At 40.3% G+C, this 121896-nt stretch overlaps 3 protein-coding genes across 8 annotated transcripts; 2 read left to right on the top strand and 1 right to left on the bottom strand.

Moving 5' to 3' along the window:
* Positions 1 to 540: 540 nt before the first annotated feature.
* On the top strand, positions 541 to 28457 carry PDCD4 (programmed cell death 4). Of its 3 annotated transcripts, none has more exons than XM_040992124.1 (12): positions 541 to 655; positions 3921 to 4025; positions 8484 to 8786; positions 10215 to 10309; positions 13014 to 13127; positions 15633 to 15854; positions 18009 to 18106; positions 20274 to 20388; positions 23452 to 23559; positions 23792 to 23902; positions 25982 to 26121; positions 27748 to 28457. In XM_040992124.1, the coding sequence occupies exons 2-12, from the start codon at positions 3983 to 3985 to the stop codon at positions 27806 to 27808; spliced, it is 1410 nt and encodes a 469-aa protein (XP_040848058.1). In that variant the 5' UTR covers positions 541 to 655; positions 3921 to 3982; the 3' UTR covers positions 27809 to 28457. The 3 variants fall into 3 exon arrangements, with proteins under 3 accessions (XP_040848058.1, XP_040848060.1, XP_040848059.1); XM_040992126.1 differs by having other exon boundaries at positions 555 to 655; positions 8526 to 8786; XM_040992125.1 differs by lacking the exon at positions 541 to 655 and adding an exon at positions 2164 to 2838.
* Positions 28458 to 30068: 1611 nt separating this feature from the next.
* BBIP1 (BBSome interacting protein 1) lies at positions 30069 to 45567 on the bottom strand. Of its 2 annotated transcripts, XM_040992122.1 has the most exons (4): positions 45296 to 45565; positions 44680 to 44745; positions 31239 to 31315; positions 30069 to 30433 (listed from the first exon to the last, which is right to left on the bottom strand). In XM_040992122.1, the coding sequence occupies exons 3-4, from the start codon at positions 31282 to 31284 to the stop codon at positions 30264 to 30266; spliced, it is 216 nt and encodes a 71-aa protein (XP_040848056.1). In that variant the 5' UTR covers positions 31285 to 31315; positions 44680 to 44745; positions 45296 to 45565; the 3' UTR covers positions 30069 to 30263. The 2 variants fall into 2 exon arrangements, with proteins under 2 accessions (XP_040848056.1, XP_040848057.1); XM_040992123.1 differs by lacking the exon at positions 44680 to 44745 and having other exon boundaries at positions 45296 to 45567.
* A 350-nt stretch (positions 45568 to 45917) lies between these two features.
* Positions 45918 to 113267, top strand: SHOC2 (SHOC2 leucine rich repeat scaffold protein). Of its 3 annotated transcripts, XM_040992119.1 has the most exons (9): positions 45918 to 45970; positions 75000 to 75924; positions 93934 to 94071; positions 100324 to 100454; positions 105346 to 105534; positions 107418 to 107540; positions 108853 to 108990; positions 109267 to 109384; positions 111059 to 113267. In XM_040992119.1, exons 2-9 carry the CDS (start codon positions 75222 to 75224, stop codon positions 111265 to 111267), a joined length of 1749 nt encoding a protein of 582 aa, XP_040848053.1. In that variant the 5' UTR covers positions 45918 to 45970; positions 75000 to 75221; the 3' UTR covers positions 111268 to 113267. The 3 variants fall into 3 exon arrangements, with proteins under 3 accessions (XP_040848053.1, XP_040848055.1, XP_040848054.1); XM_040992120.1 differs by lacking the exon at positions 45918 to 45970 and having other exon boundaries at positions 74902 to 75924; XM_040992121.1 differs by lacking the exons at positions 45918 to 45970; positions 93934 to 94071 and having other exon boundaries at positions 74901 to 75924.
* Positions 113268 to 121896: the final 8629 nt, after the last annotated feature.

The raw sequence follows: 121896 nt of genomic DNA, 5'->3' as shown, positions 1-121896 counted from the left end.
CATGCAATGTGTGCATCTGAACCCCAGTTGCCCGGCTGGTCATGGTTAACCCCGGGGGACTTGGGGGAGTTGGGTGGGGGGTTGTTGCCTTTCCTCTGAAATGGGAATTTCTTTCTCAGAGAGCAAAACTTGTAGCCCGGGGCGGGGTGGGTTCTGCACATGCTAGAAGCGCAAAGTGACCACCAGAAGAAACTGGAAAGGTTAGGAGTATTCCCATGAGCAGTGCCCGACGCCTCAAGAAGGTTGGGTTGGTGAACAGCACCGAGGCAGCCTGCCCTAGTACCCACGCCCCTCACTTCCATCCCGCCACGCCATCCAACAGCCCGCACCCGCTTCCCGCTCCCGCCCCAGCCAGCCTCCCCGACGCGCCCCAGGGCCGCACGCGCGTGCGCCCTCCCGCTTCCCGCCCCAACTTTCCACGTTTCACTTCCCTGCCTTTCCCTCCCCGGCTCCAGCTCCGCCGCCGCCATTGGCCAGCCGACCTCCCCCCCTCGACCAATGAACGACGCCCTCTCGCCCCCGTGTTACTGGGTAGAACAAAACAAAAACAGAGCGAGAGGGAGCAGAGACGCTCTGAGGCGGCGGCGGAGGCTGAGGAGCGGGGCCTTGGCCGGCGGACCGGGGTCCTGGAGCAGCGGCGGCCGAGGCCTGAGGGGTCAGTGGCGGCGGGCGCGGGCTCGCACGCTCGGGAAGACTGCGCCCGTCTCCCCCGGCCGGGTCTCTCCGGGGAGGCGGCCGCACGTTGGGAGGGGGAGGGGGCGTGGAGGCCGCGGCCGGGCCGACGCGGTCGGGGTCCCGGCGCCTCCTTCGAAGCCCCGCAGGCCCCGGCGCGCCGGTCTCAACGCCCCGGCCTGCGGCCAGCCGGCCCGGGCTCCGTCCTCCAGGGCCCGGCCTGGGGCGCGGCGGCGCGGGCCCGCCCCCTCGCAGACCCCCTCTTCCCTTGCCTGAGCTCCCCTCCCCGCTTGGTGGGATGCGCGGGGCGCGCCCCCCGCACCTCCCCGGGCGGAGTTGAGTTATGAGGAGCGGGGTGGTTGTTGGTGGGGAGGGGAGGTGGTGTGTGTGTGTGTGTGTGTGTGTGTGTGTGTGTGTGTCCAGGAACCCTACTTTGGTCTGCGCCCCGGGACCCGACCGGGGCGGGGGGCGTCTGGGGTGCGGGTCTGCGCCGGCTGCTGGGAGGGGTGCGCTGGGGGATGGACGCGTGCCCCTTTACTTGGAGTGCAATGCCGCTTCCCCGGCGGGAAGGGCGCCCCGTTTCTGTGCAACACGCGCTGTGGTGCTGCTGCCTGCGGCCGTTGGGGGCCCAGACCTCCCCCACTGGGCTTGTTGTTGCAAGAGCCTCACAGCCCTGTGCAGACGTCTGCGTGGCCCCCCCTTCGCTGCCATGGGGCCCCCTGGGAACTGGCTGCGTGGCAGCCATTCGTAGTGGTTGCGGGCGATGAAAATGGCTAAAAATGCTGCTTAGGGATGCGTGGCGTGGGGGCGGGTGGTTGCTGTGTGTGTGTTGAACTGTGAGCTTAGGGCTTGAGAGAACTCTGCACACGTTAGCGTCCTTCGGGTGGCTTTGCCGAATTCCCCCTTCTGCATCTTTCTGTGACAACGTGATAGATTTTTTTCCTGTTAGTGATGATGGGAAAGGACAATAATTGTCAGGAGTACAAATAAGAAATACTCTTTGCACATTTTCTGTAACGCTTGCTTTTGCATTATTGTAGTAGAACGTTAATTGTTGGGGTTATAACCCGGAAATCAATTTCCATAATTTTCCAGTTAAAACGTGAACAAAATTTGACTCTCCCGAATGCCAGAGTAATTTATAAGGTCAGGAAAGAGATTTGAAGGAGAGGAGGCTCTGTTTTAGAGAATATCCTGGTGATTGAATAGTTTTGTGTTTCTGTGTAATATACTGAAGGAAACAAAATAATTTCAGCCTTAATTTCTTGGAACTTGTGTAATTTTCTCATTGAATATTAATTTTTGTAGATTAGTGTGAAGGAAATGGGATTTTAACTTCATTGCATTGCGTTTCCTTGAGAGTTGTTTATTAAATTAGGGAAATAAACCTTCTTAAAATTGTGTTTATTTTTTGCTTATTTGAAAGAGCGACAGCTACAGCACTGCCATCTGTTGATTCCCTCCCCACATGCCCACACCAGCTGGCGCTGGGCCAGGCAGAAGCCAGGAGCTCTGAGCTCAGTCCAGGTCTCCCGCCAGGGACTCAGAGGCCCACGGGTTGGGGCCCTCACTGCTGCTTGCCATGGTGGGCATTGGCAGGAAGCTGGCATTGGGAACTGGTGCAGCACTCCAGCTCTGAGGCTGGGGGGAGATGTGGGCATCTGAACTGCTGGGCCAAGGGCTTGCCCCCTTGCTGCTGTGAAGAGAATGAAAGCACCAGCAAACCAGCGTACTTTTATCTCTCAAATGCAAAACAGCTTTTTTTCTTGCTGTCCCATGCAGTTAAGTTGCCTTTTGGAGTTATTGCTTAAAGACATTTTTTGGTTGTGATTACTGAATGAAAAAAAACTTAGTTACAGATGGTTATCTGATAATTTCCTTTGCTTAACTGCTGAATAGTTTAATAGTTTTAAAATCATTATAGTGTTTGGAAAACAGCATTTAAAAATCTGATACAACAGAATTCTGTTTTAATAGGCTCACTCAGTTAACCTTGATGAAGAACCTTCCTGTGGAATAGCAAAGTCTTCCACTGAACTTGGCACCTGCCGTTTTGGGTTTAAAACTCTGGGCTCTAGGCTTTGATCTGCTGAGCAGCTAGGGACAGATCGCTTGCCCTCTCTGAGTCTGTTTGGTCATGTGCAAACTAGAATATCCACCTGCAAGGTACATGACATATGCCTCTTCAAATCACAAAGTGTTTTGAAGTATGGATGGTTTAATTTCTCTTCCCGGCTTGATTGTGCAGAGAATGTTTTCCCCAAGGTGGTCCTTGGATCCAGGAGCAGAAACGAGGGAGCCAGGTCGGAAGTGCCTGCAGCTAGAACAGGCTCCACATGGGATGCTGGTGCCTCAGGCAGAGACCTAGATTGCAATGCCACAGCCTAACCCCTACTTACTTTTATTTGAAAGGCAGAGTAACAGAGAAGGAGAAATGGATTTTCATCTGCTGACTCACTCCCCAAATGGCCACAACGGCTGAGGCTGGGGCTAGCTTTTTCATGTGTATGCAAGGGCCCGGGGACTTGGACCAACCTCTGCTGCTTTCCTATACAATTAGCAGGGACTGGATAGGAAGGAGAGCAGGCAGGACTTGGACTGTGCCCATGTGGCATGTCAACACTTTAGGCTGCGGCTTACCGTGTTAAGCCACAACACCAGCCCACTCACATCTTTTAAACTTGAAGTAAACATATATAGAAGATATTTTTAAAATTTTAAGTTAAATGATGTCTTTGGCACAAGCTGAAATCTGCAGATTTTTAATTAGATAAACTGAGAAGATTGGAAGCAAATGTTCGTAAGGGCAAGCTATCTTTGAAAGTTAAATGAACCCTTAAATGAATTTTTTAGGGCCCGGCACGGTGGCCTAGCGGCTAAAGTCCACGCCTTGAATGTGTTAGGACCCCAGTTCTAATTCCAGAGGCCCCTCTTCCCAGCTCCCTGCTTGTGGCCTGGGAAAGCAATTGAGGATGGCCCAAAGGCTTGGAACCCTGTGCCTGCATGGGAGACCTGAAAGAAGTTCCTGGCTCCTGGCTTTGGATTGGTGCAGCTATTGTGGCCACTTGAGGAGTGAACCATCAGACAGAAGATCTTCCTCTCTGTCTCTCCTCCTCTCTGTATATCTGACTTTGCAATTAGAAATAAATCTTTAAAAAATGAATTTTTAAAATGTGTGCTTAAGTAAATTGAAATTATCTTCTGTCAGTTTACATGTTAAGTGTTTGTTTTTCATTTTTGAAAACCAGATCCTAAAGGAAGATTTCCATTTGGTAATTTGTTTAATCAGTGCAAGTGAAATTAAGGAACAATGGATGTAGAAAATGAGCAGATACTGAATGTAAACCCCACAGGTAAGTAACAGCGTCTTCAGCCTTGGCTGTCTTGTGAACAATCTTCAGGTCAATCCGGAGTGTATGAAATCATGATAGTGAAATTTTCTGTGTACTTATTTCAAAAAGACACACATACGCACACTCAAACACACACAGAAGGACAAGCAGTTATTTCATTTGCAGGTTTATTTCCCAGATGCCTGCGATATTTGGGTTTGAGTTAGGCTGAAGCCAGGGTTATCATAAACAAGAACAAGATCTTGTGTAATTAAGGCCAAATGCTGACAGTAACTTAAGATAATGGAAAATATATTTCCTGTGCAGCTTTCAGAACAGTCGCCAAAAGAATTAAGATTATGTAATATATGAATAGTAAGATATTCATATTGATAATATTTTAGAAAATTATAGTAGTATCTTTATACCTTATTAGTTTTATATTATTAGTATTAAAAGCTGTTGATTTTCTATAATTTTAAGTACATTTCATTATTAAATCATTTCTGTAGTAACTTCCATTCACTATTAGACACAACAGTGTGTAGGTTTCCTTGACTTGGACAAATAACCTGAAGTTGAAACTTGTTTGTCATTTTGTATTTACAAATCTGATTTAAACTATGTTCAAGCTATAGTTGAAAATTGTTGTAATAATTAATGATTTCTGTGCTGCTATAAGCTCATATTGTGGTTGTATGAACAGTGATTTATTTATTTTTAAGGGTTCATTTATTCATTTGAAAGACGGGGAGACAGAGATCTTCCTTCCGCTGGCTTACTCCCCAAATAGCTGTAGTGGCTAGAGCTGGGTCTGTCCAAAATGAGGAGCCTGGAGGTGGGGTGCCAAAAATACAGTTTGAGAATTTGTTTCCCATGTAGGCATTGCTTCTCCAATGCCACTAGCCACATGTGACTGTTGAGCACTTGAAATGGGGCCAGTCTGAGATGAAGGTGAAATGCATCAACAATTTGTCAAGTGCATGTTACATGATGCGATGGTTATACTAATTTAAGAAAATGTGTTAATTTCACTTGTTTCTTTTTTACTTTACAATGTGGATACTAGAAAATTTAAAATTATGTATGTAACCGCACTAACTTTGTATTAGCACAGTTCTGAAGTTTATGCTTTTGGTTTTTCACTGCCAGAAGGTATACTTCTAATCCTGTCCTTGATGCCTCTGCCCAAACTTCCTTATAATAAAGGATTTCTTTTCCTTCAGTAATTACCTAGTAGTCAGGGTATGAGTGCCAATTGTATGGATTTATTGTTAGGACATGTGTGTGTGTGTGAAGCCTGTAGCATGTATTACATGTGCAATGCATGAAAGTATTGCTAGTAGCAGTTATGCCTCTCATTGAACACTAGCAGTTAAGGATATGATTGGTGCAGTGGTCATGAAAACTGCAGTGGTTACTACTGAGATATCCAAGAATTCAGGAAGATAATTGGTTTATAGTAGAAAGCAACTTTTAAGTTGCCATCTTCTGTACTTGGCTTTCTTATCCTTTAATTTTGATTTGCTTAAGATCAAATCAGTAATGGTTATGGAATCGCAGAAAGTTAAATGCAAATAACAAAATATAAAAAAAAATTGATGCTAACATGGGTTAAAAATGCTGAGGTCAAGAGACTGGCACCTTGGGTTAAACTGCTGCCTGCAGGACCTGGCACAGTAGGCTAGTGGCTAAAGTCTTCACCCTACACATGCCAGGATCCCGTATAGGCACTGGTTCTAATCCCAGTGGCCCCTCTTCCCATCCAGCTCCCTGCTTGTGGTCTGGGAAAGCAGTTGAAGACAGCCCAAAGCCTTGGGACCCTGCACCCAGGTGGAGGACCTGGAGGAGGCTCCAATTTTCTGGCTTCGGATTGGCTCAGTTCTGGCTGTTGCAGCCGCTTGGGGAGTGAACTAGTGAATGGAAGATCTTTGTATCTCTTCCTCTCTGTAAATCTGACTTTCCAATAAAAATTCTAAAAAAAAATCTTAAAAAAATTGGTGCCTGCCGCACCGGCATCTTATACAGGCTGAGGTTCGAGGCCTGCTGCTGTGCTTCCTGTGCAGCCTCCTGCTGATGCACCTGGAAAGTGGTGGCAGCTGGCCCATGTCTTTGAGCCTCTGTATCCAAGTGGGGGACCCAGATGAAGCTAGTGGCTTCTGGTTTCAGGCTGGCCCATCCCTGGCTGATAGATTCCTCTCCATAACTCTGCTTATCAAGTATGTAAATGTTAAAAATGATGAGGTCATATATAAAAAAGTATGCCTAGAGAGAATATTTAGTTTTGTGGACATGTTGACATATATTTCAAGGTTTAAAACAGTTGGGAAAAAACTTCGGGTTTGGCAAATATGTTCAATTTGGACAAATTTTCAACTAACATGTTCAAATTGAACAATATTCCAAGGGAGAGTTAATTGTTCTGTAGGGCGTGCGGTTAGCCTTGCAGTTGGGATGTTGGCTGAGAGAGCCCTGCTCTGGGTTAAGATCCTGGGAGGCTGCCGCAGTGGCTCAGGTCCTTGAGGTCCTGCCTGCCGTTCCTGGGAGGGCAGTGAGTCAGCAGCACGACATACATTGTAAAGATGTCATCTCCGAGGTATGGGAAATGAATGGTCAGTGAATGTTAGAGTCTTTGGAGTAGTTAGGAATGCTTTCCTTGAGGGAGTAAGATTTGACTTTAGCCTGAAGGTAACTGAAGAGAGCTGCAAGGATGATGCTCTAGCAGAGACTGTTGGAATGCCCCAGATGTTATTTTCCTGTGGACAACGCAATAATTTTATGTAAGCTGGACACTTTTCAAAGGGATGGATTGTGATGGGAGTTGGTTTTGAGAGATTAAAACCTTGAGATGATGTGGCCCAACACTGTGGCCTAGCAGCTAAGGTCCTTGCCTTGGATGCACCCCAGGATCCCATATGGATGCCAGTTCTAATCCCAGCGGCCCTGCTTCCCATCCAGTTCCCTGCTTGTGGTCTGGGAAAGCAGTTGAGGATGGCCCAAGGCTTTGGACCCTGTACCCGTGTGGGAGACCTGTAAGAAGTTCCTGGCCCTTGGCTTCGTATTGGCACAGCTCTGGCCGCTGTGGGAGTGAGTCATCGGACGGATGATCTTCCTCTCTGTCTCTACTCCTCTTTGTACATCTGACTTCCCAATAAATATACATAATCTTAAAGAAAACCTTTGAGATGATGAATTTGAAAGCAGACTTAATCTTTTTTTCTTTAGAGATTTATTATTATTATTTTTTGAAAGGCAGATATATATAGAGAAGGAGACACAGCGAAAGAGAAAGATCTTCTGTTTGCTGGCTTACTTCCCAAGTAGCCACAACAGTGGAGCTGAGCCGATCTGAAGCTAGCAGCCAGAGGCTTTCTCTTGGTCTCCCATGTGGGTACAGGGTTCCAAGGCTTTGGGCCATCCTCTGCTAGATGGGAAATAGAGCAGTTGGGACTGAACTGGTGCCTATATAGGATCCTGGTCTTTGCAAGGCGAGAATTTAGCCACTGAACCATCCAACTGGGCCCAGCAAACTTGATCTTGAAGGCTTGAAGCATCAGCAGTTCAGCTCAACAGTACCATATCATACCTTCTCTTTTTTTTAAGATTAATTTTTGTTGAAAAGAAAGATTTACAGAGAGAAGGATATTCCATTCACTGGTTCACTCCCAAAATAGCTGCAATGAGCTAAGCTAAGCCAATTTGAAGCCAGGACCCAGGAGCTTTTTCCAGGTCCTCCAGCTGGGTGCAGGGTGCCAAGGGTTTGGGCCATCCTCTGCTGCTTTTCCAGGCTGCAGTAAGGGAGCTGGATGGGAAGAGGAGCAGCTGGGACATGAACTGGCACCCAAGTGGGATCCTGGAGGTTGCAAGGCGTGGATTTAGCCGCTGAGCTATTGCGCCATGCTCTCTAAGCTCTTTTTTGTGTCACCAATACTTCCTAAGTTTAATTTATCAGGGATGTTTGGCAAGTCATTGAAAGGGTCTCTACTCTAGTTTCTTTATTTACACAAGTGGCATAATAATTTAACTGCTAAATTTATTGGCAAATGAAGTGTTCAGCACAATACTTAATAGATAATAGTCGGCATAGCGTACTTGCATTGTAAATGTTAGTTTTCCTTCCTTATCTTAAAATCCTTTGTCTTTTGTTGGTATCTCCAATTGCTTAACTGTCTCAGCTCAGGACAGAGTAAAGATTTTATTGTGCTGATATGAGCATAGATTTTACTATCCAAACATGTGAGAACACGTTTTTTTTTTTTTAGCAGATGGTCATTGAAGCTCAATGCCTTAGCTTGGTTTTCATAGGTAGTGTGAAAAACAATCCTGTTTATTGAATTGAACTATATGAAGTTGCCAGTATGTGATTGTTAAATATGAAAATGGTAATTCCATACTGTCAACCTAATGTAATTTAGGATTATACATGGCATAGCAGTAGATTGTTAAAATATTTTGAATCTTCTTTTTTTTTTCTTTAAGATCCTGATAATTTAAGTGACTCACTCTTTTCTGGCGATGAAGAAAATGCTGGGACTGAGGAAATAAAGAATGAAATAAATGGGAATTGGATTTCAGCATCTTCCATTAATGAAGCTAGAATTAATGCCAAGGCAAAAAGACGACTGCGGAAAAACTCGTCCCGGGACTCTGGCCGGGGCGATTCCGTTAGTGATAATGGCAGTGAAGCCCTTCGAAGTGGAGTAACTGTGCCGAGCAGTCCAAAGGGAAGGCTGCTGGACAGGCGATCCCGATCCGGGAAAGGACGGGGACTGCCAAAGAAAGGTCGGTGCATACCTCGTCCGTGCTTGGAGCAAGTGGGAAGACGTGAGCTGTAAGGCTTATATGTCTTTTTACGTAGTAATAATTTTGGGACTATCCAACATTTTTTTTTTTTTAGGTTGATGATTTTGTCTCGATTTGGGTAGAATTGTTTCTCTTGAGTAGAATTTTTTTACCACAGTAAAATGCAGGATACATCTGTGTTTTTCAGAGTTGTGAGTTGCGCGTTTACTCTGGTGTTTGAAAGAAGTAGTGAAACTAATCGTATTTGGTGTCTAATGAATCTATGTTGATGTTAAGAATAATCAGTGTGAATTTGATTGCTAATGTTTGAATCAGAAATGAAATGTTTTCACAGATACCTTTCTGGATTTTTTTTTAACTCTGATTGGCTCTGGATATTGGAGTAAGCTGGTCTGTTCAGCTTTTTGTCTAGTCTGCAGTCGTGACTGTCACGTGTGGCATCACCCTCTGTCTGTGCAGGAGTTCAGTTGTCTGGAGGTTTTACCAGCTTCTGAGTGGTGGGGGCCTTCAATTTATAGTCTAGGATGCTTGTAAAGTACTTTTGTTATCTTCAAAAATTCTTACTGAATAAGTATGCAATCATTGTTTAAATCAAAATGAAATCAAACGGCCAAGTTTGTTTTTGCTCTGATGTCAAGGATTATACCTCACATAATAAATGAAAACTTCAAAAAAAATTAAAACTTTCAAAAAAGCAATGTTGGTCACTTTGCAATTGTTCTTGGGAAAATAACATATTGGGCCATAAAAAAAGGCTTAAGTAAGTTTATATAAAAAAGCATCTTTGAAAGTTTGAATTTTCAGTGCCTGCTAGTTGGTTTGAATATAGGAGTGGAGAAAAATAATCAATGTTATTTTTTAAATAGCAGTTTAGTATCTGTAACGCTGCTGGTTGCAAAGAAATTATAGTTTAATGTGTATTTTCACATCTGAAAACTATTTGGCTTTAAAACTTTTGGTGATATTCACTGTGTTTCTTTGTTAGATAATTTTCCCCTTGTTTTCTATGCCACATTTTACTGCCTCAGTATGTTTCTTTTCGTTTTGGGCCCAAGAAGTGTAAAATAACCTTTGGAGCTCAGCTGCTCCATCACTTCCCTCGGGTCCTCAGGATAGCTGGTTTGGGATTTTTTTCACTTTTTGCTTTTGTTTTCAGCCATCTGCCTTTTTAGTTTTTATAAGTGATTTCAGTTTAACATTTGCAGAAATAGATAAAATATATACAAGCTAGTCATTGAAAAGGAGTCTGAATAAAAAGGAATTTAGAATATAATTCTCAGTTGGGAAAAGCTAGCATAGAAATGAATTTTTAAGCTATTATTTTACAAATAAACACTTAGAAGTATGTTGAATTTACATTACTTTATGCACTATTCATCTTTCCTTTCTTGACTGTGACCTTTTCAGGCGGTGCAGGAGGCAAAGGCGTCTGGGGGACCCCTGGACAAGTGTATGATGTGGAGGAGGTCGATGTGAAAGATCCCAACTATGAGGATGACCAGGTAACCATGTTGTACTTTGGAATTGGCAGTGTTGCTAAACATTCTGACTTCATGTTTGCAGTTCACTCATACGTTCATTAGATTTTATGTATAGATGTGTTTACGCATACATGCAGAGCTGTTAAATTGCATGTACAAGTGTTTATATGCACATGTATATATACCGTAGTGTGCAGTCTTATACTCAGTAATTTCAGATTTATTCAGGTTTATTCTGCAATAGGAAACCAGGTTAACAGATAGTAATGTATGCATGATTGTTGCCTGGTTTCTGAAGAGCAATCAGATAGTTTTTTGCAAATTCACTTAGGATTGCAAAGTTGACCATTTTTCAATAAATTGAATTAGTGTAGTTTATTTTTATAGTCATGATAATTTAGAATAACATGTTCTTTTGAATGTCATGAATAAGTTGTGTGGATATTAATTTTGTTTTTAATAATGTTGCTCAAGATAAAGATTGTGATACCTTTTGGACCATATGCATCTTTCTGTTTCTATATTTTTGTTTTTTTAGTATTTATTTTGTACCATATGTACCTTTCTGTTTTTTTTTTAAAGATTTATTTTTATTTTATTTTATTTTTATTTTTTTTATTGGAAAGGCAGATATACAGAGAGGAGAGACAGAGAGGAAGATCTTCCGTCCGATGATTCACTCCCCAAGTGAGCGCAGTGGCCGATGCTATGCCGATCCGAGGCCAGGAGCCTCTTCCGGGTCTCCCACACAGGTGCAGGGTCCTAAAGCTTTGGGCTGTCCTCGACTGCTTTCCCAGGCCACAGGCAGGGAGCTGGAAGGGAAGCGGGGCTGCCGGGATAGAACCGGCGCCCATATGGAATCCTGGGCGTGCAAGGCGAGGACCTTAATCACTGCGCCACTGCGCCGGGCCCCCTTTCTGTTTTTAAATTTTTATTTTGTTTAGTGTAGATGGCATTGTGGCACAAAGGGGCAAACCACCTCTTGCAATGCCAGCATCTTACGTTGGAGTGCAGATTCAGTGTCTTGGCTGTTCTGCTTTCAGTCCAGCTCCCTGCCGATACACCTGAAAAGCAGCAGAAGATGGCCCGAGTTCTTCGGCTGCCACTACCCATCTGGGAGACCTGGATGGAGTTCTAGGCTCATGTCTTCACCCTGGGCCCATTCCAGCAACTATGGCCATTTAAGGAGTGAACCAAGGACAGAAGATCTCTCTCTCTTGCCAGTCCCTCCATCTCTCTGTATCTCTGTCCTTGAAGTTAATAAATATCTTTTAAAATTTATTTTCATTTTGTATTTGAAATGCAAAAAAAACCACAAAAGATGTTCCATCTTATGGTTTATTCCTCTAATGTCTGTAACAGCCGGGGCTGGGGCAGATTGAAGCTTGGAGCCTTGAACTCAGTCTGAGTCTCTCATCAAAGCACCGGACTCATTCAAGCATTTGAGCCGTTACCTGCTGCTTACCTTGGTACACAGGAACAGGAAGTTAGAATTGAAGGAGAGCTGGGATTCTAATCAGGGACTCCGTTATAGAATGCAGGTGTCCTGGCTTAACTGCTGCCCCAAATCTGCCCCATGTTTATGTTCTTTCTGGGGGTAATGTTGAGACTATATTTTCAAAAAAATTTTGTAGTGAATTTTTAACATAAATGTTTTTCTAATGGAAAAATTTTAAAACAGAGTAATTAATTGATGTCATCTTCTATCTTTGGACTCATCTCAGTTTTATCAACTCCAGTAATTACCTCACAGGCAGTTATGTTCTACCCTATACCATACATTCAGCCTTTTTTTTTTTTTGGCTCCTTCTCCCACCATATCTTGGGCTATTTTATTTTATTTTTAATATGTTTACATAGTTGAGGAGGGTGCATGCATGTGGGGGAGGGTCCAGATATGGAAGAATGTGGTAGGATAAATGTTTCAATTTTTTTTCTCCTGTGTCCAAAGGGAGGGACATGGAAGGGTGCTCCTTGCTGTCAAACTACCTCAGCACTCGGGGATGGGGGACAGTCATTTGATGATGCCCAAGCCCCCGATGTGGGGAAGATTATTCCAAGAGTTCTTAGGTTATGTTGAAGCAAATCTCAGATACTGTAACTTTTTTTTTACATGTACTGTGATTGCATAGGTTAGGATGTGATAATTAGGATTTCATACAGTAAAACACCAGGTTTTATTTTCTAAGAGGATATTAGAAATATAGATATTTATAGTCCGTGGTAGTCAAATACTATCAAGTGCATTAGATATTTGTTATTTTTTGAAGTGTAAACATATACTTCGAAGACTGAAGTCAGTAAAACTAGTTAAAAATAAACATTTTCTTTTATATGAGATGAATGAGTTAATGATGGACATCAACTTTATTTTTTGAAATTGTAGTTGTAAATGAAGCGTTTCATGTGCTAGGAAGACAACTTGAAGGTTTTCACTTACTGAAAGGTTGGTTGTGAGAGATACAGAAAACTAAAGGAGTTGGGAGCCAGTCATGTTTGCTGTAGTTACTGATTCAGATTGTACATTGACTTATTCACGTTTTATATAACAACAGTGACATACAGATTTCATCTTTAATAATGTGTCAATACGTGACTTGTTTTTTTATCTTGCCCTAAATGGAGATAACTAACTACTTGGAATGTACTAACAAAATTGTATAACCATTCCTGTTTATCTGAAATTTTGTTCTTTAATTTATAACTCTTTCTCTGCCCCTCACAGGAAAACTGTGTTTATGAAACTGTAGTTTTGCCTTTGGATGAAAGGGCGTTTGAGAAGACTTTGACACCAATCATTCAGGAATATTTTGAGCATGGAGATACAAATGAAGTTGCGGTATGTTTAAGGTTACAAATTCTTTAATATATGGAGGAACTGCTATTATAATCAAAACATATTTAGAATCACCTTGGATTGTTGATTGAGCATTTTGTTTTGTGTAAGTGAATTTCTCAGCAATGGGTTAAAATTTCATTATGTTAAACCAGTTCTTTCATATTAGGGATGTGGTAAAAGCATGGAGTATTTTAATAATGATCACGTGTAAACTGTAACATTTTTATGATTCATAAAATATAATTTTAGCAATCTCAGTGCATTTGTGGACCCTCTGAAACCGCTTCAGACATTTAAGTTAAGAATATCTGATTTAATTTTATTTTTTGTCTGTTATTTCAGTGTTTGGTATTAACATAACTTATCTTTCTACTCTGTTAAAAAATTGATAACAATAAAATTGAGATTTAAAAAAATACACCAAGAGGATAGTTTTTAAAAATTTTAAAACACATTTTTCAAGCAGTGTTTTCTTTGCTGAGTTTGAATTGATCCTAAAGTAAATCTAGAAGGGTAAAATAAAATCACTGGTCTAGTTAGGGTTATGAAGCTTAAGCAATACCATGGTGACTGTTTGTAAGCCTTTCATAACTGAGGTTCTTGAAATTCAGACAGGACTTTCTTGATTTGCCGATACTGTGAGGCTTGGTATCTTTAGATTTGTTTGTTTGTTTTTAGATTTTAACACAAAACAAATATTTGTTCAGTGCATACCGCATGTAGGAATTTGTGATGGATAATTCCCGCCCTTTGGAAACTCAGTCAAGTGAAGGAAGTTGTATATAAACCGATGATTAAGATATGTGAAAAAACGTGTTACATGAATATGTGAAGACAGGGACCGTTGGCACAGAACCAATAGTCTACTCTTAACTGAGTAGTGCTAGGAGCAGAGTTTTTAAAAACTAAGACATGAAGAGCAAGAGATGATTCTGCATCAGCTGAAAATGGTTGAAGAGGGTTTTCTAGAAACAGTAGTATTCTGCTTGAAAATAATAAGTAGTTAAGGGAAGATGAAATGTAATAAGGAGTGGAGAACACTAACAAGGCACCAGTTGGTGCATGTGAAAATAATTCCGGCACTCTCATAGCACACGGTGGTCTCTAGCATCTGAGAAAACTTTCAGTAAGGAGGAGGTCATTCAGTCACTCAGGATGGTCTGAATAGTTGACTGCCTGATTACGTTTCTAGATTGGCCAGTCCTGTGTATCCTCAGCTATTGCTTAATTTTTTTAGGCCTTGGATATGTAGGCATGTTAATGTAATATATTTGCTATTTGACACTGTACATACATTGGGATATAGTATATTTTGGTACACGTATACAGTGTGCAATGATCAGATTAGGGCAGTCAGCACCACTGTTACCTCAGACATCCTTTGTGTTGGTCAGAGTCCCCTCACTGTGTACTGTGTATGAACCTTTCAGTCAATGAGCGCATACTGCATGGTGTTGCCTAGTGATATCATGACTATTTTAGTTTTAATGCATGGTTACATACGCAGATTGAGGACATTGCCTACAGATAAAGTTCTCAATATGTATCTCTACTGTTAAATGATGCAGTATGTTTTTCACTCTACTATGCTATAGAATGTTAGAATTCCTTTCTTTCTGTTTATTACAATTTTAATGGGAAAATTTGCTAGCATTTAGCACATTAATACCCTTTAAAACAGTTGTTTAAGATCTCAGTCTAAGCTTACATAGAAGTATAAGTTCTTGTGGTAAGAGAAATCTTGAAGAAAAATAGAGTATAAACAGCATATGGTAACGTAAAATGCTCCCCACAGATGGTCATAAAATAATATTCCTAGAAGTAATACTAATAGATTATAAGGCAGAAGATTAGTTAACTCTTAATATCCAACTTAGTAAAATGTACTTTTTTTTTTTTTTATTACATTGCATCATGAGACACAGTTTTACAGGCACTTGGATTCCCCCCTCCCCTCCCCAAAACCTGCTCCCTCCCCATGGTGGATTCTTCCATCTTGTTTCATTACCACAGATCAAATTCAGTTGAGATTTTTTTCCCTTGCAAGCATTTACAAAACATAGAGTCCAGCATCTTATTGTGCAGATAGGTTCAACAGTTTCATGGGGAGACAATTTCTGGTCTGAAGGTACAGCCGAAAGAGTATCATCCCAATCAATTGAAAGCCCCAACATTGCATCAGTAACAGTTTATAACGTACCAGAATTAGTTGAAAGTAAAATGTACTTTAATAAAACTTTAAGTGTAATTCCTATTCTTGAATTGAATGGTGTTCAGGCAGTTAAGACTTGACCAAGTGGAACCTTATCTAATTTATAAGTAGAGGAAGATATATTAATTATCTCCCACAAAACATGACTGCTTCTTTGTTTATTTCCAAAAAAGGGAGATATGAGAACATACAAATAAAGTCTTGATTGTTCAAAGATAAAGTTTTATTAAACTATAATAACATTTTATAGAAAAGAATAATAAAATTTATAAAATTTTGTTTTTTAAAAATAGGAAATGCTAAGAGATTTAAATCTTGGTGAAATGAAAAGTGGAGTACCAGTTCTGGCAGTGTCGTTAGCACTGGAGGGGAAGGCAAGTCACAGAGAGATGACATCCAAGCTTCTGTCTGATCTTTGTGGGACGGTCATGAGCACAAATGATGTGGAGAAATCATTTGATAAGTTGTTGAAAGATCTGCCCGAGTTAGCACTGGACACTCCTAGAGCACCACAGGTTTGTACGATTCTTCTTTTTGTTCACTCTCTCCCTATACTTCACTTCCTGTTGTAGAAATAATACCATGCTTCTAGGACATTTTAGTAAATGGAAGGGAAATGGCCCACAGTTCCAGTAGTATAAAAAATAGGTAGGTGATCGTTTCCTTTTTAAACATAGTTTTCATCAGACCAAGTTTAATTTTATAATCTGACTTTCCTCCTTACGCTTCATGGTTTTTAGGTTATATAAATACTTGTATGTTTGTGTATTTTTCTGTATATACTATTCTGTATTATGTGTAATTAAGCTGTTAGCTAGGATTTAGAAAAATACAAATTGTGATTGGTTAAAATGATTTAATAATGCTCATTATAAAAATAATCCTAAATAAGATTTCCTGTGTATCTTGGAAAACATGAAATTATTCCTTTTTTGGAACGTATAAGCATGAACTTGGAATATAGGTGGGTTAATTCTAAAATGCTGTCTGTGTTATACTTTCCAGTGACAGTCTGTGACACATGGCTGGCCCCCACCCCCATCGTAAAAGAAATATTTATTTGAAAGGCAAAGTGACAGGGAGAAAGAAGAATAGAGAGAGAGTTTCTGTCTGCCGATTCACTCAAATGCCTGCAATAACCACAGCTGGGCCAGTTGTGAAGGCAGGAGCCTGGAATTCCATCTGAGTCCTTAATGCTGGTAGCAGGGTCTTAGAAACATGAGCCATCATCCGCCTGCCAGGTGCATTGGCAGGAAGCTGGCTTGGAAGTGCAGTGGGTGTGGTGGCCGGAGTTTGAACGCAGGCATTTGCATGGGGGTATGAATGCCCTGACACCACAGCACCCACCCAGTGTTCCTTTTCACACTGGTATTCTAGGAGAACGTGTATGTAAGTTCATTTTTATTGTGTAATTAAAAATTTGAACAAATAACAAGTGTTAACATTTTAAGGTTCCATCCTCCCTTATATGGGTATACAATAAAATGTATGACTTTTATGTATCCCTTTGGTTTATTTAAAAATAATTATAATTTAAAAAGTTTATTTTTCTCATATCATGTATCTTTACTATTAGACACTGGTTTCTTTTTATAATTCTGTGAACAAATTATCAGATATTTCTATGCATCTATATTTCAAATAAATGCAGAAGTTAGATTTATTTTTTCTTTAGGATTTATCTATTTTTATTTGAAAAGCAGACTTAAAGAAAGAAGGAGAGAAAGAAAGATATTCCATCTATTGGTTCACTCCCCAAATGGCTGCAATGGTCTGAGTTGAGCCAGTCTGAAGCTGGGAGTCAGGAGCCTCTGCTGGGTTTCCCACATGACAGCAGGGGCTCAAGGCTTTGGGCCATTCTGCACTATTTTCCCATGCCATTAGCAGAGAGCTGGATGGGAAGTGGAGCAGCCAGGACACAAACTGGTACCAGAGTGGGATATTGGTGACCAGCAAGTAGAGGATTAGCTCGTTAAGCAATCATGCTGGCCCCAAGTTAAATTTCTTTAGTGAAAGATTTCTTTCTCTTTAGGAGAAAGTTTTTTTAATATACAATATTTTTATTATTTTTACTTTAAAGGCAAAGTTATGCAGAAAGAAGGAGTAGCCGTGAGATCTCTCATCCACTGGTTCATTCCCCAAACAATCCAAAGCCAGTAGTAAGGAGTTTCTTCCAGGTCTCCCACATGGGTCCAGGGGCGCAAGCGCTTGAACTGTCCCCTGATGCTCTTCCAGGCTATATGGAGCAGCTGGAACACGAGCCAGTGCCAAACGGGATGCTGGTGCTGCGGGCAGAAGCTTAGGTTGCGATGCCGTATCACCAGCCCTAAGAATGCCTAATCTTTATTTTAAAAAAAGAAGTTTCACCTCATTGAAACTCATTGATTTAATGAATACTTTTGATTGTATGCTGGGTTATCAGGTAGGGTACAAGGTTTTGGAAATTCAGTAGAAAGCGAAAAAAACAGATGTGACTTCTACTGTAGTATTACTTAAGTTAGTGGAGTATATGCCAGGCAGAACTAGTATATTCTAAGCAAGTGTTTTAATTGAAGATTCTAACATGACTTATGTGGTGATTGTATAGAAAATCTTCATTATAGATTTAGAAACTCTTTCCTATGACATTGTTTTAGATCCTTTTATATAATTTTTTTTTTTTCTTACAGTTAGTGGGCCAATTTATTGCTAGAGCTGTTGGAGATGGAATTTTATGTAACACTTATATCGACAGTTACAAAGGAACTGTAGATTGTGTACAGGCTAGGTAAGTAAATTAATTTTCCTTAGAGTGTGAACATTGGGGGAAATTCTGTGGATCCCACTGAAATTACACGTGCATTAGATTGTTGACATTTCTTTGTCATTTATCTTTAGTTTCGCTATTGAAACAGCACTGGAAAGTTGTCAGCCTGATGTGGCAGGAGGAAGGCAGTGCTAACAAGAGGTTGCAGCTGTTAGCTGGGACTTCATGCACAGCTATTCTTCTGGGCCTTATGAAACCTTAACCACAGGTCCTGACGCTCTCTAGTTACTTAATATTCCAGCAAGATAGACATATTAACAGAGTAATCTCATTTACATATATAATTTTCTTTCCTTAGAAAAATTGCAACTGCTATTCTTTAGTGCAGTTAACTATAGCTGAATCTGTTATTGGGAATTATGCTTTCTGATTTTTTTCTTTAAAAAAATGTTTATTTTGGATGATGCTTACATAGTTGATCAGGGTGGGAAGGATTGAGGCTCAGGGAGAAATGGGTGTGATCATTGTTTCCAAGTTTTCCATTTCTTTTTCCTGCATCTGGGGGGAAGGAGGATGCAATGGGAGAGGCCACACCCAGTTTCCCAACTGCTCCAGTATCTGGGGATAGGGAATGGCCACCCAGTATTGACCCAGTGTCCTGATGTGGCATATGCTCTGAGGGTTCTGCCCAGGTGGTTGTGATAGTTCTGAAATGTTGTCCATCTCGCCAATCCAGGGATGAGGGAGCATGTTTAATGTCCATTGGCTGACATAGTCCACCTTAGTTTCCATTCACCCAGATATTTGCTGTCTTTGTTGGGTTGTGGTAGTTGTTCAATCTGCTTTCAGATTTTTTAAGGCTTAGATTAAGGCATAGTCATGCTTTACGTTTTTTCATGCCTAGATACTAATTTTCTAGAGCTTCTTCCTGTCATGGTACAGTGGTCTGTGAGAGTAGGAAGCATGGATCTAGGTTGAGTTAGTTAAAAGTGAAATGTTCCTTTGCAGTGTAGATTGATTAGTTTGTAATATCTTTTGACTTCTAGAATGAGAAATAGAATAGATTATGAATATTGTCTTTTCTTTGCTTCCTTTTTTAAAGACTTATTTTTATTTGAAAGCCAGAATTAGAAGGAGAGAAAAAGAGGGAAAGATTTTCTGTCTGCTGGTTCACTCCCTAAGTGGCCACAACGGCGAGAGCCTAGCTCATCTGAAGCCAGGAGCCAGGAGCTTCTTCCAGGCCTCCCATGTGGGTGTAGGGTCCCACTCACTTGAGCCATCGTTCACTGCTTTCCCAGGCAGTAAGCAGGGAGCTGAATGGGAAGTGGAGCAGCTGGGACATGAGTTAGCACCCATATGGAATGCTGGTGCTTGAAGGTGCAGGATCAGCTCATTGAGCCACGGGACTGGACTCTGCTTCCCTTTTTTTTTTTTTTTTTTTTTAATGTATTTATTTAAAAGCCAGAGTTACAGAGAAAGAAGGTAAGGCACAAATGGCTGCAATGGCCATGGCTAGGCCAGGCTGAAGCCAGGAACCAAGGGCTTCATCCAGATCTTTCACATGGCTGCAGAGGCCCAAGGACCTGAGCCATCTTTAGCTTTCCCAAGCGCATTAGTAGGGAGCTGGATTGAAAGTGGAGCAGCCGGGGCTTGAATTGGTGCTGGTGTTACATATGGTGGCTTAATAGGCTATGTCACAACACTGACCCCTGCTTCTTCCTTTTTATTTAAAACATTTTTAAAAACAATTTTTGATTTTTAAGAAAATATTTGTTTTTATTTGAAAGGCAGAGTGACAGATACAGGGAGAGACTCAGAGAAAGTGCAGACTTCCCTCCACTTGTTCACTCTCCACATAGCCACGGCGTCTGGACTGGGTCAGTGCAAAGCCAGGGGCTGGAAGCTGCTTCAGATTTCCCATGTGGGTACAGGGGTCCCAGGACCCAGGCCCTCTTTTACTGTCCCCTCCCCATACCCTGCCACCAGGCACATCAACAGGGAGCTGGGAACCACGGTCCATATGTTGTAGGCAGAACTTACTATGCTGTAATAATTTTGAATTTTTAATTTTATGTTAATGTGGACGTTTTTAGTGCACATGGGATTTTTTTCCATTGTTTTTTTCATAATTGGTGTAAACTTCAGGCATTTCTAAGTATCACACCATTTTCTCTTGTTTTCTTGGAAGAGCGGCTCTGGATAAGGCTACCGTGCTCCTGAGTATGTCTAAAGGCGGAAGGCGCAAGGACAGTGTGTGGGGCTCCGGAGGTGGACAGCAGCCTGTCAATCACCTGGTTAAAGAGGTACTGTGGGTGGTGTCTTAACCCTAATCTATATCTATCTTAAGTAAACTAAACCATGCCTACTATGCGGTCTTCTTGTAGAGAAAAGTTCAGTCTGAAGATGAAAAGTTGAATTAATACTTTCATAAGAGTATTTCTTAAAAATCTGTGGAAAATGGGATTAAAATGTTTATCTGGTACAAAAAAATTGTAATCCATATTTTTTTCATAATAATTTTAATGACTTTTTTGAAGACCTTTCATATGTAACTGAAGACCCCTAAATGCACGATTCAAAAGAAAATAATTTTCATCACATTAAAATGCCAGATTTACTCCCCATGGATTATTTTCTGTAATTTAGTGTTGTATATAAGAAACCAAGGACATATTTAATCTCTTTATCTCTGTGTAATTAGAAAAGGCATATAATTAGAAGATTTATATTTCATGTGCTTTTGATTTTTGAGTATAATTTTCTTGTGTGACTATAATTTTGATTTTTTTGATAAGTCTTAATTATATATATATATATACACATACACATGAACCCCTAATTTAAGTGTTAAGAAGTTCAAAGTATAGTTAGATCACTAGATCAAATTTATTTTCACATATATCATAATAGGTGGTTTTGTGTCTGCAGTGTGATGATTTCAGTGTATTCTTTAAAGCAAAATAGAATTAATAGGAAAATTAAGGTATAAACATAGTCAAAATTCCAGAAGAGTTAAGAAAAAAAGGAGTCCAGACTTAGAAGAGGCAAAATTAGTTCTATTCTCACAAGACATAATCTATGAACAGAAATTGGAGAATCTACAGAATGACCTCCCCTTAAAGCCAGACTATTAAGCACAAATTAATTCAACAGTGTTACAGGCTGTAAGATGAATATGCAGAAGCAATGTCATTGTGATGAAATAAACAAACAATTGCATTTACATAATACCTAAAAGTAAATGCTTAGGAATAAGTGTAACAGACCAAATGCAAGTCTTATATACTGCATGTATGCTGCTGAAAAATGTTGGAAGGAATGAAAAAATAAATACCATGTTTAAAGATTATAATGTTTAGTAGTTTTAAGATAGTCATAAAGTTCTTCAAAATTAACATTTTGAGAAATTACCAAATTGTTTTGTGGTATATGAATAACCTCAGCAAAAAAATGGAAAATTAAAAATTGAAACTACTAGTAAGTGAGTTTAAAGTTGAAATAATTTGCATTTACTTAGAAGAAAGGGTTGACTAAAGATGACTTTCAGAAATGCATATGTAAATTATTCTCATACTTGGTGTGGCAACATTTATGTACTTTTTTTTACCCTTAAGATTTATTTATTTATTTATTTTAATGGGAAGTCAGATTTACAGAGAGGAGGAGACACAGAGAAAAGATCTGCCCGGTGGTTCACCCCCCAAGTGGCCACAGTGGCAGGAGCTGAGCTGATTTGAAGCCAGGAACTTGGAGCTTCTTCTGGGTCTCCCACGTGGGTGCAGGGTCCTAAGGCTTTGGGCTGTCCTGTACTGCTTTCCCAGGCCACAAGCAGGGAGCTGGATGGGAAGAGAGGCAGCTGGGATACGAACTGGCACCTGTGTGGCATCCTGGCATACTCAAGGTGAGGTGTTTAGACACTAGGCTACTGTGCTGGGCCCCATTTAACTTACTAGAGTTACATAATAAATACTGAAATGGAACAGTGTAAACAAAAGATTAATATATATTTATGAAATAATACAAATTAAATGCCATGCTTTACATATTCACTTTCTTAAAGTGTGATTATGGAAACTCACCGAAGTGTATCATAGTGAACAAATTTTATTTTTTATGAAAATATATAGCAGAAGTTGAAAGTAACTTCAGTTACTCTGTTCGTTGCTTGTTCAGTAGATGCAAAGGGAGTTCTAACAGCCGCGCATGTAGGGAAGATGGTTCCTGGTAGAGGCTCTCTGGAACCACAGATAGTACTGTGCTGCACTTGGGCAAGCAAGTCAAGGTGTGTCCACAACCAGGAGCTGAATTATCGAAGAATGTTTTACATCATGAGTTTTAAATCCTTAGTTATAAAGAAATCTTTGTTGATAATACTCTGATTACTCCCTTTTGTTGGCTCCCCAGTCCACTATTAAATCATCCTAACGAAAGTAAGCTGTCTTGTGCCATTTTAAAAATTCATAGTGGGCCTGGTGGCGTGGCCTAGAGGCTAAAGTCCTCGTCCTGAACATGCTGGGATCCCATGTGGGCTCTGGTTCTAGTCCCAGCAGCTCCACTTCCCATCCAGCTCCCTGCCTGTGGCCTGGGAAAGCAGCAGAGAACAGCCCAAAGCCTTGGGACCCTGCACCCATGTGGGAGACCTGGAGGAGGTTCCTGGCTCCTGGCTTCGGATCGTTGCAGAACTGGCCATTGCAGTCACTTGGGGGGTGAATCATCAGACAGAAGATTTTCCTCTCTGTCTCTTCTGCTCTATGTATATCTGACTTTCCAATAAAAATAAATAAATCTAAAAAAAAAATCCTAGTGAGACTTTGATTTAGTGCCCTCTGCTGGTGTCACAGTGCTGTGTCCCAGTGGGAGCACTGATGGATCATGGTGCGAGGTTGGCTGTGCATTGTTAACCTCCTCCTTAGTGACTGTTTAGACACTGAAGTATGGCATTCACCATTTGAAAATTGGTGATTTATTAGTGAAAAAGTTACTGTGGTATCCTCTGAAATCTCTATGGTCTGAGACAGTTCTTTATGACCTGTTTGTTTAATGTACAGGATGTAGGTAAATAAATCCTTCAGACAATCCCAGCTCTTTAAAAGCCAGGAATTCCTTCAGCTGCAACCTGGGTCCTTTGTGTCCCTGCCCTCTGGTTCTGCATTGAGAAAGACACTGGCAGGCCGACTGCCTGCAGGGTGGACCAGGAGCCGCCCTGTGGGTGCTGCAGGCCCTATCCTGAGGCCTGGCAGGGTGGGGACAGGGGTGCAGTGGGGGATGGAGGGTGCTGGCCTGGGACTCCTTGAGGCCTTTTTTCCTTAAATTTGATTAAAAAGATAAAAAGCATTCTAACGCATCTCAACTTTGCAATCTTATAGATTGACATGCTGCTGAAAGAGTATTTGCTCTCTGGAGACATATCTGAAGCTGAGCACTGCCTGAAGGAGCTGGAAGTGCCTCATTTTCACCATGAGCTTGTGTATGAAGTAAGAGTACTTTAACGTGCCAACAAGAATTGCCAAGTGGCCCTTTTAGTACCACAGTGACTTAATGCTTCTTTAAAATCACATCCTTTTAAGATTGAGAAAGTACCTGGTCAATTTTTGCCATGGTTCTACAATCATAAAACCATAGCATGGTTAAATAGAAAGGATTCGATTCACTTCAGGTTTTAAAAATGAATTAATGACCAAAATGTATTCTTTCATTCAACTTTAGGCTATTGTAATGGTTTTAGAGTCAACCGGAGAAAGCACATTTCGGATGATTTTGGATTTGTTAAAATCCCTTTGGAAGTCATCTACCATTACTGTAGACCAAATGAAAAGAGTAAGTATAACATTATTTAAATAATTTTTAGCATTAAAGCTCTATTATATTACTAAATAAAGACTATCAGTGTAGTTTTCTTTTTGGCTTGTTTTGTATTGTGTCTATAGGTTCCATGATTGCTTTTTTCCAGCTGAGCTGGGATGAATCCAGGCACTCTTGTGGGACATGGGTGTGTGTCTTCATTTACTTCTGATTTTTAATAAGTGTTTTTTCTTTGTTGTTGATGTTCTTTTGAAAATTTGACATGGGGGTGGGAGCTGTAGTAGAAGAAAGGGAATTCGAATTCCATCCGTGGCTCCCCCTCCTCCGACTGCCTGGACTGCCAGAGGCTGGGAGAGGCCGACGCTTGGAGCAGGGCAGACAGGCTGCGTCTTCACGTGGGTGGCAGGGACCCAGCAACTTGAGCCACTCCCTGCCATTGTGTAAGCAGCACACTGGTAGGACACGAGAATTGAAAGTAGAGTGGAGACTTGAACCAAGGGCTGTGAGAGGCAATGTGATATTTTAACTGCAAGTGCTTGTGCTTGTCCTTGTTTATTGACTTTTTAAACATTTATTTATTTGATGGTGAGAGGAGGAAAGGGAGAGAGTGCTCCCATCCCTCGGTTAATCCCCCAGTGTCTGTAGCCAGGACCAGGCCAAGCTGAGTGTGGGTGACAGGAACACAGCCCAGGGCTCCTGGATGGGTGGCAGGCACCCAGCTATGTGGCCCAGGGTTGCATGTGAGCAGGAAAGTGGACACTGAGGATCGAGTGCGACCCAAATCCAAGCATTCCAATATGGGATGCAGATGTGCCAAGCAGTGTCTCAACTGGTAGGCCAAATGCCTGTCTGTTTTTGTTTTGCTTTTCTTTAAATAGTGTTTGAGGTTTGAACCTCTTGAAACCATTTCTTGAAAAGTAACACCTCAGTGAGTTTTAATTTTTAAGAAAGATGCTCGTATGTTCTATCTCCAGGGGTTCATTTTCTAAGATGTGTTCATTTCTATTTTGTACCTAGAGACAGAAGCATTTAACAAATTATACCTTACTGCATAAGTTTCTATTTAAAATTGTACACATACACATTGTTTTTGAAATGTTTGTGAGGGTATCTTTAAAAGGAGATTGATTGATTTCAAAAGCAGAGTTACAAAAAGAAAGGGATAGACACAGGGAACTATCTTCCATCCACTGGCTCACTTCCCAAACACCTGTAACAGCTTGGGCTCGGCTAGGCCGAATCCAGGAGCCAGGAGCTGCTTCTGGTCTCCCATATGAGTACAGGGGTCCATCTTCCACTGCTTTCCCAGGCATGTTAGCAGAGTGCTGGGTTGAAAGTGGACTATTTGGGTTGCGAACCAGTGCCCACATGGGTTGGCAGTGTCACACGTGGCAGCTTTACCTGAATGCCACAATTCTGGCCCTTTTTGTGAGGTTCTTATTTACCCCATATTTTCTAAAAGGTATTAAGTGTGTAGAGAGAAGTAGGTGGGGAATTTGTCCAGTGTCTAGCACTTTAAGAAAATAGTTTTAGGGGATGGTGTTATGAAGCTGTGGATTAAGTCGCTGCCTATGATACTGGCGTTTCTTCCGTATCACAGTGCCAGTTCAAGTCCTGGCTGCTTTGCTTCCAGGTCACCTCCCTGTTAATGGGCCCAGGAAGGCAGCACGTTACTCAAGAGCCTGGACCCCTGCTACCAATGTGGGAGCCCACGGTGGAAGTCCTCGCTCCTGGCTCTGGCTTGGCCCAGTCCTGGCTGTTGTGGTCATTGGAGGAGTGAGCCAGCAGATGGAAGATTTGACTGTTGGCTCTCCCTCTCACTCAGGCTGCGGTGTTGTGGACATTTAGATATCTAAGGAGTTAACAGTGGGTGGAGGATCTCTTTTCCTCTTTGTCACTTTGTTGTTCAAGTAAATTTTGAGAAAAAAAGTTTTAAAGGAAGCATTCTGTAACAAATGAACTTTTAAATGTTATGTCACACTTTAAATTTGACTTCTCTTTAACTGTATGAAAATTAGCTCTTCAACATAGACTAACCTGGGTTGATTGCATTTAAATGGCTTAACAGTTCTATATGTAATTTCATTGTTTTAGGGTTATGAGAGAATTTACAATGAAATTCCTGACATTAATCTGGATGTCCCACATTCATACTCTGTGCTTGAGCGATTTGTGGAGGAGTGTCTTCAGGCTGGCATAATATCCAGACAGCTCAGAGATCTGTGTCCTTCAAGGTACTTGATTTAAATATGACTTTTCTCAAAATAAAATATTGGTGAGGTGACTGGAAGAGAAAGCTGAGAGAGTTTTCTATCAATACTATCTTCTGTGAAGGCACTTAAAAGCAAAAATCATCTGTTGAATTTATGAAGTTTGTTTTTTCTCTCATTACCTCACAAAGAACCTGTTCATTGAAAGGGAACTCATTTTGTGTAGCAGTTTGTTCTCTGCTTTGTGCTAAGTAGTTTGTTATTTTAGAATAGTTGCCACCAATAAGATGAGCGAAGTGTAATGCATCTTTTCTGAGCAGGAATTCAGACATTTCCTGTGGTAGTCACTATACTTCCTTTATTTGCCGAGTTGGAGAAGTGGGGCTGATTGGATCTGTGTGTGATGTTTTTCAGACGGGATTGAACTCTCCTAAGGAGCTAAGTTTAGTTAAAGCCAGTAACAAAGCCTATATTGTAAATAAGTGTTTAGTAATAGCTCGACTTCGTGGTTTTAAGTTTTGTAAATTTTTTATCTGGTAAAATTTCTGTACTGAGCATTTTTATTTTAGTGCATTGTGAAAATTAAATTGCAGAAAAATGTTTCCTAGTACTGCACTTTGCTCTAGAATGATTTGAAACTTTTATGAGAGAAGGAAAAGAAAATGGTGGAAAATGCAGTTTTAGGGGTTTCAATAATGTTTGGGAGTGCAGAAACTGCTTGGTTAAGACAACATTTGTGTGCTTATATGCCAAGTGGTATATAACCATACAAATGTTTGACTTTGGCAAGGCACCTTGGTCTCCTGTCATCTGAAGCATTGATGTTTAAGAAAGTATGGTTGATTTTCACTTAGCTATTATACATATGAAATGTATATACAAACACTTATTTTAGAAGTTTTCATCCTATGTTTGGAAGTCTTGATTCCTATTTTGCCTTTACTTTCAAGGGTTATTTGAGAAGGGACCTTTGAGTGTGTTACATACAACATTGACTTGAGTGAAGAGCCTGTTTGCATGTGGGCTACCTGGCCCTGCATGCTAGTTTAGGGCAGAGAGGAAGGGCTAATGTAGTCCAAGCCACAGGCTGCTGGCCATGGACCTGCATGGTTACCTTACAGAGCTCAGCTTCCTCAGCCTCAAGTGGCAGGATTCCCAAAATGAAGCATAGGCTAGAATTACTTATTTTTGTTTTATCTTCTCCTTACATTCAGTCAGTGTCTTTCCTACAGTTGAGAAAATTTTTTAAAATAAAACATGGAAAGTTTGATGGGTTCCACAGCCAATTTTACTAATTCTAAATCATTTGTTTGCATCTGGCTTACTCCTTAGCTTTTACATAATGTGACAGAAACACATATTACAGTTCTAAATAAAATGTCTTAGTTTTAAACTTTTTAAAAACACAGTTCCATTTAGATAATGAACTTATCATCAAACTTTCAACACAAAATTGACTGCAATTTACTGACTTGATGTTTTATGCTAAGATGTATAGCAAAACTTTTTCAGAGGAATTAGAAGCATGTTAATTTAAGACAGTGAAATTCTTCCAAGCTTGTATGTGCCCCTGAAATTATGAAGTTTTTCCCCCCATTGAATATGTTAGAATTTGTATTTATTTTCATGTATCTGTTCTTTTAATTACAGGGGCAGAAAGCGCTTTGTAAGTGAAGGAGATGGAGGCCGTCTGAAGCCAGAGAGCTACTGAATATGAGAACTCTTGCATTCTTAGATGTTATAAAAATATAAATCTGAATTGTAAGAGTTAGCACAGGTTTTTTTTTTTTAAGCACTTGTTTTAAGTACAAGTCATTTCGGAAATTTTATATAAACTTACATTGAAGGGGAATTTTTTTAAAAAGGAGATATCCTTTTTTTTTTTTTTTTTGAGGTGGTTAAGGAGGGACAGAAAAGTAACCACTTATTTGAGTGGAACATTCTAATAAGCTACTTTTTGTAAGTGCCATGTTTATGATCCAATCATTCCAAGTTTCGCATTGATGTCTGACTGCCACTCCTTTCTCTCAAGGACAGTGTTTTTTGTAGTAAAATCACTGGTTTATAGAAAGCTTTATTTAGGGGGTGATGTTGAGCTGCTAAAACCCCATGTTGGCTGCTGCTGTTGAAATACTGTGCTTTGGGAGTAAAAAAAAAAAAAAGTTATTTCTTTGTCTTAGGGAAATTTAAGAAAAAATGAGTAGTCATGAGACTTATTCATCTTTCCAGGGAACATACTGATTGGTTTTAAAGACTAGACAGTTCAGTAAATGGTGGCTGGAACATCTATTTTTCTACAAAACTGGAAAAATGAAGCCGGTTCTAGAAGAATGTACAACAAAATAAACATGTGAAGCAGTGTTGACTTTTTCGAGAGTACATTTATTTTAATTCCTTTAAACAACTTTTTAATTTCACACTAATTTTAAATAATGTAAGGAAGCAAATTTGTTGAATTTAAGCTAGGCTCCTAGCAAGTTTTTAAAAAATAATTCTTACAAAATTATAAATTGAAAGTACAATAGTAAATGATCCCTTTAGGATTAAATTTCTGCAAGATATGTATATAATAGCCTTGGTAATTCTTGAACTCTTATTACCAAAAATGGTTTGTGTTATGACTCAAACATTTTCATGTATTCAATCTGAGAAATATTACCTCCTATCTTCTTTAGATTTCTAAGAATTAACATATTTCTAAACTCTGATAGAGCCTTATAACTCAGTAAGACTTAAAGATCTTTGCTAATTTAACTGCATTTTGGTTTCAACAAACCAACTGAGAATTATATTAATAATTTACAAAAGTATTCTCTTTTTAAAAAAAATTATTTATGGAAAGGAAGATTAATGAGAGACGCAGAGAAAAATCTTCTGTCCACTGGGTTCACTCCTGACGTGACTGCAACAGCTGGGGCTGAGCTGACCCAAAGTCACGTGCCAAGAGCTTCTTCCAGGTTTCCCATGCAGGTGCAGGGTCTCAAGGCTTTGGGCCATCCTCTGCTGTTCTCCCAGGCCACAGGCAGGGAGCTGGTTAGGAAGTGGAGCAGCTGGGACAATAACTGGCACTCATATAGGATCCTGGCACTTGCAGGGGGAGGATTAGTCAGCTGGGCCACCACATCAGGCCCTACATAAGTATTCTTAAGAATATATCTGGTATTATTGCCTTAGAATTGAAACTCCAAATTGAATGCTCATACTTACATTATAGGATTTTTCAAAACCACATTACTTTAGTTTTAAATAGGTAATTACAATAACAATGTTCATCTTTTCATTGTTTTTGACACTTGAGTCATGAAAATAGTCATGAAATGCCTCAAGTCCTTAAAAATAAGTACAGTTAAGAGCTTTAGTTAATTGCAGAATAGGTGACGGTTTCTTAGATATTTGCTTAAGGATTAGTTTAATTGAGCCTGGTACAGTAGCCTAGTGGCAAAGCTCCTTGCTTTGCATGTGCCAGGATCCCATATGGGCTGTGGTTCGTATCCTGGCTGCCCTGCTCCCCCACTTCCAGCTTCCTGCTTGTGGCCTGGAAAAACAGTCAGGGACGGCCCAAAGCCTTGGGACCCTGCACCCATGCGGGAGACCTGGAAGAGGCTCCTGGCTTCGGATTGGTGCAGCTCCAGCCACTGCAGCTGCTTGGGGAGTGAACTGTTGGATGGAAGATCTTCCTCTCTGTCTCTCCTCCTCTCTGTATCTGACTTTCCAATAAAAATAAATCTTAAAATACAAACAAAAAAAAAATCCCAGTTTAATCATAATTTAATCATCACTGGTACGCAAAGTAAAAACATGATGTGACACACAGAATTAGTTAAGATAACGGAATTTATAACAAATACTTTATGTGATGCAAATTTCCAAGATTATTCTCTGTATTAAACTTGTGTTGAATCTGTTGACCTCTTAACCATGTTACCTACAAAACTGACAGCATTAGGAATGGTGAGTTGAAACTTTAAAAAAAAAACATGGTTTAAGTAGAAAAAAATCCTGTTAAGTTTGGTTCAGCATTAACTGAGTTTAAATTCACCAATGCAGGTTTCCTCAATCTTGGATGTTTTTACATTTCTAAGAATATCAGTTTCATTAACATTTCGGCATACAGGTTCGGGTTGTTTTCTCATCACTGCAGGTTCAGCCAGCACTAAAGCGCCAGGTTATTTCTGTGTGATCTGCTGTCGCTCGCGCTCTGCCATTTCTTGCTGGCGAATTGTTTCCTGCGCTGCTTGTTGCATCTTCTCCAGTTTTTCCAGAGTCAAAGACTTTAAGGGCAAAAGTTTGGGTTTACACAGCACCATTGTGGTCACGTCTTCCACAGACAATTGTCCTAAGTTTAACAAGAAATAAGAATGAATTTGAGAAGGATAACCCAGTTGTTTGGTGATGTAGACTTGCCAAAAACAGACCTTTGTCAGTAAAAAAAATCTCTTACTCTAAGTTCTGCTTTGGGAGCAGGAAAAGTCGCCCTGTGAGCAACATTTTTGAACACTCAAGGTACTCTTGAGGAAGACGGGCTTTGAATTCCTCCTCGAGAGTAAGTTACCACTGGGTATACAACCTTTGGTCTCAGGTGTTTAATTTAAGATAACATTTAGAATTTATACAAAAGGTAGAAATACAACAAAGTCCATAAATTTGACATGGCTGTTTCAATTATGAAATCCTGTGTAAGCTTAATTTTTGATTTTGTTTTCGTTATTCTCACTTGCATACCTTAACATGCTGAATGCTGTTATTCTCTTTTAAAATTTTCATATAATTTTCAGTCTTCAGTATAGCAGGATCTGCAGCGTAAGAAACTGCTTCATTTACTTCCTGCTTATACAGCTGCTCTGTAAAACGGCATATGAGCTACTTCACAGAGTTGGTGGAAAAGCAGAATTAAAAGGCTTATTTTGTTACAAAAAACCTGAAATCCACACAGTTTCTTCACAGTACACATTTCTATGAACTCTTTGAAGACTTGTCATCTAGTAACAGTGGACAGTAAAGGTGGCAGAGAAACACAAGAACTGCAGGCACTTAGACTGTGCCTGCTGCCCGGCACTGCTACCCTGCAGTCCCCGCGACAGTCCCTGGCCTCTGGGCATCGGTGACAGTCCCTGGCCTCTGGGCATCGGTGATGTGCTTACCTTGTTTTGGAAGAACTTCCCGGAAGAGTGACTTCACTTCTGCCATATCGGAATTGTTGGATACAGGGTTTTATTCCCTTCAATAAGAAGTTAATTATTAATATCCTTCTAGAATAATTCCCCAAAACGAATTGGCTGAGACATTTTTACGTTAGCTTAAAAAGTAAAATCATAATTCACATAGGAAATGAATTACCTTATTTGTACATATTTCCCTATTTCCAATGGTTCTTTTCTTTGAAACAAGGTTGAAATCACTGTTTCATAATCCTCTAGAGCTTATCAACTTTCATTAATCAGTTGTGTTCCCTAGAAGGCTGGGTATTTTAAATGTTTCCTCTCCCAGTGAAAAACTAGTAGCACAGGCTTTTATACAAAGGTAACAGTGCTAGCTGAGGAACAGGTGTTCACAAGTGGCCACCCTGGTCACTGATGGGATCTCCCCTGAACGGAAGGTGACAAAAATTAACTGCAATTGGAATTGGTGCTTAGGAAGAGGAGGTAGGCAAACATTATTTTGCAACATTTTGGTTTCTCTCAGTGGCTTAACAGTTCTACTTTTAATGCCTTTGCTCAGCAAAAGCCTGTCATGAAGGTGCTGACTGTACAGCTGCAATGGGTAAGGAAGCAAGCCAACAGGTGAAATTGGCACTGGAGAAACAGAAGTGCCAAATACTTTCAGCTTATTAATATTTAAATACAGATACTATATACTCAAGGACAAGCACACTTTTCATGAAGGTTTTGTTAGAAATATTCTCAGCATACATGCCACCTTTACCAATGACATCTGCTCCAGCCGCTGATCCCACATCATGCTGAATGCGCTGCACATAGTTGTGGACATGCTGCTTCTCCAGACAGTCCTACCCATTTGTATCTCACCATTTAGACACAGCTTGGCCAGGGATCTTTGCACATCACCACCACAGAACAAAGATTTACTATTTATAACGTGATAAAGCCGGTGTGGTGTCTGCCTTTTCCACCCACTGCAAGTTAGTTATGTTCAAGTGAAGCTGCTTCTGCTCTTTATTATCTCTGCTCCACTACTCTGACATTGCTAACAGAAGCTTACTGCTATCCGTCCACCAAACCTTTCCCTCACATTCTTACTATGGAATGGCTTTCAAGTTTCAAGGAACTTCTTTTCTAAAACCTCATCATCAAATCTCACTGTGTTGCTCTCAGGGATAGAAAATGAAATAGGCAGTGGAGTGAGCATATAGCAAGTCATTAAAGGGAATTTATTGTAAACACAACATGCAATTTCCTGAGACTGTACAGCTTCTCCCAGTCTTTCCTCTTTGCTACTTAGGCCTGCAAGTAGTACCTAGTTATTACTCTTGCTCTCCCAGGACAGCTTGAAAGGTGATAATATTAGCCTTGAATGTAGCTATCAAAACCAACAGGAAAAAACCAGGCTCTTACTTGGTGCAAATCTGACTGAAAGGGAGAACACACACTATAGGTATTAATACATGTAAAGGAAATATAAAGATTTTTTTTAATATATATATATGTGGGGTTGGCACAATGGTTCAACTGGCTAATCCTTCGGACCCTGCACCCATGTGGGAGACCCTGGCCTCAGACTGGCTCAGCTCTAGCAGTTGTGGCCATTCGGGGAATAAACCCAGCAGATGGAAGATCCTTCTATCTCTCCTTCTCTATAAAATCTGCATTTCCAATAAATAAAAACAAATCTTGATAAAAAATAGCTTATTACAAAAATGTTAACATGGGTGCAAGGTGAACAAATGTTTAAATGCAACTATTTTATCAAGTAGAGAACTCCAGCTACTTGGATTTGAACCACTATGCTTTGTTTTCTCCTAGTTATACAACTTCAAATCAAAATCTGGCCTGAGGAAAACAATGCAACTTGGTGCTCTCCCAAACCTCAGAGTGTGACAAAGCTGCCATTGTTAGTAAAGGGTGTGGGGTGTGGGGTGTGGGGCCAAGGACTGCTAGGGAATGGGCTGGGCCTTGTGTGGAGCACCGGTCCTGTCATTTGCCTAGGTGGTGTCTACTTCGCTTGGGATGGTACCTATTCCCAAGCCCCTTAGGGCACTGGCAGGAGAGAAACAGGAAGGGAAGGGCTCAAACAAGCACAGTACAGGTTGGATGGCCAGTACTGGCTGGGTTACATTTTCTTGATAATTAACTGCCTTGAGAGTCCAAATAGGAAGGAGCTTCCTTCCTTCTCCCAGGTGGTCTGCTAATAGTCAACCTTGGGGCTTTGTCCAGTATCAAATGCTCTTAAGGAGTGGGACTGTTTCTTTATTTTCTCACTAGTCAGGTGAGATGTTTTTACATCAGGGACAGATGAGCCAAAGGAGAAACATGTATCAGCTATGACTGAGACTTCAGTGTGTACACAATGCCACGGCCATTCAGACAGGCGCCGAGCACTGTTCCTCCGCGAGCGGAATGAACAAAAACAGCCTAGATTTGAGAAGGAAAACGACAAAGCTGGAAGGTGGTAAGTTTAATAGAAAATAAATTCAGGAATGCTGGTGGGGCATTTTAATTTCAATAGCAAAGTAGGGACTCTGTGGGTATAACTTTACTAGAGATATTCGTAATATTTACTACAATTAAATGTGTATGCTTTGAATCAAATATTCTTCTAGTAGTCAGCTCTCCAACACATGAACATGTAAAGGCATGAGAGTAAGAATGTCATGAAAGCATTGCATGTAATAATAAAATGTTAGCCAACACATCAAGCTGTGGAATATTGCTAGGGCAGAATGCTATGCAGAGTTAGGAAATGATATAGATTGTCAAGGCATATTTTAAGAGCAAACATTAAACTGTGAGAATCAAGTATTTGTATGCAAATGAGACCTAAACTGTGAGTCCTCACAGATGTACTTGTGACAATTCATTTTTCTTGAAACTCTTGGTCTGGGTAATTAAAAGAGCTGCTTCCTTTTCTTGCATAGCTGCAGTTTGTCCCAAAAATAAGTTTTTTTTTTTTTCTAACAAGTCGTTTTTTTGTTTGTTTGTTTTTAAGATTTATTTTATTTTTATTGGGAAGGCAGATATACAGAGGGAAGGAAAGAGAGAGAGATCTTCTGTCTGCTGGTTCACTCCCCAAGTGGCCACAACAGCCAGAGCTGAGCTGATCCAAAGCCAGGAGCCAGGAGCTTCTGCGAGGCCTCCCACGTGGGTGCAGGGTCCCAAGTCTTTAGGCTGTCCTTGACTGCTTTCCCAGGCCACAAGGAGGGATGTCAGTGGAGGAGCCAGGACACGAACTGGTGCCCTTATGGGATCCCGATGTATGAATTCATGCAAGACGAGGATTTAAGCCACTAGGCTACTGCACCAGGCCCGAGATAATAGTTTTGATAATACTGCATTTCCAAAATTGTGACAATATAAACCTGTTTTAGCTATTTCAGCTGAAGTCTAAAATTAATGCAAAAGGATTTTGGAGGAAAATCAGATCTTTGTCATGAAACACTTTGCTTCATTAGAGTAGAAGACACAATGTCTAGGAACGATTATTACTTTAAGATCAATAAAGCAAGTTAAAGATCCCTGGGATGACTTAGTTTGATAAGTTATGGTTGTAGGAATGGACTGCACTGCGGTGTCCTTCTGGACCTTGAAAATATACGCCAGTGGCCCTAAGTTTCCTACCTGCACACTCCCAGAGATTTTGAAATATTATGTATCACTGTACATATTTTAAAATTGACAAATTTTTGTAAGTCTAAAGTTATAAAGGATATTATTTTAGTACATTCAAAAGTACCTATTGTATCAGTTTTAAAAATATACCCAGCTGGGCCCGGCGCGGTGGCGCAAGTGGTTAAAGGTCCTCGCCTTGCACGCCCGGGATCCCATATGGGCGCCGGTTCTAATCCCGGCAGCCCCGCTTCCCTTCCAGCTCCCTGCCTGTGGCCTGGAAAAGCAGTCGAGGACGGCCCAAAGCTTTGGGACCCTGCACCCGCGTGGGAGACCCGGAAGAGGCTCCTGGCTTCGGATCGGCATAGTATCGGCCCGTTGTGCTCACTTGGGGAGTGAATCATCGGACGGAAGATCTTCCTCTCTGTCTCTCCTCTCTGTATATCCGCCTTTCCAATAAAAAAATAATAAAAATAAATCTTTAAAAAAAAATATACCCAGCTACAATCTAAATAACTGAGTAACTTGACAGCTAACATCTATTTTTAAAAAAGCCTATTTTGTAAGCCAGAACTTTGATAGTACTCCTTTTCTCTCCAGATCTGTATTTCTTTTTCTTTTTTTTTTTTTTTAAGATTTATTTATTTCTATTGGAAAGGCAAATTTACAGAGAGGAGGAGAGACAGAGAGGAAGATCTTCCGTCCGATGGTTCACTCCCCAAGTGACCACAATGGCTGGGGCTGAGCCAATCCGAAGCCAGGAGCCAGGAACTTCTTCCAGGTCTCCCACATAGGTGCAGGGTCCCAAGGCTTTGGGCCGTCTTTGACTGGATTTCCAAGTAAAGGTAGGGAGCTGGATGGAAAGCAGGGCCACTGAGATTAGAACGTCTTTGACTGGATTTCCAAGTAAAGGTAGGGAGCTGGATGGAAAGCAGGGCCACTGGGATTAGAACTGGTGCCCATATGGGATCCTGGTGCATTCAAGGTGAGGACTTTAACAACTACGCTATTGCATTGGGCCCCAGATTTGTATTTCAATCTCTTAATTTTATTCTAATATAACATTTTCATAATCATCATGCTATATTTCCTTATAACATGTATATAAATTTGTACATAAATTTAACATGTATATAAATTTATTTAAACATTAGGTTATTTGAAAGAGAGAGATTTTCCTGTTCCCTGGTTCACTCTCCAAATGCCTGCCACAGTCTGCGCTGGGCCAGGCCGGAGCCAGGAGCCAGGAGCCAGGAGCCAGGCACACAACCCAGAACCCCACGTAGATGGGATGTTGTCAAAATCTGCTGCTTCCCGGGCACAGTAGCGACGCGGAGTCTTCATGTCCTAAGTACTGCTATTTCCTGTGTCTATTGCACCCCGAGACATTTTTACCTGTGTAGCATTTCATCAGGGTCAAAGTGGACATGGCTAGAGAGATGCCTTTTCTGGGTAAAGTCTAGGAGGAGGATTAGGTAGAGTTTAAACACAGACCCATTGTCTCAGGAACTCAGAAACTGCAAGTGGAAGTTGAAGATATGGAACTAAATTTGTATATCTGTAACACTGTTTTCAGGCATAATTAGAACATGTAAACTCTGCTATAAATGTTGATCAATGCAATGAATTATACCGTGATGTCCTTTGAGAAGTTAATGGACTTTTATAAGATTCCGCTTGTTAAATTGAGAAATCCCGAGGGAAAAGAAAGTTGAAATTTCTTTTTAACAGCAGCACTTTTTAGAAGCATTGGTATATTAAACTGTATGACGAATATCTAAAGAGAAGCAAATATACATTGTCTCTTAAAAACTTAATTTGAGGCCTGGTGTGGTAGCTTAGTGGCTAAAGTCTTAACACACGCCGGCATTCCATATGGGTGCCAGTTCATGTCCCAGCAGCTCCACTTCCCATCCAGGTCCCTGCTTGTGGCCTGGGAAAGCAGTCGAGGATGGCCCAAAGCCTTGGGACCCTGCACCTGTGTGGGAGATCTGACAGAAGCTCCTGGCTCCTGACTGGCTCAGCTCCAGCTGTTGCAGCCACTTGGGGAGTGAATTAGTGAATGGAAGATTGTCCTGTCTCTCCTTCTTTCTGTATATCTACCTTTCCAACAAAAATAAATAAATTTAAAAACAAAATCAAAACTTATTTTATCCTGGAATCCATTACAAGTATTTTTATGGGACTAATAATCCCTAGGGTGTACTCTGTAATCCTGGGCAATGTAATTTTCAATATGACGTTTGTAGCTAGGATGCTATAAACAAGCATGTGTATCAAGGAAAACTACAGTATTTATAACTAACTAATTAAGAAGGATTTTATTTATTTGAAAGGTAAGATGTCAGAGAGATCAGAGGAAGTGCTGGTTCACTTTCCCCACGGCTGTAGCAGGGAGGGCTTGCTGGGCTGAGGCCAGGGGCAGGAACTGCAGTCTGGTCTTCCACACGGGTGGCAGGGACTCCACGTCTTGAATCAGCTGCTGCCTCCCAGGTGTACTAGCAGAGAGCTGGACTGGAAGCAGAGCTGCCAAGACTTGCAGCTGGTACGGGGTGTGGGAGTACCAAGTGGCAGCTTACCCCTCTGGGTCACAGTGCTGGCCTGGACAACTAATTGGAACTAGTAAGGACTACCTATCTTTTGAACATAACAACCCAACACACCATTGCTCTATACATAGAAGAAGCAGAAAGGCTTACATTGAGTAAGAAGTGTACAGTTATGGTAATTTTGCAATAACACACTAAGTTCTCTACTGAGATGTCTGCTACAATGCCACAGGAACACGCAGGGAGCTGTGCTGGAAGGCAGCAATGGGGATGGAATTCAGGTAACTGTATGTGCAAAAACATGAGGATGGGATGACCGCTCAGGGTGCATTATATGGGTGGAGGGGAAGCTGTGCTAAAAAGACTATGATCCAGTGTGGAAAATGACTGAAAGTAATTATAACCAAGTTGATCTTGAGGGAGAAAAGGAGAACCAGTGAAATATTTGAGGATGCAAAAGACCTCAACAGATTTAAAAGGTCCTTCACATAGTCTAGGTGCAGGCAGATACATATTCTATACTTTGTCTTAGCCAAAAGGCTGAGAAGATGTTTCCATCTGAGCAACTGACTGCACTGTGAAATGGTGGAGATGGGAAAGCACAAGGACAAGAGCCCCTCCTCCACGGGGAGACTCAGTTGAAATTCCTGGTTCCTGGCTTTGGCCTGGCCCAGACTTAAACCCACTGCGTGAGAGCACAACAAGGAGGAAAAAGTCCTTGGCGTCCTCAGAATTCATGGCACAAGCTGATCAACTCTGCAGGTGAACTTCCTAGTCCCAGAGGAATGTGAAAAGATGCCGGTGGGAGGGCTGGTGTTATGCAGGAATCAGGAGCACAGTCTAACAGCTGGGAGAGGGTCTGGAGTTAGAGCAACCACTTAGACACTTGATTTTGTAAGCCTTAGGCTCTTTGAAACAGAACTTACTAATAGCATCAACTGGTATGACTGGTGCACTGAAAGATGAAAATCACATAAAGCCATACAGTCTCCCTGACACATGACAGCTCGGTGAAATGTTAGCAGTTTCTACTGTACTGCATCACTTAGGTGCTCTGAAAAGAAGTTACTGTGATTAGATATATTAATATGTATTAAGAGTTACAGAGACTGATGATTGAAACAGAATGAGCAACCTACAGGTAAGCATGAATACTTGAGACTTCTCTACTCATTCTCCGTCATTCCAACTGTCATCAAGTCATTGTTTTTAAAAGATTTATTATTTGAAAGGCAAAGAGGGAAGAGAAAGAGAAGGACCTTCCATTTGCTGGTTCACTCAGATGACCACAATGGCCAGGCCAGCCTGAGGCCAGGAGCCTGGCACTCCATCCATTTGTACAGTGTGGGTGGCAGGGGCCCAAATGCTTGGGCCATTTTCATTTGCTGCTTTCCCAGGCACATTAGTAGGAAGCTGGATCTGAATTGGAGCAGTCCAGAATCAAACAGGTACACATAGGATGCTAGCATCGAGAGCAATGGCTTAAATTGGGCCACAATGCTTGCTCCAATTTTTATTTAATTTATGAATTTTGCATTCCATTTGTCAATGCTAATTAGCATTCTGGAGGAAACCTCTTAGGAGGTAAAGCTGCTCTTTGTGGATTTTGTTTAACACATTACTGCTAAAAGAATATGCCACGGGACATTTTCAGTCTTTAGAGAAAAGCAAAAAGCTTAAGATCATTTTCATTGGCATCTTACACTTTTCTTTGTCATGCTGTATTATATTTTACATTGGCGTTTGTATCACGGTTCTTCGAGAACATATTCATTAGGCCAAGACAGTGAATTCACTAGCTGAACAGCAGCTTTACTGCATGCTGGTTTCGCTGCGCTCTCTGGAAGATGCAGCTGTCACCAGACAAGGGGCAGAGAGAAAAGGAGACTCGCAGCAGCAGAAGCTTCATCGTGAAAACATTCTAGGCACGCAGGGCTAAACCTTGACATCTAGAAACGCTCAGGACAGGACTTGGAGGTGTTTTTAAAACTGTCTTCCTGGGTCACAGTGTGTCTCCCTGGACATGATTTGATCTTGGCTAGGAGCCCGAGCCATTCCGTGGCTCAATGTGGTTATCCTTCGTAATACATGCTCAGTATCCCAACCTCTTGGTAGGTCTTCACTCAAATTTTTTTTCTCTCCATTAATTTATATGAATGTTTTAACCTAATTATATTAAATCCTACTTTTATCTTTTAAAAAAAATTATTTATTTTGAAAGAGAGGAAGAGAATGAATGAACTCTTTCATCTGCTGGTTCATTTCCCAGATGGCCACAACTGCTGGTGCTGGGTCAGACCTAATTCAGGAACAAAGATGGGGTGTAGAAACCGACATGGATGAGATGGGTCATCTTCTGTGTGGTTTTTTTTTTTAAGATTTCTAAAATTTATTCTTATTGGAAAGTCAGATATACAGAGAGGAGGAAAGACAGAGAGGAAGATCTTCCATCTGCTGGTTCAACCCCCCAAATGGCCTCAATGGCTGGAGCTGAGCTGAGCTGATCCAAAGCTGGCAGCCAGGAGTTTCCTCCAGGTCTCCCAAGTGGGTCCCACGGCTTTCCCAGGCCACAAGCAGGGAGCTGGATGGGAAGTGGGAGCTGCTGGGTTTAGAACTGGCACCCACATGGGATGCCAGTGTGTGCAAGGCGAGGATTTTAGCCACTAGGCTATGGACCGGGCCACCTTCTGTTGCTTTTTCTTGGCTAGTAGCAGGATACTGCATTGGAAGTGGAGTGGCTGGGACGCCAACTAGCGCCCATATGGGATGCTGACAATGCAGGTGGCAGTTGAACTCCGATGCCACACCCTGGACCCAAAACACTGTTTTTAAGGTTTGTAATGGAATGTCTCATTGTATTTTAGTGTCCCAAATGTTTTAAATGAGTCAGAGTAGTAAAATAGTATGTAATAAGTGAAACAAATCTTGTGTTGAAGTTTATAAATTCATTTTTTTCTCATAAATTTTATTTAAATTTATACTTTAAGACAGGGTTGCACTCTGGCCACACTGCTAACTAGTGATGTGACCTGTTCAATGTAAAAAAATTTGTATGTAAGGGCCTGGCATGATGGCTCAATTGGCTAATCCTCCTATTGTAAGCACCAGGATGCCACATGGGTGCTGGCTCGTATCCCGGATGTTCCACTTCCTATCTAGCTTCCTGATTGTGGCCTGGGAGACCAGTGGAGGAAAGCCCAAAGCCTTGGGACCCTGCACCCGTGTGGGAGACCAAGAAGAATTCTAGCTCTTGGCTTCAGGCAGGCTCAGCTTGGCCATTGTGGCCATTCAGGGAGTGAACAAGTGAATGGAAGATCTTTCTGTCTCTCCTTCTCTCTGTAAATTTGCCTTTCCAATAAAAATAAATATATATTTAAAAAATTCTGTATATAATCTGTCTGGGATTGCAAAGGTCAACAGAAAAATTTCCCTACCACCACCAAAGGTCTTGTTCTGGATGACCATGAAGGTAGCTTGTGGCTCTACAATCTTTGAGTCCTTATAAACACTGCAGTATCTCTAAGACAGCATGACATATTTAAGTGTTTTCTTTAAAAACCTATTTTCCTGCGCCAGCTTTGTGGCACAGTGGGTTCAAGTGCTGGTTGCTCCACTTCTGATCAGCTCCCTGCTGATGTGCCTGGGAAGGCAGCAGACAGGGCCCACCCACTTGGGTTCTTGTCACCCAGGTGACAGATGTGGGAGACGTGGGTGCAGTGCCAGACTTCAGCTTGGCTCAGCCTGGCTGACGTGGCCGTTTAGGGATGGAGGATCTCTCTGCTTCTTTCTCTCTAAACTTAACCTTTCAAATAAATAATTTAAAAAATAATAAAGGAAACCTTTATAATAATATAAGTCAAGGTTAAGAAAGTGCTTTTAGGTTGCCAGCAAAGAATAAAAAAAATCAGGACAATGGAAGCTTGCTCCGCTACATAAGCATCATTATTGAATTCTCCACCAAAGGACCAGCCATGTTTACATGGAGGAAAGACAGGGCTCATAGCCTGCAGTTCTGGCCACAGTTAAATGTCTTATTGGTTTGCTGGATTTTAAAAGTACTTTAATGAATGTGTAAAAACCCGGAGATCTCATGTGAGAACAAAATTTTCTCTCTAGATGGTAAGTGTGGCAGTAGGAAGTCGTGGTCACACATGGCACGGCTTGGCCAGGGCTGGAAGCGAAGGCTCAGTCCCGCTGAGCGCATGCTCCCCGGCTCCGGTTCCGCCGCTCTCACTTCTGTTAACTGCTTTCCCTAGACCTTACCTGCCTAGCCAATACGGGCACTCGAGTAAAACACAGGTTCCCACATACATGGTGATGCCACGTTGTATCATTTTCTCCTTACTGCTCACTGAGAAGCAACAATGCAATCTGTGGCCACTGAAAGTGGCCCTAGCAGCACAGCATGGATTTAGGTTCAGCACAGTAAAGGAATTTTGTGTGTGTGTGGATATGAAATTAGCTCCTTTAATGTAAATCCAATCTGCCTGGTACACCTTGTGAGTGGAGGGTGGCAGACATGACAGCAATAACGAAAGTGTTTAGCTTTTGTCTTATCCCAGACTTTGGGATTGCCTGACAGATGAAGTTTCAAAACCACGCCCTGCCTGTAATCTAACAGGATAAAAGACTGAGCCCAGGAAGAATGAGTTTCTTGGCCAACACAAAGGAGTGGAGCTCATTCGCAGCTGCCCACATGGCGGCAGAGGGTTTCATTGGATTGATAATGTTCATCGGGAGACGCCGAGTAGCAACATGTGCCATACAGTTGGAAAGTCTAGTAGATTCTATGCTGCTGCTAGAAAAATGTTGCAACATGCTCAATTTGGCTAATGAATTCCGACTCATGAGAATAGAATGTGCAGTGCCTAGCTTCTACAGTGTGCCCGGGCGTTTGCACAGGCTGTTCTTGGGGGAACCTGCACGATGCCCAGGGCCCTGCTCTACCCATCCATAGGCACTACCATCACGTTAGTAGAAAATGGCATGTTACTGATGCGAAAAGGCCTTTTCCTAATGAGTTACCCTGTTTCAAAATTCAGTATTAGACAGTGGACCTGAAGCTGCTAGCTATTAGCCTTTTATTACTTGAGATTATGTTTACTTGGCTATATCAGTAATATACAAAGAAAGAATCGCTTGGCATTTTACACAGTGTTTCTCCAAGTCGGATCCTTAAATCACCTGCATTATAATACGGTGGCCCCAATTCTGGAGCCCTTCAGAAATCAGAATTGCTGAGGTTTAATTAACTCCCCAATATATTACACCGGATTAAATACTAGACCCTCTCAACCACTCACTAAATTTTTAATGCCCCCTACGTATTCCAACTGGACTGCTCTGTGAATTATTAATAACGGCCATCCACTGACCACATTTCCATGTGGGTACACCAAGCAGAAACACTTCACACTGAGTTAACTGTTCAGCAATCTGGAGAGGTGTTCCGGCTCCACTGAACACGGAAGAGGCTGAGGAGACTAAGTTCCCAGCCAGCAGCTGAGCTGGTTTCTGAAACAAGTCTCGTCCGGAAACTAGAGGGCTTGTTTAGTGTGGTATGTGCCTTCCTGGAATCCAGTCAACTTAACTCTTTTAAAGTCCCCTAAAATTTTCAACTACACGAAGCAGTGATAAAGCACATTTTACATTTTAATATGACAGCTAAAAGCATTCTTTACCTAGGTAGGAGATTCTGGCTTCACAGAACATTTTTTCCCCTTTCACTTATCTTAAAATGATCAAATGCATGTTAAGAGGAGTACACGAGCATGGCAGCTGGCAGAAACGCTCCTCTTGTGTTTATGCAGTAAATTCCACAAGCATTTCTCTATCTATTGGGCAGAAAGCATTAATGTACTAAGGTGTTAAATATGATCTCGATGTTGAAATTTTTAATAAGCTCTACTTAATTCTACGAAAAAGCTATTGCAAGAACAACCAGGACCAATTAGGACTTGCAAGAAAAATTCAGGGAGAAAAATAACATTGCCTAAACTGGAATGTGCCCAAATGGCCGGTAGTTGCTTTGGTATTCACTTTGATAGCATCAGGATTCGTCTGTATTTGAATTGCAGGGCCCACACATTGTTCAACAGTGTGCAGGGCGCCTGGAGTTGAAACTCTTGAAACTATGCTGACATCAGTACACTCCGCGAAGGACTCCATGACATCAGCTCCAAGTATGGGCAAATCGGTAGCAACAGTCCTTCACTGCAGGCAGCCTGTGTTGCCAGGTCGAAGCGCTCACATGCTCTCTACACACAGGAGAGCAACTGCTGACCTCCTCTTTGTGGGACACTGTGGAGGGCGGAACAGGCCAGACGCGAGGTGGACTGAAGCAGCACCTCACGGCAAGGGTGCCTGTATCTGAGAAGAGTTCACCGGGACTGACGAACTGTGCTGGGGGCTGGGGGAGGAGCGGTTAAACTTAATCTAATTAAGCCTCTTGGCTCATTTCTAGCTTGCAAGGAATAAGAAAAAGAGGCGTCTCTTATTTTTGAAGATGACTCATGACTTGAACTCTTCAAAATGACATTACAGGATAAGAAAAAAAAAAAAAACAGCTGTTTTTGATAAGACTCAAAAGATACAATGACCAAATAAAATCCATCAGTCTTAACTGCACCTTGATTTCGGGCTGGGGTGGGATAAAAGATATTCTTGCATCATTCAGGAAGCTTTGCAAATGGACAGTATTTTAAAATATTACAGAATTACTCATTTCCTTGTAAGAATTTCCTGCTAATAATTGACAATAACGAAATCTGTGAAAAGACATGCACATTTTCAATATTTTGAGGAAAAATCATGTTTAAAAACTTCATAGGAGAAACAAGAAAAAGTTGAGGAGCAGGATCCGTGCGGAATTTCTGATACGCTGAAGGTCCCTAAAACTTGGCTGGCAGTGTCTGGGGCGTCCAGGACACAACCAATCTATTCAATCTTGCAGTAAGTATGTATCAAAATAATACGCTTGTGCAGGGTACGGTTGTGCCTACAATGTAGGCAGATGTGTAGGATGCCAACCATCCCATTCAGGAATAAACATGGTAGTTAGGTAAAAAACAGAAGCCCTTCTCCAAGGTAAAAGATTCCAAAGCACCAACCACTACAGTCTTCCAGAGTTATCCCCCCAAGAGAAAGAGAGCAGTCCGTCTCAGCTTGGGCCTCTGAACTAAGAAGAGACTAGGAATTGAACGCTTTGTCTGCTCCCGGTGCACTGGGCTGGTATACAATGATGCTGAATTTACCTGAAGTTCTAGTCTTTCTCCTGCAGCCTCAGGTGTTCCAAGGTGACAAGAGTTCTCCACTCAAGCCTACAGAGAGAACCACACACGAGACAAAGTGTGACAGGCTAGCGTATTTTTATGAATATTCACAAGCCTCGGGGCAACCCGCGCAGGATCGGGTCCGCTCGCCCGCTCTCAGGAGGGCGGCCAAGGCCGACACGGAAACTCCTGGGAGCAGAGGACAAAGAGGGGGCGTGCTAACAGAAGAGCCGGCCGTCTGGGGAGGCCGAGGGCCCTCCGGGGCCGTCCGGGGGTGTGGTCGGCAGGCCAGGCTCCGGCGGGGCTGGGGCGGCCGGTCGGACGGCCTCGCCCCGGGGCGGAGGGAGGGCGGGTCTCCGCCTGCCCGGCCCGGAACGGAGCCTCCGCCCGGCAGAAGCGGCCGTGCGCCCACGCTCGCTCTCCCCGGGCGCCATCCGACCAGAGCCCGGCCCTGGGCTCCGAGGATGCCTCGCCGCACCTCGCAACCCGGCTCCCGACCCGGCCTCTCCCTGGGTGCGGGCGGCGGCTGTCCCCACCCTCCTGCCATGACCTTATTCGGAAGTGCCCAATGCAACTTCCGGGCAAATCCTAAACTTACCCACTGAAATGAGAGGCCAGACGCGTCAGCAAGCCAAGGACAAAGAGACAGGGTCTTCAGTTTACAGTAGAAATTAACGTGCCCAACTCCAACTTTTTGGTCATCTGTGGACCACTCTATAGAGGCATCCCTCCCCGGACGTCTCGGTCGTTGCCCAGGGTAACGGCGAGACTAGGCGGAGGAGCTACGTCACGCCGGAGACCGCAAACCAGGAAACTCCTGGCGCCATTAGCAATGATGGCTGCCGTAGCTTCAACACCAACTTCCGCGGTGGGGAGGGAGTGGTGGGAGTTGCCACTCTACCCTCCCGGAGGCTTTCCTCTGTGGCTGGGCTAGCCAGCGGCGCCCTGTGGGCGGGAGACGGCGTCGAGAGCGCAGGGAAGGAAAGGGGCGGAGACAGGGAAGCTGGCGCCAAGGCCTCGCTCGGATTGGACGGCTGCCCTAGCCCCGGCTCCGCCTCCCGTGCTCGCCCAGCGAGTGACGAGCCCGCGCCGGAGGGGCGAGGCGGGGCGGAGGAGGCGAGCGTGTGTGGAGGGGCGGCCGGGGCGGGGCGGGGCGAGTGGGGGAGGGGCGGGCGGGGGGCGGCGGTTGGGCAGCGTCGCTTGGGAGGAGGCGGAGGCGGAGGAGGAGGAAGGAGGGCGAGCGCCGAGGATGGCGGAGTCGGGGCTGCTGACGGTACGGCGGGGCGGCGGGTGTCTGCGGGCCGGGGCTTCCTGGAGGTCGGGCGGTCGGACTGGTTGTCGGGGGCGGGGGTGAGGTGTGTGTGTGTGTGTGTGTGTGTGTGTGTGTGTGTGTCGGGGGGCGCGCGCTGACAGGCTCGAGCCCGCGGGGCCGGGGCGAGGCCCGTGGGCCCGGGGCCCTGGGAGGCGCCGCCGCCGCCGCCGCTTTCCTGGGTGCTGTCGCCGGCAGCTCCGGGCGCCGGGAGCGAGGCGGGCGGCGGGCTCTTGACAGCGGCCAGGGCCGGGCCTTGCGCGCCGGCGGCGGCCGGGACAGCGGCGGGGCGAGGGCGCGGGCGCGGGCGCGGGCGGGCGGGCGCTGCTCTCGGCTGCCGGGGGCACCGGCTCTCGGCTTGGCCGGCTTGGCCGGGGGTCCGTGCCCGTTGGTGGGCCGGGGGCCGGCGGCTGGCGACGATGACGGGGTGGGGTCTCTGCCCGCGCGCTTCCCCGAAACCCACTGCGCCCCGCCGCGCTCCCCTTCGCTCCCAGACCCTTGGGCGAAGAGTGGTGAAGCGGCTTTGGGCGTGTTGCCCGGTGAAACGAGTTGGAGCCACTCAGGACCGCCTGGTTGAGCTACCTGCTGGCACCCGAGCCGCCAGAGCCGTGGGGGTTAGAGGAAAAGTGTTGCAGCTCCCCCGCCCCCAGCTCCCCACGCCCGAGGCGACCCCCCCAGCCCCTCAGTATCCATTGTTTTGTCCCCTCCCCCCCCAGGCCTAGGTGGAAGAATAATGACTCCAGAGCATTAATTTGCCTGCCTGCCTCTCCCTCCCGGTGTCTCTCTCAAAGGGTTTTGTTGTGCAAGTGTGCATTTACAAACAGGTGGAACGAAGACCGATTGGAGAGTTGGGAAGAAGATGCTGTGTGTGTGTGTGTGTGTGTGTGTGTTCGTGCACGCGTGTATGTTTAAGCTTTAGCTCTTAACGTTTGGAGATTGTTTTCCTGTGTAGATAGAGATGTATACATTCTTGCTTTGTATCATAATGGGGGAGATGAAAATAAAAGAGGAAGCATTCTTTTGCAACCTACCCCGAGAAATATTTTCGAAGTCCCTAGGGATGCTGAAGCAAAAATTAGGTTGCAGGTGTGGACTGTGGCTAGCGTGCCTCCTGCGTGCCAACTCCCAGCAGTCTCCAGGCTTACACCTGTGTGCTGTGGTAGACACTGCTTCTCCAGCCTGGGATTACTGGGTCGGAAATCTCGTGTGAGGTTTTTCAGTAGCCGACGGCCCACCGGTGTAACGGAGGCTTTGTACCTACATGTAGCATCAGGACCAGAAAGTAGTTTTAATTTTAAAGCCTGCGTCGTAATGGTGTGCTGATTCTGCGGGACCTCACACTCCCAGGGCCCTGGTAGCTCTGGGTTACTCTGTGTTTCAAGTGCTTGTTCAGGGAACTTTCCTTTGTAACTTGAGTATATAAATTGCTGGCTTTTTTTTTTTTTTTTAGTGACAGGGACAACACATTTTTAGGAAAATGTAAATAACTACGCTTCACGTTTGGAATTTGGACTGAATATGATAGCTCTTTACTTGGATATAAATTATACAGTAACATTTTAATCTGATTATAAATAAATTTTGAAAGATAGAGTATAGACCAAAATAAAGGCTTTGTCTAAACTAACTTTGAAGTTCTTAAACAGAAAGCTCACATGTGCCACTGTGTTTTACCTGGTGAATTAAGCAGCTAGATTAAATTGGCTTGTTTTCGGGTCTCTCATTGTTAATATAATTTCCAAGTATTAAATGTTTCTTGTTACAAATTGTTATGGGTTACAAGTTATTTTAAGGGACACTTAAATAGTTTGTGTATAGGTTGGTTTTTGGATTTCTTTGGTTTTTAAGTTTAAAAAATGTGTCAGAAAAATGACAGGTTTTTTTTTTTGGTATTTATAGCAAGTAAGGAACATCTTCTTGTGGACTACAAAGCAGTTGGAAATTTGAAACATTTCGTGTTTGAGCGGGAATACCACAATCATACATTCTTGTGATACTTGTGTTGCGGTTACACTTTAAAACCTAACCGTTTGTTCTGTGGCTGGGAGCGGGCTGGGAGCGGGCTGAGAGCGGGCTGGGATGGTTGGGAGCGGGCTGGGAGCGGGCTGGGGTGGCTGGGAGCGGGCTGGGATGGCTGGGAGCGGGCTGGGAGCGGGCTGGGAGCAGGCTGGGAGCAGGCTGGGAGCAGGCTGGGATGGTTGGGAGCGGGCTGGGGTGGCTGGGAGCGGGATGAGAGCAGGCGGGATGACTCTTTGCCCATGCTAGACAGAGAGGCCCAGTCCTGCGCAGATTACTCCCAGGAACCGCTACTGTAGAACCGCTGGCACTTTTTAGGGGGCGGAGGGGGGGTTGGCTTGCATAGGTGTTGGGGTGGGTGTGTGATTAAAATTGGAAGTTTTTGCTATGCTGGTGGTTCAGTTACAGTTGTTTTTGAAAATAGGCTGGATTATCAATGTGTGAATCAATGTTTCTGGAAGTCTTGTGTTCTTTAAACTGTGAATAAGCAATGTTTAGATTTTTTTAAGAAAGAATTTAAATAGAAAAACTTTTTGACTGTACATATTCGGATGGAAATTTTGGGAGGGTGATAGTTAAATGAACTTATTTTTAGAAGTGAATATATCATTGTATCATTCATGTGTCTTGCATGTATGAAAAGACATAAAATGTTTTCTCAAAAGCAAAAATGAACAAAGAAAATCACTAAGCGATAAAAAGGGACCAGCCAAAGAAATTAATTCATAAGTCCATAAGCTTATTGCTTGGACTTGATGTAAAATCCTTATTTGTTTGTAAAGTATCAAGAGAACAAATTTCGTATAAATATTTTTAGATATTTATGTAACAATTTTTATACCAATACTAGTAGGATATTGGTAAATATTTTGTTGTAGATAAATTAGATAGAACTCGAGTATAATTTAGTGGTAGTGTGATAAAATACTTTTATGTATTTTAAAATGATTACTATAAATACTGATTGATATTTTTGTTTATTGTTAGACTTATGTTTCATGCCTTATATATTATGTCTTAGATATATAATTTAAGGCTAAATTAAAAAAATTTTTTTAAAGATTTATTTATTTTTATTGGAAAGGCAGATATACAGAGGAGGAGAGACAGAGAGGAAGATCATCCGTTCCATGGTTCACTCCCCAAGTTACTGCAATGGCTGGAGCTGAGCCAATCTGAGGCCGGGAGCCAGGATCTCTTCCAGGTCTCCCACATGGCTTTGGGCCGTCCGTGACTGCTTTCCCAGGCCACAAGCAGGGAGCTGGATAGGAAGCAGGGCCACTGCGATTAGAACCTGCGTCCATATGGGATCCTGATGGGTTCAAGGCGAGGACCTTAACCACTACAGTATCTCGCTGGGCCCTAAATTTTTCAATTTTAGAATTGCTTAATCTTAATTTTGTTTTATTTGCATGTTATACTGCATTAAAGTTGGTGCCTTATAGACTTTCTCAGGGAAATATTTTGTTAATATATATCTATTTAAAGAAAATAAGGGAGAGTTAGGGAGACACTCCCATTGGTTCATTCCCCAAATAGTCACAAGGGTTTGGGCTGGCCCAGACCACAGTCAGTGTCTCCCATTGGGTTTCCAGAGCCCAAGCACTAAGGAGCCTCTTCCACTGCTTTCCCACGGAGCTGGTTCAGAAGTTGGGGCTTAAAGTAGTGCTCATATGGAATACAGTTTTATAGGCTGCAGCTTATCCTGCTGTGTTACAGTGTTGGCACCAAATTTTGTGTGCTTTTAGTTTTATTTCTGAGCTGACTTTTAACATCAGAAAAATTCTGTGTTGCAGATACTGGATGGTGTGCTTGAACTTGAACTTGGTATGTTACAGAACATTCTGAGATGTGCTTGCTAATCAAGCAGGTTGAAAGCATCCTGTATAAATGAGAGAAACTGTTTTGTGTTCCAGAATACGTAATTGCATTATTTTAAAATAAATGTTGATTCTGATGCTGTTTGGGGTTTCACCTGGTTCCTAGCTTTTTAGCATGGCAGTTTTGTTTACCAAAATGCAAGCCAATGAGAGCAGTGTTGTTATTACAAAAGGCTGCGAAGCTTTGGAGATGTTTGGAACTGTGTGTGCTTCTTGAGAAAGTATGCAGCTCTCATGGTCAAAATTTAAAAGAAAACTTACTAGATTTCACATTTGTATATTTCATTTCACTTTCCTTTATGATTGCAGCTGATTGCAACATGTAGTTCATATTGTGTAAAGGTAAGGGGATAGACACACTGCTTGTGGTCAGGGCGTTACAGATCTTTAATGAAGGCAAAATTGGTCCCTTTGTGAAATGAGCCTAAAATACTTTCATAAGTGATTTTAGCATGTGAAGACCCTATGTTTAAATATTTTTTAAACTATCATTTAAACTCCTATCATTTTAATTAAATAATTGCATAGCTGACAAAGATAATTCTTTTTTCTTTTAACTTTTCTGATCTCAGACAAATCAAATTGGCTTGTTCTGAGAAAGGCGATATTTAGAATCCGAAATTATTTTTATCAGTTAAATTCTGATTTCTTCAGTTTCCAGTTTTGTGTTATATGACACCTTTTTTTTTTTTTTTTTGCTAAAAGCAGACTTTCAAATAATTTGAAATTCTTTTCAGCAAACTTTTTTCTTTTTGACTCTGTGTTTTCGTTTGATATTCACTAATGATGCAGAACTATTGGATGTCACGTGTGTCCCAGGACCTAAGGTTATAGGGATACATATACTATGTTTGTAGCTTTGTATAAATTTAGTTTGCTGCATGAATTGGACAAGTCAGTAGTTAAGTGTTGCATTGTATGACAAGTACTTTATCAGTAATATACACTAGCAGAGTCAGATGAATTAAGGCTCAGAAAACTTTTGTACCTGGCAGTGCCTGCTGGAAGGAAGAACCTGAACTAACTATTAAGGGTTGAACAGGATAGGTGGAGGGTAGAAGCGCAAAGGTTAGAGAACCTAGGCTCCATTTGGGGATGCAAGCCATCTTTCTATCCTAGACATTGTCGGTTGTCTAGGAAAGTCAGACTGTGTGGTCAGCAGGTGTCCTGAGAGGCGGCTCTGCACATTCTTAAATGATAAAAAAAATTCTTCTGTAAAGTTAACACTGGAGTTGTTTTCCATATGGTGTGATTTAGTATTTATTAAAGGGCACGTTGAGACCCATTTTGACGTTCTATAAACTCCATTTCTCCCAAAGTGCTAAAGCTTCCCATTAAAAAAAAAATTCATCTTAAATATTATCTTGTGTAGCTTTTTGTGAGTGTGTGTTGGGGGGGGTGTTGGTTTTGATCTTTCTTGTAGTTGTTTTCATTATTGAAAATTTGGAAAAATTCTTTTAAACATCATGTCCTCTGCAGACTTTTTAGTCTCTGGTGAAGTTCCTCTGATTAAAAGTTTCTCAGCACCTGTACTTCCTCTTTCACAGCACATTTTGCAGTGATGTGTTTAGTGTTTTGTTTTGTTTTGTTTTGTTTTGGCGTTTTTGCAGCACTGTAAGCTGCATGGAGGATGTTAAATATGACTGCTTTGCTTACTACTATGTTTCAGTATTCAATATCCACATCTTTTGATTTCTAATAGAAAATTAGTTTTAAATTAGTAGCCCGGATCCCAAAACAGACAAAGACCAAGATGGACAGACATCATGACATTCTTGTTCCTAAGCACATTCTTTGTGCTCTTAAAGCCTGTGGAGCTTATTCAGCTTTTATTACTCTCCTGTAATGTACAATTTAAGAAAAAATTGTTAGCTGATTTTTGAAAGGACTGGAATTACTCCTACAGGGCATAAGAGCAGAGGGAATAAAGAACAGCTAAAAAGCAGATGGCAGCAACACAATTAAAAATAATCCATAGCAACTTACTGTGATATGGCTCCACAGAATTTTTCAGGATTTAGTTTATTTTATAAAGAGTATAGCAGTGGGGCTGGTGTATTGGCAGGCTAATCCTCCACCATGTGGCACTGGTATCTCACGTGGGCACTGGCTTGTGTCCTGGCTGCATCACTTCCATTCAGCTTTCTGTTTATGGCCTAAGAAAACACTTGAGGATGGCCTAAAGCCTTGGGACCCTACACCCATGTGGGGCACTCAGAAGAAGCTCCTGGCTTCAAACTGGCTCAGCTCTTTCTGTTGTAATGGTATAGAGGCCATTTGTGGAGTGAAGCAGAGCAGGAAAACTGTCTGTCCTCCATGTAAAATCTGCTTTGCAATAAAAATAAATAAAACTTAAAAAATAAAGCATGCCAGTATGATCTAGGGCTGTGAAGAAGAGGTGACTGTAGGCTAGTAAAATACGAGATGACAGATGAAGACACACTGTGCTTCCTGTCGAATTGTATCCAAAATGATAAAATTTAAGCTTGATGTGTTAAACTTCTGTTACAGGAAAGATGGACTTAATGAGATGAACAAAGGAGGCACTAAAACTTACTTTCAAAATAAATTGACGCAAATAATTGCCTGATAGTTTTGAATCAATGCATTATGGTACTATATTGTCTTGTAATTTATGTAAGTTATATACTTACCACGAGTTTGTTTACTTCATTATGAAATAGGTTTAATGGAGTAACTGAAGTTTTTCTTGATCAGTTTTGTATAAATAAATAACCTCTTGCAATGATGTGATACAGTAGCATAAACGTATCTGTAACTTTATTCTGTCAAAGAGAACAAGCCGTATTCTCTGGCCACCCTGATTGGAAAAGTTAGGTTGGAGATTACAATTACTTCCTTGTTAGAAGGACATAGTGGCTAACATGTGGAATGACCTGAAATAGGTTATAAAAAAATTCAGAATTTCACTGGAGATCTTAGGTCTAGTTCAGATAAATTGCAGTTTATCTTAGTATTGTGTTGAAATCTAGCACTCTGGAAGAGTTGGTGGAAGAGTTATTTTGTTGCTACAATGAAAGTTGGTTTATCTCGCATGTGTTAATTGCGCATCAAACTCAATGGCATGCTTACAAACTAGGCAACTTAAAATAGTGAGGCTTTGTGCTTTAATCTTGAAGAGTTTATTTCTGTACTTTGGAAGTAGTGATTTGGAATTCTTAATACTAGAAATATGGCCTAGTTTTCAGAACACCCACTAAGCAACTGTGGGAACTCAGCATGCTAAATGGCTGGTAGCGCTGCAGTATTTTTTAAATGTTTCCCACCTTCTGTTATGTAATGGCATATAGTAGTACACACAGAATGTGTTTGGGACGTAAACAAAGCATGGTGAAGCCCCCAAAGTATGTGAGATAGTGCCAGGCTTTGTATGAACTCTAGGGGCCTAAAAGTGATCCAGTACAATATGGTCAGTGGATGCTTGACATCAATCAGAGTGTAATGTTTTAGATTGTTTGTGTCGTGAGAAGCAAGAATTTTTCTGGGGCTCCAGAAAAATATTTTCAGTGTTTTCAAAACACAATTTGAAAAATTTTGCTTAAGCAGTTTGATAACTCTGATCTAAATATAGCTCTTTATGATATGTAATTCTATAGGATATATAATATATAATTCTATAATATTTTAAAATTTAAGTGAAAGTTGCTTTTATTTAAACGTTTTCATCAGAGTCTTATGCAACTGAAACATGGCATTGTGTCAGCCTATGAAAAACCAGTGCTAAAATTGGTTAGAAGCTAACTATAAAAAATGAGATCCATCGTTTAATTTATTTGCTGCTCAGAGAAATGTGGTTATAAAGGGATTTGGCAAAATATGCTTTTAGCATCTTATTTTGTTAATTAAAAAAGGGATCAAGTTGAGCCTGCACTAATTGCACACAAATGGATATTAGAATGAAATGATTTCACTTGATGATTTTTATGATATGAAAAATGAAGAACCTAATAGCTTTGCTTTTACAGGCAGCCATACAACCCTGTGAAGTTAGCTCGGTGAGTAATACCTTAGTGGGTGACTAATTATTTGCATACAAAAATTATTTGACCTTTTCCAACTAGAGCTTCTTTATTCCTGACATTTTCATATATATTTGTATGTTGTAATAATCAGTATAACAATATACTAATCCTATACCAAGATTTTGAGTTTTTTTGTTTCATTTCAGAAAGTTAAATTAACATTTAAAATCATTTTAGTTTTGCTGTTATATTCGAAATCTTTGAAGATGGGCAATGCATTAATAGTAAATTCACGAGGTTAAAATAATACTTAATTATCACATCTTATTACCGATTATGATGTTATCCAGTTTTTCTGTTTTTTACAATTTGAAAGGCAGAAAGATTGACACTGTGTGTGTGTTTGTGTGTGAGAGAGAAAGACAGACAGACCTACAGAGGAAGATGGGTAGTGTCTACCATCTGCTGGTTCAAATGCTCTCATACCCAGTCAGCTGGAGCCGAACCTGCTGATACCAAGAACCTAGAACTCGGTCTAGGCTTCCTAAAAGGGCCACAGGGACTCAAGTACTTAAGCAGGCGCTGGCTTCCTCCTGGAACAGTAGCTGAAAGCTGTAACTGAAAGCTGAGCCAGGACTCAAATCCAGGCGCTCCAGTGTGGTTGCTGGCATCACATGGCATGTTTTTATTGCTGCAGGAAATATTTGCCCCCCCTTTCAGTTTTTACAGCTGCAAATTGATGTTTGAATACTTCTAAGAGCAACTAAACATCACTATTGTTAATTTTTTGTGAAATCACTTGTCTGCAGACAACTGTGTGATCTTCAAATTTGTAACATAAGTTTTAAAAAAATATTTATTTTACTTGAAAGGATTACAAAAGAATTAACAAAGAGAGACCAGTTTTTCTGTCTCTGGTACACAGCCAGAGCTGGGTTGGTCCAAAGCTGGAATCTCCCATGTGGGCGAGGGTCCCCAAGGCTTTGGGCCTTCCTCTGCTGCTTTCCTGGACCATTAGCAGGGAGCTGGGTAAGATGTAGAGCAGTTGACACTAGAACTACTGCTCACATGGGATGCAGGTACCACTAGGCTGCCGTATAGGCCCTCTGTATAGAAATGTTTATTTCAGAACTTGTGTAACCTGTGTGGGAATCACGTTTTTGTAATTTGTTTTAGTCTGCTCCAGGTTCTGTGACAAAATGCCATCTGCGTTGTGACTGAGGCAGAAATATACTTACCTTTCTTAGATTTTGGAAGCCTACAAACTCCAAAGTCAGGGTTCAAGCTAATCTCTCCCTCCCTCTCTCTCTCTCTCTCTCTCTCTTTTGGTGGGTCTGCTTTCCTGCTGTATCCTTATTCAGAAGAAACAGCGGTCTCTTATTATAAGACCCCACCTCTTGGGACCTTTTCTAAATGTGTTTAATTCTCAGAGAACTTACCTCCATGTGCTAGTAGTACATTGCTGGTTTTGACACAGTTCAGTACATGGCAGGACTCTAGTCTCTAGCAGTAGTGCATACCACTTGGCAGTTACAAGGTTGTACATTATGTGTTAAATTTTAAAATACCATTTTACTGCTTGAATGTGTTAGAAAATAAAGGCAGGGGCCGCCTTTACTTTTTGAAAGATTGATTTATTTGGAACGCAGAAGTACAGAGATATTTCATCTGCAAATGGCTGTGATGGCCAGAGCTTGGCTGGTCCAAATCTGAGCTAGGAGCTTCTTTCGAGTCTTCAGGACCCAGTCTCCCCCCATGCTTTCCCAGGTACACTAGCTGGGAGCTGGTTTGGAAGCCAAACATGATGCTGGCACTACGGTGGCTGCTTTTCACTTACTTGAAAGACGGAGTTATAAAGAGGGTGGGAGAGATCTCCCATTGACTGGATCACTGCCCAAATTGTTGCATGACAGAGACTACCCACACCTTTGATCTTGATATTTGTAGTACATTTAAAATTTTCTTTTTTAAGATTTCTTTGAAAGAGTGACAGGGAGGTGGAGGTTGGGAGGATTGGGAACCTTCTGGCCCACTCCCTAAGTGCTTATTAACAGCCTGGAGCTTAAAATTCCCTCTGGGTCTCCCCTGTGGGTGGTAGGACCCGAGTTCTTGGAACTGCAGTGACCAGTGCTGTGGTATAGGGTGCAGGTGTTCCCAGTGACAGCTTGAACTGCTTTGCCCAGTATCTGTCCAGACAGTTAGTTATGTATGCATGGGAATCTCACAAAATATGAGTCTAAGTATTGCTGATTGCTGCTTGTATAGCATCCTGAGCTACAGTGAAGAATAGGGACATGAAGTTTCCGGGGAAAGGGGAAAGAACCAGTTATGAGAAAGTGAGAGGTGAAGTTGGTAAATGAAGGTGATCATATTATGAAGATAAATGAGGTCTTCTGTGACTACCAGATTTCCTTTATAGACATTAGTTTATCCTAGAAAAACAACTCTTCAGAGCTACTCCTTAGTATGCAGTCTCCCAGAACAACTAGTTGAAAAAGTATGTTTGGAGGGGTTATATATTCTTGTCCCCTGTAGTCATATTTTGAAGTGATGTGTCCTGAGCCTTACCAAGAATCAACTTCTTAGGGGCTGATGTATTGGGTGAGGCTGACTGCTGCTGCCCTTTGGGAGTCAAACTGCAGATGAAGAGCTGGTTATTTGCCCTTCTTCTGGACCCCCTTGTACATTCTAATTTTGCCTTTCAAATAAATATGTGTTAAGATGAATACTTGAGATGTATTGTATCCTTGTTAAATTTCAGTCTCCTATACTCTGTCTCTACATTTTGTTGAGGTTTTGCTGAAGAATTTTGCAACGTATATATTTGGTGGGTTGAAGTATAATCTTCATTATGGTTTATTCTGTGGGTTGGGGAAAAAAGCAGTTTACTGTGTTTTGCTGTAAACTCTTATTTTCCTGGGATCTAAATTTACATAAAGAATTTTTGCTTTTTCAAAAGTAATGCAGATTTCCTGGAAAAACTTCCATTTATTGACAGTAGGAACTATTAGCCTTTGTGAAAACTATCCCTATCTCAACCAAGTTCCCTGGAGTGCTTAGGATGTGCTCTTCATTTCTCTTAAACAGTAACATTCACTTTAGCATATTAATTTTGAGTGGTTTCTTGGTCTTTGGGCCAATTTTTTAGTTTCAGTTTTGAAGATTTATTTTTCCTTTTTAAAGTACAAATTGTAAAAAATATTATAGCTTTATATGATTTGAAGGGAAGAGAGCTGTTCTTGTTCTTTAATTTTTTAAAATGAGGGGCCTTTGTAAACAGTGGAGAATATAATTGGAATCTTGTCATTTTTAGGTGTTCATATCATGTCAAAATATTTGGAGTTTAAGCAGAATGTAGGGAAAATGCATAATATAAGGCGTTTTTGTTCTTTTGTGTTCAGTCAGTAAATGTTTATGGAGCACTTACTGTATGTATATAAATTCATAATTTACATTGGGAAGTTTATGATGCTGTTAGAGTTCAAAAAGTGCATGGAAAATGTTGCATTTAAAAAATCCATTTGTCCTAGTTTTTTTTTTTCTTCCCATAGTATATAGTATTTTTCATGAACTTTTTGAAGTGACTTTGCAGAATAAAAGGTTTTTTTACATGAGGAACATGCTGTTTTAATATGGCAGGTAAAGCAAAGTTAACAAGTATTTCAATAAATGTAACTGCCATTGCTGTTAAATACTGTTACACATACTTGGTACCTTGGTCATGCCTCCAGTTAGGCTGCAGTTCCCTGTGGTGTGCCTAAGGCCGAGTGTTGGGTAGGGTTGGGCTGGGCCATAGCATCCATTGGTTTTGGTGTGAGATGGGGCTGGGGACAGAATTGACCCAGCAATTGTAACGGCAAGTGTATGTAGGCTGCTGTGGGTGGTGGACCGTTCTGGACCTCACACTGGCAGGCACACAGGAGCAAGATCTGGTATCACCTCAATAGAGGGCTTTTTGGGAATTCCAGCAACCAGACTGCTAGGCTCAAAACTCCAACCATGAGGAAAATCACAGGATCTGTGGTCTGACTGGAGTGCACGTGTCTGAGCTGGGCCTCCTTGGATGCTAAGCCAGTGCAGTGGATGACATGCCCAGATGCACATGGAGGCTATGATAGAGCGATGAGGTCTGCAGAGGACATCTAGTACTGTGGGAGAAGACGGAGGGCAGAACAGATTGGACAGCTCTCCAGCCAAGTTTTGGCAGCAAATATTTGGGCATATGTAAGTTCTGTGGTGGACTGTGTCAGCCAATGGACCTTGGGAGGATTTCCTTATTCTTGGAGCAACGAGATTAACAGCATTTCGGAACTATTGAAGCCACTTGGGCAGTACCCTTGGAGCATGTCCCACAGTGGGGACCCTAGAGTGACACCGGGTGGCTGTCCCCCATCTCGGGTGCTGGATGCAGTTGGGATACTGGATGTGGCCCTCTCCCCTTCTCTGCTCCCTTCTCCCAGGTATAGGAAGAAGAAAAAATTGGAACCAATTGTCTCATCCACTTTGCCCTGTGCCTTGACCCTCCCCACCTTATCAGTGGTCCACACGGGCATGCTCCCTTCTCAACTATGAGACGTCATCAGAATTAAATCAAAAAATGTATTTGGCCATAAGTGAAAAAGACAGAAGGGAATATAGAGTGATCAGCGTTGTAGGAAATGGAAAGGAAAGAGGGAACTATACAGAAAGGCTTTCAAATGAGGAAACATTTCCTAGAAATCAATAAAGAAATCTGAAGAATAGGTAGGAATTAGCTCATTGAAGAAATACAAATCTGTGTTTCTTGCAGAAGAAAATAGCTTGTTCGACGTTCTGGACCCAAGCAGGCCTGCACTGTTAATCGGATGAGAGAGAAATTTATGTGACAGGAATGCAAGGTGGGATATATTAGGGATGGGGCAGAGGCGAGCAGGAGCCAGGTCTTAAGAGACTTGATGATTACTGCCAAGAATTTTGGGTTTTATCCTGTGGTCTTCCTGTACATGTTCTAAACTGGATAGTAACCTGGCTAGTTTTGAATATTTGAAAGATCACTCTACTTATAGTATAATGTTGGAGTCAAAAACGGGATGAAGGAGTGGATATGGTGAAGACAGTTACAAAGCTGTTAGAGGAAAGAATATTACGTTCATAGTGTCAGTGAAGACATTGGAGTCCGCAGTTTTTTAGAGCTGAGTTGAGGGGACTTGGTGATGGTTGCTATGTGAGAATTACAGAAGCCCCCTGTCATTTGTTTCAGGTTTATTCCTGCTCATGTTTTATGTTATCTTCTGATCTGTAGTCAGACGCGTTATCCATTGCGCCCCTGGCCCCATCCTTTATGGTATCTTAACAGGCGTTTCCTGATGCCCTCAGCTTCTAAGGAGGCCCGTGTGCATTCCGGTCGTACTCCATGCACACTACTGTTTTACCTGTTTCTGCATGGTTATAGTGAAGAATTATGCCTTACTGTGTATTTAGCACATGGTGAAAGAATGAAAACACTGGTTTGCAAAGCTTTACAGAGTTGCAATATTTTTACAAGTTCAAAATGAATTAGTCATTCCATGTGCTTTTGAATTGTCACTTTTAGAAAAAGTTTTTATAATTCTTGCCCAAAGTACTGTATCTCTTAAGTTCTTTCTGGGCTATAATAGGCTAATTTAAATGAGAGTTGGTTATATTGACCTCTTTTCTTCTATAGAGCACTCAGATTTTCTTCATAAATGGTTTTATTTGGCTTTTTCCTTTCTTGCCTTTAAGAGTCAGCTGAATTATCATTGTTAGAATTTTTTATTTTTGAATTTTCAAATGAAAGTTGTTCCCACCTCTTTTTAGGAGTTACTGCTGATTGTATGAAGAACAAGATTGCTAATATTTGATAGGTATTCTTGTGTAGTTTTGTAAGTATTTGTTGATTGTGTGATTATAAAAAACCTTCTGAAGGAAACAATATGGAAAAAATAATAGTCTTACCCACTTTCCTGTAGCCCTTGAACCTTTTTACCCTAATTAACTATGTAAAGGTTGTCAAAATATTAAAAAGAAAAAAAAGAAAAAAAAGAAACCTTCAACAGAGAGGAAATACTTGACATGTTTATGTTATAAAAATGATTTATATGTGAGGCCAGGTGTTAATATCTTTTATACAAAGTATTCTGACTACCAGTGTATAACCAAATTTCCTAATAGAAAGAGATCCTGGGCTTCAGTTTTAAGGAAACCTGGCAGGTGACGTAAGTGACCACAGAGGAGAAATACGTCAGAGGGAAGGGTCGGAGACCGCTTGGAGGGAACGGCTTCTGTTCAGTGCCGGTTGAGTTTTTCTTTAGAGAATATAGACTCAGTGAGGATTAATTTTTGATAGCTCTAATGGAAAATAGATGTTTGAATTTAATTTTTAAAGGTTTGTTTATTTTTATTGGAAGGCCAGATTTTACAGCGAGAAGGTGAGACAGAAAGATCTTCCATCTACTGATTCATTCCCCAAGTGGCTACAGCGGATAGAGCTGAGCCAATCTGAAAGCAGGAGCTTCTTTCCAGGTCTCCCACACAGGTGCAGGGTCCGAGGCTTTGGGCCATCCTCCACTGCTTTCCAGGCCACAAACAAGGAGCTGGATGGGAAGTGGAGCATGCAAGGTGACGATTTAGCTGCTAGGCTACTGCACCAGACCCAGATGTCTGGATTTTTTTTTACGTGAAGTTCTGTTGATGTCACAGCGTGTTTTACTTATAATGAAGGTACGAGCTGCATTTTTCCTGAATGCCATAAATAGTGAAAGAATGAAAAGACTTTCTTTTAGTGATAGTTCTTTATATTAAAATGATATCTTTTCCATATATCGGATGATGAAAGTGGTTAATAACTCCAAAGCTTGAGAGGCTCCACGTTGATAGAGGCTCTGGGAGAAGGCAGTGTGGAGTTAAAGTTGAAATGCTTGTTGTTTTATGTAATAGTTCTACTTTCAGAAATCTGCCTCTTGGAAATATTAGATCCTTCGGGTGAAGATTTTTGCTCAGTGAAGCATTATTATCTTGGCCAAAGGAAGTTTTAAGAATGTAAATGAAAATGGCAAATTAAAGATGCCAGTGTCAGTTGAAATTATACAAGAATGATTAAATTTTGAGGCAGCTTACCAGAGGTGATCAACAATAAAATGATGAAGTAATCTATGTTCCTCTATGGGAAGAATCTGTAGATTGTTATTTACCACATATATGCAAATGTTACGGTTAATGCAGTAATTCTTAGTATATATGTACACTGTCTTTTTTAGTGTGTATGTGCTAATCCACTGTGTAGCTCTGCAGTTTAGTTAATGTGCATGTAGGTTATTTTCGGTGTTTTCGCTGTTTGTATTGACACTGTGACAGGCGCTCCTCTTGCATGGCTTTGTAGCGATGAGTCCTGGTTTTTGTATTGTATGTGGTGAAGCATGAAATGTCTGACCTGTCATTAAGAGTTCAGGGGATCTTTCTTGCTTGAAAGCCAGAGACAGAGAATGAGATGGTCTACCTGTATTGGCCGTTGGTCGGCCGGATGAAGCCAGGCGTCAGGAGTGTCTTCTGGGTCTTCCACACTGGTGGCAGGGGCCCACACACTTAGGCCCTCCTCTGTTTTCCCAGGCCATTAGCAGAGAGCTGCTTTGGCAAATGGAGGAGCCAGGATGTGAACTCCAGTCCCCAAAGGGGATGCTGGCATTAGCTTTACTTTGTACATCATAAAGTTGGCCCCTGTGGGACTCAGTTTAAAGATTTGGAAAACCTCTTGTGCTTAGTTTCTCTTCCTTGTATGGGTTTTTCTATCAGTGTCTTATAGATGTAATATACATTTTATACATGTATAGGATAATTTTTATCAATGGTAGCATATCTGTGTTCTGCAGCTGAGTTCTGTGTATACTGATATCTAACATTTAACTAGCACGTTAGAGAAAGCACTTGAAATGGTTTGCTTAACAATGGTTTGCAATGGTTTGCTTGAAATGGTTTGCTTAGGTTCTGCTTAACAAGCATTTTGCTGTTGATTATTAATCATAAGTACAACTTTGAGAAGTAGGTAGTATCATTCCCTTACCACAGAGAGACGGAAGCACAGCTTTATGTGGCAGGCTGGTCAGTTGGGCAGCTAGCAGGTGAGCTGCAGCAGTACGCTCCAGTCTGGGCACCTGTGTGCGGAGGAGCTGTCCCAGGAGCCCTGCTGGAGGCCTCACACAGATAGGACTTTGGAACCCAATATTCTGTATTTTTTGCATATGTAGCCATGATAAAGTTAAACTTATAAATTAAGAACTTATCAATAGCCAGTAGTGAAATAGTGTAGTTATAACTGTATCAATACCAGCTGTCAGTCTGGTGACCTAGTTAGTTACTTAATGATTATTAGGTGGCTGGCAACATAGTACGGATACTCTGGAAAAGGAATGGTTCATAACCAAGGCGGAATGCAGTAGAATTGCATGAGATTTCATTGTGCTATTCAGACAGTACACAGGTTAAAACTTAGGAGTTGTTTGTATAATTTTCCATGTCATATTTTTAGGCTGTGATTTGTTTCACAGAAAGCAAAAGTTTGGATAAAGGGTACAGAGTCGCTTATTTCACTCCAGTACGTAGTCGCTTCTCCATTCTTTGTGTAGTTTTGACAAGCTATAAATGTGTTCAGTGTTCCAGGCTCGTCCCTTTGCCATAGTTTCTTTTTGTGTGGCCAGACTTCACCGGCTTGTGTTTTCTTCTCCTAGAAACTACATGCCTCGAGTTTTTGCATAGTTAATAGTATTGTAGTGAGGTTAGCCAGACTGGGCATACGTTTTTGAATGCTCTGTAGGTATTGTTCTTCTGATTCTTTACATTGATTACCCTTCCACCTCATTTTTAGCTAACAGTATTTTTGCCTGGACTTTTAAAGGAGTTCTTAAGTTTTTGAAATACTCACTTTAGTAGGGGTTAGCATTAGTCTGCACTTGTTTTCTTAGAAAATGGTGACTTGTCAGTAATAACCAAATCAAATCTGTGACAACCTCAAATGTTTCCAACAAGGGATTACTGGGTCTCCCCCTGTGGCTGTTTTGTACTTCAGAGAACTGAGCTATGATGATTTAAAGCTGCAGGCCAAATCTCTGGTTGAGATCTTCTGCTGTTCTTCTTTTGTCATATTTGACATCCCTTTTAATATACCATGATTAGGATGTTTCTTAGTTTATTGATGGTGTAGCTTGTATTTCTGTTATTTGTTCTCTTTGATTTGTTTTCAGACAAATCAAGAGATGCTTCCCCTGCAATTTGCTGTTTATTTTTTTCTTTTCTAAAGATTCATGTATTTGAAAGGACAGAGTTAAAAAATCAAATGGCTGCAACTGCTGGAGCTGAACCGATTTAAATCAGGAGCCAGGGCTGCTTGTATGCCTCCCATGTGGGTACAGGGACCATGAAGGTTTTGTGCCATCCTCTACTGCTTTTCCAGACCATAAACAGAGAGCTGGGTGGGAAGTGGAATAGCTGGGATGTGGACTGGCACTGATAGGGGATTATGGTGCTTGCAGGTGGAAGATTAGCTAGTTGAGCCCTTGCACTGGCACCAAAATGGTCAAATAGAGATAAATTGCAAGACACCCTGTGGACATTCAAGTCCCTTCTCTCTTATTTGAATTATTCTGTTTCTCTAAGGCAAGAGGAAATTAAGTTAAACTAGATATATATTCTTACCAGCTTTACTACTAAGGAATGATCAATGCTAGTTCTGAAGAATTGATGTATGGACCAAGATAAATTTTTTTTCTGAATTGAATGATGTTATCACTTTCTAATGGCCAATAATGGAAACATTTATCTATATGTTCTGTTCATGCAAAATTTAAATGACTGTAGAATTAATCTCTGAGGTATTTAATTTATAACTGTAAAATAGTATTTATTTTATTTTAGCCTGCTTTTCAGAAACATGCCATTTAATAGAAAGTAGATTCTGAGTTAATGAAATTGTGTATTTAGATGAAATAATGGAAGAAATTTGTAAAATATCAGAATGATAAGTAAGCTATGAAATATTTTATTGTGCAGGGTCAGTACTGAGATGGAGGAGGCAGTAATTTTTTTAAAGATAAAAATTTGGCTTTTTTGTATTTTCCTGGCCACCTTTTCAGCGTTCCCCCCAAGCCAAAAACAATTTTGTTTTTCCCAGTCTGTTTTATTTTAAATATTTTCTTGGTTCATGTTGTAATCCTAATTTTTTACAGGGTAATACTTAATGTGTTCCCAAATAGGAGTCTGTGCTTGTATTTAAGAGATGGATCTTGGAAAAAGAGGTAATCTGTAAATTATCACTTATGGTCCATGTTTTCTAGGACAGATAATTTCATTTTTCTGAGTTGCTGTGTCCCTATCTGTCAATGGGGTTAATCTGCCTGGAAACCATTTCAAGAATTTAATTGAAATGAATGCTAAATGCACTTCTTAGCAAGTGCTTGTTATGTATTAATCGCACAATAAATATTAGACCACACACAAGTGCTGATATCAGATTCTATGCTATCCTATTGAACAAGTGATCAAGCAGTTTAATTCCCTTAATTCTTGCTTACCTGTTAAATGGGAATACTACTAGCTAAGTACCTGCTGCTTAGGATTGTTTTAAAATCTAATTATTAAAGACTAGTTATAAACTCTCAAGTCCTGCCTGAGCAGAGGTCACAGATTTTATATTGTTGAAGAGTATAGAGATACTTTTAACTGCAACTCAGACAATAACTACTTGATTCTATATTTGTTCTTTTCTCAATTTTTTTTGTGTGTTTCTAATCTTTAAATATATATTAAACTGTTTTTACTCATAACACAGCCACAGGTTGGTGTATTTTTTTTCCCTACACCAGCCAGTTTTCAGAGTCTCTGGATGTCAAATGGTTACGGTGTAATTTCATTTTGGCATTACCTGGAGTTAAGTTCAGATTCTGCAGGTAGAGGGTTTGATGACATGAGGCTGGCCTTAAGACATGTATTAATAGCAAATTTGGATCACCTGTTTGACCAACTGACTGTAAGTTAAAGCGTTTCCTACAGACAGCTTCTTGCTCAGTGATTTGCTAGAAGAGTTCATATAACTAAGAAATCCCATTTTTCAGATTTATTTACTCATTTGAAAGGCAGAGTGACAGAAAGGAAGAAAGTGAGTTGGTTCACCCAGAAGGCTCTGACATCTGGGTCTGGGCCAGGATCAGACCAGGAGCTGAACACGGGCCCAAGTCTAGTAAGCAAAGCAGCCACGTCTGTGTTCAGTGCTGATACAGAGGCCGCAGGTGCAGCTTAACTCACTGCACCAAGTACAGATCCAGCACTTTGCTCGCTATTCCCAGATAGTACATATAAAAACTACAACTCTGCAACAGCTAACTAGAAGGTACGCATAGAGTGAGGGCTCAGGGAAGGAGTGTGTTCCTTCCATGCCTGCTCCAGCGCACCACTCTTCTACCATGTTGCTGTGTTTGCAAACCCTATAGCTTAGGGGTTTTAAAGATTTTATTGCATAGAAGTATTTGATTAAATTATTGCCTGTTGGTGATTAGGTGGTTTTCCAGCTTTTCTCACCTGAGAGGTTGAAGGGTGGAACTGAAATTTCTAGGCTTCTGGTCTATACTTGTCTTTCTGGAAAGCCTGACTGAGGCTGCAATCTAGGGGCCTTTAGGCGTGGCCTCATTAGAACAAAAGACACTCTGATCACCCAGCAAATTCCAAAGGATTTGGGAGTTGTATGCCAAGAACCAGGGACAATGACCAAATTCATGTTTAGTACAACGTATGTTTAGATAATCAGTATGTATTAAGCATGCATATATTTAAAACATACATAGTTTTGAACTTTGTACAAATAGAACCATTCTTTGTCATTCTGAAACTTTGTGGTTGTTCACCATTTTTTTCTGATAATTGGCCATGTTCTTTTTCTTTTTTTTAGATTTATTTATTTATTTTTATTGGAAAGGCAGATTCAGAGAGAGAACGATATACACAGAAAAAAATCTTCCATCCTCTGGTTCTCGCCCCAAGTGGCCACAGCAGCTGGAGCTGAGCTGATCCAAAGCCAGGAGCCAGAAGCTTCTTCTAGGTCTCCGGTGCAGGGTCCCAAGGCTTTGGGCCATTGTTCACTGCTTTCCCAGGCCACAAGCAGGGAGCTAGATGGGAAGTGGAGCCACTGGGTTTAGAACCGGCGCCCATGTGCGATGCCGGTGTGTGCAAGGTGAGGATTTTAGCCAGTAGCCTACATTCCGGGCCCCATATTCCTTCTTGTAAGTATAATGATTACTAATTGTTGCTGTGTAGTGATTGGGTACTTATATGAAAGTGCATGTATTTTGCAAGTGAAATACATAGAAGTAAAATCGCTAGGTTTTAGGGTAGATAGGAGTATTTTCAAATGTGCCAGATTTTTGCCAGTTGTTTTTCTAAGGAATTTTTTACTTTTATTAACAGAGTATGTGTTTTTAAAAAAGATTAGTTTTACTGAAAAGGCAGATTTTCAAAAAGAAACAATTTCCATTGCTGCTTTACTCCAGAGATGGCTGGAGCAGCTGGAGCTGAGCCAATCCGAAGCCAGGAGCTCTTCCGGGTCTCCCCGTGGGTGCAGGGTCCCAAGGCTTTGGGCCTTCCTCAACAGCATTCCCAGGCCATAAGCAAGAAGTTGGGTGGGAAATGGAGCAGCCAGGAAATGAACCAGCACTCATATGGATTCCTGGTGCTTGTAAAGTGAGGATTAGCCTGTTGAGCCACAGTGCCAGCCCCAAAATAGGAGTTTTTATTACCTTTCTCTAATAGCTGGCGTTACCAATTTTTTTACACTTGCTTGATGGCAGTAATATCACCTCCTATTTCCCTAAATGCTACTGCAGTGGACTTTGAAGCAGTAATTCTTCACAATTTAAATAAGGTGTTTTTTTTTTTTTTTTTGTAAATTTTCTGCCAATTTTTTCTTAGTGCATTGCATTTTTTTTCCCTTTGCTACTTGCCAACCTTCTTTATATATTACATTTGAATTTTTTTAATAGAAATATAATTTGTCAAAACCTGTTTCAATAGTCTTCAGGCAGTTGAAGCTGTTCTTTGATGCTGCATCAGAACATGTCAGCAGTAACTTCTTAAATTTTAATTGCAACAGAGAATGTAAAACTTATCAATGAATATTTTTAAACTTTAGACACAATGAGTTGTAAGAGGTTCCAGAACACATTCTACCCCATCTCACAGTATTGGCATCCATTGTAGTACAATATAGAAATGGAAAAGTTGACATTAGCATAACATTGTTAACTAGATATTGTTAAAACATTTATTTATTTATTTGTTTTTATTGGTAAGTCAGATATAAAGAAAAGAGGACAGACAGAAAGGAAATCTTCCATCCACTGCTTTACTTCCCAAGTGGACATTATGGTTAGAGCTGAGCCAATCTGAAGCCAGGAGCCAGAAGTTTATTTCTGGGTCTCCAACACTGGTACAGGGTCCCAAGAATTTGGGCCATTCTCGCCAGCTTTCCTAGGCCATAGCAGGGAGCTGGATGGGAAGAGGGGCCACTGGGATACAAGCAGGTGCCCATATGGGATCCCAGCGTGTGCAAAGTGAAGACTTTAGCCACTAGGTGCTGGGCCCTAGATTTTTTTTTTTTTTAAGATTTATGGTTTTTTTTTGGGGGGGGAGGGGTGGAGTCGTCAGATTTACAGAGAAAAGCAGAGACAAAGATCTTCCATCTGCTGGTTTACTTCCCAAGTGGTCACAATGGCTGGAGCCGAGCTGATCCGAAGCCAGGAGCCAGGAGCTTCTTCCAGGTCATCCATGTGGGTGCAAGGGTCCCAAGGTTTGGGGCCATCCTCTACTTTGCTTTTAGATCTAGTAATGTTTGCTTTAAAACATTTAGTGCAAATTTTTAATAGTCATACTGTATCTTGTATTGATTCCTTAGTGTTTATATAGTGACATAATTTGTCTATTTTTATAGTGTTTTTTTTCTTTTTAATAAAAACGCTTAATTGCCAGTAAACAAGGGAGCAGAAAGAGAGGATGAAGTTGCAGCCTGGAAGCTGGGAACCCAGTGAGGCCTCTCCCGGGGGTAGGGGCGCAGGCACTCAGTTGGTCAGGCTGCAGTGGGGGGAGTTTCAACTGCAAGCTGAGTCTGTGTTTGAGCCTACGTGGGCTTTCCAGGTGATAGCTAACCACTTTGCCAAGTGTCTGCCCCAAATGCATTTTTTTTTAAAGATTTATTTATTTATTGGAAAGTCAGATATACAGAGAGGAGGAGAGACAGAGAGGAAGATCTTCTGTCCGATGATTCACTCCCCAAGTGAGCGCAACAGCCGATGCTATGCCGATCCAAAGCCAGGATCCAGAAACTTCTTCCGGGTCTCCCACACGTGTGCAGGGTCCCAAAGCTTTGGGCCGTTCTCGACTGCTTTCCCAGGTCACAAGCAGAGAGCTGGATGGGAAGTGGAGCTGCCGGGATTAGAACCGGCACCCATATGGGATCCCGGCACGTGCAAGGTGAGGACTTTAGCCGCTAGGCCATGCAGCCGGGCCCCCCCAAATGCATTTTTAAAATCTATTTTGTCTGATACTTATTTAGGTGTACCTTTTCACTTAGGTTTTTGATTGAATGGGGTATTTTTTTGTATCCTTTTGCTTTTAGTCTTTATTTCTATTAGTGAAGGATTTCTTGTGTGATATTTAAAACGCCACTTATCCAGTCTGTATATATTCACTGAGGAATTTATTCAAGGTTATTGTTCATAAGTTTTTTAATCTTACATTTTTTCCTTGATTTGAATTTTCTTTTTAAAAATATTTATTTAATTTTTTAAAAATATTTTTTTTTATTGGAAAGTGGGATATGCAGAGAGGAGGAGAGGCAGAGTGGAAGATCTTCCGTCTGTTGATTGCAAGTGGCTGCAGTGGCTAGAGCTGAGCTGATCTGAAGCTGGGAGCCAGAAGCCTCTTCTGGATCTGTCACGTGGGTGCAGGGTCCCAAGGCTTTAGGCCATCCCTGACTGCTTTCCCAGGGCACTAGCAGGGAGCTGGAAGGAAGTCTGGACGGAAAGCCAGGATATGTGCTGGTGCCCTTAAGGGACTTAAGCCATGAGGCTGTGATGCTGGGCCCTCATTGAATTTTCTTTACTCTCTTGTATCATTGAGTTTCCTTAACAGTTAATTCTTTTGAATTCTTAAGCATTTCATTCATTTGCATTTCTTTGGGGCCTGCTGTTAATGTGTTCTGGGCTTGGTTGGGTTAAGATGGACTGGAAGTAGAGGTTAGATGCTTGTTGAGTGGCTGTCTTAGAGTACCTGGACAGTGTGTTAGCCTACAATGGGCTACTTCAGGCATCCCTTGGAGGCTGTGATGCAGTTTATGTTGCACCAGGGACATGCCTTGTGGAGCACAGAGCATACCTGCTGGTTTCTGGGGACTCTGCAGGGCTGAGCATGACTAGCAATCCGGTCAGGTGATAAGCAGCTTGAACAGTGTATCAGTTTGGCCTGTATCTGCACTGCATGGGGATGAGTGTCTCCAGGGTCCTGGGGGTGGGCGGGGAGCACAGCTCCTGTGGGGAGAATCTGTGGTCTGTGCGGATTGCCTGGTGGTGGAGCTGCTCAGACATTCTGGGTGATTTATGCATAGGAGGGACAGTAGGACAGTTTGGTCTCAAAAGTGTCAGTACAACGGAAGCTTGGTTGCTTGAGGATACTCCATTAACTGGATTTCCACTCTCTAAACTCAGTGATTTTTACTTCTTGTGAGCAGTAAAAACAGTCTTTCTGTTCTTAAGTAATGACAGTTTCATAGTATCAACATTTTGTCTCTTCAAGTAAAATGTAAGTAAGCATCATTTAGATCTGTTTATTTTCACTTCTTTGTGAAATAGTTGTTTCAGATATTACCTTTCCATACACTTAACCACCTCAGACGGAGCTAGAACTTGGCTAGTGTCAACATTCAGTTTCCAGATGGAAAAGGAGAACTGCTAACTAGGCTCACTCATATTCTTACTTTTTCATTTGATTCCTGTTTTCCAGGTTTATAAGATCTAAGTTCTATTAGCGTAAGTTCCAATCTCTTTGTTTCTCTGTGTGAAAAACTTCTCTTTAACAGTTCTTTTAAAAGAGCAGATCTGGGATCATATTCTTTTCTTTTTTCCTTATCAGCACATGTTTATTTTAATTGTATTGCTGAAGGATGTTAGGTGAGTAAATAACTCTGTTCTGACACTTCTTTCATTTCATCAGAATAGTTTGTCACTTCTTTCTGGCGTGTATAACTTGTGATGAGAAACAATTCTCTTTCAGATTTATCTTGTAGTTTTCTGTCTGCTTTCAGAGTTTTCTTTATGTGTAGTTTTCAGAAATTTGAGTTTCATAATTTGGTCATAAATTTATTTTTTCTTGTTGGGGATTTGCCCAGCTTTCCCTGTTTCAAATTTTTACAAGTTTTCAACAATCATATCTTAACTTTTTTTCAGCTCTACTTTCTTTTTTGTCTTCTTCCAGAACTATTAAGAAACAATGTTCAAAGTTATTTCTATTCCATAGTTTCTTGAGGCTCTGAGTTTTTAAAATTTTTTTTCTTTAAAAAAAATTATTTGTGAGACAGATTGTACACACATACCTTCCCTGTCTGCTGGCTCTCTTCCCACATGCTGGCTTCTCAAGGTGGGAGTCAGGACATTAGTCTGTGTCTCCCTGGTGGGAGATATTTGAGCCATCAGCTGTTGCCTCCCAAGGTGCCGGTTAGCTCTAGAGGCTGAGGTCAGGTACAGAGCTGAAACTTGAATCCAAACACTCTGATAATACAGTATCGAGGCATCTCAACCGATGTCGTAACTGCTAGGTCAAACATTCACCCCTAAAGTCCATTTTCTTTGTGTTATTCTGATTGGATTATTTCTTATGATCTTTCCTCAAGTTCTCTGAGTCTTAGTTCTGTAGTAGCTATTCTTCTATTGAACCAGTCTAGTTGGTTATGGAAATTTTTTTAACCTGTCATTCTAAAATTTCCAGTTCTTTTTATTTTTTTGCTGAAACTTTGTATTCATCCATTTGTTGGATTCTATTGTGAGTTACTTTAAAATCATTTTCAGATAATTATGTATCATTTCGGTGCTGTTATCTATTGCCTTTTTTTCATTAGTGCTGGTGTTCTTGGTATGTATCGTGGACACCTTGAATGTATCGTGGACATCTTGAGACTTATGAAACTCTTGATTTCTGTTTAAGGCTTTGATTTGAGAGCCTGTTTGGTTCAGAACACATGGCCTGATCCATTTTTGTGGTCTAATCCTAGTTTAGTTTTCAAAACCTTGTCGTGTTCTCATGTTCTGTTTACATAGTATCCCAAGGCCAATGTGAGACACAGGCGTACTCTACATTATGTTGTATTGATTCTGGTGACTTTCATGAGTGTAGTACTGTTGTCTGCTTCTGGGAATTCTACACAGATTGAAAGAATCCTTCTCCAGTTTCCTGTTCTCTGTAATCATCTCCCTTTCGCTCTACTTGGAGAGAGTGCTAAATTACCTGTTTGCTTAGTGCAGGATAAAGATGAAGAGGCCTGTGTTACAGCGTTTGCATCAGTGGGAAGAGGGGCTACCGCATCTGACCTGACATTTGGTTAGTGCAGCATGGGGATGGTCAGAAAGGCTCCAGGCTGCCATCTCCTTGAACGCAGTCCTGATGCGAGAAGAGCTGGGGCTACTTGTTGCTTCTGTGCAGTTCAGTGTGTGAAACTGAAGGTTTTACTCTATGGTCGTTGTAGACTTGGTCAAATAGGTAGAGGAACAAGACTCTTGTGGTGTTCAAATAAAGAAGGTCGGTTAAACAGGTGCAATCCTGTATTGCTGCTTTCTTCAGTGTCTCTTGAACAGCGAGAAAAGACTTACCTGGGAATTGTTAATGTGGTTGTTGATATTTTTCAGTTGTGGGTCTCTGCTGCCCACTGTGATAGAATCAAAGACAATCAAAACCTCAGGGAACTTAACACCAAATTATCTTTTGAGTTCCCAGATCTCTAACCACTTGTTGAAGTAGTCAGTCAGTGTCTGTCTCTGTCTCTGTCTCTGTCTCTCTCTCTCTCTCTCTCTCAATAAAACCTTTTGGAATCTTCTCTAAGGTTTTTAGCTTTTAATTAGTGGGGGAAACAGGGTAGAATTATCTTGGTCTGTCTTGTCAGATTGGAGATCCTGTTCATTGTAATTCAACATTTAATAGTAAAGCTTTAACATCTGCATTTATGATACCAATGTATTTCAGTGTATATGGCCTGTGATGTGATGTTTTTGAAGTAAATAGTTGCTATTATATGCTATTATATGTGATGGTTATTTTTAAAGTTTCACTCCAATTTTCTTCTTCCAAAATTATAGGAAATTCATTTTAGAAATAGCAAAATATGGAGTGGTGCAATGACTCAGTGGCTAAAGTCCTCACCTTACACGTGTCAGGATCCCATATGGGTGGCAGTTCATTTCTGGTTGCTCCACTTCCCATCCAGCTCCCTGCTTGTGGCCTGGGAGAATAGTGGAGGATGGCCCAAAGCCTTGGGACCCTGCACCCATGTGGGAGACCCGGAAGAGGCTCCCGGCTTCAGATCGGCTCAGCTCTGGCTGTTGCGGCCATTTGGGGAGTGAACCAGTGATTGGAAGGTCTTTCTTTCTGTATCTTCTTCTCTGTAAATCTGCCTCTCTAATAAAATTAAAGAAATCTTAAAAAAAGGAAATAGCAAAATACAATGTGAGTTTACGTACAAGTTATGAATTAGTTCTTGTGTCTAATTTGTGTAAAAATATAGTTTGTGAAAAGAGTGATTTAAAGCCTCAAACAGTGACTTAGGACGTGGGTTGGCAAACTCTGACTTAATGATCAAATCTAGTTTGAGACTGTTTTAGTAAATATTTATTGACTCATGGACACTGATTTTGCTGATTATCTATGACTGCTTTGTTGATGAAATGACAAACTTCTGTTTTTGCAGTAGAGGGCAATCCTCCCCCAAACAACTGGAAGTATGTACCATCTGGCTCTTTATAGAAAAATGTGTTGACTTGATATAGAAGATATTAAGAGTATAAACTGATTATAATCAGCATCCTCATCTGGTTATGATTTAGATGTTTATCTTTGAAATCCAGTATAGAACAGGATAAAGAATACACAAGAACTTCAGTAAGACCTGCTGTGAAATTTATTCTGTCATTCTCTAGGTATCTTACTTTGATACTTAATTTTTATCATGTAAAAATTGGGAATAGATTAAATAGAGTTTTCATCATTTTAGATATTTCTGTGTGCAGAGGAAATGATCAACTCAGACCTCCACCAGAACATTGCTTTAGTAGTTGTGTGGTGTCATTTTGGACTGATTATAAAATGGACTAAAAGGAATTAGCTTGCTTATCGAGGGGCTGTAAAATATGAAATAAGGCAAAACCTTTTCTTTTTCTAAGATTGATTTTTATATTTGAAAGGCAGAGGTGGAGACTGAGAGAGATTGGGCTTCATTTGCTGGTCCACTCCCCAGATAGTCGCTCTAGCTGGGTGGGGGACCAGCTGGAGCAGGAGCCAACACCTCTCCCGTGTGGGTGCACATGCCCTAACATTCAGGCCGGTTAGCAGGAAGCTGGACCGGAAACAGGACTTAACAAATGCCATTGATGACATTCCTGCAGGTCTACCCACTACACCACAATACTGCCCTAAGATAAAATTGTGCCAAGTCCTCCATATGTGGAGCTTATAAAAGTCATCTGCAGTAAAACTTTGCAATATAAAAACACCATTGCCAGCATCTGTGCAATTGATGAGATTTTTATCCTTTTCCCGCACTAATTTTTAAGTATATTATATTACATTACAAAATTGGTAGATATAAGGTTCAGATTTTTTGCTAGCATAGCTGCCCTTCAAATATTGTGGAATTGAAATTTTTTTTTTAATGAAAATATTGGATGGCTGTTTCCATGAAGCGTGATAGATTACTTTCGGTCTGTATTTTTCCTCTGAAGAGTTGGGCGGTATCATCTGCCTCAATGTGTTACCAGACCTGGAGCCTAACTTGTGCTATTAGGTGATTTGTTAGTTTCTGTGAACAAAATGTGTTTTTACTGGAACTCAAAATTTTGTAGTTTATATTCAAACTTGGGTGATTCTTTCAATACAGGGTTTTATTCTGTGACTAGTTATGTTTTTATCAACTGAAATACACACTGGAGATCTCATCAGGTGAGAGTGTCAAGGTGAGCTGGTAGGTTATTTAGTTGGTGTTGTGCAGTTTCTAATATGCAGGTCACTGCGCTTTACCTAGTGCCCATTATTCTTGTACAATTGACCCTTTGTTTTAATAAAGTTCTACCTTTATTTTGCTCTACTGCCCAAATTCATTCCTTATTCTATGCCAAACATTCCCTTTCATGACACTGTCTGATGTTTTGCTACATCTCATCTTATCAGAATCACCAGAATAGAATTTGTATGTAGAAAACACTGCTAGCTGTTACTGTGGTATCTCCACTTTTTGGCTTGTACAAAGTTTTGTACCAAAGTAACTTGCATTCCTTACCTACCTTTTCCTGTTTGATTGCAAGTTTCTTGTAGGTAGGGTACACTTTATTGATGTAATTTTTGATACTTCGTTTGATACTTTTTTTTGTGGTTCAATATTCACTTTATGGGCCCGGCTGCATGGCCTAGCAGCTAAAGTCCTCACCTTGCACGCCCGGGATCCCATATGGGCACCGGTTCTAATCCCGGCAGCTCCACTTCCCATCCAGCTCCCTGCTTGTGGCCTGGGAAACAGTCGAGGACGGCCCAAAGCTTTGAGACCCTGCACCCGTGTGGGAGACCCGGAAGAAGTTTCTGGATCCTGGCTTCAGATCTGCATAGCATTGGCCGCTGTGCTCACTTGGGGAGTGAATCATTGGACAGAAGATCTTCCTCTCTGTCTCTCCTCCTCTCTGTATATCTGACTTTCCAATAAATCAGATAAATCTTTAAAAAAAAATTTCACTTTATCACAAAGGAAAATGACAAATTCCTCAATAAGATTGTTTGTAGAGCTTATTTACCTAATATAACTTGAAGTAATTTAATACTTTCTGTGTTGCATTGCAGGAATTCTGGTGAATCATTGACCAGCACCATTTTACCAGTTGAAGTGAGTTACTGGAAATGGGCATAGTGCTTTTGGAGCCACCATGTAACGGATGGATGCCACATTGTACTAATCACCTCTTCCGGCCAACACCTTTCTGACCTTTTGTCTCTTCGTCTTTGAATTCTGATTACTGACAAAATAAAGGAGTTCATGTAGCTTTTCTCCGTTCTTGAGTCACCATGAGTAGTAGTTTAGGAAAAGAAAAAGACTCTAAAGACAAAGATCCCAAAGTACCTTCAGCTAAGGAAAGAGAAAAGGAGGCAAAAGCCTCTGGAGGTTTTGGGAAAGAGAGCAAAGAGAAAGAACCTAAGACCAAAGGGAAAGATGCCAAAGATGGGAAGAAGGACTCCAGTGCTGCCCAGCCAGGGGTGGCTTTTTCAGTTGACAATACGATCAAACGGCCAAATCCAGCACCTGGTACTAGAAAGAAATCTAGCAATGCGGAGGTGATTAAAGAGCTCAACAAGTGTCGGGAAGAGAATTCAATGCGTTTGGACTTATCTAAGAGATCTATACACATATTGCCGTCATCAATCAAAGAACTGACTCAATTAACAGAACTTTATTTATATAGTAACAAATTGCAGTCTCTCCCAGCAGAGGTAGGCTGTCTGGTAAATCTCATGACACTGGCTCTAAGTGAAAATTCACTTACCAGTTTGCCTGACTCTCTTGATAACTTGAAGAAGCTGCGGATGCTTGACTTACGACATAATAAACTGAGAGAAATCCCTTCCGTGGTGTATAGGCTGGATTCACTCACCACTCTGTATCTTCGTTTTAATCGTATAACTACTGTGGAAAAGGACATCAAAAACCTGTCAAAACTCAGCATGCTTAGCATTCGAGAGAACAAAATCAAGCAACTACCTGCTGAAATTGGTACGATACCCTTATTATTATATATGGATTTTTATGCTGTTGAATGCTTTTCCATATGAGAAAATACTTGATACTTGCCTAAAAAACAGCTTGGTACAAATTTCATCTTCTTTATGATTATGGTTTCTTTAATTATCTAGTTTTTAATATTCAGTGCATGTTGAGATTATTTTATGAAGTTAAGAAAATAAGATGTAACCAGACTGTTTTTATTACGCAGTCTTGATTTGCTTTATTCTTCTCTGGGTAAAAGAAGAATCTGAAGAATAAAACTGTTTGCTTTTGTAAAGTATTTGCCTGCATAATTATACTAGCTATAGGAAGGTTGTGTTTTTCTGTTCTTTCATTTTTCCATTCTTAATCTGAAAAATGTTTGCTTAAATTTACATCACTTTCTACCTAAAGGATTAACATATGTTTTATGAAAAAGCAGTCTCATAAGAAAATTGAAAAATTGTTTCCTTTTGAAAGTTTAATATATTCATTAAAAGTAATCCAAGATTACAAAAATGTAGAAGAAAAGTTGGTATGAAACATTTCATTTCAGTCTTGAGTACAAATATAAAGCAGAATTGTACCAAAACAGAGAGTGTTTGCAAGGACAACAGTGGAAGCAAAGGTAGTGATTATAAGGATGTAAAAACAAGACAGTTAACTTGATGTCTTTATGGGAAAATTTTCTTATTTGGATTAGAATAATCCATTGGCATCAGTTTTGAGAAATTGATCATTCTCTTTATGGACTTTTTTCAGTAAGATTATAAAAAGTGGTAACAAATTGTGAAGATTTTAAAGCAAAGTTTTGTAATAAAGGGTAAATTCTCTTGAATAAAACAAAATAATATTTTTTGCTTTGCACATCCTAACAGTGGCTCATAGAGGAAATCTTATGATTTTAGACTGTAGCTTTCCTTTTTTTCTGCTTTGCTGTAATTGAATTTCTTTTTATTTTTGTCATTATTATTATTATAATTTTATGATGCAGTTCCATAGGCCCGGGGATTTTCTTTATTCCACCCCCCCATTCCCTTTTCAAGGATAAAACATTGTGGGTATTTCACATTTTGTAAGCAAAATGTAAACAAATGTGCAGCTTAAATTTGAACTGTGATGTTGCTACCTGGAAGTCTGATTATATATTTAAAATTAATTTTTGTTTAAATATTTAGAAAATCCTGGGTAGGTTTTTTTTTTTTTCAAGTAATATGCTAAGTATATGACACATGAGTCTTAAAGAAACCTCATGAAATACCTTATTTTCGTGAGACATGCATTTAGAATTTGATGTACATGTAATGACTCATTGTGATGGAGAGGAATGCTGAATTTCTGTATGAAAATGAGAAATATTGGGGCCAGCACTGTGATTTACCAGGTTAAGCCACCACTTACAACACTGATCCGATGGTGGGTGCCAGGTGCAGCCCTGGCTGCTCCACTTGTAATCCAGTTTCTTGCAACTGTGCCTGGGAAAGCAGCAGCAGATGACCAAGGTGCTTGAGCCAAGACTGGCTTAGGTCCAAGCCAAGAGCCAGATAATTCTCTGATACACTGATTTCATTTTATTTAGGTAAATTCCCAGGTGTGGGATGGCTGGGTCATGAGGTAGACCTGTTCTCAGATATCTGAGGAAGCTCCATAGTGTCTTCCTAATGGTTGTACTAGTTTACATTCCCACAGTGGATTAGGATCCCTTTACCACACATCTTCACCAGCATTTGTTGTTTCTGGTTTCTGTATGAATTAGGAGTAGAGCAACAGCTATGCTTCTAAAAACTGGGGTGACTTGAAACTTCATTTTGCTTTTGTTTGATATTTCCCTTGCTGCTAGTGAACCTGCACATTTTATATAAAATATTTTGATTTTATTTATTTGACAGAGGAGGGCAAGAACCCATATGCTGATTCTCTCCCCTAAAATCCCCAAACCAGGGATGGGCCAGATCAAAGTCAGGAGCTGGAAAGTCAGGCTGGGTCTTCCATTCAGGTGGTAGGGTCTCCATTCAATGAGCTTTCATCTGCTGCTTCTGACTGTGTGCGTTAGTAGCAAGCTGGAATTGGAAGCAGCTGGAGCTTGAATCTAAGCAGTCTGATACAGATGTGGGTATCCCCAGCTGCATCTTAACTGCTGCCTGATTTTATAAGATTTTTTAAAATAGCTCTTTCGTAGTTGTGAATTGTTATCCCATTGTAGTATTGATTTGTAGTTCCTGGATGGCTGTGAACATGTTTTTAATTTAAAAAAACAAAATCTTATTCCCTTTTTAAAGGATTTATTTATGTGAATGGCAGAGTTACAGAGAGACAGCTCTTCCATCTGCTGTTTCACTCCCTAGAGTCAGGCCACAGTGCTGGACCAGACTAATGCCAGCCTGAACTCAAGGGTGACAGGAGTCCAAGTACTGTTCCATGTTACACTGCTATCCTAGGCACATTAGGAAGGTGCTGGATCCAGAGCGGAGCAGTGGAACTCAAACCAACACTAATAGAGGATACTGGCATCTCAGACAGTGACCTAACCTGCTGTGTTACAATGCCAGCCCCACTTTATTTTATTTTTAATTAAACAGTTAAGAACTCTTTCAAGAATGTTAAAATAATGTGCTTTAAAATTTTCTGTGCCTTTTATGTAATTGGACTTACTACTGAAACCTGTAACAGTGGAGTTTTCAGTTCAAAATGTATGTTCATCATAATTTAGATAATCCTTCAATTTATGCTAATTAGAGTTATAAGATACAGTAGGTATATTATGCATATTACATACCATCATTCTTCCATATTTGAGTGAATACGCAATTTCTGTTTTATATTCAGCAGTGTACTTGAGAAATCTAAGAAATTAGAAGTTTTTGAAATAAATGATTTAATAGTAAATTTAAATAAATTTAGCTTAAATAATATAATTGGAGTTTAGATACAAGAATATACTGTGCTGTTTCCTCAATAAGGAAATAGGTTAAAATTGGAACACTTACCACTTTCACTGTAGTGGTATTTTTATTAAAGTAGTGTGATTGATACAAGTGATACATGTTCACATGAATGAAGGTTAGCAGAAAAGAGTGAAAATATATTGGACAGAGTCAATGATAGATAATATGTCAGAAAATTTCACTTAGCAAAGTTCATTTGCTTTCTTCCATCTGTGTAGGGAGACACAGATCTAAGTAGATAGTCTAGAACCTCAGGCATTGCTGTGAGAGACCAGTGATCTGATCTCTTCTTTCTGCCATTGTTCCATTTCAGATCTTGAAACAGATTTCCTCACTCTGTCACCAGGATAGTCAAGAATTTGTATTTCCATAAGGAAAAATTGAAAATCACCCTGCTTTTTTATTGTCTTACTGAGTGATTCTTTTGAGTCTCTTTGGAATTTGTGCTTGTAAATGTTACCCCAGATGGATTAGTGTGCAGATTATCAGACAGTTGGAATGATCAGTAGGTTTAGTACAGGAAATTCGGGATAATGAAAATGTAAAAGGATTTTATTTGCTGAGGAGGTAATGATTACAGTTTGAAGTCAGAGATCAACTCCATATTGGTCTTTTCTTAATATTCCTGTAATTGCTTCCATTGACTAATAGTTTAGGTTAGGATCTTTCTTTAAAATGTCCCCCTTATTTACTTGTAAGATGGAATATTTTTTATAAATGTAGTTTTTATCAATTTATGTGCTCATTAAACAGTTGATTTTTATGTAGTATACAGTTACATGAGGATGTGAGTGTCAAAATTACTCTTGGATTTAAAGTTAAAATGGATGTTCTTTGAGAACCCAGGCCATTTTCTCTGTTTAAAGGCATTTCTCACATCATTGAGGTATGTGGCCCATTTGATTTAAAACTTTCATAGAAAAGTTACAGAATATTCTGCAGTATTACAGTGTTAAACTTTATCTTAAGTGTTATCTATTATTAATGTATATTGTATATGCAATTACTCTGTATAAAAACTCAGTGAACATAATCAGCTTTTTAAGAAAAGCTAAGTAACCGTAAAGATTGCATTTAATTTTTGATGTGATTAAAAAAACTGATGGATTTTCATTTTATTTGAAAGACAAACAGAAAGGAGATGGATGGGGAGAGAAAGAGGTTTTTCATCTGCTGGTTTAGAACTTACACAAGCACGCCAAAATATCCAGGGATGGGATAGGCTGAGGCCGGAGCCTGGGGCTCGCTGAGCTCAGTCGCTTCCCCGAGGACGCAGACGCGCTGGTGTGGGGGAAGCACCCTAAGCGTGTCTCCCGTAGTGTACTGCAGGCATCCCTGAGACTTGGGTCTGTCCTACTAGGCAGTTATTCCGTGAAATGATAGAAAGCTTTTAATTTATGGAACTGGAAATAATTTAATGAATCCCATTACAATACCCATTTTCATTATTTAGTATTATAGTGTTTATCATATAATGCTGAAATATATGTATGTTTCAACTTTGTGGGACCCGGAAATTTTCTTTTAAATTCCCTTTTTTATGAACTATTTGAAGTATATTTAGTATGCTAGCATTTTCAGCTTTTAACTTAACAGTTATATATTTTAATATTATAGCATTATATGTCAGTGTTTTGTGGTATTTGTAGTGTTAACTAAATTGTAAACTTCAGTTCTTGAAAATTTTTGACATTCTTCCAGTCCTGCCATGAGTTACACAATGGTTTGCAATGTTTAGGTAAAATAACTTAGTGATTTCTTTCCAGTGTTTTGCACAAATACTACTAACTATAAAGGGAATTTTTAGTTATTGATAAATAACTCCTTTTGAGAATTAAGAAAAAAAAGTGCTTAGAGGCTTAGAAATGAATAATTCAGTTTTGTTACCAAATTGTTCAGTCTTACTAAACAACAGAGTTGGTAGCAGTGATTATTACTGGTGAAGGAGACAGTAAGAGAGCCCAGGAAGTAAGTAGTTCATGAGCTGTTTTGGCAGAAGTGATCGCTGTGAAGAGATGTGACCTTGCCATTCTGCTGAACTACACAGAAGGGGCTGTCGTGCCCCGTGCAATGGGGCCTGCTGTCCTCGGACCAGCGTTGTAGAGCGCTTTGCCCGGAAGAGCCCCTGAAGTCTTCTTTGCAGTAAAGGGAAATTTAAGAGAGTATAAATAACATGAAGGTATAAAAACTGATTGCTCTAAATATTGAAACTTATGACAGATATTTTGAGTCATCTTAGTTACAGTTTTGAAAATGTGTTTAAATAAGTTTTTTTTTTTCTTTTATAGAACTAAACTCTGAATGCTTGAAAAGTATTCATAGAACATTAAGACCAGAAGTTGCTTTTAAAATATAAGTATCATTGATATGAATCAAAGTCATATGTGTTAAGAATGGACTATGTGCAGCAGTGGTCTTTTATTATGGTAAAGCATCCATTTTTTTTTTAGTTAAATTTTTAAAATTTTTATTGGAAAGGTGGATATACAGAGAGGAGATACAGAGAGGAAGATCTTCCGTCCAATGGTTCACTCCCCAAGCGGCCGCAATGGCTGGAACTGAGCCAGTCTGAAGCCAGGAGCCAGGAACTTCTTCCGGGTCTCCCACTCGGTTGCAGAGTCCCAAGGCTTTGGGCCGTCCTCGACTGCTTTCCCAGGCTACAAGCAGGGAGCTGGATGGGAAGTAGGGCTGCCGGGATTAGAACCTGTGCCCATATAGGATCCTGGCACGTGCAAGGTGAGGACTTTAACCACTACGCTATTGCACTGGGCTTTAAAACATCCATCTTAATTTGTATAAGTATACTCTGTAATTGTACACAACAAAATCACCTAATGCATGTCTCTGAAAATGCCTTCATTAAATGATAAAACTGTAATAACATACAGATGTTTACAATGTATGAAACAAACCAAAGTTGTTCATTTACTATTCTTGAATGACTAGTGAGTTCAATAGGACCTTTATAGCACTTTATATATAGTGCTATATTTATTTGATTTATAAAAAATTTGTGGGGTTCAGCACAGTAGCTTAGTGACTAAAGTCCTCATTGTGTGCCCAGGGTCCCATATGGGTGACAGTTTGTATTCCGGCTGCTCCACTTCCTTCCAGTTCCCTGCTTGTGGCCTGAGAAAGCAGCAGAGGATGTCCAAAGGCCTTGGAACCCTGCACCTGCTTGGGAGACCTGGAAGAAGCTCTGGCTTCTAGCTGTGGATTGGCTCACTTGGGGAGTGAACCAGTGAATGGAAGATCTTTCTTTTTCACCTTCTCTCTGTAAATCTGACTTTCCAATAAAAACAAACCTTTAGAATTTTTGTGAAAGGATTTTATATCTCATATCTGTAGTCATCATGAATGTAAAGCTGATTTTTCTTTTCCTTTTACTGTGTTTTATTATGTGAATGCTGGCTTCATATCACGAAATGAGGCAGAATGTTTTCTATAGTCTAGAAGTTTGTGTCAAATTAGTATTTCCACCCTTAGTAGATTTTATTTGTTTTTCAGTATGGATCTATGGTTTTCTTTGTAGACAAGTTTTAAATTACTAAATTCATTACTAAGTTCAGTTATTCAAGAAAATTCTTGAGTTATAGTGGTTTCAATCTATCAAAGCATTTGTTTTATATTAAAATTTTTGTTCATGACTTTTTCATCAAGGTCTTAATGTCAAATGCACACATATGTATATCTAGTCATGTCCCCTTTTTATTCTTGATATTAGTAAATCAGATTTTTTTGAGGGAGTGGGAAAAGTTAGTTTATTTTTGAAAGAGAATTGGATAGGGAAAGAGAAAAGAGGGAAGAGACAGAGAACGTGGAAAAGTGGAACAGCCAGGATTTGAACTGGCACCTGCCTTCCCAGGATGCCAGTGCTCCAGACAGAGGTTTAACTTGCTGTGCTGCATTGGCAGCGCCAGTAATTTGGATTTTTCTTTTGCTTGATCTTTTGGTTTAGAAGTATATTCATGTGATCTTTAAAAAACATACTGTTTATGGGCTGATGCTCTAAACTAAGCATCATAGTAAGCTAAGCCTCTGACTGTGGCACCAGCATATCATATAGTTGCTGGTTTGAGTCCTGGCTTTCCCATTTCCATTCCAGCTCCCTGCTAATGTACCTGGGAGTGTAGTAGAGGGTAGTCCATGTACTTGGGTCCCTGCGCTCACATGGGCAACCCAGATGAAGCTTTCAGACTGGCCCAGTTATGGCTGTTGCAGCCATTTGGGGATTGAACCAGTGAGTGGAAGATCTCTCTCTCCCTCTTACTCTCTGTAACTATGCCTTTTAAATAAATATATAAAAATCTTTTTAGGTAATCTTGCTTACAGGGGCAGGCCAGCACCTGCCTGCATGCATCTGGCACATCCTTCACCCACAGAGGCCTCACCTCTGTTCTGGGGTGACAACAGAGAGTGAAGGCAGAAACCTCCTCCTTGCCCAGGTGCCCACACATGATTAACCTTTTCTTTCATACCAGCCTTAGGCAGGTTGGGTGGTCCCTGGGGACAAATGTCGAAGTGGGCTGACCTGCATTTTCTAGACCATGACTAGGTGTCCACCAGGCATCTGACCAGGGACATCCGACTGTATCTGTGCGTTGTCCATGGAAGAGGCTTGATGGGTGGAGGAGCGCATAAGAAGGTGTTTCCCAGATGTAAGTTTGTTCCTTGGTTCCTGTAGGGAGAAGTTTTCAGGAATTTCCTGAGAGTAAAATCTGAAAACCATATTTTCTTATCTCTGAGTGCAGAAGCTGGAATCCTCCCACCTCCACCCCCTTGATTTCAATCATCTGCTTGGTTCATTTACTTTGCTTGGACTAGAAACTTCTTAAGACCGTTTGTCTTTTTACAATCCTTTGTATAATTTAACTCAGCATGATTTATTGTTTATAGTGCTAATGACAAAAATAATACTGCTGATGATTTCACTGTTTTATGCTTTCTGATTATTTTTTTCCTTTGTTTGTTTTTATTTTTTTTAGAGGTTAGTTTAATTGAAAGTCCTAGTTACAGAGGGGGGATTGGTTTTGATTTTGTTGATTCACTCCCCAGAGGCTGCAGTGGTCAAGGCTGAATGAAGTTGGAGCCAGGAGCTTCATCCAAGTCTTCATGTGGCAGCAGGGTTCAAACCTCTGAGTGTTGAGTTACTGTTGCATCACATTGACCATGTATGTAGATGCTTGTATTTACTGCTGCTAGGACAGATTTCTATACCTAGGCTCGCTCTTTCTTTTTTTCTTTCTTTCTTTTTCTCTTTCTTTCTTTTTTCCTTTGCTGCATCTCATGTTTTAATGTTGTTTTGATGATACTTTATTTTCGCTTGTTGAATTCATTGCTGGCTCATGGATTACATGGTGGCATCATTTTTCCAAAGAGGCTTTTATTTTTCTTTTTTGTCACCCATGTGTTGGTTACTCAGTGGTGTATTTTTCATGTTGCTGTAATTTGTTGTTGTGGCTGTGGCTGTTGTTCTAACTCATACCAGTTGTTGATCTTGTTTCATGGCTCCTCAATTATGGAAATGTATAGTGATGGAGTACTGGGGTCCGCCATATCCAGATGTGAGGGTATAATGCAACATGTATCCTTGCTTCCGGACAGGAGATGGATTCCCAGTGGAACTGTTGGAAATGTGTGAACAATGGGATGCTGGACTATCTGACACTGTCTGTACCAGCAGTGTCGGGGTACACTTAAGTAAGAAACTGATGGAATTATGATTCCTTATGAGGGACTATACCATTGAATAAAATGGGAGTGGATGTTGGAAGGGGTTGAGAATCCCAGTCTGTGTGAAATTGTACCACATAATTCAAAAATTCAAAATATTTTTATTGCAAAATCTGATATATGTATGGAGAGGAGAAGAGACAGAGAGGAAGATCTTCCGTCTGATGATTCACTCCCTAAGTGACTGCAACGGCTGGAGCTGCGCTGATCTGAAGACAGGAACTCTTCCAGGTCTCCCAGGATGGGAAGTGCAGCTGCCAGGATTAGAACTGGCACCTATATGGGATCCTGATGTGCCCAACACAAGGACTTTAGCCACTAGGCCATAGTCTTAAGATACTGTCTTTAATGGTGTAGTCCTTTTGATACTTTCCTGACCCCTCTCCTTGAATTCCAGCCACCAGCACAACCCTGAACCTTGTCTTTGGCATTTTAGATCAATAAGATCTTGGTTTTTACTTTAGGTTTTCCACGGGCAGCCTTGTAAGCAACTTCATGATAAATGAATATCTTGTGTGATTTCTGCATTAGTTATTTGTTATAGTATAATAGCATCCTCTAAAACATAGTTTCTTTGAGACAAATATTTCTTGTTTAATTTTCATGATTCAGAAGCCAAGCACAGGCCAACTAGACCTTCTTTCAGAATTTCTTACAAGGAATTTCTGAGTGGTAGCTACAGCTAGGGTCAGGGTCAGGATGGTATTTGAAGATTCATCAGGGAAAGGATGGCTTATGAAGCTGTCGTTCAGTTTGGGTTTTTATTTGTTTAGAGATTTATTTTATTTCCTTTAAAGGCAGAGCAACAAACAGGCAGATGGAGAAAGATCTAGGAAATGGCTACCATGGCCAGGGATGGGCCTTCCGAAACCAGGAGACGTGAACCCCAAGTAGGTCTCCCACATAATTGGCGGGGACACAGTTGCCTGGGCCATTTTCTGCTGTTTTCTGTAGCTTAACAGATACTGGATTGAAAAGCAGAGATGCTAGTACTTGAACCAGCATTCTGATAGGAAATGACAGTTTTTGTAGGCTGTCGCTTAACTTGTACGCATGCCATAGTGTTGGCTGGGGGATTCACTTCATTGTAAATGCCAGCTTGTTTCATCTGAAGAATCTGTAAAATATTAGCAAGGTGGAAGTCACTTTTTTTTTTTTTAACTTCATTACTGATGAAAGATTTTATCACCTTTTGCCATCTTCTGTTAGTAAGAAGTAAATCACTGGGCCCAGTAAGTAAGTAAATCTTCAGTTTTTTTTTTTTTTTTAAGATTTATTTATTTATTGGATAGTCAGATATACAGAGAGGAGGAGAGACAGAGAGGAAGATCTTTGGTCCGATGATTCACTCCCCAAGTGAGTGCAATGGCTGATGCCATGCAGATCCAAAGCCAGGATCCAGAAACTTCTTCCGGGTCTCCCACGCGGGTGCAGGGTCTCAAAGCTTTGGGCCATCCTCGACTGTTTTCCCAGGCCACAAGCAGGGAGCTGGATGGGAAGTGGGGCTGCCGGGATTAGAACCGGCACCCATATGGGATCCCGGGCGTGCAAGGTGAGGACTTTAGCTGCTAGGCCACAGCACCGGGCCCTCCATTGTTTTTTGATCTCTTTTTACCATGGTTTTTTTTTTTTTGTTTTTTTAAAGAATGTTGTTATTTTTTTTTTATTGGAAAGCCAGATGTGCAGTGAAAAGGAGAAATAGGTCTTCTGTCCACTTGTTTATTCCCCAAGTGCCTGCAATAGCTGGAACTGAGCCGACCTAGAGCCAGGAGCTTGCCTCTTTCACATCTGCCACGCAGGTGCAGGGTTCCAAGGTTAGGCTGCGTTCCTAGGCTACAAGCAGGGAATAGGATGGGAAGCAGGGCAGCTGGGATTAGAACTGGTGCCCATATGAGATCCTGGTGTGTGCAAGGTGAGGATTTAGCCAATAGACTGCCACGCTGGGCCCAGATTTTTTGTTTTTTAAGATTTATTTATTTATTTATTTATTTGAAAGGTAGAGTTGCAGAGAAAGGCGGCATTGGGGGTGGTGAGGATTGGGGCAGAATGCTTTCCATCTACAGTAACTGGGGCTGGATCAGTCCTGAGCCAGGAACTTCATTTGGCTTTCTAATGTGAGTGACAGCGGCCCAAGAACTTGGGTCATCATCTTATGCTTTTCTCACGCCATTAACAGGGGACTGGATTTGAAGAGAAACAGCCAGGACACAAAAAACCAGCATCTCTATATGATGTTCTCTATATGATGCTGGCATTACTCCCCTGTCACAACAGCCCCCACCATGTTGTCTAATTTTTGTATCCTTTAAATCAGGTAGTGTGATGCCTTCATTTTTGTTCTTTTTGCTTATACAAATTTTAGGTTTTTTTTTAGTTCTGTGAAAAATATCATTGAAGTTTCGGTAAAGATCACAGGCAATGTGTAAATTGCTTTATGTGGTGTGTATACGTTATGTTACTGGTTCTTTTCCATGAACATGGCACGTCTTGTCTTTGTGTCTTCAGTTTCTTTGGTTGGTGATTCGTAGTTTTAATTATAGAGAGTTTTCTTCACTCTTTTGGTTAAATTTAATCCTAGACATGTTGCATTTTTGAAAATGGAATTGCTTCCTTGATTTTTTTTTCAGATGATTCATGATTGGTGTTTGAAAACATTATTTTAGCATTGACTTGTATCCTGCCTCTGTTGAATTTGTTACTCTGGTTGTTTATAAATTGGTGGAATCTTGGGGTTTTGAATATATAAAATTGCATTGTCTACAGATAGTGGTGAATTAATTTCCTCCTTTTAGTTTTGATGACTTTTATTTCTTTGTCTTATCTAAGCAGTCTAGCAAGTACTTTTGCTCCTGGTGATTGACAGTGGTGGAAGTAGGCATTTTAGCCTTGTTTCAGATTTTGTATTTTTGAAAAAAAGCCTTCAGTTTTTCCACATTCAGCATGATACAGGTAGTTGGCTTATTATTATTGTGGCTTTTATTGTGTTTCAAATATAGTTAATATGTTCAGAGTTTTTCATCTTTAAGGATTATTGGAAATTTATCAGATGTGTTTTCTGAGTCTTTTGAGATGATTGTATGATTTTTGTTTTCAGCTGTGTTGAAGTGACTTATCACATTTATTTATTTGTGTATGTTAAATCCTTCTTGCATCCCTAGAAGGAATTCTGCTTGAACATTGGGACAAATTTTTGTAATGTGATGTTGGATTTTATTTGTGTTTTATTTTATTGAGGAGATTTGCATCTGTATTCATCCAGGATATTAGTCTGTAGCTTTGTTTTTATTGTTGTTGTGTTCTTGTCTGGTTATAATGTCAGGGTCAGACTGATCTTAGAATAAATTTGGAAGAATTTTTGCCTCTTGTATTTGAAATATTTTTAGAAGGATTTGTATTCTTCTTTATGTGTTTGGTAGAATTCAGTGAAGTCTTCTGGTTCTGAGCTTTTGAGTGGAAGACTTCTTTATTTTGTCTTTTTAATCACCTGGTCAGTCATTCTATCATTTTGTTTTTCTTGCTATTCTATTTCCTCATGATTCAATCTTGGTAGGTTTATATTGCCAATTTGTCCAATTTCTTTAAATTTTTGAACTAATTTTTAGTAATTATGCCTATTAGTCTCTTAACAGTTTTTTGTGTTTCTGGGTCATCTGTGATATTTGTATGCTTTTCTTGATTTTGCATATTTGATTCCTCTTTTTCTTGGTTAGTGTGCTGAAGGGTTGATTTGTTTGCTTACTCTTTCTAAAAACCGGCTATTTATTTACTTTCTGTGTCATTTATTTGTTCTCTGAGTTTTATTAATCCCTTTTGTTGTGTTTGGAGTTAATTTCTTACTCTAGCTCCCCTAGATGTGTTGTGTTATTTATCTCAAATCTATCTGTCTTGACTTTTTGTTTGCTTTTTATTTTTACTTTTCATATTTACATAGTTGATCAGGGTGGGAAGGATTGAGGGTTAGAAGAAAGTGGGTGAGACTATTTTCCCCAAATTTTCTTTTTCTTCCTCCTGTATCTGCGGGAAGGGGGAAGACAAGTGGAGAAGCTTTCCAGCTGCCTCAGTACCTGGAGATAGGGAATGGCTATCCTATCAACCCAGGGTACCCGATGTGGAGCATGCTCTGAGAGTTCTGCTTAAGTGATTTAGATAGTTCTGAAATGCTGTTGATCTTGCCAATTCAAGGATGAGGAAATCCTTCCTAGGTCTATTAGCTGACATAGTCCACCTTAGAGTCTCCATTCACCCAGATATTTACTGTCAATGCTTGGCTGGGGTAGTTGATGAATTTGTTCTGTCCTCCTGTCTCTACTGTTGTACCAGATGTCCTCTGCAGGCCCCAGTGGACTGCCATACTTGAGCATGCAGTCCACTGCTCCTTCTAAGCCACTGAAGAGACCCAGTTCTGACACATGTGCTCTGTGGTCAGTCCACTGATGCTGCAGTTCTCCCCATGGTTGGAGTTTTGGGTCAAGCGATTCAGTTGGGGAGATCACCAAAGAGACCTCATCTGTGTGATCCCAGACCTGATTTTGTGTGTGCTTGACAGTATGGGGTCTGGCTCAATCTGTCACCCACATCAGCCTACTCACCCACTGGTAATTGCAGTTGCTGGGTTTGTTCTGTCTCCGGCCCAGTCTCTTATGTAAAGCAATGGATGTTGTGGCCAAGCCCAACCCAGCCCACTACACACTTGGCCATCACGTACATCAGCGGTAACTGCAGCCTAGTTGGAGCACCCCCAACAGTCCTCACCTAGCCCACCCCCGTCCTGGTTCCTGTGCTTGCCAGTATGTGCAGCAGACTGGTTCGATCTGTTCCACATCTCTTTCAGCTCTTGTGCATGTCAGTGGGCATTGAAATCTAGATTAGTCACAATCGGCCCACTAACCAGCCCACACTCAGGCCTGCGGGTGTCACCACTGCCTGTTCAGCCAGGCCCTTCCCCAGCCCTAATTCTCATGGTCACCAGTGTGTGTTGCAGCCCATGAGAGTTGTGCCCACAGTTTCCCTACTGGTCCCACTCCCAGTCCTGGAGCTTGCACTTTCCAGGTGGATTTGCAGTCTAGCTTGACAGGATTTGCCCCAAGTCCCAGCACTTGCCAGCTGATGCTGCAACAAAGCCCAACCAGCTTACACTTACTTTGACTCTTGCATGCACCAGTGAATACAGTTGGTTAGCCCGGCCTGGTCTTCCCCAATCCCAATTCTCATGATCACCAGTGGAAGCAGTGGCTCATCAGGGAAGCTTCTCAAGGCCTCCCTACTGTGCTCGCACCATTACCACCCTCCTTGCTTGGTCTTACTTGTAGTGGGCACTGTGACCCAGTCTGGCATGACTCGCCTTACCTCAGCATTTGCTGACAGGTGCTATAGCCTGGACCGGCCCAGCCCAAACTAGCCTGTCCTGCACTGTGTCCTGGTTCTCAGATCTGCCAGAGGGTAATGTGAACTGGCCCAGCCTCGCCTGTTCCTAAACTGAGCCCCAAGTATGCCAACGGGCACTGTAATTTGGCCTGGTCTGGGCTTCTTTCTGCCTTGAACTTGACCAATCTGCCTACACTTCCGGTTCTTACTGTTGACTGTTATAGCCCAGCCACAGCTCTTGCATGGTTCAGTAGGAGCTAAGACCTAGCCCAGCTTTTCCTATACCTACCCTGGCTCTCATGAGCACCAATGGGTGCTGGAGTCCAGCCCAGTCTGGTATGTCCCAGATCATGTCCACACCCATGCCGAGGGACATTGCAGCCATGCCCATCCCAGATCACTGCCCCATTCTGGCTCTTGCACTCACCAGTGGGAACTACGACCCAGGCAGGGTATCCCCTTAACTCCCCAACCAGGCCTGTTTCCAGCACAGATCTTTGTGTGTGCCAGTGGTTGCTTTGACACAGCTGGGCATAGCCCATCCTGCATCTTGACCTTTGCCGTTGAATGATGCAGGCTGGCCTGCCCCCAGTTCAAATTCTGGTTCATGTAAAACAGTAAGTGCAGTAGCCTAACCCAGCATGGTCTGTACTCCAGCCTGGCTTCTGCATATGCCAGTGGGCTAAGGTTTGGTCCAACCCTGCCTGATCCGTCCGTCTCCAGTTCCAGTCCATGCACTTGTCAGTAGGAGGAGCTACCTTGCCCAGCCTGATCAACACCCAGGCCTGAATCACATGTTCACATGCTCAAATGGTGCAAACATTAATTGCTATAAACTTGGGCTTAAAGTACTCCTTTTGCTGTATCTCATATTTTTAAATATTTTGTGTTTCCATTTCATTTGCTTTTTACGTCTTCTCATTTATTCCTTAGTTCATTGATTATTGATTATTTAAATCCATGTGTTTGTATAATTTCTGGTTTGCTTTATTGATTTTACAGTTTTATCAGAATATAGTTGGTATGGTTTCTGTTCTAAAATTGTTGAGACTTGTTTATCATGTTCTCTTTGAAAATATTCTTTGTAGTGTTGATTATTTATTCTGCAACTGTTCAATGCAAAGTTCTGTAGGTTTCTGCTAGTTATAGTTGATTTACTATTTTTTTGTTGATCTTGTATGTGGCTGGTCTATGTATTTCTGAAAGTGAGGTGCTGGTTTTCTGTTGTCTATAGATTAATTAAGATTTGCTTTTGGTATCTGCATGCTACATATTAGGTGCACCTGTATGTATAGTTATTCTTGCTGGATTGAGCCCTTGGTTAATGTATAATGACCTTCCTGGTGTCTGTCTGTCTCTCTTTCTCTCTCTTTTTTTTTCTTTTGATTTGAAATCTATTTCATTTGATACAAATTTGGCTACTCCTGCTTTATTTTGGAATTGTTTACAATTTGTATGAATTCTAGGCATTTGATACATTTCCAGTGAAGCTGAATGGGTTTGGGATATCCTTTGGAGGGAACTTCCAAAATTATAAATACTTTTTAATTTAATGCCTGTGATATTATAATAGCTTTCCATTTGGTTTTGATAATTTATAATTTTTAAGTTTTTACTCTGTATTTTCTAAGTTTTAGACAATGTTGAATTAATGATTTATTGTTATGAAGCTTGTGAATGTTCTAATTAAGGACTGTATCCATACACCCTGATTTCATTGATAACATTTATAATATATGTCTACCCTCTGCTAGAGAGTTGTCAATATTAGCGATTTTCCCCCGTAAAAAATCGGATTTTTTACATTAAATTTTCTTATTTTTCCATGATTTTGATTTTTTAAATCTGTGGTTTTAGAGTTCGTAAAACCTTCCTCCTTTCCTGAGATTGGGACTTCAGTTACTGTTAGAAAATGTCCTTTTATAACGTAAAAACTTAGTGAATTTTAACACTGATTTAGCTGTAACTTTGAAATTTGAGTAATAAAACTTATCTTTTAAACCATTTCTAAGTGTTGAGTTCTGTGATGTTAAGTATATTCCATATTGTTGTACAACTCTTACCACTGTCCCTCTCCAGAACTTTATCATTTGAAGCTGAAACTCCATAACCATTAGGGAAAAATTCTCTTTTCCCCTCTTCTGAACAGTTTGGTAACTGATGCTTTACTTTTTAAAATATATATATAAATTTGACCAATGATATCTCATGTAAGAATAAGTAATGAATTATTATTTTGAATGTAGTTTATTTACTTTGGCATAATGTCTTCAGGGTTCATCCATTTTTAACAAATGTCATGATTTTATCCCTTCTTAGGATTATATAATATTATATCATACACTTAACACAGTTTCTCAGTTCATTGATGAACCTTTGTTGTTTGTTTCAATCTTTTATGTATTGTGAATAATACTGTTACAGCCTGGTGTACATATCTCTTTCAGTGCCTGTTTTCAATTCTTTCGATTGAAGGAAAATTGACAGGTTATATGGTAGTATGCGTTTAATTTTTTGAAGAGTCACTGTACTGTTATCCACAGCAGGTGCACTGTGACATTCACACTGGACATGTCTGGTGGTTTCAGTTTCTTCACATTCTTGCCAGCAAATGTAGTTTTCTTTTGATAGTTCTCATTTCAGTTTGCGTTTCCCTAATGATTAGTTATTGGAATTTGTTTATTGGAATTTATAAATATTTGGCCAAATGTTTATTCAAGTTTTTCCCTTATTTTTAAATTGGCTTCCTTCCATATTTGATAGTTTTTTTAGTTATAGAAATTCTTTATGCATTTTGGATATTAATCCCTTAATATGCATGTAAATGCCTTCTCCTATTCTGTGGGTTGTCTTTTTACTTTCTTGATAGTATTGATCGATGTACAGAAGTTTTGAATTTTGTTGAAATTCAGTTTATTTTTTTTTTTTGGGTATGTTATAAACAGTCATTTGTCTTACTCATTCAGAATCTCCAAACTCAATCTTAAAAAAAAAAAAAAAAAAGAAAAATCACAGGAGGACCAATATACCTCTTATAAATAAGTTTGAGTTAAAATGGGCAGGAGAAAATATCTTATTTTCTCTTTTACAGAGCTGCCATATTGACAGTCTTCATTAAATGAATTTCAATATATACATTTATGTAATACCAGAATATGCCTCTTTGAAAATATATATGTATATTTTATTTTTCAAAACACACACACACCCTACATACATTTTCTAGTCCTGGTTCACTCCCCAAATGGGTATAATGTGGCTAGAACTAGGTGGGCCAAAGTCAGAACTCGGGAGCTTCATCTGAGTAGCCTGTGTGGGTGGGGACCCAAGCATCTGGGCCATCTTCCGCTGCTGTCTGAAGCCTAGCAGCAGGGGGCTGGTTCAGAAGTGGAACAGCCATCACTGGAGCCAGTGCCTAAGCCAAGCCTGAATCGTGTCCTGCCATTGTGCTGGGTTACAGAAGCAGAAATATTTTAAGGTATAAAGTAACTTTCAAGGTAAGTTCAAAATAGATAAAATAATTGTACTGGACTTGGTTAAAAATGGAATCTTCTGTAATGTTGAAATATGTAAACATTTGTGGTGAATGGGTTTCTTAAATCACCTCAACAGATGATTTTTTACAAAGCAAGTTGTAAGCTGGAGCCAGGAGTCAGTGCCAGGTGTGGGACTTAGGCATGCATCTTAACTACTAAACACCTGCACCGACGGGCAGTGTTTTAATTTAATCAGTGTGATTTCGAAAGAAGTTTCACATCTTCTGAGTTTAACCTTTTTTTAGTAAGAAAAGATCATTGTCAGGTATTTTTTTCTTGATAATGCAAGTGTTCATTAAATAATTGTTATTTTCAGATAAAAGTTGCTCATCTAGTAACCTGCTTCCATTTGGACATTGTAAAATTTATTCTTTGGCTTAATGGAGTTATCTGATATATTCTTGAATAATGCTTACTAGTTTGTTTTGGTCAATTTTTAGGTGAATTATGTAACCTCATAACCCTGGATGTAGCCCACAATCAACTTGAACACCTTCCAAAGGAGATTGGAAACTGCACGCAAATAACCAACCTGGACTTGCAGCACAATGAGCTGCTAGACCTCCCAGATACTATAGGTATGCGGGGTTAAGGTTGTCTTGATAGCTGTTTGTAGCCACCTGGATATTGAAAGAACTATTGTTTTATTTCTTTGGGGAGAAAAAACATGGAGGTTAAAATTCAAGACTGTCAAGCAATAAAACTTCTAAGATAATATTTCAAAAATTACTTTTAATTTCTCAAGAAAGCAAATATTAGAAAATGAACATTTACTGGAATCATAAAGAATACAGAATTTAGAGTATATGTGTATATTTTATTAAAATTAAACTTCAAGGTGAGTGTTTTTTTTTAAATTTGTTTCAGAATATTGTTGCATGCTATTATATTGTGAATCTGCTGAAATAGCTTACATGGAAAAAAATAAAACTTTTTTTTCAATCATTTTTTTTTTTTTACTTTTTAAACCTAAATATTGTTTAGTTTTAAAACAATATTTAGGTTTAAAAAGTTTTTTTTTTTTTAAAGATTTATTTTTATTATTTTTTCATTGGAAAGGCGGATATACAGAGAGGAGAGACAGAGAGGAAGAGCTTCCGTCCGATGATTCACTCCCCAAGTGAGCGTAACGGGCCGATACTATGCCGATCCGAAGCCAGGAGCCTCTTCCGGGTCTCCCACGCGGGTGCAGGTTCCCAAAGCTTTGGGCCGTCCTCGACTGCTTTCCCAGGCCACAGGCAGGGAGCTGGAAGGGAAGCGGGGCTGCCGGGATAGAACCAGCGCCCATATGGGATCCCGGGCGTGCAAGGCGAGGACCTTTAACCACTTGCGCCACCGCTCCGGGCCCTAGGTTTAAAAAGTTAAAAAAAATTTATTTGAGAAGATAAGAAAAATTTTAAATTCAGAATGTGTTTTGAAGACTTCACCAAACTTCAAACAGTTGAATTGAGCTAACCATGATATGTTTTAGGTTTGTAGTCTTGTTTACTTTTCATTTCTTACAATGAATTTTCAGTTGTTTTTGTTGCGAAAGGATACTAATATGTTTAGAAAAAGTGTATCTGCTTTCTGTAGTTTAAATAAATAATATTACAGTGATATTGTGAAACATGAGGCCTCTGCTGAATTTATCTTTCTCTGGAAAGTGTTTGATTTGCTTCTCCTGGTACCTGAGAGGACAACCTTAATCCATTACTCTTCAAGACTTCAGAGTTTTTGGTCCTTTAGATGAATCAAAACCTTGTTACAGAACAGTTACAGGACTATTTTTTGTTTTCAGTTTACCACTGTTAGTGGGGTCGGGTTCTGTAGGGTCCTAATTGATAATGATTATTGCAGTTCCTAAGTTTTGACTCTTGCCAGAAACCTGCCTTAGCATCTCATGTGAGTCTTGCAGTTAGGTGAGCTCGCCTAGGATGGCACTCTCTTGTATTGTGCTTGTTTCTGGCTTGTAGTCTGGTATTTCATTATGATGTTGTTCTCTGCGTTTTGTTTTGGATGATATTTTGGGGTTTTTGCTTTTTTTTCTCATAGAGATGAAAGGGACATTGGCAAGGAGACAGAACATGCTGCTACTACTTGTTTATTCCGCAAATGCCTGTAGTTATCAGTGCTGGGCTGTGGCCAAAGCAGAGACCTTCTGAACTCAACCCGAGTCTCCGTAGGCCATTGTCACTGCCTTCTAGAGTCTGTGTTAGTCGGGAGCTGGAGAAAAGGAGCCCGCACTGGGGACTGAACCTTGTTCTCCAACATGAGACATGGACGTTTTAAACTACTCGGTTAAATGCTACACCTGTTTTTTGGTCGGGTGGCAGAGTGTTTTAACTAGTTGTGTGCCAACATCAGTTTTGTTTTTTTTTTTTTTTTAATAATAAGTATTTGTTTATCGGAAAGAGTTAGGCAAAGGAAAAATCCTTTCACCTGCTGGTTCTCTTCTTAAATACCTGTGACGTCTGGATCTGAGCCAGGCCACAAGTAGGAGCTTTATCCAGGTGGCCTGTGTGAGTTGCAGGGCCCCAAGCTCTTGAGCCATTCTCACTGCTTTCCCAGATGCATTAGTAGGGAGCTGAGTCAGAGAGGGAATAGCCGGAGTCAAATTGACACTAAAGGGATTGATAATGTCATAGCAGCTGGCTTAACCCACTGCACTACAATGCCTCCGTCACCACCTGCCCCTTTTCAAATTGAGGGTTTGTGTTAATCTGTTATTACTTGAAACAGAAAATTTGAATAAGCTGTGTTAACATTATATGAGACATCTACTACCTATAGTAAAGCAGACTGAAATTGGCTCTAGACCTAACCATTAGAATCCTTGTCCGGCTGATTCTTGGTCCCATTGATCCTGTTATTATTATTTGTAAAGCAACAGAGAAAGTAATTTAGTTTACTGGTTTATGATTTAGGTACATCTTGGATTGACAGGATTGCCTGCAACACATAATCATTCTGTAACATCTGTAGTGAATATTCTATCAAATTTCCTATACAAATAAAATCAGATTTGTGGCCAAAGGTAATAGGGAATGAATACAGATATATTTTTTCTGTCTTTAAAATTCTTGCATAAGTCTGATACAAAAAGAAAATGAGGAATAAAATGCAGTTTTAGGTGTAGTTTTTGTTGAATAAAATTATAAAGCAAAAGTGTACTAAAACAGATTGTTTATTTTATTTTATTGTAAAGTCACATATACAGAGAGGTGGAGAGACAGAAAGATCTTCCATCCACTGATTGATTTCCCAAGTGGCTGCAATGGCTGGAGCTGAACTGAGCTGAAGCCAGCAGCCAGGAGCCTCTTCTGGGTCTCCCATGTGGGTGCACGGTCCCAAGTCATTGGGCCATCCTTGACTGCTTTCCCAGGCCACATGGAAGGAGATGGATGGAAAGCTGGACTGCTGGGCTTAGAACCGGCTACCATATGGGATCCTGGTGTGTACAAGGCAATGACTTTAGCCACTAGGGTATGCAGTTAGAGGCATGCATTTGCTAAAGCAGTTAAGACACTTCTTGGGAGACACACTCCATATTGGAGTGCTCCTGCCAATGTGCACACTGGGGAGACAGCAGGTGCACGGCAGCAGTATTTGGGTTTGCATTCCTGTGGTCCACATGGCATACCCATGGGCTTTTGAGGAAGGATTGAGCCAGGGAATGGAAGATCTTCATCTCTCTTCCTTTCAGATAAATAAAAATATGTAACTTTTGAAAGGGGAGATATAATTAAAGTGCTGAAAAATAATTGTAACAGAGAAGGCATAGACATTCGGTGATAAAATTTCCTGGAAGGTAGGAGGAGGCTGCTTTATTTTCAAAGCCTCTGACAAAAGAGCTGCTTGTCCATATTTTCTTCTGGCTTTCATAATTTTGTATCTCTCTCTTTTAGAAGAAATTCCTTAAGTATGGTTATTCATATGAAAGCATTTTACTTCTTTATTAATCTCAGAGTTAAGATTTTAACTTTAATGTGTCTGTAGGAATATGGTATTGTTGACATATTCCCATCTTCAGGCCTGTTGTGTGACTTCACTGCTTTTAGATCCTTGGGTTCTTGTTCAGAGGTAACATTCTGAATTAGCCTAAAGATACTGGTTTTATTTGCTAAGATTGAAAGCATTTAATTTTTAAATTTATAGCCAGTTTAAATTTACCACACACTTGAAACATAACCATATTAGAAGGTAAGCTATAAAAATGGAGAATAGAACAATTGAGTCACTGTTAAGCACATAAAAAAATTAAGCGTGTGAAAGCTAAATATGCCAGTTATTGGGTGTCATCAGCCTACATTTATACGCAGAAGGTCAGCAACAGTTTTGCTGTTGCTGTTGTTGTGACTCTTTTTTTCTTTTCCTTTTTTCCTTAGCTGCCATGGCTCAACATTAAAGCAAGCTGTGTCTTGATTCTAGGTTTACTGTTTAGGTTGTGGTTAAAACCACTCATTTACAGAGGTTAGAGTTGAAATCACTGCAGAGGCTGAATCACAGTAAATGCCAGACTGCTAAAGTCAAAGGTTTCTCTCTCCTTCCCTAGAATGGGAGAGTTTTGATGTTTCATACTTCATTTTTTAAACTTCATATTTAGTGAGAGTAATGGAGTTTGGCAAATGTGGATTTTTTTTTCTTTGAAACATGCCTTATTCTCAAGTAAGTGTGATAGGCCTTTGAAAATACAGATTTTTGGTCTGGCATAATGACTCAGTGGCTAAATCATCACCTTGCATGTGCTGGGATCCCATATGGGCAGCTACTCTACTTCCCATCCACCTCCCTGCTTGTGGCCTGGGAAAGCAGTAGGAGATGGTCCAAAGCCTTGGGACCCTGCACCCACATGAGAGACCCTGAGGAAGCTCCTGGCTCCTGGCTCCTGCCTTTGGATCAGCTCAAATCTTGTGGAATCATTTGGGGAGTGAACTAGCAGATGGAAGATCTTTCTCTCTCTATCCCCTTCTCTTTGTAATCTGCCTTTGCAATAATAATAAATAAACTGTAAGAAAAAAAATATGGATTTTTTTCCCATCAGAATCACGTGTTCTGACAGATCATACTTTTTTCATTCCACTTAAAGTTAAAAGTACCATTTTGTGTAAATTATCACTGATTTTATTGTGTTTTATGATTTTTAAATTCTAGACATATGTCCTGAATTTTGGTAAAAACTCGTTTGTTTATTTGAAAAGCAGAGTGTCAGAGAGAGGAGAGAGCAATCCTCTCCGCTGTTGGTTCATTCTCTAAATGGCCACAGCATCCAGAACACAGAAGCTGGGAGGAAGGAGCTCCGTTCTGGTCTGCCACAAGGGTGGCAGGGCCCAGGTTAGCTGCCACTGTTTGCTCAGGTCAGGGCAGCCAGGACTAGAATTGGTGCCCATGTGGGATGTCAGCATCACCATTGGTGGCTTAACTCACTATACCACACTGGTTACTCTATTCTGATTTTTTAAAAATAAGAAACCTAGGAGTAATTTGATTCTGAGAGAAAATTACCTTTAATTTGAGACGTCTCTCAGTTTTGCTCAGTATCATAAGAATTTTGCTTTTGTTTTCCTATTGGAAAACACACAAAATATGCTTTATCAGTTCCACAGCTGATTCCTTCAGCAAGAGCAAATATGCAGACTGGGAGGCACATGGCTGCCCCCCAATCTCTCCCTAAGGATATCAAGGGTAGGTTATGCTTTAGGCTAGAGTGCTTCCCCTGAGGATTGTAGTAATGTTGCGTCAAAAAGAAAATTAATCATGCAGCAGCTTTCTGAAAAATGATCAGAACAAAAGGGAAGAATAGACACTAGAAGGCTGCCAGAAATTGAAAGGTCTTGAATTATTTGTCCCCAAAAACTTGGGTGTCACAACATCCACTTTCATAATTTCTAGAACTGAAAATACTTTTTAGAAGTAAAGTGTACTTCCCATTTGGGAATGCCAGAAAAGAGATTGAAGTCAGAAAAGAGATTAATCAGCCTTGATGAAGAAATACATTGAATTGGATTCTAGTCATTGTTACTTGGTTTTATATCATGAGAGAACTAGTTTTTTGAATGGATATTATACTATTTGTAACCTAACAAATAATGTTTAGTTTCCATTATTTTGGGGAAATTTTTTATTATTAGGTCAGTTTTTCAGATGCATTTTTTGAATGTTTTTAAGATAACAAAAAATCATCATACTTTTCTATTCTCACAGAATATTCCCCATTTTAGGAAGTTTCTCCTCCAAAATCATGTATCTTTTCAATATAGATTGGGTCTCCTTTATCCAAGATACTTGAGGCTGGAGTGTTTTAGACGTGTGATTTTATATTAGTTCTAGATTATTTGCATAGACCTCTTTGGTTGAGCATCTCTAATCTGGAAGTCTGAAATTTGGAATCTTCTGAGTGCGATAGGTGCTCAAAAAGCTTTAGATTTTGTATTATTTTGGTTTTGACCTTTCAGATTATGGATGTTTGACAATTTGTTACATGTTAAATTGTCACTACTTAAATCAGAAGGGGCAGTAAAGGCCTCAAATACACACTAGTGCAACGCAAGTTAATTAAGCCTTATTTAAAGATTGATTTGCCAGACTATGCCTGTACTTTCTGATAGTTCATCTAAAACTTAACTTCAACTGTGTATTTCATTTGTCTTCAAAGATCAGTGAACACAAAAGTGGTTTCAGTGTCCTGATTCATAGTATCATGTGTGGTCCCCTGGTACCATGAGCCAAGGAACTTGTTGAAGTAGTCCTTCAAAGTAATTGTAAATATGCAATAGATAGCTGTTATTGTAACAGGTATGTGAGATTTTCTAAAAAATAACTTACCTCCTGCCCCTTTTTTTTGTTTACAGGAAACTTGTCCAGTTTAAGTCGTCTTGGTCTAAGATATAATAGACTATCAGCAATACCAAGGTCATTAGCAAAATGCAGTGCACTGGAAGAATTAAATTTAGAAAACAATAACATTTCTACGTTACCAGAGGTAAGAAGTAGATTAGTGAAAACAAAAACTTAAGATAAGTTTGCAAGAAAGTAGTAAATCTTTACAACTGGCTTGAAGGAGTTGACGACTGAGATTATCTAAAAACTGAAGGATCTTGTATAGCTGGCATGAAGGTAGAAACTGAAGGAAGATAATGTGGAGGTAAAGGAGAAAGCTAGGATAAAATCAGTGTGCTGTACTCCCTTATAGCCCATACAAAAATTTCTTATTTTGGGAACTTGCAGTAAAATCTGTATAGCTGGTTGTAAAACTCACTGCCCAGTTCAGTTATAAGAAGGCAAAGAAAAAAAAATGCTAAGAATGCACTGTGTATTATTATGATTACAGCTGTGACCTGCATTATTACTGCTTATGCAATGATATTAAAGGCCATTTGGGTTGTAACAGTCACCAGAATCTGTCATTTTTGACACATTATGTTTAAGCTTTGCTGGTTCTGTTAGAAATAACTTTGGGATTAATTGACTAAGACAATACTTTTCTTAAAATTGCCTTTCTCAACATTATTATTTGCTGTTGGCTTTCATTTTTCTGCTTGCTATACTCAATAATATTGCTTCTAGTATTCCAACAACAAACACAGTGAGATTTTAGGCTTATTGATTAATTGAGCTTTGCAAAATATTTTTCTATAACAAGTAAAAATGTCATATTATTATGGCTGCTACTTTGAGTATTGCTAGTGTTTTTCTAGTGCATGTGTGTGAATGTGAATGTTTGAATTAAGGAGGAAAGGTTCTTTGGATAAATGTAATATTAAGGCTTTTAGCAATTTTGTTACAAAATGAAATTCAGTTGATTTGTTCCTAAGGGAGACAAAGTAACACCTGCTAACTTAACTCCCTTCAGTTTGAGTGCTGGTGTTTTTACCAAATGGGCTGGTCAGGATATAAAGATGGGTGAATATCCCGAGACTGTGCTTTCTAGACTGGAACTGTTTACTAAGACTATTATTGCAGTATCTTGTCTATGATAAAAGGATAGAATTGGGCCCAGCGCAATAGCATAGCTGGTTATAGTCCTCACCTTCCATGCCCAGGATCCCTTATGGGCACCGGTTATAATCCTGGTTATAATCCCAGCAGCCCTGCTTCCCATCAGACTCCCTGCTGGTGGCCTGGGAAAGCAGTTGAGGATGGCCCAAAGCCTTGGGACCCTGCACCTGCGTGGGAGACCCAGAAGAGCTCCTGGCTCCTGGTTTTGGTTTGTCTCAGTTCCAATCATTGCAGCCACTTGTGGAGTGAGCCATCGGACGGAAGATCTTCCTCTCTGTCTCTCCTCCTCTCTGTATATCTGACTTTTCAATAAAAATACGATGATTCTTAAAAAAAAAAAAAAGGAGGAGGAGGATACAATTGTTTCTAACAGTAAAATCCACACACTTGTGTCCTGAGAACTAGGCTGTCTGGAATTTTGTGCTTCTGGTATAGTTATAGTTTAGAATGATCAGAATGGATAAGTCTCCTGCTTAATGCTCTTTTCTATCAGGGATGGGTGGCCGTAATAAGGCAAGCAATTACCACATTCCTTAGTCCTTACTAAGATCTTTTAGATGTAATTTGTGAGCTTACGTAAAGCAGATCTAGCTTTTACAGTGTCAGTTTGCCTCATCAGATTCACCAGTTAAAGCTGTTTATACAGCCAAACTTACTGTCCGTGAAGGGAAACTCATAATTACTGGATTGCTGTGAAGATATAAGCATTGAGCTAAGTACTTTCATATACAGTATTTTGTAACTGAAATATCAGGATTTTTTTTTTTAAAGTTTATTTATTCCAAAGCAGAGTTCTGGAAAGAGGCAGATCGAGATCTTGCAGGCACTGATTTCACTGCTCCGTGTCCGGGAGCCTGCAGCTCTGTGTCTGATGGGAATTGGGGCCCACGGATGTGGCCACCGTCTGCTACCTTCCCCAAGTACATGGGCAGGGAGTTGGGGCAGCTGTGACTTCAAATCCTGCCAGTTGAGGTCACGGCTTAACCCACCATAACACATACAAAGCCCCACTGTTTGGTTACGTCTGTGTTTTAAAGAAAAAGTGTTTACCTTCTGCTTAAGTTTTTTGTTAAAGTTAGTGAGCCTACATTGACAAATCCTGATCAACCAAAAAAGATTCTGTCTTGATGTTGCATAGTCTGGGAGTTTGATAAATGCATAACTACATGTGTCTAATATTATAGGGATAACACAAAGGGATTTGACTGCTGTTCTTCTGTAATCTCACAACCACTGATCCTTAGCAGTCCCCCGTCTTTTTCCTTTGAGATTATAAAGGGATGAGAACACTCTTCTGTGTGGCTGTGAAAGAGTCTTTCTCTGTCTAATTTGTGTGTGTGTGTGTGTGTGTGTATGTGTGTGGACATGTATGTTTAAACGGACCTGCTTTCAGGTAGAGCTGCTACAGGGAGCCTTTGTTGACCTTTCCCAAATATGAGAGAGCATTAACTCTTTTTTTTTAAAAGGATTTATTTATTTATTGGAAAGTCAGATATACAGAGAGGAGGAGAGACAGAGAGGAAGATCTTCCGTCCGATGATTCACTCCCCAAGTGAGCACAGCAGCCGATGCTATGCTGATCCGAAGCCAGGATCCAGGAACTTTTTCCGGGTCTCTCACACTGGTGCAGGGTCCCAAAGCTTTGGGCTGTCCTCGACTGCTTTCCCAGGCCACAAGCAGGGAGCTGGATGAGAAGTGGGGCTGCTGGGATTAGAACCGGTGCCCATATGGGATCCTGGTGTGTTCAAGGTGAGGACTTTAACTTCTAGGCCATTGTGCCAGGCCCAAAAGGGATAACTTCTTAAAGAACAATCTGCAGTTTGTTTCAGGATTGCTTCTTTGATTTTATGGCTGTTTATTTTCTTTAACTGGCCTTGCCGTGTGTTCCAACACCTCAAGCACTGTGTGTCCAGTTTTCTCGTGGATGGATGCAGTTTGAACATTCAAGTTCACATGCATTCACATTGTGCTCATTCACTATGTTGCTTTACTTGTACCTAGAATGTTGTTTCCTACTATGAATATTTAAAAACTCTTGCTGTCCTTCCAGTTGATGCGCTCACTTTGAACTGCTTTAGGATTCCAGTAATTTTACCCTGCTTTTGAATTTAAACAGAATAGGAATTTAAGATGTAAGCATTTAATATTGGCAAAGTATTATAAAAAGTGTGTCTCATTTTTCTTAATCTTCTACAAATCTTACGTCATCATCACTTTAGAAATATAATTTAAATTCAGAAAAATAACTTTTTAGCTTTTTCTGTGCCAGGCATTATGTTAATCTTAAAAATAATTTAGAGGGCTGGCATTGTGGGTGCTGGTTCAAGTTCTGGCTGCTCCACTTCTGATCCAGCTCGCTGGTAATGTTCCTGGGAAACCAGTGAAAGATGCCCATGTGTTTGGGCCCCTGTCCCCACAGGGGGATCTGGAAGTAGCTCATGGATTTGGTCTGGTGCAGCTCCCGCTATTCCAACCTTTTGGGAAATGAATCAGCAGAGGGAAGATTGACTGGTCAGTCTCTACCCCCTCAAGGCTAACTCTATCTTTTGAATAAATCTGGGGCCTGGGTCATGATGTTGTGGGCTAGGCCTCTGCCTGTGGCACCAGCATCCCGCATGGTTGCCGGTTTGTGTGTCAGCAGCTGTTCCTTGCTTAAGGCCAGGGAGAGCAGCAGAGAATGGCTGCAGTCCTTCAACCCCTGCTCCCCTGAGGGAGACCTGGAAGAACCTCTCCGCAGTGGATTGGCTCAGCTCCAGCTGTTGTGGTTGTTTGGGAAGTGAACCAATAGATGGAAAATCTCTGTCTTTTCTGTAACTGCCCTTCAGATAAGCCTTTCTAAAAATAAAGAATTTGTTTTTAAAAATTACTCATTTTTATTGGAAAGGCAGATACACAGAGAGGAGGAGAGACAGAGAGTAAGAGCTTCTATCCAATGGTTCACTCCCCAAGCAGCTGGTGCAGAGCCAATCTGAAGCCAGGAGCCAGGAACCAGGAGCCCTTCCCCATGTCGCCCACGTGGGTGCAGGGTCCCAAGCCTTGTGGGCCGTCCTCAACTGCCTTCCCAGGCCACAAGCAGGGAGCTGGATAGGAAGTAGGGCTGCCAGGATTAGAACCTGCACCCATAGGGGACCCCGGCGCGTTCAATGCGAGGACTTTAGCTGCTATGTTATCACGCTGGACCCAAATAAAATAATTTTTAAAAAATATGAATTTTTAAAAATTTACAAGCAAATATCTTAATGTGTTTCTTTTTTTAAAAATCTGAAAGAAAAATTTGAGATAGGTGCTTAAAATCTTAAAATGACTGGGTCCCAAAGGCAAGCAACAGAGCCAGGCTCCTGCCTGAGAGTGCTGGCTACCTGTGAGAAGCCAGTAGCTACAGGAAGTCCTCTTTTCTTGGTGAAGTCAAAATGAGGAAAAAGAACAATTTCTCGTACTGCTAAAATCGAAAATCTGGGGCTGGTGCTGTCACGTGGGGGCAGAAGCTTTTGCTTGCAATGGCAGCAAGTCATATGGGTACCAGTCCATGTCCTGGCTGTTCCCTTTCCAGTCCAACTCCCTGTCAGTTTGTGCCTGGGTACCAGTTCATAACCTGGTTGTTCCTTTTCCAGTCTAACTCCCTGTGTGCATGGAATCTGTAAGAATGAATGAACAAATAAATAAATAACTCTGTAAAGCTGACTATACTGACTCCACATTTCTTCCAAGCAGCAATTTGCTAGAATTGCGTAGTAAGTTGTATAGTGGTGGCGTGCTGGAAGTGGCCCAGCCCGAGTCTGGCCCATTGAGGGGGTTGTGCTTTAGACTGCTGCTGTTATACAAAATGTTTTGTTGCAGTTGTCATTATTATACTTGTTTCCCTTTTTGTTTTACAGAGTCTTTTATCTAGTCTTGTGAAACTGAATAGTTTGACGTTAGCTAGAAATTGCTTCCAGTTATACCCAGTAGGAGGTCCATCTCAGTTTTCCACCATCTATTCCCTTAACATGGAACACAATCGAATCAATAAAATACCATTTGGAATTTTCTCCAGAGCAAAAGTATTAAGTAAGCTGAATATGAAGGTAAGAATCTGTTTTTGTTATAGGGAAAGGAAATTACTAACAATTTTAGAAATTTATGTTTTCTCTATTGATGTATAGATTGGATACTTCAACCTTGCTAATGGGACCTAAACTAATTAGGATATTTTGGGGCACTTTTCCTCAGATAATGTCTTAGAATTACAAATGCCTTTAGGACTTTTTTCTTAAGAAAAAAATCATAAATGTCCATAAAAATAGTTGTAAGGATATTTATTGAAGAGCTGATTTACTTCATGGATTCCACCTTTTTTTTATACTAATGTGGATTTAACATTTAAGTAGTATGTCTTCAGGAGATAATATGAAACCATAAAAATTTACTATAATCTGAAAGTGTTAGAGTACTTTGTTAAATAGAAGAAGTTAAAGCATGTAAAAATCTGTTTTTACACATAATTTTTAAAGCACTAAACTCTTTATGCATTATATTTCTATGCTTATATGTAGCTGCTGTTTTTCAAAATACGATGTTTAGTATTGATTATGAGAATTGATAGGCATCAGGTTAAGACACTCAGATCCCATTTCCCAGTATTTCAATTCAATTCCCAGCTCCAGTTCCAATTTGATCACGCTGCTAATACAAGCACTTGCAGGTGGCAGGTGATGACTCAAGTGGTTGGACTCACGGGGCTTGGGTTATAGCTCCTGGGATCCGCCCAGCCCAGTCCGGGCTGTGCAGGACACTAGAACGCTGAGCCAGTGAGTGGGAACCTTGTTCTTGCCCCCCCCCCCCCATCCCTCCGCTTCCCCTCTCGGCCTCGTCCTATGTTCTCTTCCCCTGACCAATAAATAAAAGACTAAGAAAAATTAATTATGGACATTTCTAATATTTTTCTACTTATCTACATATTCCATAATGAACAAATTTCAAATTCATAATAAATTTTTGTGAAGAGAGAAAAGAAATGAAACATTTCTAGTCAGTAATTTAATTTACAGTGAACAAACTTTAAGCCCAGGGAAGATAGCTAAATTTGGCTGCATAGTTTGTTAGTAATCAGGAAGCAGGGTATTAAGAGTCATTGTTGATAAAAGTATATTTCACAAATGATTCTGTAGAAGTAGGAAAATGGTGAATCAATTGTTTAGCAAAATTAAGATCTTTATCTCCTTTTATTTAGTGATAAACACTTTATCTTGGGAGTTTTTCTAGTGAGGTTGTAGATAATTCATGTTTTAATGATCTAATATGTAGTCCTGTTGAGATTATATTTTCCTCTGTTACATTAGGCTCAGCATCTCTAGAATTTCTCAGTTCCTGACTTCCCTTTGGGGAAATGTTTTTTATTATGCTCATACCTTTATTTCAACATTTGCATTTTTTGCGTATTACTATATACCATATTTGTTAGTAGATTCTCTGAAATATGCATTTCTTTGTGTACTATTTCATGTTCATAAATGGTCATATTGGGAGCGAATAAAGCCTGGTGGCCAGTGTTGCATTGCCGTGGGTTAAACCGCTGCCTGTAGTGTCAGTGTCCCCTGTTGGAGTGCTGGGTTAAATCCTGGCAGCTCTGCCTGGTCCCCAGCTCCTTGCTGATGTGCATGGAGACTGGGCCCTGGCCCAGCATGGGAGCCCCAGAGTCAACTCTTTTGGCCATTTGAGGAGTGGTTACTGGATGGAAGTTCTTTAATAAGTACAATTAATTTTTCTTTTAAAAATAAAGCATGAACGCCTGATTATTATGTGAGAAATGTTGGAACCTTACAGTTTTTGTAGCTTTTTCTTTTTATATTTAGATATCAAAAGGGAAATGAAGTTTTTTGTTAAGAATTTTTTCCTTAGGGAGAGAGTTCTGTTTTAGGAGCTTCATTTTTATGATTCTATTTGCAATGCTGCTTTTCGTCTCTTCTAGGACAATCAGTTAACATCTCTTCCTTTGGATTTTGGAACGTGGACTAGTATGGTAGAATTGAATTTAGCTACTAACCAGCTCACCAAGATCCCCGAGGATGTGTCCGGGCTCGTGTCTCTTGAGGTGAGTATAATGATCATTTGAACTCCTGGGAAACGTCCACACTTGTCTCACAGAATTTCAAATTAAAATTGAGCAAATGTTTTTTGGAGATTAGAAATTAGATTCAAGTATTGTTCAGCATACATTCTGTGTGTAAGGAGATTTTGCCTGGGCTAATGGTTCTGAATGTCTCTTGTGCAAACACCAAAGCTTGATGAGTTTAAGTGCTATAAAGTAACGTTGAAAGAAGGGGTCTCAGAAGCTAAACATCTTTTAGAGCTTTTTTCCCCCTGTTAAAAATGACACTCTTGTCTTACGGATTCCTTGGGCTGGTGCTCAGAGTATTTGTCATGATCCTCTGCCCTAATTTTCCATCCTGATTCCCCATCTGCTGATAGAAATGTGATGCGCCTATTTCTAGCTCTGTGTGTTTAGTTCTATTGTTTCCAATATTTAGGATACACATTTTTTCTTTGAAAATGTTTTTCTATAAAGATCCATCTTATCATCTTAGTCAAAGATCATTTCTCCTAAGTTCCTTGAGTTTCCATTATTTTAATGTTTACTACTAGTAAATATTGTTTAAATTCCCATACCTGTATTTTTAAAAAATGTAATTTCAGTTATTTAAAAAGAGGTAAAAAGCATGGAATTTGAAGACAGACAGATTTGGAAGTCAGACTAATTTTGCATCCACAATTTTCTCTATGTGTTTTGTCTTTGTGTGTATGTGTAGATTTAAGTCACCTGATTTTTAGTTTCCTAAACTGAAATGAGGGTAATTGTATCTATCTAATAATAATAATGTTTATAATAAGGATTAATTGCAAATACGGACACAGGACATTTTAGTACAGGTCAGGGCCTGCAAGTAAGAATCAAGGCTGGGAGCTATTATTTTGTTGTATTATATTTATATGTAAATATATATATATATATGCTTATATGTATACTTATATTTTTAAATTGTATGACTTTGGAAGAACTAAGTGGCATAAAAATTAGCCAGAACATTGTTAGTTTTCCATTAGATATTTTTAACTTTTAAATAGTATCATATCAGTAACCACATGAGTCTCAGAGCAAATGATTTTGTTTTCTATAACTTAAATTCATTCTTATTTTTATTAGTTTTTATGTAAATTAAAATCTTAATAGTTATTTTCAGTTAGTATGGTGATGTGCTTTTCAGATGTAAATTAAATGTAATGAGCTTTATACTTGATATTTACAGTTTGGGAAATTAGCATTGCCTAATATATCTTAAGTTATGCAGTGATAATAAATAATTGTTTTTTTAAGCTGCCAAACACTGTCAATCATTTGTCTTTAGGTTCTGATTTTATCAAACAATCTTCTCAAGAAGCTTCCCCATGGTCTTGGAAACCTCAGGAAGCTACGAGAGTTGGATCTAGAGGAGAATAAATTAGAATCCTTGCCAAATGAAATTGCTTATCTTAAGGATTTACAGGTAAAGACGTTGTCCTGATGGTTTTGTGATTTTCGGAATTCAGTCCAAATTACACATTTTTTATGATTTGGATCTCATAACACCAGATAAGATTTTCATATTATAGCAAGTTTTATGTTCAAGTGACTTTTTTCATTGTAAAAAAAAATTGTAGTTTTGAAAAATAAATTAATTGATTGTCAGCTAAATTTCCTGTTGTTCTATTCTTTAGTAGATATATTTAAGTTAACAAGAGTTGTGGGAAACATATGCAATTTATTTTGTTAATCTTTTCAGAAATTAGTCTTGACAAACAACCAGTTGACCACTCTTCCCAGAGGCATCGGTCACCTTACCAATCTCACACATCTAGGCCTTGGAGAAAATCTACTAACTCATCTTCCTGAGGAAATTGGTGAGAACCCCACGGATGCTTGGCTGTGTGCTACTAATTTGCTTTTGTGTGTGCAAACAGTATTTTAGGTAATAACACCAAATGTAAATTAAGGTGACATTAGGCTTGATGTTTTTTATAGAGCACCGCTTGTTGATTTAGATCTCCTGGGGCATTTAGGGTTAATGCTGATGGATGGGTTTTTTTGGTATAGGTTTGATGTGTAATCTTGAATTTGGAGAATTATTTTCTATTTTCAGATTTGAAACACACAGGTTTTTATAATCATGTCTTATGCCAAAGGAACATTTCCTTTGATGTTTTAGAATTAGTATTATGTTAATAGCAGTAACTGGAAATATTTCAGTGTCCTCTTACTCGTTATGTTACATAATCAGCCTTTATTTCATAGAATTAACCTTAAATTTTAGGCAGTGTGATTTGCAATCCAATTTTGCAAAGCATCTTAATTGCGGTCACAAAATCAATAGATAATGGCTTTTACCTTAGTGGTTCTGTGTATTGTATTGTTCCATCTATGTGGTGCTGTCCAGAGGCACTGTTGATTTTATTTTTGTTACTATTACAAGTGATTTTGGAGAGAATAGACAATTCAAAATCTTTCTGTGCCGTTTATTAGTTTTGTGATTGAATAAGATATGTGAACTCCATATTATATGTAAAATAAGGCTGTTAATAGTGACCTATCATAGCATTGTTTTAAAGCTGAAATAATGTCCTAAATCCATTACCTGCAATCTGTTACTTTTGTCTTCTAACAATTACACATTCAAAAAGTCCAGATCTTGAAGTTTGTGAACTGAAAGCCCATGAGACTGCTTTACATGTGTATTTATAACATCTTCATTCAGTTGGCCTCAAGTAATTGCTTGAGAAATGTTCCTAGAAGTAGATATATTAAGAGCATAAGAAAAGATTTTGAAGACTTAAGTAAGTTCATTTTTGGCTTATGGTCAAATACATGAGAATTTTCTGAATGAATATATAAAATCAAAGCCAAATAATATAGTAAAAACTAAAAACTTTCCACATGAAAAATGTATTAATATGAGCAATTTTTATTTTGTAATACAAAAGCGATTATAGACACCATGTAATAAACTTACTTCTGCAGTTTTAAGATATGTGTATGTAAGTATGTAAATATATTTATAATGTATGTGTATGGTATGTATATGTATATAAATATAAGCTATAGAGCCATTTTGTATTTCCAGAAAAAAAAAAAAAACTTCTTTAAGCGTGTAAACCAAACCAGCCATTAAAGGAAGAGGGTTTTTTTTTAAGATTTATTTTTTATTTGAAAGGCAGATATACAGAGAGGAGAGACAGAGAGGAAGATCTTCTGTCCAATGATTCACTCCCCAGGCAGCTGCAAACCGGCGCCCGTATGGGATCCCGGGCTTGCAAGGCGAGGACCTTAACCACTGCACCATCGCGCTGGGCCCCGAAGAAAGAGGTTCTAACTCAGTTAGTATGGAGTGTGACGTGGACACTGTTGTTTGAAATTTTCTAGTTGTTCAAGATACACAGTCGTTGAGAGTTTAAACAGAGAATAAAAATAAGTGGAAGTTAAATATATGCACTTCTCAGGTGGCATCATGCTAATGTAAAATCTTGTTTAAACAGTAGGTAATTGAAAAAATTAAAAAGCTTTGATGTTTTTCCAAACAGGTACACTGGAGAACCTAGAAGAACTGTATTTGAACGACAACCCCCACCTGAACAGCCTTCCCTTTGAACTGGCTCTCTGCAGCAAGCTTTCCATCATGAGTATCGAGAACTGTCCACTCAGTCACCTTCCACCTCAGATTGTTGCTGGGGGCCCTTCTTTCATCATTCAGTTCCTCAAGATGCAGGGTCCATATCGTGCCATGGTTTGATACAAATCCGCTGGTCCCACACACTGTTCAAAACTAGACTGCCATTAATGTTTCATACCTATATCTGTATCTATTTATGTAGATATTGATATATATGGCAGATTTAAAAAAGACTGCATTATGTGTTTCTGCTAATAGAGGAATCATAGCCATTTAGATTTTTTTAAATTATGTACAAAAGGCTTATATAAGATTTCTTTGCTGAATTTGATGGATGTTTTTCTGTTGTGTAATCTGGTATGCCAATTTGCTTATTGCCAACAAATTATGAAGTTACTAAATTTATGAGGCAGAAGCAGTTAGATAACTCTCTTAGGAAGCATAATGGACAAGATAAAGTTGTTGCATTTTTTTTCATATACATTTTCCCCCTTTCCAGTTCTCTGATATTTATAGGCCCAGAAGGTAGAATTTTTTTTAACTTATTTTGAGATTTGAGGTTTAAATTTTTATATTGTTTACAGTCAGAGTAAATCACTGGATTTCCCCTCCCCCCCGATTTTGATTTGCTCTGTTTTGATCAAATATGAATTTTATATCTTCAGCTAAAGAATTTGCATTAGCTGGTGAAATATTACAGGATAGTTGCTTGAGACAGGTGGCAAAGTGAAAACATACAGGCAAAAGTCTAGAATTCCTTTAGTTGTGCTTCCCGAATGTGCTATGGATTAAAATATCAAGTGAGTCTATTGTTAGGGGAAAGGGTGTTAAGACCTTTTATAATATACGTATCTTAGGTTTGGGGCAACAGAAACATGTAAAGAAAATAAGTTTTGTCATTCTTGAAAGTTGCAGATCCACAAAAACTGTCAAAAATTTGGAAAACAAGTAAATAAATTACCCATAAACAAACATTCTATATATGTATATACAATGCTATATAGATATGTATTTATTATATCATAAACTACAATAGGTAACTTTAAGGATTTCTCCCTATCCTTGTACAAGGAAATGAATGTCTTTCTTTGAAAACTGCAATATATGTATGTTTCAAGGTTATTTAACAGTGTGCTATGGTTTTATATCTTGACTTGCCTGGTACATCTTTCAATTTTCGAATATTTGTGTCTAAGCACAATATCTTCACACTGTGCTATATTGCTGCTGAACTAAATGCACTTTTCCCCACATCTGGGGCACTGGCTTAGAACAATTCAGTTCAGTATCATTACTTGTGATTTCATCTTTTCTTTCTTAATAGTTGGTAGGACAATTATGGAAAAGAAGCACATTGCCTAGAAGCCATTGGCAGTTCAGTGGTGGTTCCTGTAAGATGTGCTATTTGATGTATTTATTTTTAATTTTTTTTAGCTTTACTGCTTTTGAAACTAGCAGTATTGTAAATGTGTATCCCTTATATAGTCCTTTTACTTTTGGTAGTGTTGGTCTAAGTCGATTTAATTGTTAGGAGACTCACTGAGCAAGTGCAGTATAGATATCCTAAAACACACTTCCCATATAATGACTATTACATGTAATTACATATTGCTGCTTGTTTTATTTTTTTTCATTTAGTTGGGCATTGTGTTTTAAACAAACTTTTTTTTTTCCTGTTTTAATTAAAGCTATAATATTGAGGTAGCAATTTGGACCGTTCTGCTTTTCCTGGCGCTAAAATTCTGAACTAAGTGTGAGGTCAAGCTTTTATTCATAATTGGCAATTTTATAAGGAGCAACCAAGAAATGAAAGGCAGGTGAAGATATAAAACCCTAGAATGCTTAAATGTGCTGTAAAACTATTGTAGATGTCACTGGATTTTACCAAGTATTATCCGTTTTTTCTTCCATCTACTGTGGCTTTTCAGTTAAAAATTTGTTTATAAAAGGAATTTATTACAGCTCTACCTAGAGCCTGTGTGTGTGTGTGGTTTTTAAATCTCTGCTTCAGATGTGTTCGTATAGTAATATGATGAAACTTGAACATTAAAAGTAGAATCTGAAGTGTTCTTCTCAAAAAACACTGTTTCTTAAAATGAAATATTACAATTTTTAAAGCATTTTGCCTCCTACCTACATTTATTTTAGTCTGTAATAGACGTGCAAAATGATTACAATATTACATGTTTAAATGATGCTCACATGTAAGCAATACATAGCTAAGGAGCTACAAACATTTCTTATGAAGATAAAACATGAGGATTTGGGTGTTTTGCACCGAGTAACTTGCAACTCCATTTTCGCACAGCTTCTGCAGTGGCCTTTGGGTGGCGTCTGCGCTGCTGCCATTGCGTAAGAGCCCTTGCCTGACATTGCTTCTTGTACCAGCAACTAGACTATCCTTATGAAATCAAGCTAGTTAATCTTTAAATGTTTTGAATATAATAAGAGATATTATTGAATGACTGCATATGAACTAATTTCGCAATGGGATTAATTAGCATACCCCCAAATGTAAATAAATGGTTTAGTTTCTCTGGGAGACTCAGTATATAAAACAAGAATACAAGGTTGGTATACTATATATAACAAGGTTGCTTTAAATTGCAGCGATACTGTGGTAATGCAAATAGTTGGGTCTTTTTTATTTTAAGATTTATTTATTTTTATTGGAAAGACGGATATTCAGAGAGGAGGAGAGACAGAGAGGAAGATCTTCCGTCAAATGGTTCACGCCCCAAGTGAGTACAACGGTAGGAGCTGAGCCAGTCAGGAGCCAGGAGCTCTTCTGGGTCTTCCACGCAGGTGCAGGGTTCCAAGGATTTGCGCTATCCTCAACTGCTGTCCCAGGCCACAAGCAGGAAGCTGGATGGGTGCAGGGCCGCCGGGATTAGAACTGGCACTCATGTGAGATCCTGGGCGTGTGCAAGGTGAGAACTTTAACCACTATGCTATCACGCCATGCCCAATGCAAATAGTCTTTTGGCATTCAGTATTTTTTAGATCTTGAGGGATTATTCAGAGCAAGAAGGGGGAGATGCTAAGTAATTTTCCACATTAATGAATATTAATGAAAATAATAGGAGATAAACTCTTGAAGGGAAAAATATTGAACCAACAGCTAACCATACATCAGAATCTGCCCAGACAAATCAAGATATGTCAAATACACACTTATATATTAAAGATTGATGAAAGCAAGTGGTATAATTAAAAAGAAAGAAGGGAAGAATAAATTCCTGAATTGAACTAAAATGAATAAGCTTTAGCAAAAGCCTGTTTGTACTAGGGAAGAAGATGGTAGGATGGAATGAAGTAGTTACCATGTGTATTCTCTGGCATTATTCTTTTGATTAGTTTAACCTTTAGGAATCAGCTGGGATATTGGAAAAAGCATGGCAATCTTTGATTAGCCTAACTGACAATTTAAATATGTAGGAATTACAGCATCGGTTTGGAATCCACAAAGTGTCTTGACCATTACCCTGAGAAAATATTATGAAAATGTTTTGTAAAATAGCTCTTAGTGCTTTTGTTTTTGGATAGAATGTCTTCTGATAATAGTGAAGAAACATTTCTGGTTTTATTTTTAACATTGAAAAATAAGTTAAGAAATAAAGGGTTTTTTTTAATTTTTAAAAACTTGAAGTTGGTTGTTATTACCCTTAAAAACACTTCAGCTTGTTTGCACTTGTTAGTAGTTCCCTTGGTGTGCATTCTAATATAAATTGTTAGGAATCTAAATGCCTGTCTGTGCAGTACTTTGGACTGGGAATGTCTTCTGTTTGGTTTCCACAGTGGAGAAGTACTTGGCTGTCATGAGCAGACTTTGCAGTTTATGCAGTGTACAACTGTGCTACATATTGCTGGAAATGTTTGTTTACATTTTAGATTTGTATCTTTAATGTGAGTTAAAGCAAATGCCAGTTAATTTCTTCTAACAAGATTGATGTATTTTGTCAAATTACGAGTCTTAAGGAAGGGGTATTTTCTCACTTGTAAAATGATGCTAGTTTAGCTAGGGTAGAAATAAAGTGTTTGGGAAAATTTTAAAAATGAAATGTTATTTAAGAATTGCATTATAGGACCAGCAGGTGGTATGTCCTATTAAGCTACTGCCATAATTCCAGTATGTCCTATAAGCAGTGGTTCAAGTCTAAGCTGCTTCACTTCAGATTCAGCTCTCTGCTAATTTGCCTGGGAAAGCAGCAGTAGATGCCCTCATGCCTGGGCCCCTGCCAGCCACACGGGACACCAGCTTGTAACTTCCAGGATCCTGGCACCAGCGTGGCCCTGGTTGTGGTCTTATGGGGAGTGACTGGCAAGTGGAAGATCTGTGTCCCTATCTCTGTTCCTTGCTGTCTGTAACCCTGCTAAGCATTTTCTGTTTTAAAGTACTCCTAAAAGTTCTCTCACTTGGAAAATCCAGAGTCTTGGTGTTTCGTATTGGTTACGTCTCCTGTGTTATATCTAATTTACCTTTTTACCATTACTGGCATTTCCATGGAGGATTTAATCTACTTAAAGATTACATTTTCAGGCTTGTCCTTTGGTAATTTTGATGAAATTTTTGCTAAGGATATCTGTCAATCTAACTAGTACTTAAAACCTGGTAACCTCTACTAAAGAGAATGTTTCATGTATGGCTCAGATTACTCATTTTAATGTTAGTCTTTAATAGAAAAGTATATTGTAGTTTTTTTTCTTGCTTACTTTTTTTTTCCCCTGAAAACCATTTTTACCACAGTTTAAGAAGTTGGCCTGTAATTGCTAAGTAAGGATACAACAGAATGGGGCAGGTAGTTCACCAAGCAGTCAGGATGCTGTTAAGAAAGCTGTTGCATCGCACAGTGTACTGCTTGGTGTCTTACATCTGTCCCTGACTGCCGACTCCAGGTTCTTGCTAATTCAGATCCTGAAAGGCAGGAGTGTGAACCAGCAGACGGGGGCAGGGGGTGGTAGGTGGGAAGGTGGGGTGGTTTCTTTCTGTCTCTCTCTATTAAATATTGGGAAAAGAATGGTTTGTACTGAATCATGAGTGAAGGTTAAACCATGTAAATAGCAACAAATAGTGTACTTAATTTCTGTTGTTGACTATATAGAAAATGTTCTACCAGTGAGTCTTTAAAAGATGGCCAGTGCTGTATGTAACAGAATGGGCTTGAATACAACTGCAAAACATGTGGAAGTGAGAGAAAGGAGCCTTCACTGCCATTAATATTGAAAATTTTGAAAAAGCAATTGATCAAATATAAAAGCAGGGTCACAAAAGCGTGGGACACACCTTTCTTTGGGTCAGTGTATTTCGACACAGCTGTTTATTTTCACTATGCATAAATCGTTCAGTTGAGTCCTTTTGGGGGTGTTTGTTACTTCTCTACCCTATAATGAAACCACCCTTTAACAGTGGAATTATTACAAGGAATTCAGTAATTTTCAACCTTCTAGTTCTAATAGTGTCTGTACTATGTTCTACATGTGCTGTAAGGAAAGTGCTGTTTTGTAATCTTTTGCTCTCAACTGCTTAGGATGTTGTGGTACCTTTTTTTTTTTCTTTTAAAGGCAGAGTTAGCTAAGAGAAAAATCTCTTGGTTCATTCCCCCACATGTCCTGAATGGCTGGAGCTGAGCCAAACCAAAGCAAGGAGCGAGTAGCTCCAACTCTTAACTGCTTCCCAGGTGCTCCTGCAGGGAAGTGGTTGAGAAATGGAGCAACTGAAATTCAGATTGGTAGGCAGCCACTCAGCTTGTTGTGCCATAGCACTGGCCCTGAGGAAACTGAATGCAGTATTCCTGGGGAGGTGGAGGAGAATCGGGATAGTGACTAAGTAAACTTATTGGCTCTTAAATGTTCATGAGAACAAAACCTGTGAAGATAGAGGAATTGTTACCCAATGGGAATTATTTTAACTGGCTGAAGAAAACTTGCCAGGAAGTTTACAATCTAGTCCTGTGCACAATAGGATGAAATGTCATTTTTCTTCTTCATATTTTTTGTTATGTATTTTTCAGAGTTGATTAAAAGGCAGAAGTACAGAGAGGAGAGTGTCAGATATGCCTCGTACTGGTTTACTCCTCGAATGGCCGCAGTAGCTGGGGCTGGGCCAGGCTAAAGCCAGAAGTTTCATCCCAGTTTCCCATGTGGGTAGCAGTCACCCAAACACTTGGGCTGTCTTCTGCTGTTTTCTCAGGCACCTTTCACGAATGAGGTAATGGCACTGTGGGCAGAAGTTTAGCCCTGCTGTGCCACAGTACTGGCCCACATAATGTATTCTAAAAATCAAACGCTACTGTGGGAAGATTTGCTGGCAATCACAGGCAAAGTTAAGTAAGAGATGGCAGTGGCTATGATTGGGATTTTAGTAGTGGAGGTGGAGCAAAACATTGAAGGGAATCTTGGAAATACTAGTAAATTCATAACTGATTGGATAAAGTGAAAAAAAACCCCAGTCATTTCTAGGTTTTTGTCATAAGCATCAGAATGTATTTACTAAGCTAAGAAACTTTACCTTGAAGAAGAACATATTAGCACACGTGAGGGATCAAGCGAAGATTGGCAAATAAGCAACCAGATATTTAAATTTGTGCATTTGAAGCAAGGCTTGGGGCCAAATGGCCCAGTATATAAGTGATAATCGAGTAAGGTTGTGCTTGAGAGCTCCTGTAGAACGGGAAGAGGCTGCAGTTCCAGTGAGTAGCAGCTTTTGCATAGCTGGGGAAGAGCTTACAGAAACCCAGAAGCAGTTGTAATGGAGAGAATTTTGTTTCTGCAAAGAATTGTGCTAAAGGAGGGCCAGGTAAAGTGTGGATAAGGGTAACTCTTCATTGGCTTTCCTGTGATTTGATTTTTTTAAAGATTTATTTTTATTGCAAAGTCAGATAAACAGAGTAGGAGAAACAGGAAGATCTTCCGTCCGATGGTCCGCTACCCAAGTGACCACAACGGCCGATGCTGTGCCCATCTGAAGCCAGGAGCCAGGAACTTCCTCCAGGTCTCCCATGTGAGTACAGGGTCCCAAGGCTTTGGGCCGTCCTCGACTGCTTTCCCAGGCCACAGGCAGGGAGCTAGATGGGAAGTAGAGCTGCTGGGATTAGAACCAGCGCCCATATGAGATCCTGGTGTGTTCAAGGTGAGGACTTTAGCCACTAGGCCACAGTGCCAGGCCCATGATTTGGTTTTAAAACTGAGTATCTCCTAACTGCTGGTTCACACCCCAGATGAGGGGACTGTGCCAGGACAGGGAATATGTCCCTGACGTGTTGGATGTGAGTCTCAGGAAGCCAGAGTGATGCTAGGGATGAACGCAGGAACAGCGAGACTGACCCCGGTCATCCTTTCTGGCTGCTTCTGCCTTTCTCATCTGTTTCCTTACAGCCTTTCTCTAAAAATGTAACCTAAAGACTGAATTTACTTTGGGAATTTTTTGTAATTTTATTTTCATTTTTCAGATTCTGATTGTTAATGATGGCCTGTCCCTCTTCATTATTGCTAATTCATTACTCTGAGGTTCACCTTCTGGAACAGGTGGGATTTAAGGTAACTAGCCAGATTTGGGGGTTTATTTTTTAAGATTTACTTATTTTTATTGCAAAGACAGATATACAGAGATGAGGAGAGACAGAGAGGAAGAGCTTCTGTTTGATGGTTCACTCCGCAAGCGGCTGCAACTGAGCCAATCCGAAACCAGGAGCCTGGAGCTCTTGTGGGTCTCCCTCACGGGTGAAGGGTCCCAAAGCTTTGGGCCATCCTCGACTGCTTTCCCAGGCCACAGGCAGGGAGCTGGATGGGAAGTGGAGCTGCTGGGATTAGAACCGGCGACCATATGGGATCGCAGTGCATTCAAGGTGAGGACATTAGCTGCTACGCTATTGTGCCAGGCCCAAATGCCAGGTTTTAAAAATTGAAAATTTAAAACTGCTGCAAACCTTTCCAAAAAAGTCATATATTTTATTACTTTTATTGGAAAGGCAGATCAATTTTACAGAGAGAGAGACTGAGGGAGAGATTTTCCATTCGCTGGTTCACTCCCCAAATGGCCACAACGGGTCTCTCAAATGGATGCAGGGTCCCAAGAACTTGGGAAAGTGGAGCAGCCAGAACACGAGCTGGGACTCATGGAATACTAATGCTTGCAAGGGGAGGATTAGCTACTTGAGCCATTGCACCGGACTCCCAAGCTTTTTTCTGTTTGTTTTTCCTTTTGTAAAGATCAGTCATGGAGTGCTGTAAGCAGATAATTTCGTTTCCACCTTCCTTTTCCTTTGATAAATCTGACTCTTAATTTTGTTTTCAAAAATGAGAGGCTATCCCAGGAAGGTGAAGGTGTTGATGTTTGATGTCGTGGAAGTGAGAACTTTGAGGACTGTCCTTTCTCCTGCACTGTATTGCTCCCCCGTCTGAACATTGTCTGTTGTATTGCCCTCATTCAGCTGAAAGCTGCTAAGTGGGGCCCCACCTAAGACATAAAAGCAAAGAAAACGTTTCTCCTGCTAAGAATCTACTAACTTACAAAGTCAAATGCAAGACCCAGCTTGTAGCGTTTGGTTTGGGTGCTAAGTTTATGTTTGGATATGTTTCATATTAAGCGGGAAGTAGTAATAGAATTTTCATCTTGAACAATCACTTTAGAGGTTCAAAGAAGTCACATTGCTATCAAAAATGAACAGTTTCAAAGTAATCCAAAGACAGCTGGCTAAGAAATAGCACAGTTGGGTTTGTGACTGCCTCCTCTTCACTGCTGTTTTCACTCTGTCGGGTTGATTTTGGGTATGCTTAACCACTTCAAAGTTTCAACTCTGAGAAAGATTGTTGCAAGCTGTGTGTGCAGCAATAACTAAGAAAAGGGCCTCCTGGCTAGCCAACTTGGTCAGCTTACATGGACTTGGGGAGACAATGGAATGAGAGGTGGTGTAGCTGCTTTACACATTTTTGCCACGACTATAGAAGCCAGGTGTCTTGCAACATGCATAAATGCAAATTTCAGTTATTACCTTTCTAGTACAACTGACAGGTCATTCTGCATGCATGCTTGTTTGTCTTTAAGTGTTGGAAAGTCCAGGATGTCACTGTTTTCTGTTCTGTATCCTGCAGTGCCTATTCAGCAAATATCTGCGGGCTGACATACCAACCACTGATCTAGGGGCAGGTGGATTAGTGAATGTAACATTTACTGCTTCACCAGAGGTTGGTCAATGTTACAACAATGATAGAAAAGGACTTTGGGTTTCTGTTCCAGCATGTAATGAGCTAGGAACTTGTCAGCCTGCCCTGACAGCAAAGCTAAATGGAAAGTCAACATTTTGTTGTTAGATCTGTCAGAGGATGAAGGTCACAAGGCAGACTGCTGTCCCCAGCTGGACAGATGGACAGATGCAGAGAAGCACACAAGCAGAAAGCACCGCAGGTCCAGTACTTGTCCCTGGAGGCTCCACCTGCACAAGTCTGAGTGTTAGGAACTGCGTGGGGATGAGAGTGATGGATGTGTTCATCTGATTATGTTAATTGTTTTATAATGTATGTGCTTATTTAACCATCATATTGTATAATTTGAATATATTCAGTCTTTGACAAATTTTTAAAAAGATTTACTTTATTTTCATTGGAAAGTCAGTTATACAGAGAGGAGAAGAGAGAGGAACACCATATGTTTGCTAATTCACTCCCCAAGCTGCCACAATGGCTAGAGCTGAGCCAATCCTAAGCCAGGAGCCAGGAGCCTCCTCCGGGTCTCCCATGCAGGCACAGGGTCCCAAGACCTTGGGTCCTCCTCGCCTGGTTTCCCAGGCCACAAGCAGGGAGCTGGATGGGAAGTGGAACTGCCAGGACACAAACTGGCACCCATACGGGATCTCGGCACGTGCAAAGTGAGGACTTTAGCCACTATGCTATTGTGCCGGGCCTGGTGGTTTTTTTTTTTTATCTATCTATCTATCTATCTATCTATCTATCTATCTATCTATCTATCTATCTATCTATCTATCTATCGAGAGGCAGATTTACACAGAGAAGGAGAGATAAAAATCTTCCATCTGCTGGCTCTCTTCCCAAATGGCCGCAATGACCACAGCTTGACTGCTTCAAAGCCAGGGCTTTTTCCAGGTTTCCTCTGTGGTTGCAGCAACCCAAGGCCTTGCACCATCTTCCAGTGCTCTCCGAGGTCATAAGCAGGGAGCAGCTGTGCAAACTAAGAAGATGAAGGTCACATCCTAAGACCGCAAGCTAATGGAACTGTGGAAAACTTACCCTGCCCTACACCTGGGCAGCATGTTACTAAAGACCTGTTTGACCTACTTATATCTGCTCATTTTATTCACACATCATGTTGAATTGTCAGCAACAATAAAAATGGCAAGGCAAGTAAAAGAAAACACTTAGAGAAGACAGAATGATCACCCCTGAAGGACGTAGGTATGGCAGAGGTGCTAGAATTAACCAGACTAGGCTGAGTCAGCTGAGTCATACCCTAAGGGAGCCAGTGGCAGAAGTAGACAATAGCTGAGTAATTCCAACAAATTTTAAGGAAGAGTGTGATTCTAGAAATCAACACAACACATTGTATGAAAGTGATTATATCAAACTTCATCAATAATAACCTTCAAAACAAAGTACTGAGTCCCTATGGGCTCGCAGGCAAAGTTAGAAAATGCTTGCTATGGAAAAAATACAAGTACCCTCGTGTTTTGAGCACCTATGAAAACCACCATGCGCAATTCTTTCCACGCTGAACTTTCGCACGCTGAACTTCCACAT

Source organism: Ochotona curzoniae, unplaced genomic scaffold (genome assembly GCF_017591425.1).
Source record: "Ochotona curzoniae isolate NIBS_2020 unplaced genomic scaffold, NIBS_Ocur_1.0 contig_66, whole genome shotgun sequence".
NCBI lineage: Eukaryota > Metazoa > Chordata > Mammalia > Lagomorpha > Ochotonidae > Ochotona > Ochotona curzoniae.
Note: the sequence above shows the minus strand (reverse complement) of the source record. Positions and strands in the feature narration are given on the sequence as shown.

Coding starts and splice junctions, on each gene's coding strand:
- PDCD4 (XM_040992124.1), top strand. CDS start 3,983: ATGGATGTAGAAAATGAGCAGATACTGAATGTAAACCCCACAG. Junction 15,855..18,008: donor ACACTCCTAGAGCACCACAG/GTTTGTACGATT, acceptor TTTTTCTTACAG/TTAGTGGGCCAATTTATTGC. Junction 18,107..20,273: donor GTAGATTGTGTACAGGCTAG/GTAAGTAAATTA, acceptor TTTTCTTGGAAG/AGCGGCTCTGGATAAGGCTA.
- BBIP1 (XM_040992123.1), bottom strand. CDS start 31,284: ATGGCAGAAGTGAAGTCACTCTTCCGGGAAGTTCTTCCAAAACAAG. Junction 30,434..31,238: donor GGAAGTTCTTCCAAAACAAG/GTAAGCACATCA, acceptor TGTTAAACTTAG/GACAATTGTCTGTGGAAGAC.
- SHOC2 (XM_040992119.1), top strand. CDS start 75,222: ATGAGTAGTAGTTTAGGAAAAGAAAAAGACTCTAAAGACAAAGATCCC. Junction 75,925..93,933: donor GCAACTACCTGCTGAAATTG/GTACGATACCCT, acceptor GTCAATTTTTAG/GTGAATTATGTAACCTCATA. Junction 109,385..111,058: donor TCATCTTCCTGAGGAAATTG/GTGAGAACCCCA, acceptor TTTTCCAAACAG/GTACACTGGAGAACCTAGAA.